We start from the raw sequence: 144,179 nt of genomic DNA, 5'->3' as shown, positions 1-144,179 counted from the left end.
AAGGCTGCCACCCTCTGGTTCATCACTGCCACCCTCTGGTTTGCCACTGCCACCCTCTGGATCATCACTGTCCCCCTCTGGTTTATCACAGCACCCTCTGGTTCATCCCTGCCACCCTCTGGTTCATCACTGCCACCCTCTCGTTTGCCACTGCCACCCTCTGGATCATCACTGTCCCCCTCTGGTTCAAGGCTGCCACCCTCTGGTTCATCACTGCCACCCTCTGGTTCATCACTGCCACCCTCTGGTTTGCCACTGCCATCCTCTGGTTGATCCCTGCCACCCTCTGGTTTGCCACTGCTGGTTAATGTGTCACTGAATGTGTGCTGCAAGTCTGGCACCTGCTTCCTTAGCTGTAAGACCTTCCTGTTGCAGTTATTTTTTTTACAGGAGCAATGTGCCATACTTGTAACTATTCTCTGACCCTGCTTTGAGGGTCAGAGCAGGGTCAGAGAATAGTTGAAAGTAGGCAACTGAACTCTGGAGGGGCCCCTCAGGAAGCACTACAGGGAATGGTTACAAAGTAGTTTGAACTTTTGCGCCTGCTAAGTGCTTTCAGTTTTCCCCCAAAAAAATGTCTTCCATTTCGCGAGATTTGCGGGACACGAAATCGAACTTACAATCTGCAAATTCGTGCGAATTTGCTGATTTCTCTTTTTTTTTGCATGTTCGGGCGGTTTTTCTTTTTTTGTGCGTGTTCGGGCGGTTTTTTGCTTCTTCGCGGGCTGCTTGCAGCGCACCGACTCCGAGGTTGCCCATGAGGTCATGTACAGGCGCGGCCATCTTGTTTGCGTGACGTGTTTCCGTTTCCGGCCGCTCGTTGCGAGATTACGTGAGCGTTTTTGCGTGCTCGCGGGGGAAATATCGCGCGAACTTACCCACGCGGTCCTCTATGGGCGCGGCCATCTTGTTTTTCTTTCACTGCTATGGTTTTGGGCATGCTACCTCTCTATCCACCTTACATCTTTGCAATCCTATGTTTTTCTGAACTTTTTTTTTTTTTTTTTTGCTTATTATCTCTCTCTTTAATTTCCTACATCTATATTTTGTGTTTTTTTTTACTTTTTGTTACTTTATTACCTACTTTATTTCTTTTGCTCTCTCTCTCTTATTTTTGTTCACACCTATTCATCTTTCCTTCTTCTTGTGCCCAGGACCATGGCTAAGGGAGGCAACAAGGGCAAGGGGAAGGGCCCAGCCCCACGTACCCGGCTCCCTTGCGGGCGTTGGAGGGGGGAGGAAGTGCAGCCCAGGGAGATCTTTTCTGCGGTGGAGGTGGCCGCCTTGCTGGTTTTTGTCCAGGTCCACCTCCCTAAGACCGTGGCAGCAGGTGGGCGGATTGCTTCCGGTTACGGCCTCCGGGAGCATCGCCAGCTGTGGGACACGGTGTGCCGGCGCATGCATAAGGAGTCTGGGTTCCGGCGCACCTACCACCAAGTGACACACCGGTGGAGTGACATCTTGGACCGGGAGCATGACCTGGTCGACCTGCTTGGTGTGGAGATCCCTGGGCTTGGTAAGTAGCTATTTAATAACTACTTTTTTTCCTTCTGCTCTGTTATATTGCTAATCTATTTTTTTCCTGAAGAGTACGAATGCTGCCGGTTAGGATACATTGCAGGTAAATTAATGTTTAAATAGCTTCTGTTATTGCAGGTGCTCGCCTGGTTATTGGCGTTGCTACTATGCTTACTTGTTTGCAACTTTTTAGTCATTTGAGAGCATTACTACGTAATGCTAGAGACAGTAGACTCAAGTCTAGTCCTTCTTTGTACTCCTGCTGCTGCCACTTTGAAGAGATAGTGGTGGATTGATACGTTGAGTTTACTATTTATTACTTATTCTAGGACATTTGTTAGTGGTCTGCAATCATGATGACGGACTGTGTCTGTCACGCGACGTCTCGTGCTGCTGAGTTATGGCAGTCGTAGTAGAACCTTTTTGTTGTTGATGTAGTTAGTGAATTACATAACTTTCCTATTAGACGGTCTGCGAATCCTGCAATACTGTACTACTATCCTCTTAGTTGACCAGATCAGATGCAATTGATGTTAATTTGTTTCCCCGACATAATTTTAGATTGAGTACAAAGAAATCAAATATTTCCCAAAAAACAATCATCCATGTTGTGTTTCTTTATTTCATGATCACCAGCAGAAACTCCCAGGGGCAAGGCGGCGGCGACAGAGACTCCGGTGGCAGAAGTTGGACAGGAGCAGTCCTTCCAGGCTCTTCTGCTGGCCCCAGTAAGTTGTCTTATTGTTATCTTAATACTTATACTTCCCTAACTTTTACAGCCCCTATTTATTATAAACTGGTTCCTAATAATTCTATGTTTTACAAAATAGTCTTGGATCTTCTTCTAATGTAGACTACTTTCTACATTCTTATCCTGCCTCTACCATCACTCTCTGTGCTACTACTATTTACAATTATGAGTCGGTCTGTGTAGGTAGCTAAGCTTACCCATTCGGCAAACGGTGTGAAACAAAACTCTGATACAGCAATAGCTCTAGGCACTGAGTGTAGTCCTCTGGGTTGCCCTTGCTGTTTATTCCAGTCTTCTTAATGTAAGTGCTTTGACAATTTGCAACAACAAAATGTAATTGTTTACACCAACTAAAAGGTAGCAGTGTCCTTTTTGATTTGAGAGGAGCACATCCCATACCGCTAGTGTTTCAGGGACTATTCTGCACACAAAGGAGTATGGACAAGATGATAGGTGCAGTTCGTCGTTCGACATACCTCAGTCTGAACAGAAGTTGAACCCCCAATCCCCTGACAGACTATCTAGAATGTCTGACCAATGATTTTTACGACCCAGAAGAACAGAAGAAGAGAGACTACCTCCGAGTCCCGGCCTATCTGTGTCACTGAAACATGACTGCCAAGTGCAGTAGTTCAAACCTTTCCGCTCACTCACTCGTAAACAAAAACCACACAGTGTTTGTTAGTTTTAAAGTTTTATTTTCAATTAAGAAATGAAAACACAGTACTGCTGGTGATGACTTACTAGTAGTTGGAGAATTGTCTGGCAGAAGGGCAATGTAATCTTCTTTCTGTAATGAGAAAAATGGTGCCCGTTAAGCAAGCATTCATCAGTTGTCATAAGAACAAGTGTAGCATTTAATGGAATAAGCATATAAAAGGTTAACACCCTCCCCAAAACCGTTACTTTTTTTCAATCCCAGTTATAAAAAAAAATGTGTTATGTAACATGTTCTTCCGTTATGAGACAAAATAGGGGGTTGTGTATGGCATCTGAAAATATGACATGTTTTTCCTAGACGTCACAACATCTGACGCGGCACAGATGACAACCAGTGCCGGGCCAGCAGTGCGGAGGGGTCCACTCAGGATGGGGCGGCGCCAACAGGAGGAGCTGGGGGGGAAGACTCAGCGGCGGCGGACGGTGGTAAGTTATTATACTCCTTACTTATTGAAATATTTTTGAGTAGCCTCGCAAAGGAGTGTATGATGTACTGTACAGTAGTACACAGTACACTAGTATAAGTACACTGTACTGTCAAGAACATTTACTAATTTAGAACTACTTTTTGGACTATCACGTAGAAGACAGTCAACCTTGACTGTTAATAACATTAGCTGCGGTACTTCTCTGGTAACCAATGGCCCCCTCTATTTCACTTCAACTCAGCTGGCCAATTTTTATTGTGATTTGTGAAGCCAAGTCATATCAGATGAAGTTTAGGGATGTGAAGAACGAAAAGTTAAAGAAGGGTGAAACGAAGGACGAGCGAGTCTTAATATTTATGACTGTAAAGAATGGTTTTGTTGAATGCAATTCAACATAAGAAGACAGCGCTTTCCAAAATATAATGAAATGGGTGTTAGTTGGTTTTTGAAAAAAATTAATTTTGGTACATTTGAGACATCAAGAAGAATCATAGACGTACTTTCGAAGCCTGGATGTTATCTTCTTTATCCTCCTCGTCGATAGCAGAGGTGTATGATGTAGTAGAGCAGAAGCTGAGTGGAAGAAGTATGGCCAGTGGCAGCGCCACCCCTATAGAAAAGTAAGATATTCAGATCCCCACTTGCATGTACTGCTTAAAGTACTGCGAGTCTGCATCATCATGGCCTGTGTCTGTATTTCTTGGGTGAAAGCAGAGTGAGCTGCCATTATGGCGGCGAGCACAAGTTCAAGTACCAGTGATTTATTTTGCAACCCAAGAGAAAAAAAGTTAAAAAAGGCCTTTTTTGAGTACTCTCTGACTATGTATGTAGTAGTGAGTCCACCCATAGTGCTGCTAGTGGAATTCCTGAAACTCCCAGTAATGTCACAGGCTTACAAAGACGGCGGAAAGATACATGCCAAAATGTTATACTGTTACAACAGGTATCTGTGCACACGTCGCCTTTTACAGAGTAAATGCTGTAGGTAATCAAACAACACAACCAATAGACAAACAATGTGGAAGTAGTCTTGATAGAAGTGTTTCTTCAATTCAGATTTTATCCACCACGCCCAGCCAACACGTGTTTCGTCAGGGCTAGTAGCCCGCGACTTCATCAGGGCTCCCGCGGGCAGCGGTTCCAAAGCTATTGCCACAATGGCTAGGTGCTCTCAACCGCTTCCAATTCCGACCCGGCTACCGGGTAGTGTCGAGGTTCTCGCTGATTCGTCTCAGCCGTCTCAGCTTTACAGCGTCTCCGCATGTAAACTGTAAATGACTTCCGCATTTACACGCGGAGACGCTGGAAAGCAGTACGTCTTAACCTGCCGCTCACACGGATACTCCTTTGGTGTGTCGCATCTTTGGTATTAACCATCACACGGACGGCTGAGACGAGTCAGCTAGAACCTCGACAGTACCCGGTAGACGGGTCGGAATTAGAACCGGCTGAGAGCACCTAGCCATTGTGGCAATAGCTTTGGAACCGCTGCCCGCGGGAGCCCTGATGAAGTCGCGGGCTACTAGCCCTGACGAAACACGTGTTGGCTGGGCGTGGTAGATAAAATCTGAATTGAAGAAAAACTTCTATCAAGACTACTTCCACATTGTTTGTCTGGTTGTGTTGTTTGATTACCAACAGCATTTACTCTGTAAAAGGCGACGTGTGCACAGATACCTGCTGTATCAATTATGTTTGGATCTTGGTCCTATTTGGAGGTTTAGGTTCTTCCTCCTATCTGGGGCCCCCTCAAAATAGTGGTTAGAAATTATAACTAACGTCACATACGGGAGGCACCAGTTGTGGATCGACAATCAAAAAAAACCTGGTCCGTTATCTTAAAAATGTTATACTGTGTTTGCTACTTGCTGGTGTTACTTATGCTGGTGTTACTGAGTGTCAACTTTCTGTTGAATTATTTTGACTTTATGTTAAAGACTATTGGCTACAGTATTTTTCTTTCTTTTTTCATAGATGCTACTCCCAAAAAGCTCACCCGTAATGAGATGGCTGTCCGGGCCAGGGCCCGTAAGCTGGAGGCTATTTGTGTCAAGTATCGACGGTTGTTGGCTCGGGAGCATGAGGAGGAAACTACAACAACCTCCACATCCTGCTCCACTGCCCCCGGGTCCACCAGCCACAAGCCTCCAGCCAAATGGAGCCGTGGCCCAACAGCCTCCCGCCGCCGCCACACAGCAGCAAAAACAACAGCTGCTCCCACGAGAGCCTGGATGGTACGCCAGCGCCGCCTCCGAAAGCGAGTGGACTACCTGGAGCGCCAGGTCCGGGACCTCCGCAAAGAGCTGCGGGACGTGCAGCACCAGCTCTCTAAAGTTAAACGCCACCGGAGGAAGTGACTGTCCCTTGTCCCTTTTTTAAAGACTGTTGGGGGGGTGGGAATTGGGTTTTTGGGAAAGGGTACTTTTTGATTTTTGGACATTGGTTTGGTTAGGGAGGGGGGTGAGTTGGGGTACTTCTATTTTTGTGACGACAACAACATCCATAATTTATATTTCTCAATAATTATATTTTTCATTCAAAAACACAGTATACGCGCTCATATTATTTTGTGTGGGGGTTGGCGGTGGTTACTGGACGTTTGGTTTTTCAAACTTACCAGCATGAATAAAACATCTTGTCCTAAATGTAACAAAATGCAAGTAACCGAGTTAGTCAATTCAGTAGCCCTACTACTGTACTTTACTAGTAGTACTGTTAGTCTCTGCTCTCCTCCAAACTTAGTCCTAGCCCATTATTCTACTACCTCCCCAATATGCTTATCTTACCTGTGATTTGCGAATCACGGTAGGTGAATAAGGTTGGTTGTTGACTTGAATCCTCGACGGATGCAATATCATTGTTGTGCTGGTAGCAGTAGTGGTACACACTGGCAGTCACCATATGAAAAAAAGAGGAAATTAAACATTGAGTGGCCTGAGCGTAGCATTAGAAACAGTACAATAGATAGCACGGTACAGAACAGTGCCCTAAATTGTAGCCTAAGCAGTGCCAACGTAAGGTAAGCATTAAGCATTAGATTGTTCACGTCGTGTAGGAGGAGGATGTTCTTATTATCAATCCAGGATGGCGCACATGAACTTCTGGTTGCTTTGACCTTATCCTCCCCAGCAAGTGTGTGGAATTTATTGTTGTTGTCAGTCACACATCAATGAAATACCACACAGCCGGGGGGAAGAGGGTTAGGGTTTGAAAATTGGATGGGAATGGGGTTTTTATTTTGGGAAAGTTTGGTAGAGAGGAAGAAAAACACAACATGGTCAGTAAAACAACAAATGAAGAGAAACAAATCTTTGGATTTGAAGATATTGATAAACCTTTAAAGGGACATAAAGAAAGTGCACTACTGCATGCGAGAAGTTGTTTTTGGTAAATGGATGGTTAGCTTACTGAAAAGTAGTACTACTACTTACTGCAACTTACTAGTAACTACGAAGGAACAAGTTAGCAAAGTTGGCAGTACAGGGCTGCAGTCATTACGCAATTTCACTTGCCTCTCTGCCCTCAGACAATAAACACTTAGAACATTAAATTAGTGTTAAACATAGCAAAGACGTATCAAATAGCTGGAGGGATGAATTTGAAGCAGAGATCAAACAAACGCACAGAGTCACACTCGTAGAAGTAAGTTCAAGTTCACAAGAATATCATTAAAAAGATAAGGAGAATTTTTGGATACTGTTACTGTTTTTTGTAGTGGTCCCGTTGAATTTGTGAAGTCGATGCATAGTAAAGTCCACATTTGTAAAGCGCACAATCACCCGTAAGGGTCTCTAGGCGCTGGGGGCCGTCGGGAAGATTAAGCGAGCTATTGCCCAGAGTCACATGGTACTGGGCTAACCTGCCGCCGGAGCCGGGGATCGAACCGTGGTCCCCAGATTCCAACATCAGTCGCCCTGGCCGCGGCGCCACACCTCTTCCACCCATCCAGCCATTCCTCTTACTCGCGGTACTCCTTCATTCCATCGGATGCTCCGTCGATCAATCTTGGTGACCAGACACACTGTCCACTGCCTGCCTGATGCGGATTTGCGGATCGCTAATTGTACGCCTGAGTAGTACATCGATGGCACAGGGTAAAAGCCTGCCTGTAATTGATGATGGAAAAATACAACAGTAAGTGTTAAAGACACCTCGGAGAAAAAAATATGTAAGGCACTCTGTGTAGTGCAAAAATTATACTGTCCCTTTCAGAGATGACAATCCCCAAAATCTAGAACACCCCACATTACCCTCCCAAAAACGTGCAGAATACTGCTGCTACCTCACAGAGGCCTAATTTCAAATCGTGTCAAAACGCACTCAGAAAGTATGGCCAAAACCCCCTTTCCCAACATGGATTATGTTCAAACGATTAGACATTACAACAAGTTTTCCAAGACCCCACCAAGTCGTAAAATAACCCCCGCCCAAACACATGCAATACAATACTGCTAACCCTAACGAGCCGTAAAATAACCCCCGCCCAAACACATGCAATACAATACTGCTAACTAAAACGAGCCTAAGTTAAGAATAGTGGCAAACGCTTTCTTTCACTAGGCAAAATCCACCCTTTCCCACCATGGATTTTCTTCAAACCACTAGTTGCAACCAAGATTACAAATTCCCACGAGTGCTGTAAGACCCCAGAACCCAGTTGCAAAAATCTAGAACACCCCCAAACACATGGAATACTGCTGCTAGTGCTAACCCTAACGAACCCTAAGTTACAAAAAATGCCACCATGGATTTTCTTCAAACAACTTGCAACCAAGATTACACATTCCCACGAGTGCTGTAAGACCCCAGAACCCAGTTGCAAAAATCTAAAACACCCCAAAACACATGGAATACTGCTGCTAGTGCTAACCCTAACGAACCCTAAGTTACAAAAAATGCAAAAGGCTTTTCAGCATGGATTTTGTCCAAACCACTTTTATCCGGTATTAGACCTTCCCAGCAATGCCCCAAGACCCGCCAACCCACCCGCAAAAAAGCACAACACCCCCAAACAGGCAAAAAGCAAAAATGGAAAATCTCATACTTAGAATATTTTTCGGACCTCTTTCAATTCTGTCCAAACGCGCTGTGCAGCTAGGCCATAACTCCCGCTTTCCACCATGGATTTCCTGAAAAACAAATGCAATCAAAATTAGACTGTGCCAGCAGTGCTCCCAGACCACAAAACCCACCCACAAACACCCGGAACGCCCCCAAAGAGCACCTCAAAGACAAGCAAGTCAGCAAAAACGCAAAAAAGTTTTCGCCTCCGATTTTGTCCAAACCAGTTTTATCCGTTATTAGAGCTTCCCAGCAATGGCCCCAGAGCCGTCAACCCTGGCGAAAACAAGTAGAAGACTCCCAAACAGCCAAAAAGAAAAAGTACAAAAAGGGGGACTTAGTCATTTTTGGGGCAATTTCCGAAATCACTCTGCGCGCACTCTGCAGCTAGGCCCTAACTCCCCTCTGCCTCTATGGATTTTCTTCAAACCTCTTGCTATCAAAACTATCCATACCCAGCAGTGCTCCCAGACCCCGAAACCCACCCACAAACACCAGGAAGCCCCCCAAACTGGCCCCCGAAAACGCTACATTGAGCGAAATGTCAGAAAAAGCTAAAACTTTTTCCTCATGGATTTTCTCCAAACCAGTTTTATCCGGTATTAGAGCTTCCCAGCAATGGCCCCAGAGCCATCAACTCAGGCGAAAATAAGTAGAAGACCCCCCCCAAACAGCCAAAAAGCAAAAGTACAAAAATGGGGACTTAGTCATTTTTGGGACAATTTCCAAAATCACTCCGCGCGCGCTCTGCAGCTAGGCCCTAACTCCCCTCTGCCTCCATGGATTTTCTTCAAACCTCTTGCTATCAAAACTATCCATACCCAGCAGTGCTCCCAGACCCCGAAACCCACCCACAAACACCAGGAAGCCCCCCAAACCGGCCCCCGAAAACGCTACATTGAGCGAAATGTCAGAAAAAGCAAAAACTTTTTCCTCATGGATTTTGTCCAAACCAGTTTTATCCATTATTAGAGCTTCCCAGCAATGGCCCCAGAGCAGTCAACCCAGGCGAAAACAAGTAGAAGACCCCCAAACAGCCAAAAAGCAAAAGTACAAAAATGGGGACTTAGTCATTTTTAGGACAATTTCCAAAATCACTCCGCGCGCGCTCTGCAGCTAGGCCCTAACTCCCCTCTGCCTCCATGGATTTTCTTCAAACCTCTTGCTATCAAAACTATCCATACCCAGCAGTGCTCCCAGACCCCGAAACCCACCCACAAACACCAGGAAGCCCCCCAAACTGGCCCCCGAAAACGCTACATTGAGCGAAATGTCAGAAAAAGCAAAAACTTTTTCCTCATGGATTTTGTCCAATCCAGTTTTATCCGGTATTAGAGCTTCCCAGCAATGGCCCCAGAGCCGTCAACCCAGGCGAAAACAAGTAGAAGACCCCCAAACAGCCAAAAAGCAAAAGTACAAAAATGGGGACTTAGTCATTTTTGGGGCAATTTCCAAAATCACTCTGCGCGCGCTTTGCAGCTAGGCCCTAACTCCCCTCTGCCTCCATGGATTTTCTTCAAACCTCTTGCTATCAAAACTATCCATACCCAGCAGTGCTCCCAGACCCCAAAACCCACCCACAAACACCAGGAAGCCCCCAAACCGGCCCCCGAAAACGCTACATTGAGCAAAATGTCAGAAAAAGCAAAAACTTTTTCCTCATGGATTTTGTCCAAACCAGTTTTATACGGTATTAGAGCTTCCCAGCAATGGCCCCAGAGCCGTCAACCCAGGCGAAAATAAGTAGAAGACCCCCCCCAAACAGCCAAAAAGCAAAAGTACAAAAATGGGGACTTAGTAATTTTTGGGACAATTTCCAAAATCACTCCGCGCGCGCTGTGCAGCTAGGCCCTAACTCCCCTCTGCCTCCATGGATTTTCTTCAAATCTCTTGCTATCAAAACTATCCATACCCAGCAGTGCTCCCAGACCCCGAAACCCACCCACAAACACCAGGAAGCCCCCCAAACCGGCCCCCGAAAACGCTACATTGAGCGAAATGTCAGAAAAAGCAAAAACTTTTTCCTCATGGATTTTGTCCAATCCAGTTTCATCCGGTATTAGAGCTTCCCAGCAATGGCCCCAGAGCCGTCAACCCAGGCGAAAACAAGTAGAAGACCACCAAACAGCCAAAAAGCAAAAGTACAAAAATGGGGACAGTCATTTTTGGGGCAATTTCCAAAATCACTGCGCACGCGCTCTGCAGCTAGGCCCTAACTCCCCTCTGCCTCCATGGATTTTCTTCAAACCTCTTGCTATCAAAACTATCCATACCCAGCAGTGCTCCCAGACCCCGAAACCCACCTACAAACACCAGGAAGCCCCCCAAACTGGCCCCCGAAAACGCTACATTGAGCGAAATGTCAGAAAAAGCAAAAACTTTTTCCTCATGGATTTTCTCCAAACCAGTTTTATCCGGTATTAGAGCTTCCCAGCAATGGCCCCAGAGCCATCAACTCAGGCGAAAATAAGTAGAAGACCCCCCCCAAACAGCCAAAAAGCAAAAGTACAAAAATGGGGACTTAGTCATTTTTGGGACAATTTCCAAAATCACTCCGCGCGCGCTCTGCAGCTAGGCCCTAACTCCCCTCTGCCTCCATGGATTTTCTTCAAACCTCTTGCTATCAAAACTATCCATACCCAGCAGTGCTCCCAGACCCCGAAACCCACCCACAAACACCAGGAAGCCCCCCAAACCGGCCCCCGAAAACGCTACATTGAGCGAAATGTCAGAAAAAGCAAAAACTTTTTCCTCATGGATTTTGTCCAAACCAGTTTTATCCATTATTAGAGCTTCCCAGCAATGGCCCCAGAGCAGTCAACCCAGGCGAAAACAAGTAGAAGACCCCCAAACAGCCAAAAAGCAAAAGTACAAAAATGGGGACTTAGTCATTTTTAGGACAATTTCCAAAATCACTCCGCGCGCGCTCTGCAGCTAGGCCCTAACTCCCCTCTGCCTCCATGGATTTTCTTCAAACCTCTTGCTATCAAAACTATCCATACCCAGCAGTGCTCCCAGACCCCGAAACCCACCCACAAACACCAGGAAGCCCCCCAAACTGGCCCCCGAAAACGCTACATTGAGCGAAATGTCAGAAAAAGCAAAAACTTTTTCCTCATGGATTTTGTCCAATCCAGTTTTATCCGGTATTAGAGCTTCCCAGCAATGGCCCCAGAGCCGTCAACCCAGGCGAAAACAAGTAGAAGACCCCCAAACAGCCAAAAAGCAAAAGTACAAAAATGGGGACGTAGTCATTTTTGGGGCAATTTCCAAAATCACTCTGCGCGCGCTTTGCAGCTAGGCCCTAACTCCCCTCTGCCTCCATGGATTTTCTTCAAACCTCTTGCTATCAAAACTATCCATACCCAGCAGTGCTCCCAGATTCCAAAACCCACCCACAAACACCAGGAAGCCCCCCAAACCGGCCCCCGAAAACGCTACATTGAGCAAAATGTCAGAAAAAGCAAAAACTTTTTCCTCATGGATTTTGTCCAAACCAGTTTTATCCGGTATTAGAGCTTCCCAGCAATGGCCCCAGAGCCGTCAACCCAGGCAAAAATAAGTAGAAGACCCCCCCCAAACAGCCAAAAAGCAAAAGTACAAAAATGGGGACTTAGTAATTTTTGGGACAATTTCCAAAATCACTCCGCGCGCGCTCTGCAGCTAGGCCCTAACTCCCCTCTGCCTCCATGGATTTTCTTCAAATCTCTTGCTATCAAAACTATCCATACCCAGCAGTGCTCCCAGACCCCGAAACCCACCCACAAACACCAGGAAGCCCCCCAAACCAGCCCCCGAAAACGCTACATTGAGCGAAATGTCAGAAAAAGCAAAAACTTTTTCCTCATGGATTTTGTCCAATCCAGTTTTATCCGGTATTCGAGCTTCCCAGCAATGGCCCCAGAGCCGTCAACCCAGGCGAAAACAAGTAGAAGACCACCAAACAGCCAAAAAGCAAAAGTACAAAAATGGGGACAGTCATTTTTGGGGCAATTTCCAAAATCACTGCGCACGCGCTCTGCAGCTAGGCCCTAACTCCCCTCTGCCTCCATGGATTTTCTTCAAACCTCTTGCTATCAAAACTATCCATACCCAGCAGTGCTCCCAGACCCCGAAACCCACCCACAAACACCAGGAAGCCCCCCAAACCGGCCCCCGAAAACGCTACATTGAGCGAAATGTCAGAAAAAGTAAAAACTTTTTCCTCATGGATTTTGTCCAAACCAGTTTTATCCGGTATTAGAGCTTCCCAGCAATGGCCCCAGAGCCGTCAACCCAGGATAAAACAAGTAGAAGACCCCCAAACAGCCAAAAAGCATAAGTACAAAAATGGGGACAGTCATTTTTGGGGCAATTTCCAAAATCACTGCGCGCGCGCTCTGCAGCTAGGCCCTAACTCCCCTCTGCCTCCATGGATTTTCTTCAAACCTCTTGCTATCAAAACTATCCATACCCAGCAGTGCTCCCAGACCCCGAAACCCACCCACAAACACCAGGAAGCCCCCCAAACCGGCCCCCGAAAACGCTACATTGAGCGAAATGTCAGAAAAAGCAAAAACTTTTTCCTCATGGATTTTGTCCAAACCAGTTTTATCCGGTATTAGAGCTTCCCAGCAATGGCCCCAGAGCCGTCAACCCAGGCGAATACAAGTAGAAGACCCCGAAACAGCCAAAAAGCAATAGTACAAAAATGGGGACTTAGTCATTTTTGGGGCAATTTCCAAAATCACTCTGCGCGCACTCTGCAGCTAGGCCCTAACTCCCCTCTGCCTCCATGGATTTTCTTCAAACCTCTTGCTATCAAAACTATCCATACCCAGCAGTGCTCCCAGACCCTGAAACCCACCCACAAACACCAGGAAGCCCCCCAAACCGGCCCCAGAAAACGCTACTTTGAGCGAAATGTCAGAAAAAGCAAAAACTTTTTCGTCATGGATTTTGTCCAAACCAGTTTTATCCGGTATTAGAGCTTCCCAGCAATGGCCCCAGAGCCGTCAACCCAGGCGAAAACAAGTAGAAGACCCCCAAACAGCCAAAAAGCAAAAGTACAAAAATGGGGACTTAGTCATTTTTGGGGCAATTTCCAAAATCACTCTGCGCGCGCTCTGCAGCTAGGCCCTAACTCCCCTCTGCCTCCATGGATTTTCTTCAAAGCTCTTGCTATCAAAACTATCCATACCCAGCAGTGCTCCCAGACCCCGAAACCCACCCACAAACACCAGGAAGCCCCCAAACCGGCCCCCGATAACGCTACATTGAGCGAAATGTCAGAAAAAGCAAAAACTTTTTCCTCATGGATTTTGTCCAATCCAGTTTTATCCAGTATTAGAGCTTCCCAGCAATGGGCCCAGAGCCGTCAACTCAGGCGAAAACAAGTAGAAGACCACCAAACAGCCAAAAAGCAAAAGTACAAAAATGGGGACATTCATTTTTTGGGCAATTTCCAAAATCACTCCGCGTGTGCTCTGCAGCTAGGCCCTAACTCCCCTCTGCTTCCATGGATTTTCTTCAGACCTCTTGCTATCAAAACTATCTATACCCAGCAGTGCTCCAAGACCCCGAAACCCACCCACAAACACCAGGAAGCCCCCCAAACCAGCCCCCGAAAATGCTACATTGAGCGAAATGTCAGAAAAAGCAAAATAATTTTCCTCATGGATTTTGGCCAAACCAGTTTTATCCGGTATTAGAGGTTTCCAGCAATGGCCCCAGAGCCATCAACCCAGGCGAAAACAAGTAGAAGACCCCCAAACAGCCAAAAAGCAAAAGTACAAAAATGGGGATTAGTCATTTTTGGGACAATTTCCAAAATCACTCCGCGTGCGCTCTGCAGCTAGGCCCTAACTCCCCTCTGCCTCCATGGATTTTCTTCAAACCTCTTGCTATCAAGACTATCCAGACCCAGCAGTGCTCCCAGACCCCGAAACCCACCCACAAACACCAGGAATCCCCCCAAACCGGCCCCCGAAAACACTACATTGAGCGAAATGTCAGAAAAAGCAAAAACTTTTTCCTCATGGATTTTGTCCAAAACAGTTTTATCCGGTATTAGAGCTTCCCAGCAATGGCCCCAGAGCCGTCAACCCAGGCGAAAATAAGTAGAAGGCCCCCCCAAACAGCCAAAAAGCAAAAGTACAAAAATGGGGACAGTCATTTTTGGGGCAATTTCCAAAATCACTGCGCGCACGCTCTGCAGCTAGGCCCTAACTCCCCTCTGCCTCCATGGATTTTCTTCAAACCTCTTGCTATCAAAACTATCCATACCCAGCAGTGCTCCCAGACCCTGAAACCCACCCACAAACACCAGGAAGCCCCCCAAACCGGCCCCAGAAAACGCTACATTGAGCGAAATGTCAGAAAAAGCAAAAACTTTTTCGTCATGGATTTTGTCCAAACCAGTTTTATCCGGTATTAGAGCTTCCCAGCAATGGCCCCAGAGCCGTCAACCTAGGCGAAAACAAGTAGAAGACCCCCAAACAGCCAAAAAGCAAAAGTACAAAAATGGGGACATTCATTTTTGGGGCAATTTCCAAAATCACTCCACGCGCGCTCTGCAGCTAGGCCCTAACTCCCCTCTGCCTCTATGGATTTTCTTAAAACCTCTTGCTATCAAAACTATCCATACCCAACAGTGCTCCCAGACCCCGAAACTCACCCACAAACACCAGGAAGCCCCCAAACCGGCCCCCGAAAACGCTACATTGAGCGAAATGTCAGAAAAAGCAAAAACTTTTTCCTCATGGATTTTGTCCAAACCAGTTTTATCCGGTATTAGAGGTTTACAGCAATGGCCCCAGAGCCGTCAACCCAGGCTAAAACAAGTAGAAGACCCCCAAACAGCCAAAAAGCAAAAGTACAAAAATGGGGACAGTCATTTTTGGGGCAATTTCCAAAATCACTGCGCGCGCGCTCTGCAGCTAGGCCCTAACTCCCCTCTGCCTCCATGGATTTTCTTCAAACCTCTTGCTATCAAAACTATCCATACCCAGCAGTGCTCCCAGACCCCGAAACCCACCCACAAACACCAGGAAGCCCCCCAAACCGGCCCCCGAAAACGCTACATTGAGCGAAATGTCAGAAAAAGCAAAAACTTTTTCCTCATGGATTTTGTCCAAACCAGTTTTATCCGGTATTAGAGCTTCCCAGCAATGGCCCCAGAGCCGTCAACCCAGGCGAATACAAGTAGAAGACCCCGAAACAGCCAAAAAGCAATAGTACAAAAATGGGGACAGTCATTTTTGGGGCAATTTCCAAAATCACTCTGCGCGCACTCTACAGCTAGGCCCTAACTCCCCTCTGCCTCCATGGATTTTCTTCAAACCTCTTGCTATCAAAACTATCCATACCCAGCAGTGCTCCCAGACCCTGAAACCCACCCACAAACACCAGGAAGCCCCCCAAACCGGCCCCAGAAAACGCTACTTTGAGCGAAATGTCAAAAAAAGCAAAAAATATTTTTCGTCATGGATTTTGTCCAAACCAGTTTTATCCGGTATTAGAGCTTCCCAGCAATGGCCCCAGAGCCGTCAACCCAGGCGAAAACAAGTAGAAGACCCCCAAACAGCCAAAAAGCAAAAGTACAAAAATGGGGACTTAGTCATTTTTGGGGCAATTTCCAAAATCACTCTGCGCGCGCTCTGCAGCTAGGCCCTAACTCCCCTCTGCCTCCATGGATTTTCTTCAAACCTCTTGCTATCAAAACTATCCATACCCAGCAGTGCTCCCAGACCCCGAAACCCACCCACAAACACCAGGAAGCCCCCAAACCGGCCCCCGAAAACGCTACATTGAGCGAAATGTCAGAAAAAGCAAAAACTTTTTCCTCATGGATTTTGTCCAATCCAGTTTTATCCGGTATTAGAGCTTCCCAGCAATGGGCCCAGAGCCGTCAACCCAGGCGAAAACAAGTAGAAGACCACCAAACAGCCAAAAAGCAAAAGTACAAAAATGGGGACATTCATTTTTTGGGCAATTTCCAAAATCACTCCACGCGTGCTCTGCAGCTAGGCCCTAACTCCCCTCTGCCTCCATGGATTTTCTTAAAACCTCTTGCTATCAAAACTATCCATACCCAACAGTGCTCCCAGACCCCGAAACTCACCCACAAACACCAGGAAGCCCCCCAAACCGGCCCCCGAAAACGCTACATTGAGCGAAATGTCAGAAAAAGCAAAAACTTTTTACTCATGGACTTTGTCCAAACCAGTTTTATCCGGTATTAGAGGTTTCCAGCAATGGCCCCAGAGCCATCAACCCAGGCGAAAACAAGTAGAAGACCCTCAAACAGCCAAAAAGCAAAAGTACAAAAATGGGGACTTAGTCATTTTTGGGGCAATTTCCAAAATCACTCTGCGCGCGCTCTGCAGCTAGGCCCTAACTCCCCTCTGCCTCCATGGATTTTCTTCAAACCTCTTGCTATCAAAACTATCCATACCCAGCAGTGCTCCCAGACCCCGAAACCCACCCACAAACACCAGGAAGCCCCCAAACCGGCCCCCGAAAACGCTACATTGAGCGAAATGTCAGAAAAAGCAAAAACTTTTTCCTCATGGATTTTGTCCAATCCAGTTTTATCCGGTATTAGAGCTTCCCAGCAATGGGCCCAGAGCCGTCAACCCAGGCGAAAACAAGTAGAAGACCACCAAACAGCCAAAAAGCAAAAGTACAAAAATGGGGACATTCATTTTTGGGGCAATTTCCAAAATCACTCCACGCGCGCTCTGCAGCTAGGCCCTAACTCCCCTCTGCCTCCATGGATTTTCTTAAAACCTCTTGCTATCAAAACTATCCATACCCAACAGTGCTCCCAGACCCCGAAACTCACCCACAAACACCAGGAAGCCCCCCAAACCGGCCCCCGAAAACGCTACATTGAGCGAAATGTCAGAAAAAGCAAAAACTTTTTCCTCATGGATTTTGTCCAAACCAGTTTTATCCGGTATTAGAGGTTTCCAGCAATGGCCCCAGAGCCGTCAACCCAGGCTAAAACAAGTATAATACCCCCAAACAGCCAAAAAGCAAAAGTACAAAAATGGGGACAGTCATTTTTGGGGCAATTTCCAAAATCACTGCGCGCGCGCTATGCAGCTAGGCCCTAACTCCCCTCTGCCTCCATGGATTTTCTTCAAACCTCTTGCTATCAAAACTATCCATACCCAGCAGTGGTCCCAGACCCCGAAACCCACCCACAAACACCAGGAAGCCCCCCAAACCGGCCCCCGAAAACGCTACATTGAGCGAAATGTCAGAAAAAGCAAAAACTTTTTCCTCATGGATTTTGTCCAAACCAGTTTTATCCGGTATTAGAGCTTCCCAGCAATGGCCCCAGAGCCGTCAACCCAGGCGAATACAAGTAGAAGACCCCGAAACAGCCAAAAAGCAATAGTACAAAAATGGGGACTTAGTCATTTTTGGGGCAATTTCCAAAATCACTCTGCGCGCACTCTGCAGCTAGGCCCTAACTCCCCTCTGCCTCCATGGATTTTCTTCAAACCTCTTGCTATCAAAACTATCCATACCCAGCAGTGCTCCCAGACCCTGAAACCCACCCACAAACACCAGGAAGCCCCCCAAACCGGCCCCAGAAAACGCTACTTTGAGCGAAATGTCAGAAAAAGCAAAAACTTTTTCGTCATGGATTTTGTCCAAACCAGTTTTATCCGGTATTAGAGCTTCCCAGCAATGGCCCCAGAGCCGTCAACCCAGGCGAAAACAAGTAGAAGACCCCCAAACAGCCAAAAAGCAAAAGTACAAAAATGGGGACATTCATTTTTTGGGCAATTTCCAAAATCACTCCGCGTGTGCTCTGCAGCTAGGCCCTAACTCCCCTCTGCCTCCATGGATTTTCTTCAAACCTCTTGCTATCAAAACTATCCATACCCAGCAGTGCTCCCAGACCCCGAAACCCACCCACAAACACCAGGAAGCCCCCCAAACCGGCCCCCGAAAACGCTACATTGAGCAAAATATCAGAAAAAGCAAAAACTTTTTCCTCATGGATTTTGTCCAAACCAGTTTTATCCGGTATTAGAGCTTCCCAGCAATGGCCCCAGAGCCGTCAACCCAGGCGAAAACAAGTAGAAGACCCCCAAACAGCCAAAAAGCAAAAGTACAAAAATGGGGACATTCATTTTTTGGGCAATTTCCAAAATCACTCTGCGCGCGCTCTGCAGCTAGGCCCTAACTCCCCTCTGCCTCCATGGATTTTCTTCAAACCTCTTGCTATCAAAACTATCCATACCCAGCAGTGCTCCCAGATTCCAAAACCCACCCACAAACACCAGGAAGCCCCCCAAACCGGCCCCCGAAAACGCTACATTGAGCAAAATGTCAGAAAAAGCAAAAACTTTTTCCTCATGGATTTTGTCCAAACCAGTTTTATCCGGTATTAGAGCTTCCCAGCAATGGCCCCAGAGCCGTCAACCCAGGCAAAAATAAGTAGAAGACCCCCCCCAAACAGCCAAAAAGCAAAAGTACAAAAATGGGGACTTAGTAATTTTTGGGACAATTTCCAAAATCACTCCGCGCGCGCTCTGCAGCTAGGCCCTAACTCCCCTCTGCCTCCATGGATTTTCTTCAAATCTCTTGCTATCAAAACTATCCATACCCAGCAGTGCTCCCAGACCCCGAAACCCACCCACAAACACCAGGAAGCCCCCCAAACCAGCCCCCGAAAACGCTACATTGAGCGAAATGTCAGAAAAAGCAAAAACTTTTTCCTCATGGATTTTGTCCAATCCAGTTTTATCCGGTATTCGAGCTTCCCAGCAATGGCCCCAGAGCCGTCAACCCAGGCGAAAACAAGTAGAAGACCACCAAACAGCCAAAAAGCAAAAGTACAAAAATGGGGACAGTCATTTTTGGGGCAATTTCCAAAATCACTGCGCACGCGCTCTGCAGCTAGGCCCTAACTCCCCTCTGCCTCCATGGATTTTCTTCAAACCTCTTGCTATCAAAACTATCCATACCCAGCAGTGCTCCCAGACCCCGAAACCCACCCACAAACACCAGGAAGCCCCCCAAACCGGCCCCCGAAAACGCTACATTGAGCGAAATGTCAGAAAAAGTAAAAACTTTTTCCTCATGGATTTTGTCCAAACCAGTTTTATCCGGTATTAGAGCTTCCCAGCAATGGCCCCAGAGCCGTCAACCCAGGATAAAACAAGTAGAAGACCCCCAAACAGCCAAAAAGCATAAGTACAAAAATGGGGACAGTCATTTTTGGGGCAATTTCCAAAATCACTGCGCGCGCGCTCTGCAGCTAGGCCCTAACTCCCCTCTGCCTCCATGGATTTTCTTCAAACCTCTTGCTATCAAAACTATCCATACCCAGCAGTGCTCCCAGACCCCGAAACCCACCCACAAACACCAGGAAGCCCCCCAAACCGGCCCCCGAAAACGCTACATTGAGCGAAATGTCAGAAAAAGCAAAAACTTTTTCCTCATGGATTTTGTCCAAACCAGTTTTATCCGGTATTAGAGCTTCCCAGCAATGGCCCCAGAGCCGTCAACCCAGGCGAATACAAGTAGAAGACCCCGAAACAGCCAAAAAGCAATAGTACAAAAATGGGGACTTAGTCATTTTTGGGGCAATTTCCAAAATCACTCTGCGCGCACTCTGCAGCTAGGCCCTAACTCCCCTCTGCCTCCATGGATTTTCTTCAAACCTCTTGCTATCAAAACTATCCATACCCAGCAGTGCTCCCAGACCCTGAAACCCACCCACAAACACCAGGAAGCCCCCCAAACCGGCCCCAGAAAACGCTACTTTGAGCGAAATGTCAGAAAAAGCAAAAACTTTTTCGTCATGGATTTTGTCCAAACCAGTTTTATCCGGTATTAGAGCTTCCCAGCAATGGCCCCAGAGCCGTCAACCCAGGCGAAAACAAGTAGAAGACCCCCAAACAGCCAAAAAGCAAAAGTACAAAAATGGGGACTTAGTCATTTTTGGGGCAATTTCCAAAATCACTCTGCGCGCGCTCTGCAGCTAGGCCCTAACTCCCCTCTGCCTCCATGGATTTTCTTCAAAGCTCTTGCTATCAAAACTATCCATACCCAGCAGTGCTCCCAGACCCCGAAACCCACCCACAAACACCAGGAAGCCCCCAAACCGGCCCCCGATAACGCTACATTGAGCGAAATGTCAGAAAAAGCAAAAACTTTTTCCTCATGGATTTTGTCCAATCCAGTTTTATCCAGTATTAGAGCTTCCCAGCAATGGGCCCAGAGCCGTCAACTCAGGCGAAAACAAGTAGAAGACCACCAAACAGCCAAAAAGCAAAAGTACAAAAATGGGGACATTCATTTTTTGGGCAATTTCCAAAATCACTCCGCGTGTGCTCTGCAGCTAGGCCCTAACTCCCCTCTGCTTCCATGGATTTTCTTCAGACCTCTTGCTATCAAAACTATCTATACCCAGCAGTGCTCCAAGACCCCGAAACCCACCCACAAACACCAGGAAGCCCCCCAAACCAGCCCCCGAAAATGCTACATTGAGCGAAATGTCAGAAAAAGCAAAATAATTTTCCTCATGGATTTTGGCCAAACCAGTTTTATCCGGTATTAGAGGTTTCCAGCAATGGCCCCAGAGCCATCAACCCAGGCGAAAACAAGTAGAAGACCCCCAAACAGCCAAAAAGCAAAAGTACAAAAATGGGGATTAGTCATTTTTGGGACAATTTCCAAAATCACTCCGCGTGCGCTCTGCAGCTAGGCCCTAACTCCCCTCTGCCTCCATGGATTTTCTTCAAACCTCTTGCTATCAAGACTATCCAGACCCAGCAGTGCTCCCAGACCCCGAAACCCACCCACAAACACCAGGAATCCCCCCAAACCGGCCCCCGAAAACACTACATTGAGCGAAATGTCAGAAAAAGCAAAAACTTTTTCCTCATGGATTTTGTCCAAAACAGTTTTATCCGGTATTAGAGCTTCCCAGCAATGGCCCCAGAGCCGTCAACCCAGGCGAAAATAAGTAGAAGGCCCCCCCAAACAGCCAAAAAGCAAAAGTACAAAAATGGGGACAGTCATTTTTGGGGCAATTTCCAAAATCACTGCGCGCACGCTCTGCAGCTAGGCCCTAACTCCCCTCTGCCTCCATGGATTTTCTTCAAACCTCTTGCTATCAAAACTATCCATACCCAGCAGTGCTCCCAGACCCTGAAACCCACCCACAAACACCAGGAAGCCCCCCAAACCGGCCCCAGAAAACGCTACATTGAGCGAAATGTCAGAAAAAGCAAAAACTTTTTCGTCATGGATTTTGTCCAAACCAGTTTTATCCGGTATTAGAGCTTCCCAGCAATGGCCCCAGAGCCGTCAACCTAGGCGAAAACAAGTAGAAGACCCCCAAACAGCCAAAAAGCAAAAGTACAAAAATGGGGACATTCATTTTTGGGGCAATTTCCAAAATCACTCCACGCGCGCTCTGCAGCTAGGCCCTAACTCCCCTCTGCCTCTATGGATTTTCTTAAAACCTCTTGCTATCAAAACTATCCATACCCAACAGTGCTCCCAGACCCCGAAACTCACCCACAAACACCAGGAAGCCCCCAAACCGGCCCCCGAAAACGCTACATTGAGCGAAATGTCAGAAAAAGCAAAAACTTTTTCCTCATGGATTTTGTCCAAACCAGTTTTATCCGGTATTAGAGGTTTACAGCAATGGCCCCAGAGCCGTCAACCCAGGCTAAAACAAGTAGAAGACCCCCAAACAGCCAAAAAGCAAAAGTACAAAAATGGGGACAGTCATTTTTGGGGCAATTTCCAAAATCACTGCGCGCGCGCTCTGCAGCTAGGCCCTAACTCCCCTCTGCCTCCATGGATTTTCTTCAAACCTCTTGCTATCAAAACTATCCATACCCAGCAGTGCTCCCAGACCCCGAAACCCACCCACAAACACCAGGAAGCCCCCCAAACCGGCCCCCGAAAACGCTACATTGAGCGAAATGTCAGAAAAAGCAAAAACTTTTTCCTCATGGATTTTGTCCAAACCAGTTTTATCCGGTATTAGAGCTTCCCAGCAATGGCCCCAGAGCCGTCAACCCAGGCGAATACAAGTAGAAGACCCCGAAACAGCCAAAAAGCAATAGTACAAAAATGGGGACAGTCATTTTTGGGGCAATTTCCAAAATCACTCTGCGCGCACTCTACAGCTAGGCCCTAACTCCCCTCTGCCTCCATGGATTTTCTTCAAACCTCTTGCTATCAAAACTATCCATACCCAGCAGTGCTCCCAGACCCTGAAACCCACCCACAAACACCAGGAAGCCCCCCAAACCGGCCCCAGAAAACGCTACTTTGAGCGAAATGTCAAAAAAAGCAAAAAATATTTTTCGTCATGGATTTTGTCCAAACCAGTTTTATCCGGTATTAGAGCTTCCCAGCAATGGCCCCAGAGCCGTCAACCCAGGCGAAAACAAGTAGAAGACCCCCAAACAGCCAAAAAGCAAAAGTACAAAAATGGGGACTTAGTCATTTTTGGGGCAATTTCCAAAATCACTCTGCGCGCGCTCTGCAGCTAGGCCCTAACTCCCCTCTGCCTCCATGGATTTTCTTCAAACCTCTTGCTATCAAAACTATCCATACCCAGCAGTGCTCCCAGACCCCGAAACCCACCCACAAACACCAGGAAGCCCCCAAACCGGCCCCCGAAAACGCTACATTGAGCGAAATGTCAGAAAAAGCAAAAACTTTTTCCTCATGGATTTTGTCCAATCCAGTTTTATCCGGTATTAGAGCTTCCCAGCAATGGGCCCAGAGCCGTCAACCCAGGCGAAAACAAGTAGAAGACCACCAAACAGCCAAAAAGCAAAAGTACAAAAATGGGGACATTCATTTTTTGGGCAATTTCCAAAATCACTCCACGCGTGCTCTGCAGCTAGGCCCTAACTCCCCTCTGCCTCCATGGATTTTCTTAAAACCTCTTGCTATCAAAACTATCCATACCCAACAGTGCTCCCAGACCCCGAAACTCACCCACAAACACCAGGAAGCCCCCCAAACCGGCCCCCGAAAACGCTACATTGAGCGAAATGTCAGAAAAAGCAAAAACTTTTTACTCATGGACTTTGTCCAAACCAGTTTTATCCGGTATTAGAGGTTTCCAGCAATGGCCCCAGAGCCATCAACCCAGGCGAAAACAAGTAGAAGACCCTCAAACAGCCAAAAAGCAAAAGTACAAAAATGGGGACTTAGTCATTTTTGGGGCAATTTCCAAAATCACTCTGCGCGCGCTCTGCAGCTAGGCCCTAACTCCCCTCTGCCTCCATGGATTTTCTTCAAACCTCTTGCTATCAAAACTATCCATACCCAGCAGTGCTCCCAGACCCCGAAACCCACCCACAAACACCAGGAAGCCCCCAAACCGGCCCCCGAAAACGCTACATTGAGCGAAATGTCAGAAAAAGCAAAAACTTTTTCCTCATGGATTTTGTCCAATCCAGTTTTATCCGGTATTAGAGCTTCCCAGCAATGGGCCCAGAGCCGTCAACCCAGGCGAAAACAAGTAGAAGACCACCAAACAGCCAAAAAGCAAAAGTACAAAAATGGGGACATTCATTTTTGGGGCAATTTCCAAAATCACTCCACGCGCGCTCTGCAGCTAGGCCCTAACTCCCCTCTGCCTCCATGGATTTTCTTAAAACCTCTTGCTATCAAAACTATCCATACCCAACAGTGCTCCCAGACCCCGAAACTCACCCACAAACACCAGGAAGCCCCCCAAACCGGCCCCCGAAAACGCTACATTGAGCGAAATGTCAGAAAAAGCAAAAACTTTTTCCTCATGGATTTTGTCCAAACCAGTTTTATCCGGTATTAGAGGTTTCCAGCAATGGCCCCAGAGCCGTCAACCCAGGCTAAAACAAGTATAATACCCCCAAACAGCCAAAAAGCAAAAGTACAAAAATGGGGACAGTCATTTTTGGGGCAATTTCCAAAATCACTGCGCGCGCGCTATGCAGCTAGGCCCTAACTCCCCTCTGCCTCCATGGATTTTCTTCAAACCTCTTGCTATCAAAACTATCCATACCCAGCAGTGGTCCCAGACCCCGAAACCCACCCACAAACACCAGGAAGCCCCCCAAACCGGCCCCCGAAAACGCTACATTGAGCGAAATGTCAGAAAAAGCAAAAACTTTTTCCTCATGGATTTTGTCCAAACCAGTTTTATCCGGTATTAGAGCTTCCCAGCAATGGCCCCAGAGCCGTCAACCCAGGCGAATACAAGTAGAAGACCCCGAAACAGCCAAAAAGCAATAGTACAAAAATGGGGACTTAGTCATTTTTGGGGCAATTTCCAAAATCACTCTGCGCGCACTCTGCAGCTAGGCCCTAACTCCCCTCTGCCTCCATGGATTTTCTTCAAACCTCTTGCTATCAAAACTATCCATACCCAGCAGTGCTCCCAGACCCTGAAACCCACCCACAAACACCAGGAAGCCCCCCAAACCGGCCCCAGAAAACGCTACTTTGAGCGAAATGTCAGAAAAAGCAAAAACTTTTTCGTCATGGATTTTGTCCAAACCAGTTTTATCCGGTATTAGAGCTTCCCAGCAATGGCCCCAGAGCCGTCAACCCAGGCGAAAACAAGTAGAAGACCCCCAAACAGCCAAAAAGCAAAAGTACAAAAATGGGGACATTCATTTTTTGGGCAATTTCCAAAATCACTCCGCGTGTGCTCTGCAGCTAGGCCCTAACTCCCCTCTGCCTCCATGGATTTTCTTCAAACCTCTTGCTATCAAAACTATCCATACCCAGCAGTGCTCCCAGACCCCGAAACCCACCCACAAACACCAGGAAGCCCCCCAAACCGGCCCCCGAAAACGCTACATTGAGCAAAATATCAGAAAAAGCAAAAACTTTTTCCTCATGGATTTTGTCCAAACCAGTTTTATCCGGTATTAGAGCTTCCCAGCAATGGCCCCAGAGCCGTCAACCCAGGCGAAAACAAGTAGAAGACCCCCAAACAGCCAAAAAGCAAAAGTACAAAAATGGGGACTTAGTCATTTTTGGGGCAATTTCCAAAATCACTCTGCGCGCGCTCTGCAGCTAGGCCCTAACTCCCCTCTGCCTCCATGGATTTTCTTCAAACCTCTTGCTATCAAAACTATCCATACCCAGCAGTGCTCCCAGACCCCGAAACCCACCCACAAACACCAGGAAGCCCCCAAACCGGCCCCCGAAAACGCTACATTGAGCGAAATGTCAGAAAAAGCAAAAACTTTTTCCTCATGGATTTTGTCCAATCCAGTTTTATCCGGTATTAGAGCTTCCCAGCAATGGGCCCAGAGCCGTCAACCCAGGCGAAAACAAGTAGAAGACCACCAAAAAGCCAAAAAGCAAAAGTACAAAAATGGGGACATTCATTTTTTGGGCAATTTCCAAAATCACTCCACGCGTGCTCTGCAGCTAGGCCCTAACTCCCCTCTGCCTCCATGGATTTTCTTAAAACCTCTTGCTATCAAAACTATCCATACCCAACAGTGCTCCCAGACCCCGAAACTCACCCACAAACACCAGGAAGCCCCCCAAACCGGCCCCCGAAAACGCTACATTGAGCGAAATGTCAGAAAAAGCAAAAACTTTTTACTCATGGACTTTGTCCAAACCAGTTTTATCCGGTATTAGAGGTTTCCAGCAATGGCCCCAGAGCCATCAACCCAGGCGAAAACAAGTAGAAGACCCCCAAACAGCCAAAAAGCAAAAGTACAAAAATGGGGACTTAGTCATTTTTGGGGCAATTTCCAAAATCACTCTGCGCGCGCTCTGCAGCTAGGCCCTAACTCCCCTCTGCCTCCATGGATTTTCTTCAAACCTCTTGCTATCAAAACTATCCATACCCAGCAGTGCTCCCAGACCCCGAAACCCACCCACAAACACCAGGAAGCCCCCAAACCGGCCCCCGAAAACGCTACATTGAGCAAAATGTCAGAAAAAGCAAAAACTTTTTCCTCATGGATTTTGTCCAATCCAGTTTTATCCGGTATTAGAGCTTCCCAGCAATGGGCCCAGAGCCGTCAACCCAGGCGAAAACAAGTATAATACCCCCAAACAGCCAAAAAGCAAAAGTACAAAAATGGGGACAGTCATTTTTGGGGCAATTTCCAAAATCACTGCGCGCGCGCTCTGCAGCTAGGCCCTAACTCCCCTCTGCCTCCATGGATTTTCTTCAAACCTCTTGCTATCAAAACTATCCATACCCAGCAGTGGTCCCAGACCCCGAAACCCACCCACAAACACCAGGAAGCCCCCCAAACCGGCCCCCGAAAACGCTACATTGAGCGAAATGTCAGAAAAAGCAAAAACTTTTTCCTCATGGATTTTGTCCAAACCAGTTTTATCCGGTATTAGAGCTTCCCAGCAATGGCCCCAGAGCCGTCAACCCAGGCGAATACAAGTAGAAGACCCCGAAACAGCCAAAAAGCAATAGTACAAAAATGGGGACTTAGTCATTTTTGGGGCAATTTCCAAAATCACTCTGCGCGCACTCTGCAGCTAGGCCCTAACTCCCCTCTGCCTCCATGGATTTTCTTCAAACCTCTTGCTATCAAAACTATCCATACCCAGCAGTGCTCCCAGACCCTGAAACCCACCCACAAACACCAGGAAGCCCCCCAAACCGGCCCCAGAAAACGCTACTTTGAGCGAAATGTCAGAAAAAGCAAAAACTTTTTCGTCATGGATTTTGTCCAAACCAGTTTTATCCGGTATTAGAGCTTCCCAGCAATGGCCCCAGAGCCGTCAACCCAGGCGAAAACAAGTAGAAGACCCCCAAACAGCCAAAAAGCAAAAGTACAAAAATGGGGACATTCATTTTTTGGGCAATTTCCAAAATCACTCCGCGTGTGCTCTGCAGCTAGGCCCTAACTCCCCTCTGCCTCCATGGATTTTCTTCAAACCTCTTGCTATCAAAACTATCCATACCCAGCAGTGCTCCCAGACCCCGAAACCCACCCACAAACACCAGGAAGCCCCCCAAACCGGCCCCCGAAAACGCTACATTGAGCAAAATATCAGAAAAAGCAAAAACTTTTTCCTCATGGATTTTGTCCAAACCAGTTTTATCCGGTATTAGAGCTTCCCAGCAAGGGCCCCAGAGCCGTCAACCCAGGCGAAAACAAGTAGAAGACCCCCAAACAGCCAAAAAGCAAAAGTACAAAAATGGGGACATTCATTTTTGGAGCAATTTCCAAAATCACTCCACGCGCGCTCTGCAGCTAGGCCCTAACTCCCCTCTGCCTCCATGGATTTTCTTAAAACCTCTTGCTATCAAAACTATCCATACCCAACAGTGCTCCCAGACCCCGAAACTCACCCACAAACACCAGGAAGCCCCCCAAACCGGCCCCCGAAAACGCTACATTGAGCGAAATGTCAGAAAAAGCAAAAACTTTTTCCTCATGGATTTTGTCCAAACCAGTTTTATCCGGTATTAGAGGTTTCCAGCAATGGCCCCAGAGCCGTCAACCCAGGCTAAAACAAGTATAATACCCCCAAACAGCCAAAAAGCAAAAGTACAAAAATGGGGACAGTCATTTTTGGGGCAATTTCCAAAATCACTGCGCGCGCGCTATGCAGCTAGGCCCTAACTCCCCTCTGCCTCCATGGATTTTCTTCAAACCTCTTGCTATCAAAACTATCCATACCCAGCAGTGGTCCCAGACCCCGAAACCCACCCACAAACACCAGGAAGCCCCCCAAACCGGCCCCCGAAAACGCTACATTGAGCGAAATGTCAGAAAAAGCAAAAACTTTTTCCTCATGGATTTTGTCCAAACCAGTTTTATCCGGTATTAGAGCTTCCCAGCAATGGCCCCAGAGCCGTCAACCCAGGCGAATACAAGTAGAAGACCCCGAAACAGCCAAAAAGCAATAGTACAAAAATGGGGACTTAGTCATTTTTGGGGCAATTTCCAAAATCACTCTGCGCGCACTCTGCAGCTAGGCCCTAACTCCCCTCTGCCTCCATGGATTTTCTTCAAACCTCTTGCTATCAAAACTATCCATACCCAGCAGTGCTCCCAGACCCTGAAACCCACCCACAAACACCAGGAAGCCCCCCAAACCGGCCCCAGAAAACGCTACTTTGAGCGAAATGTCAGAAAAAGCAAAAACTTTTTCGTCATGGATTTTGTCCAAACCAGTTTTATCCGGTATTAGAGCTTCCCAGCAATGGCCCCAGAGCCGTCAACCCAGGCGAAAACAAGTAGAAGACCCCCAAACAGCCAAAAAGCAAAAGTACAAAAATGGGGACATTCATTTTTTGGGCAATTTCCAAAATCACTCCGCGTGTGCTCTGCAGCTAGGCCCTAACTCCCCTCTGCCTCCATGGATTTTCTTCAAACCTCTTGCTATCAAAACTATCCATACCCAGCAGTGCTCCCAGACCCCGAAACCCACCCACAAACACCAGGAAGCCCCCCAAACCGGCCCCCGAAAACGCTACATTGAGCAAAATATCAGAAAAAGCAAAAACTTTTTCCTCATGGATTTTGTCCAAACCAGTTTTATCCGGTATTAGAGCTTCCCAGCAATGGCCCCAGAGCCGTCAACCCAGGCGAAAACAAGTAGAAGACCCCCAAACAGCCAAAAAGCAAAAGTACAAAAATGGGGACTTAGTCATTTTTGGGGCAATTTCCAAAATCACTCTGCGCGCGCTCTGCAGCTAGGCCCTAACTCCCCTCTGCCTCCATGGATTTTCTTCAAACCTCTTGCTATCAAAACTATCCATACCCAGCAGTGCTCCCAGACCCCGAAACCCACCCACAAACACCAGGAAGCCCCCAAACCGGCCCCCGAAAACGCTACATTGAGCGAAATGTCAGAAAAAGCAAAAACTTTTTCCTCATGGATTTTGTCCAATCCAGTTTTATCCGGTATTAGAGCTTCCCAGCAATGGGCCCAGAGCCGTCAACCCAGGCGAAAACAAGTAGAAGACCACCAAAAAGCCAAAAAGCAAAAGTACAAAAATGGGGACATTCATTTTTTGGGCAATTTCCAAAATCACTCCACGCGTGCTCTGCAGCTAGGCCCTAACTCCCCTCTGCCTCCATGGATTTTCTTAAAACCTCTTGCTATCAAAACTATCCATACCCAACAGTGCTCCCAGACCCCGAAACTCACCCACAAACACCAGGAAGCCCCCCAAACCGGCCCCCGAAAACGCTACATTGAGCGAAATGTCAGAAAAAGCAAAAACTTTTTACTCATGGACTTTGTCCAAACCAGTTTTATCCGGTATTAGAGGTTTCCAGCAATGGCCCCAGAGCCATCAACCCAGGCGAAAACAAGTAGAAGACCCCCAAACAGCCAAAAAGCAAAAGTACAAAAATGGGGACTTAGTCATTTTTGGGGCAGTTTCCAAAATCACTCTGCGCGCGCTCTGCAGCTAGGCCCTAACTCCCCTCTGCCTCCATGGATTTTCTTCAAACCTCTTGCTATCAAAACTATCCATACCCAGCAGTGCTCCCAGACCCCGAAACCCACCCACAAACACCAGGAAGCCCCCAAACCGGCCCCCGAAAACGCTACATTGAGCAAAATGTCAGAAAAAGCAAAAACTTTTTCCTCATGGATTTTGTCCAATCCAGTTTTATCCGGTATTAGAGCTTCCCAGCAATGGGCCCAGAGCCGTCAACCCAGGCGAAAACAAGTATAATACCCCCAAACAGCCAAAAAGCAAAAGTACAAAAATGGGGACAGTCATTTTTGGGGCAATTTCCAAAATCACTGCGCGCGCGCTCTGCAGCTAGGCCCTAACTCCCCTCTGCCTCCATGGATTTTCTTCAAACCTCTTGCTATCAAAACTATCCATACCCAGCAGTGGTCCCAGACCCCGAAACCCACCCACAAACACCAGGAAGCCCCCCAAACCGGCCCCCGAAAACGCTACATTGAGCGAAATGTCAGAAAAAGCAAAAACTTTTTCCTCATGGATTTTGTCCAAACCAGTTTTATCCGGTATTAGAGCTTCCCAGCAATGGCCCCAGAGCCGTCAACCCAGGCGAATACAAGTAGAAGACCCCGAAACAGCCAAAAAGCAATAGTACAAAAATGGGGACTTAGTCATTTTTGGGGCAATTTCCAAAATCACTCTGCGCGCACTCTGCAGCTAGGCCCTAACTCCCCTCTGCCTCCATGGATTTTCTTCAAACCTCTTGCTATCAAAACTATCCATACCCAGCAGTGCTCCCAGACCCTGAAACCCACCCACAAACACCAGGAAGCCCCCCAAACCGGCCCCAGAAAACGCTACTTTGAGCGAAATGTCAGAAAAAGCAAAAACTTTTTCGTCATGGATTTTGTCCAAACCAGTTTTATCCGGTATTAGAGCTTCCCAGCAATGGCCCCAGAGCCGTCAACCCAGGCGAAAACAAGTAGAAGACCCCCAAACAGCCAAAAAGCAAAAGTACAAAAATGGGGACATTCATTTTTTGGGCAATTTCCAAAATCACTCCGCGTGTGCTCTGCAGCTAGGCCCTAACTCCCCTCTGCCTCCATGGATTTTCTTCAAACCTCTTGCTATCAAAACTATCCATACCCAGCAGTGCTCCCAGACCCCGAAACCCACCCACAAACACCAGGAAGCCCCCCAAACCGGCCCCCGAAAACGCTACATTGAGCAAAATATCAGAAAAAGCAAAAACTTTTTCCTCATGGATTTTGTCCAAACCAGTTTTATCCGGTATTAGAGCTTCCCAGCAAGGGCCCCAGAGCCGTCAACCCAGGCGAAAACAAGTAGAAGACCCCCAAACAGCCAAAAAGCAAAAGTACAAAAATGGGGACTTAGTCATTTTTGGGGCAATTTCCAAAATCACTCCGCGCGCGCTCTGCAGCTAGGCCCTAACTCCCCTCTGCCTCCATGGATTTTCTTCAAACCTCTTGCTATCAAAACTATCCATACCCAGCAGTGCTCCCAGACCCCGAAACCCACCCACAAACACCAGGAAGCCCCCCAAACCGGCCCCCGAAAACGCTACATTGAGCGAAATGTCAGAAAAAGCTAAAACTTTTTCCTCATGGATTTTGTCCAAACCAGTTTTATCCGGTATTAGAGCTTCCCAGCAATGGCCCCAGAGCCGTCAACCCAGGCGAAAATAAGTAGAAGACCCCCCAAACAGCCAAAAAGCAAAAGTACAAAAATGGGGACAGTCATTTTTGGGGCAATTTCCAAAATCACTTCGCGCGCGCTCTGCAGCTAGGCCCTAACTCCCCTCTGCCTCCATGGATTTTCTTCAAACCTCTTGCTATCAAAACTATCCATACCCAGCAGTGCTCCCAGACCCCGAAACCCACCCACAAACACCAGGAAGCCCCCAAACCGGCCCCCAAAAACGCTACATTGAGCGAAATGTCAGAAAAAGCAAAAACTTTTTCCTCATGGATTTTGTCCAATCCAGTTTTATCCGGTATTAGAGCTTCCCAGCAATGGGCCCAGAGCCGTCAACCCAGGCGAAAACAAGTAGAAGACCACCAAACAGCCAAAAAGCAAAAGTACAAAAATGGGGACATTCATTTTTTGGGCAATTTCCAAAATCACTCCACGCGCGCTCTGCAGCTAGGCCCTAACTCCCCTCTGCCTCCATGGATTTTCTTAAAACCTCTTGCTATCAAAACTATCCATACCCAACAGTGCTCCCAGACCCCGAAACTCACCCACAAACACCAGGAAGCCCCCCAAACCGGCCCCCGAAAACGCTACATTGAGCAAAATGTCAGAAAAAGCAAAAACTTTTTACTCATGGACTTTGTCCAAACCAGTTTTATCCGGTATTAGAGGTTTCCAGCAATGACCCCAGAGCCGTCAACCCAGGCGAAAACAAGTAGAAGACCCCCAAACAGCCAAAAAGCAAAAGTACAAAAATGGGGACTTAGTCATTTTTGGGGCAATTTCCAAAATCACTCCGCGTGCGCTCTGCAGCTAGGCCCTAACTCCCCTCTGCCTCCATGGATTTTCTTCAAACCTCTTGCTATCAAAACTATCCATATCCAGCAGTGCTCCCAGACCCCAAAACCCACCCACAAACACCAGGAAGCCCCCCAAACCGGCCCCGAAAATGCTACATTGAGCAAAATGTCAGAAAAAGCAAAAACTTCTTCCTCATGGATTTTATCCAAACCAGTTTTATCTGGTATTAGAGCTTCCCAGCAATGGCCTCAGAGCCGTCAACCCAGGCGAAAACAAGTAGAAGACCCCCAAACAGCCAAAAAGCAAAAGTACAAAAATGGGGATTAGTCATTTTTGGGACAATTTCCAAATTCACTCCGCGCGCGCTCTGCAGCTAGGCCCTAACTCCCCTCTGCCTCCATGGATTTTCTTCAAACCTCTTGCTATCAAGACTATCCAGACCCAGCAGTGCTCCCAGACCCCGAAACCCACCCACAAACACCAGGAATCCCCCCAAACCGGCCCCCGAAAACACTACATTGAGCGAAATGTCAGAAAAAGCAAAAACTTTTTCCTCATGGATTTTGTCCAAAAGTTTTATCCGGTATTAGAGCTTCCCAGCAATGGCCCCAGAGCCGTCAACCCAGGCGAAAATAAGTAGAAGACCCCCCCAAACAGCCAAAAAGCAAAAGTACAAAAATGGCGACAGTAATTTTTGGGGCAATTTCCAAAATCACTGCGCGCACGCTCTGCAGCTAGGCCCTAACTCCCCTCTGCCTCCATGGATTTTCTTCAAACCTCTTGCTATCAAAACTATCCATACCCAGCAGTGCTCCCAGACCCCGAAACCCACCCACAAACACCAGGAAGCCCCCCAAACCGGCCCCCGAAAACGCTACATTGAGCAAAGTATCAGAAAAAGCAAAAACTTTTTCCTCATGGATTTTGTCCAAACCAGTTTTATCCGGTATTAGAGCTTCCCAGCAATGGCCCCAGAGCCGTCAACCCAGGCGAAAACAAGTAGAAGACCCCTAAACAGCCAAAAAGCAAAAGTACAAAAATGGAGATTAGTCTTTTTTGGGACAATTTCCAAAATCACTCCGCGCGCGCTCTGCAGCTAGGCCCTAACTCCCCTCTGCCTCCATGGATTTTCTTCAAACCTCTTGCTATCAAAACTATCCATACCCAGCAGTGCTCCCAGACCCCGAAACCCACCCACAAACACCAGGAATCCCCCAAACCGGCCCCCGAAAACACTACATTGAGCAAAATGTCAGAAAAAGCAAAAACTTTTTCCTCATGGATTTTGTCCAAAACAGTTTTATCCGGTATTAGAGCTTCCCAGCAATGGCCCCAGAGCCGTCAACCCAGGCGAAAACAAGTAGAAGACCCCCAAACAGCCAAAAAGCAAAAGTACAAAAATGGGGACTTAGTCAGTTTTGGGGCAAATTCCAAAATCACTCCGCGCGCGCTCTGCAGCTAGGCCCTAACTCCCCTCTGCCTCCATGGATTTTCTTCAAACCTCTTGCTATCAAAACTATCCATACCCAGAAGTGCTCCCAGACCCCGAAACCCACCCACAAACACCAGGAAGCCCCCCAAACCGGCCCCCGAAAACGCTACATTGAGCGAAATGTCAGAAAAAGCTAAAACTTTTTCCTCATGGATTTTGTCCAGACCAGTTTTATCCGGTATTAGAGCTTCCCAGCAATGGCCCCAGAGCCGTCAACCCAGGCGAAAATAAGTAGAAGACCCCCCCAAACAGCCAAAAAGCAAAAGTACAAAAATGGGGACAGTCATTTTTGGGGCAATTTCCAAAATCACTTCGCGCGCGCTCTGCAGCTAGGCCCTAACTCCCCTCTGCCTCCATGGATTTTCTTCAAACCTCTTGCTATCAAAACTATCCATACCCAGCAGTGCTCCCAGACCCCGAAACCCACCCACAAACACCAGGTAGCCCCCCAAACCGGCCCCCGAAAACGCTACATTGAGCGAAATATCAGAAAAAGCAAAAACTTTTTCCTCATGGATTTTGTCCAATCCAGTTTTATCCGGCATTAGAGCTTCCCAGCAATGGCCCCAGGGCCGTCAACCCAGGCAAAAACAAGTAGAAGACCCCCAAACAGCCAAAAAGCAAAAGTACAAAAATGGGGGCTTAGTCATTTTTGCGGCAATTTCCAAAATCACTCCACGCGTGCTCTGCAGCTAGGCCCTAACTCCCCTCTGCCTCCATGGATTTTCTTCAAACCTCTTGCTATCAAAACTATCCATACCCAGCAGTGCTCCCAGACCCCGAAACCCACCCACAAACACCAGGAAGCCCCCACCACCGGCCCCCGAAAACACTACATTGAGCAAAATGTCAGAAAAAGCAAAAACTTTTTCCTCATGGATTTTGTCCAAAACAGTTTTATCCGGTATTAGAGCTTCCCAGCAATGGCCCCAGGGCCGTCAACCCAGGCAAAAACAAGTAGAAGACCCCCAAACAGCCAAAAAGCAAAAGTACAAAAATGGGGACTTAGTCATTTTTGGGGCAATTTCCCAAATCACTCCGCGCGCGCTCTGCAGCTAGGCCCTAACTCCCCTCTGCCTCCATGGATTTTCTTCAAACCTCTAGCTATCAAAACTATCCATACCCAGCAGTTCTCCCAGACCCCGAAACCCACCCACAAACACCAGGAATCCCCCCAAACCGGCCCCCAAAAACGCTACATTGAGCGAAATGTCAGAAAAAGCAAAACATTTTTCCTCATGGATTTTGTCCACACCAGTTTTATCCATTATTAGAGCTTCCGAGCAATGGCCCCAGAGCTGTCAACCCAGGCGAAAACAAGTAGAAGACCCCCCCAAACAGCCAAAAAGCAAAAGTACAAAAATGGGGACAGTAATTTTTGGGGCAATTTCCAAAATCACTGCGCGCGCGCTCTGCAGCTAGGCCCTAACTCCCCTCTGCCTCCATGGATTTTCTTCAAACCTCTTGCTATCAAAACTATCCATACCCAGCAGTGCTCCCAGACCCCGAAACCCACCCACAAACACCAGGAAGCCCCCCAAACCGGCCCCCGAAAACGCTACATTAAGCAAAATATCAGAAAAAGCAAAAACTTTTTCCTCATGGATTTTGTCCAAACCAGCTTTATCCGGTATTAGAGCTTCCCAGCAATGGCCCCAGAGCCGTCAACCCAGGCGAAAACAAGTAGAAGACCCCCAAACAGCCAAAAAGCAAAAGTACAAAAATGGGGACTTAGTCATTTTTGGGGCAATTTCCAAAATCACTCCGCGCGAGCTCTGCAGCTAGGCCCTAACTCCCCTCTGCCTCCATGGATTTTCTTCAAACCTCTTGCTATCAAAACTATCCATACCCAGCAGTGCTCCCAGACCCCGAAACCCACTAACAAACACCAGGAAGCCCCCCAAACTGGCCCCCGAAAACGCTACATTGAGCAAAATGTCAGAAAAAGCTAAAACTTTTTCCTCATGGATTTTGTCCAAACCAGTTTTATCCGGTATTAGAGCTTCCCAGCAATGGCCCCAGAGCCGTCAACCCAGGCGAAAATAAGTAGAAGACCCCCCAAACAGCCAAAAAGCAAAAGTACAAAAATGGGGACAGTCATTTTTGGGGCAATTTCCAAAATCACTTCGCGCGCGCTCTGCAGCTAGGCCCTAACTCCCCTCTGCCTCCATGGATTTTCTTCAAACCTCTTGCTATCAAAACTATCCATACCCAGCAGTGCTCCCAGACCCCGAAACCCACCCACAAACACCAGGAAGCCCCCAAACCGGCCCCCAAAAACGCTACATTGAGCGAAATGTCAGAAAAAGCAAAAACTTTTTCCTCATGGATTTTGTCCAATCCAGTTTTATCCGGTATTAGAGCTTCCCAGCAATGGGCCCAGAGCCGTCAACCCAGGCGAAAACAAGTAGAAGACCACCAAACAGCCAAAAAGCAAAAGTACAAAAATGGGGACATTCATTTTTTGGGCAATTTCCAAAATCACTCCACGCGCGCTCTGCAGCTAGGCCCTAACTCCCCTCTGCCTCCATGGATTTTCTTAAAACCTCTTGCTATCAAAACTATCCATACCCAACAGTGCTCCCAGACCCCGAAACTCACCCACAAACACCAGGAAGCCCCCCAAACCGGCCCCCGAAAACGCTACATTGAGCGAAATGTCAGAAAAAGCAAAAACTTTTTACTCATGGACTTTGTCCAAACCAGTTTTATCCGGTATTAGAGGTTTCCAGCAATGGCCCCAGAGCCGTCAACCCAGGCTAAAACAAGTAGAAGACCCCCAAAAAGCAAAAGTACAAAAATGGGGACTTAGTCATTTTTGGGGCAATTTCCAAAATCACTCCGCGTGTGCTCTGCAGCTAGGCCCTAACTCCCCTCTGCCTCCATGGATTTTCTTCAAACCTCGTGCTATCAAAACTATCTATACCCAGCAGTGCTCCAAGGCCCCGAAACCCACCCACAAACACCAGGAAGCCCCCCAAACCAGCCCCCGAAAATGCTACATTGAGCGAAATGTCAGAAAAAGCAAAAGAATTTTCCTCATGGATTTTGGCCAAACCAGTTTTATCCGGTATTAGAGGTTTCCAGCAATGGCCCCAGAGCCGTCAACCCAGGCGAAAACAAGTAGAAGACCCCCAAACAGCCAAAAAGCAAAAGTACAAAAATGGGGACTTAGTCATTTTTGGGGCAATTTCCAAAATCACTCCGCGTGCGCTCTGCAGCTAGGCCCTAACTCCCCTCTGCCTCCATGGATTTTCTTCAAACCTCTTGCTATCAAAACTATCCATATCCAGCAGTGCTCCCAGACCCCAAAACCCACCCACAAACACCAGGAAGCCCCCCAAACCGGCCCCCGAAAACGCTACATTGAGCGAAATGTCAGAAAAAGCAAAAACTTCTTCCTCATGGATTTTGTCCAAACCAGTTTTATCCGGTATTAGAGCTTCCCAGCAATGGCCTCAGAGCCGTCAACCCAGGCGAAAACAAGTAGAAGACCCCCAAACAGCCAAAAAGCAAAAGTACAAAAATGGGGATTAGTCATTTTTGGGACAATTTCCAAATTCATTCCGCGCGCGCTCTGCAGCTAGGCCCTAACTCCCTCTGCCTCCATGGATTTTCTTCAAACCTCTTGCTATCCAGACTATCCAGACCCAGCAGTGCTCCCAGACCCCGAAACCCACCCACAAACACCAGGAATCCCCCCAAACCGGCCCCCGAAAACACTACATTGAGCGAAATGTCAGAAAAAGCAAAAACTTTTTCCTCATGGATTTTGTCCAAAACAGTTTTGTCCGGTATTAGAGCTTCCCAGCAATGGCCCCAGAGCCGTCAACCCAGGCGAAAATAAGTAGAAGACCCCACCAAACAGCCAAAAAGCAAAAGTACAAAAATGGGGACATTCATTTTTGGGGCAATTTCCAAAATCACTCCACGCGCGCTCTGCAGCTAGGCCCTAACTCCCCTCTGCCTCCATGGATTTTCTTAAAACCTCTTGCTATCAAAACTATCCATACCCAACAGTGCTCCCAGACCCCGAAACTCACCCACAAACACCAGGAAGCCCCCCAAACCGGCCCCCGAAAACGCTACATTGAGCGAAATGTCAGAAAAAGCAAAAACTTTTTCCTCATGGATTTTGTCCAAACCAGTTTTATCCGGTATTAGAGGTTTCCAGCAATGGCCCCAGAGCCGTCAACCCAGGCTAAAACAAGTATAATACCCCCAAACAGCCAAAAAGCAAAAGTACAAAAATGGGGACAGTCATTTTTGGGGCAATTTCCAAAATCACTGCGCGCGCGCTATGCAGCTAGGCCCTAACTCCCCTCTGCCTCCATGGATTTTCTTCAAACCTCTTGCTATCAAAACTATCCATACCCAGCAGTGGTCCCAGACCCCGAAACCCACCCACAAACACCAGGAAGCCCCCCAAACCGGCCCCCGAAAACGCTACATTGAGCGAAATGTCAGAAAAAGCAAAAACTTTTTCCTCATGGATTTTGTCCAAACCAGTTTTATCCGGTATTAGAGCTTCCCAGCAATGGCCCCAGAGCCGTCAACCCAGGCGAATACAAGTAGAAGACCCCGAAACAGCCAAAAAGCAATAGTACAAAAATGGGGACTTAGTCATTTTTGGGGCAATTTCCAAAATCACTCTGCGCGCACTCTGCAGCTAGGCCCTAACTCCCCTCTGCCTCCATGGATTTTCTTCAAACCTCTTGCTATCAAAACTATCCATACCCAGCAGTGCTCCCAGACCCTGAAACCCACCCACAAACACCAGGAAGCCCCCCAAACCGGCCCCAGAAAACGCTACTTTGAGCGAAATGTCAGAAAAAGCAAAAACTTTTTCGTCATGGATTTTGTCCAAACCAGTTTTATCCGGTATTAGAGCTTCCCAGCAATGGCCCCAGAGCCGTCAACCCAGGCGAAAACAAGTAGAAGACCCCCAAACAGCCAAAAAGCAAAAGTACAAAAATGGGGACATTCATTTTTTGGGCAATTTCCAAAATCACTCCGCGTGTGCTCTGCAGCTAGGCCCTAACTCCCCTCTGCCTCCATGGATTTTCTTCAAACCTCTTGCTATCAAAACTATCCATACCCAGCAGTGCTCCCAGACCCCGAAACCCACCCACAAACACCAGGAAGCCCCCAAACCGGCCCCCGAAAACGCTACATTGAGCGAAATGTCAGAAAAAGCAAAAACTTTTTCCTCATGGATTTTGTCCAATCCAGTTTTATCCGGTGTTAGAGCTTCCCAGCAATGGGCCCAGAGCCGTCAACCCAGGCGAAAACAAGTAGAAGACCACCAAAAAGCCAAAAAGCAAAAGTACAAAAATGGGGACATTCATTTTTTGGGCAATTTCCAAAATCACTCCACGCGTGCTCTGCAGCTAGGCCCTAACTCCCCTCTGCCTCCATGGATTTTCTTAAAACCTCTTGCTATCAAAACTATCCATACCCAGCAGTGCTCCCAGACCCCGAAACCCACCCACAAACACCAGGAAGCCCCCAAACCGGCCCCCGAAAACGCTACATTGAGCAAAATGTCAGAAAAAGCAAAAACTTTTTCCTCATGGATTTTGTCCAATCCAGTTTTATCCGGTATTAGAGCTTCCCAGCAATGGGCCCAGAGCCGTCAACCCAGGCGAAAACAAGTATAATACCCCCAAACAGCCAAAAAGCAAAAGTACAAAAATGGGGACAGTCATTTTTGGGGCAATTTCCAAAATCACTGCGCGCGCGCTCTGCAGCTAGGCCCTAACTCCCCTCTGCCTCCATGGATTTTCTTCAAACCTCTTGCTATCAAAACTATCCATACCCAGCAGTGGTCCCAGACCCCGAAACCCACCCACAAACACCAGGAAGCCCCCCAAACCGGCCCCCGAAAACGCTACATTGAGCGAAATGTCAGAAAAAGCAAAAACTTTTTCCTCATGGATTTTGTCCAAACCAGTTTTATCCGGTATTAGAGCTTCCCAGCAATGGCCCCAGAGCCGTCAACCCAGGCGAATACAAGTAGAAGACCCCGAAACAGCCAAAAAGCAATAGTACAAAAATGGGGACTTAGTCATTTTTGGGGCAATTTCCAAAATCACTCTGCGCGCACTCTGCAGCTAGGCCCTAACTCCCCTCTGCCTCCATGGATTTTCTTCAAACCTCTTGCTATCAAAACTATCCATACCCAGCAGTGCTCCCAGACCCTGAAACCCACCCACAAACACCAGGAAGCCCCCCAAACCGGCCCCAGAAAACGCTACTTTGAGCGAAATGTCAGAAAAAGCAAAAACTTTTTCGTCATGGATTTTGTCCAAACCAGTTTTATCCGGTATTAGAGCTTCCCAGCAATGGCCCCAGAGCCGTCAACCCAGGCGAAAACAAGTAGAAGACCCCCAAACAGCCAAAAAGCAAAAGTACAAAAATGGGGACATTCATTTTTTGGGCAATTTCCAAAATCACTCCGCGTGTGCTCTGCAGCTAGGCCCTAACTCCCCTCTGCCTCCATGGATTTTCTTCAAACCTCTTGCTATCAAAACTATCCATACCCAGCAGTGCTCCCAGACCCCGAAACCCACCCACAAACACCAGGAAGCCCCCCAAACCGGCCCCCGAAAACGCTACATTGAGCAAAATATCAGAAAAAGCAAAAACTTTTTCCTCATGGATTTTGTCCAAACCAGTTTTATCCGGTATTAGAGCTTCCCAGCAAGGGCCCCAGAGCCGTCAACCCAGGCGAAAACAAGTAGAAGACCCCCAAACAGCCAAAAAGCAAAAGTACAAAAATGGGGACTTAGTCATTTTTGGGGCAATTTCCAAAATCACTCCGCGCGCGCTCTGCAGCTAGGCCCTAACTCCCCTCTGCCTCCATGGATTTTCTTCAAACCTCTTGCTATCAAAACTATCCATACCCAGCAGTGCTCCCAGACCCCGAAACCCACCCACAAACACCAGGAAGCCCCCCAAACCGGCCCCCGAAAACGCTACATTGAGCGAAATGTCAGAAAAAGCTAAAACTTTTTCCTCATGGATTTTGTCCAAACCAGTTTTATCCGGTATTAGAGCTTCCCAGCAATGGCCCCAGAGCCGTCAACCCAGGCGAAAATAAGTAGAAGACCCCCCAAACAGCCAAAAAGCAAAAGTACAAAAATGGGGACAGTCATTTTTGGGGCAATTTCCAAAATCACTTCGCGCGCGCTCTGCAGCTAGGCCCTAACTCCCCTCTGCCTCCATGGATTTTCTTCAAACCTCTTGCTATCAAAACTATCCATACCCAGCAGTGCTCCCAGACCCCGAAACCCACCCACAAACACCAGGAAGCCCCCAAACCGGCCCCCAAAAACGCTACATTGAGCGAAATGTCAGAAAAAGCAAAAACTTTTTCCTCATGGATTTTGTCCAATCCAGTTTTATCCGGTATTAGAGCTTCCCAGCAATGGGCCCAGAGCCGTCAACCCAGGCGAAAACAAGTAGAAGACCACCAAACAGCCAAAAAGCAAAAGTACAAAAATGGGGACATTCATTTTTTGGGCAATTTCCAAAATCACTCCACGCGCGCTCTGCAGCTAGGCCCTAACTCCCCTCTGCCTCCATGGATTTTCTTAAAACCTCTTGCTATCAAAACTATCCATACCCAACAGTGCTCCCAGACCCCGAAACTCACCCACAAACACCAGGAAGCCCCCCAAACCGGCCCCCGAAAACGCTACATTGAGCGAAATGTCAGAAAAAGCAAAAACTTTTTACTCATGGACTTTGTCCAAACCAGTTTTATCCGGTATTAGAGGTTTCCAGCAATGACCCCAGAGCCGTCAACCCAGGCGAAAACAAGTAGAAGACCCCCAAACAGCCAAAAAGCAAAAGTACAAAAATGGGGACTTAGTCATTTTTGGGGCAATTTCCAAAATCACTCCGCGTGCGCTCTGCAGCTAGGCCCTAACTCCCCTCTGCCTCCATGGATTTTCTTCAAACCTCTTGCTATCAAAACTATCCATATCCAGCAGTGCTCCCAGACCCCAAAACCCACCCACAAACACCAGGAAGCCCCCCAAACCGGCCCCGAAAATGCTACATTGAGCAAAATGTCAGAAAAAGCAAAAACTTCTTCCTCATGGATTTTATCCAAACCAGTTTTATCTGGTATTAGAGCTTCCCAGCAATGGCCTCAGAGCCGTCAACCCAGGCGAAAACAAGTAGAAGACCCCCAAACAGCCAAAAAGCAAAAGTACAAAAATGGGGATTAGTCATTTTTGGGACAATTTCCAAATTCACTCCGCGCGCGCTCTGCAGCTAGGCCCTAACTCCCCTCTGCCTCCATGGATTTTCTTCAAACCTCTTGCTATCAAGACTATCCAGACCCAGCAGTGCTCCCAGACCCCGAAACCCACCCACAAACACCAGGAATCCCCCCAAACCGGCCCCCGAAAACACTACATTGAGCGAAATGTCAGAAAAAGCAAAAACTTTTTCCTCATGGATTTTGTCCAAAAGTTTTATCCGGTATTAGAGCTTCCCAGCAATGGCCCCAGAGCCGTCAACCCAGGCGAAAATAAGTAGAAGACCCCCCCAAACAGCCAAAAAGCAAAAGTACAAAAATGGCGACAGTAATTTTTGGGGCAATTTCCAAAATCACTGCGCGCACGCTCTGCAGCTAGGCCCTAACTCCCCTCTGCCTCCATGGATTTTCTTCAAACCTCTTGCTATCAAAACTATCCATACCCAGCAGTGCTCCCAGACCCCGAAACCCACCCACAAACACCAGGAAGCCCCCCAAACCGGCCCTCGAAAACGCTACATTGAGCAAAATATCAGAAAAAGCAAAAACTTTTTCCTCATGGATTTTGTCCAAACCAGTTTTATCCGGTATTAGAGCTTCCCAGCAATGGCCCCAGAGCCGTCAACCCAGGCGAAAACAAGTAGAAGACCCCTAAACAGCCAAAAAGCAAAAGTACAAAAATGGAGATTAGTCTTTTTTGGGACAATTTCCAAAATCACTCCGCGCGCGCTCTGCAGCTAGGCCCTAACTCCCCTCTGCCTCCATGGATTTTCTTCAAACCTCTTGCTATCAAAACTATCCAGACCCAGCAGTGCTCCCAGACCCCGAAACCCACCCACAAACACCAGGAATCCCCCAAACCGGCCCCCGAAAACACTACATTGAGCAAAATGTCAGAAAAAGCAAAAACTTTTTCCTCATGGATTTTGTCCAAAACAGTTTTATCCGGTATTAGAGCTTCCCAGCAATGGCCCCAGAGCCGTCAACCCAGGCGAAAACAAGTAGAAGACCCCCAAACAGCCAAAAAGCAAAAGTACAAAAATGGGGACTTAGTCAGTTTTGGGGCAAATTCCAAAATCACTCCGCGCGCGCTCTGCAGCTAGGCCCTAACTCCCCTCTGCCTCCATGGATTTTCTTCAAACCTCTTGCTATCAAAACTATCCATACCCAGAAGTGCTCCCAGACCCCGAAACCCACCCACAAACACCAGGAAGCCCCCCAAACCGGCCCCCGAAAACGCTACATTGAGCGAAATGTCAGAAAAAGCTAAAACTTTTTCCTCATGGATTTTGTCCAGACCAGTTTTATCCGGTATTAGAGCTTCCCAGCAATGGCCCCAGAGCCGTCAACCCAGGCAAAAATAAGTAGAAGACCCCCCCAAACAGCCAAAAAGCAAAAGTACAAAAATGGGGACAGTCATTTTTGGGGCAATTTCCAAAATCACTTCGCGCGCGCTCTGCAGCTAGGCCCTAACTCCCCTCTGCCTCCATGGATTTTCTTCAAACCTCTTGCTATCAAAACTATCCATACCCAGCAGTGCTCCCAGACCCCGAAACCCACCCACAAACACCAGGTAGCCCCCCAAACCGGCCCCCGAAAACGCTACATTGAGCGAAATATCAGAAAAAGCAAAAACTTTTTCCTCATGGATTTTGTCCAATCCAGTTTTATCCGGTATTAGAGCTTCCCAGCAATGGCCCCAGGGCCGTCAACCCAGGCAAAAACAAGTAGAAGACCCCCAAACAGCCAAAAAGCAAAAGTACAAAAATGGGGGCTTAGTCATTTTTGCGGCAATTTCCAAAATCACTCCACGCGTGCTCTGCAGCTAGGCCCTAACTCCCCTCTGCCTCCATGGATTTTCTTCAAACCTCTTGCTATCAAAACTATCCATACCCAGCAGTGCTCCCAGACCCCGAAACCCACCCACAAACACCAGGAAGCCCCCACCACCGGTCCCCGAAAACACTACATTGAGCAAAATGTCAGAAAAAGCAAAAACTTTTTCCTCATGGATTTTGTCCAAAACAGTTTTATCCGGTATTAGAGCTTCCCAGCAATGGCCCCAGGGCCGTCAACCCAGGCAAAAACAAGTAGAAGACCCCCAAACAGCCAAAAAGCAAAAGTACAAAAATGGGGACTTAGTCATTTTTGGGGCAATTTCCCAAATCACTCCGCGCGCGCTCTGCAGCTAGGCCCTAACTCCCCTCTGCCTCCATGGATTTTCTTCAAACCTCTAGCTATCAAAACTATCCATACCCAGCAGTTCTCCCAGACCCCGAAACCCACCCACAAACACCAGGAATCCCCCCAAACCGGCCCCCAAAAACGCTACATTGAGCGAAATGTCAGAAAAAGCAAAACATTTTTCCTCATGGATTTTGTCCACACCAGTTTTATCCATTATTAGAGCTTCCGAGCAATGGCCCCAGAGCTGTCAACCCAGGCGAAAACAAGTAGAAGACCCCCCCAAACAGCCAAAAAGCAAAAGTACAAAAATGGGGACAGTAATTTTTGGGGCAATTTCCAAAATCACTGCGCGCGCGCTCTGCAGCTAGGCCCTAACTCCCCTCTGCCTCCATGGATTTTCTTCAAACCTCTTGCTATCAAAACTATCCATACCCAGCAGTGCTCCCAGACCCCGAAACCCACCCACAAACACCAGGAAGCCCCCCAAACCGGCCCCCGAAAACGCTACATTGAGCAAAATATCAGAAAAAGCAAAAACTTTTTCCTCATGGATTTTGTCCAAACCAGTTTTATCCGGTATTAGAGCTTCCCAGCAATGGCCCCAGAGCCGTCAACCCAGGCGAAAACAAGTAGAAGACCCCCAAACAGCCAAAAAGCAAAAGTACAAAAATGGGGACTTAGTCATTTTTGGGGCAATTTCCAAAATCACTCCGCGCGAGCTCTGCAGCTAGGCCCTAACTCCCCTCTGCCTCCATGGATTTTCTTCAAACCTCTTGCTATCAAAACTATCCATACCCAGCAGTGCTCCCAGACCCCGAAACCCACCCACAAACACCAGGAAGCCCCCCAAACTGGCCCCCGAAAACGCTACATTGAGCGAAATGTCAGAAAAAGCTAAAACTTTTTCCTCATGGATTTTGTCCAAACCAGTTTTATCCGGTATTAGAGCTTCCCAGCAATGGCCCCAGAGCCGTCAACCCAGGCGAAAATAAGTAGAAGACCCCCCAAACAGCCAAAAAGCAAAAGTACAAAAATGGGGACAGTCATTTTTGGGGCAATTTCCAAAATCACTTCGCGCGCGCTCTGCAGCTAGGCCCTAACTCCCCTCTGCCTCCATGGATTTTCTTCAAACCTCTTGCTATCAAAACTATCCATACCCAGCAGTGCTCCCAGACCCCGCAACCCACCCACAAACACCAGGAAGCCCCCAAACCGGCCCCCAAAAACGCTACATTGAGCGAAATGTCAGAAAAAGCAAAAACTTTTTCCTCATGGATTTTGTCCAATCCAGTTTTATCCGGTATTAGAGCTTCCCAGCAATGGGCCCAGAGCCGTCAACCCAGGCGAAAACAAGTAGAAGACCACCAAACAGCCAAAAAGCAAAAGTACAAAAATGGGGACATTCATTTTTTGGGCAATTTCCAAAATCACTCCACGCGCGCTCTGCAGCTAGGCCCTAACTCCCCTCTGCCTCCATGGATTTTCTTAAAACCTCTTGCTATCAAAACTATCCATACCCAACAGTGCTCCCAGACCCCGAAACTCACCCACAAACACCAGGAAGCCCCCCAAACCGGCCCCCGAAAACGCTACATTGAGCGAAATGTCAGAAAAAGCAAAAACTTTTTAGTCATGGACTTTGTCCAAACCAGTTTTATCCGGTATTAGAGGTTTCCAGCAATGGCCCCAGAGCCGTCAACCCAGGCTAAAACAAGTAGAAGACCCCCAAAAAGCAAAAGTACAAAAATGGGGACTTAGTCATTTTTGGGGCAATTTCCAAAATCACTCCGCGTGTGCTCTGCAGCTAGGCCCTAACTCCCCTCTGCCTCCATGGATTTTCTTCAAACCTCTTGCTATCAAAACTATCTATACCCAGCAGTGCTCCAAGGCCCCGAAACCCACCCACAAACACCAGGAAGCCCCCCAAACCAGCCCCCGAAAATGCTACATTGAGCGAAATGTCAGAAAAAGCAAAAGAATTTTCCTCATGGATTTTGGCCAAACCAGTTTTATCCGGTATTAGAGGTTTCCAGCAATGGCCCCAGAGCCGTCAACCCAGGCGAAAACAAGTAGAAGACCCCCAAACAGCCAAAAAGCAAAAGTACAAAAATGGGGACTTAGTCATTTTTGGGGCAATTTCCAAAATCACTCCGCGTGCGCTCTGCAGCTAGGCCCTAACTCCCCTCTGCCTCCATGGATTTTCTTCAAACCTCTTGCTATCAAAACTATCCATATCCAGCAGTGCTCCCAGACCCCAAAACCCACCCACAAACACCAGGAAGCCCCCCAAACCGGCCCCCGAAAACGCTACATTGAGCGAAATGTCAGAAAAAGCAAAAACTTCTTCCTCATGGATTTTGTCCAAACCAGTTTTATCCGGTATTAGAGCTTCCCAGCAATGGCCTCAGAGCCGTCAACCCAGGCGAAAACAAGTAGAAGACCCCCAAACAGCCAAAAAGCAAAAGTACAAAAATGGGGATTAGTCATTTTTGGGACAATTTCCAAATTCATTCCGCGCGCGCTCTGCAACTAGGCCCTAACTCCCTCTGCCTCCATGGATTTTCTTCAAACCTCTTGCTATCCAGACTATCCAGACCCAGCAGTGCTCCCAGACCCCGAAACCCACCCACAAACACCAGGAATCCCCCCAAACCGGCCCCCGAAAACACTACATTGAGCGAAATGTCAGAAAAAGCAAAAACTTTTTCCTCATGGATTTTGTCCAAAACAGTTTTGTCCGGTATTAGAGCTTCCCAGCAATGGCCCCAGAGCCGTCAACCCAGGCGAAAATAAGTAGAAGACCCCCCCAAACAGCCAAAAAGCAAAAGTACAAAAATGGGGACAGTAATTTTTGGGGCAATTTCCAAAATCACTGCGCGCACGCTCTGCAGCTAGGCCCTAACTCCCCTCTGCCTCCATTGATTTTCTTCAAACCTCTTGCTATTAAAACTATCCATACCCAGCAGTGCTCCCAGACCCCGAAACCCACCCACAAACACGAGGAAGCCTCCCAAACCGGCCCCCGAAAATGCTACATTGAGCGAAATGTCAGAAAAAGCAAAAACTTTTTCCTCATGGATTTTGTCCAAACCAGTTTTATCCGGTATTAGAGCTTCCCAGCAATGGCCCCAGGGCCGTCAACCCAGGCGAAAACAAGTAGAAGACCCCCAAACAGCCAAAAAGCAAAAGTACAAAAATGGGGGCTTAGTCATTTTTGCGGCAATTTCCAAAATCACTCCATGCGTGCTCTGCAGCTAGGCCCTAACTCCCCTCTGCCTCCATGGATTTTCTTCAAACCTCTTGCTATCAAAACTATCCATACCCAGCAGTGCTCCCAGACCCCGAAACCCACCCACAAACACCAGGAAGCCCCCCAAACCGGCCCCCGAAAACACTACTTTGAGCAAAATGTCAGAAAAAGCAAAAACTTTTTCCTCATGGATTTTGTCCAAAACAGTTTTATCCGGTATTAGAGCTTCACAGCAATGGCCCCAGAGCCGTTAACCCAGGCGAAAACAAGTAGAAGACCCAAAACATCCAAAAAGCAAAAGTACAAAAATGGGGACTTAGTCATTTTTGGGGCAATTTCCAAAATCACTCCGCACGCGCTCTACAGCTAGGCCCTAACTCCCCTCTGCCTCCATGGATTTTCTTCAAACCTCTTGCTATCAAAACTATCCATACCCAGCAGTGCTCCCAGACCCCGAAACCCACCCACAAACACCAGGAAGCCCCCCAAACCGGCCCCCAAAAAACGCTACATTGAGCGAAATGTCAGAAAAAGCAAAAACTTTTTCCTCATTGATTTTGTCCAAACCAGTTTTATCCGGTATTAGAGCTTCCCAGCAATGGCCCCAGAGCCGTCAACCCAGGCGAAAACAAGTAGAAGACCCCCAAACAGCCAAAAAGCAAAAGTACAAAAATGGGGACAGTCATTTTTGGGGCAATTTCCAAAATCACTCCGCGCTCGCTCTGCAGCTAGGCCCAAACTCCCCTCTGCCTCCATGGATTTTCTTCAAACCTCTTGCTATCAAAACTATCCATACCCAGCAGTGCTCCCAGACCCCGAAACCCACCCACAAACACGAGGAAGCCCCCCAAACCGGCCCCCGAAAATGCTACATTGAGCGAAATGTCAGAAAAAGCAAAAAATGTTTCCTCATGGATTTTGTCCAAACCAGTTTTATCCGGTATTAGAGCTTCCCAGCAATGGCCCCAGAGCCGTCAACCCAGGCGAAAACAAGTAGAAGACCCCCAAACAGCCAAAAAGCAAAAGTACAAAAATGGGGACATTCATTTTTTGGGCAATTTCCAAAATCACTCCACGCGCGCTCTGCAGCTAGGCCCTAACTCCCCTCTGCCTCCATGGATTTTCTTAAAACCTCTTGCTATCAAAACTATCCATACCCAACAGTGCTCCCAGACCCCGAAACTCACCCACAAACACCAGGAAGCCCCCCAAACCGGCCCCCGAAAACGCTACATTGAGCGAAATGTCAGAAAAAGCAAAAACTTTTTCCTCATGGATTTTGTCCAAACCAGTTTTATCCGGTATTAGAGCTTCCCAGCAATGGCCCCAGAGCCGTCAACCCAGGCGAAAACAAGTAGAAGACCCCTAAACAGCCAAAAAGCAAAAGTACAAAAATGGAGATTAGTCTTTTTTGGGACAATTTCCAAAATCACTCCGCGCGCGCTCTGCAGCTAGGCCCTAACTCCCCTCTGCCTCCATGGATTTTCTTCAAACCTCTTGCTATCAAAACTATCCAGACCCAGCAGTGCTCCCAGACCCCGAAACCCACCCACAAACACCAGGAATCCCCCAAACCGGCCCCCGAAAACACTACATTGAGCAAAATGTCAGAAAAAGCAAAAACTTTTTCCTCATGGATTTTGTCCAAAACAGTTTTATCCGGTATTAGAGCTTCCCAGCAATGGCCCCAGAGCCGTCAACCCAGGCGAAAACAAGTAGAAGACCCCCAAACAGCCAAAAAGCAAAAGTACAAAAATGGGGACTTAGTCATTTTTGGGGCAATTTCCAAAATCACTCCGCGCGCGCTCTGCAGCTAGGCCCTAACTCCCCTCTGCCTCCATGGATTTTCTTCAAACCTCTTGCTATCAAAACTATCTATACCCAGCAGTGCTCCAAGACCCCGAAACCCACCCACAAACACCAGGAAGCCCCCCAAACCAGCCCCCGAAAATGCTACATTGAGCGAAATGTCAGAAAAAGCAAAAGAATTGTCCTCATGGATTTTGGCCAAACCAGTTTTATCCGGTATTAGAGGTTTCCAGCAATGGCCCCAGAGCCGTCAACCCAGGCGAAAACAAGTAGAAGACCCCCAAACAGCCAAAAAGCAAAAGTACAAAAATGGGGACTTAGTCATTTTGGGGGCAATTTCCAAAATCACTCCGCGTGCGCTCTGCAGCTAGGCCCTAACTTCCCTCTGCCTCCATGGATTTTCTTCAAACCTCTTGCTATCAAAACTATCCATATCCAGCAGTGCTCCCAGACCCCAAAACCCACCCACAAACACCAGGAAGCCCCCCAAACCGGCCCCCGAAAACGCTACATTGAGCGAAATGTCAGAAAAAGCAAAAACTTCTTCCTCATGGATTTTGTCCAAACCAGTTTTATCCGGTATTAGAGCTTCCCAGCAATGGCCTCAGAGCCGTCAACCCAGGCGAAAACAAGTAGAAGACCCCCAAACAGCCAAAAAGCAAAAGTACAAAAATGGGGATTAGTCATTTTTGGGACAATTTCCAAATTCACTCCGCGCGCGCTCTGCAGCTAGGCCCTAACTCCCTCTGCCTCCATGGATTTTCTTCAAACCTCTTGCTATCCAGACTATCCAGACCCAGCAGTGCTCCCAGACCCCAAAACCCACCCACAAACACCAGGAATCCCCCCAAACCGGCCCCCGAAAACACTACATTGAGCGAAATGTCAGAAAAAGCAAAAACTTTTTCCTCATGGATTTTGTCCAAAACAGTTTTGTCCGGTATTAGAGCTTCCCAGCAATGGCCCCAGAGCCGTCAACCCAGGCGAAAATAAGTAGAAGACCCCCCCAAACAGCCAAAAAGCAAAAGTACAAAAATGGGGACAGTAATTTTTGGGGCAATTTCCAAAATCACTGCGCGCACGCTCTGCAGCTAGGCCCTAACTCCCCTCTGCCTCCATTGATTTTCTTCAAACCTCTTGCTATTAAAACTATCCATACCCAGCAGTGCTCCCAGACCCCGAAACCCACCCACAAACACGAGGAAGCCTCCCAAACCGGCCCCCGAAAATGCTACATTGAGCGAAATGTCAGAAAAAGCAAAAACTTTTTCCTCATGGATTTTGTCCAAACCAGTTTTATCCGGTATTAGAGCTTCCCAGCAATGGCCCCAGGGCCGTCAACCCAGGCGAAAACAAGTAGAAGACCCCCAAACAGCCAAAAAGCAAAAGTACAAAAATGGGGGCTTAGTCATTTTTGCGGCAATTTCCAAAATCACTCCATGCGTGCTCTGCAGCTAGGCCCTAACTCCCCTCTGCCTCCATGGATTTTCTTCAAACCTCTTGCTATCAAAACTATCCATACCCAGCAGTGCTCCCAGACCCCGAAACCCACCCACAAACACCAGGAAGCCCCCCAAACCGGCCCCCGAAAACACTACTTTGAGCAAAATGTCAGAAAAAGCAAAAACTTTTTCCTCATGGATTTTGTCCAAAACAGTTTTATCCGGTATTAGAGCTTCACAGCAATGGCCCCAGAGCCGTTAACCCAGGCGAAAACAAGTAGAAGACCCAAAACATCCAAAAAGCAAAAGTACAAAAATGGGGACTTAGTCATTTTTGGGGCAATTTCCAAAATCACTCCGCACGCGCTCTACAGCTAGGCCCTAACTCCCCTCTGCCTCCATGGATTTTCTTCAAACCTCTTGCTATCAAAACTATCCATACCCAGCAGTGCTCCCAGACCCCGAAACCCACCCACAAACACCAGGAAGCCCCCCAAACCGGCCCCCAAAAAACGCTACATTGAGCGAAATGTCAGAAAAAGCAAAAACTTTTTCCTCATTGATTTTGTCCAAACCAGTTTTATCCGGTATTAGAGCTTCCCAGCAATGGCCCCAGAGCCGTCAACCCAGGCGAAAACAAGTAGAAGACCCCCAAACAGCCAAAAAGCAAAAGTACAAAAATGGGGACAGTCATTTTTGGGGCAATTTCCAAAATCACTCCGCGCTCGCTCTGCAGCTAGGCCCAAACTCCCCTCTGCCTCCATGGATTTTCTTCAAACCTCTTGCTATCAAAACTATCCATACCCAGCAGTGCTCCCAGACCCCGAAACCCACCCACAAACACGAGGAAGCCCCCCAAACCGGCCCCCGAAAATGCTACATTGAGCGAAATGTCAGAAAAAGCAAAAAATGTTTCCTCATGGATTTTGTCCAAACCAGTTTTATCCGGTATTAGAGCTTCCCAGCAATGGCCCCAGAGCCGTCAACCCAGGCGAAAACAAGTAGAAGACCCCCAAACAGCCAAAAAGCAAAAGTACAAAAATGGGGACATTCATTTTTTGGGCAATTTCCAAAATCACTCCACGCGCGCTCTGCAGCTAGGCCCTAACTCCCCTCTGCCTCCATGGATTTTCTTAAAACCTCTTGCTATCAAAACTATCCATACCCAACAGTGCTCCCAGACCCCGAAACTCACCCACAAACACCAGGAAGCCCCCCAAACCGGCCCCCGAAAACGCTACATTGAGCGAAATGTCAGAAAAAGCTAAAACTTTTTCCTCATGGATTTTGTCCAAACCAGTTTTATCCGGTATTAGAGCTTCCCAGCAATGGCCCCAGAGCCGTCAACCCAGGCGAAAACAAGTAGAAGACCCCTAAACAGCCAAAAAGCAAAAGTACAAAAATGGAGATTAGTCTTTTTTGGGACAATTTCCAAAATCACTCCGCGCGCGCTCTGCAGCTAGGCCCTAACTCCCCTCTGCCTCCATGGATTTTCTTCAAACCTCTTGCTATCAAAACTATCCAGACCCAGCAGTGCTCCCAGACCCCGAAACCCACCCACAAACACCAGGAATCCCCCAAACCGGCCCCCGAAAACACTACATTGAGCAAAATGTCAGAAAAAGCAAAAACTTTTTCCTCATGGATTTTGTCCAAAACAGTTTTATCCGGTATTAGAGCTTCCCAGCAATGGCCCCAGAGCCGTCAACCCAGGCGAAAACAAGTAGAAGACCCCCAAACAGCCAAAAAGCAAAAGTACAAAAATGGGGACTTAGTCATTTTTGGGGCAATTTCCAAAATCACTCCGCGCGCGCTCTGCAGCTAGGCCCTAACTCCCCTCTGCCTCCATGGATTTTCTTCAAACCTCTTGCTATCAAAACTATCTATACCCAGCAGTGCTCCAAGACCCTGAAACCCACCCACAAACACCAGGAAGCCCCCCAAACCAGCCCCCGAAAATGCTACATTGAGCGAAATGTCAGAAAAAGCAAAAGAATTGTCCTCATGGATTTTGGCCAAACCAGTTTTATCCGGTATTAGAGGTTTCCAGCAATGGCCCCAGAGCCGTCAACCCAGGCGAAAACAAGTAGAAGACCCCCAAACAGCCAAAAAGCAAAAGTACAAAAATGGGGACTTAGTCATTTTTGGGGCAATTTCCAAAATCACTCCGCGTGCGCTCTGCAGCTAGGCCCTAACTTCCCTCTGCCTCCATGGATTTTCTTCAAACCTCTTGCTATCAAGACTATCCAGACCCAGCAGTGCTCCCAGACCCCAAAACCCACCCACAAACACCAGGAAGCCCCCCAAACCGGCCCCCGAAAACGCTACATTGAGCGAAATGTCAGAAAAAGCAAAAACTTCTTCCTCATGGATTTTGTCCAAACCAGTTTTATCCGGTATTAGAGCTTCCCAGCAATCGCCTCAGATCCGTCAACCCAGGCGAAAATAAGTAGAAGACCCCCCCAAACAGCCAAAAAGCAAAAGTACAAAAATGGGGACAGTAATTTTTGGGGCAATTTCCAAAATCACTGCTCGCACGCTCTGCAGCTAGGCCCTAACTCCCCTCTGCCTCCATGGATTTTCTTCAAACCTCTTGCTATCAAAACTATCCATACCCAGCAGTGCTCCCAGACCCCGAAACCCACCCACAAACACCAGGAACCCCCCCAAACCGGCCCCCGAAAACGCTACATTGAGCAAAATATCAGAAAAAGCAAAAACTTTTTCCTCATGGATTTTGTCCAAACCAGTTTTATCCGGTATTAGAGCTTCCCAGCAATGGCCCCAGAGCCGTCAACCCAGGCGAAAACAAGTAGAAGACCCCCAAACAGCCAAAAAGCAAAAGTACAAAAATGGAGATTAGTCTTTTTTGGGACAATTTCCAAAATCACTCCGCGCGCGCTCTGCAGCTAGGCCCTAACTCCCCTCTGCCTCCATGGATTTTCTTCAAACCTCTTGCTATCAAAACTATCCAGACCCAGCAGTGCTCCCAGACCCCGAAACCCACCCACAAACACCAGGAATCCCCCAAACCGGCCCCCGAAAACACTACATTGAGCAAAATGTCAGAAAAAGCAAAAACTTTTTCCTCATGGATTTTGTCCAAAACAGTTTTATCCGGTATTAGAGCTTCCCAGCAATGGCCCCAGAGCCGTCAACCCAGGCGAAAACAAGTAGAAGACCCCCAAACAGCCAAAAAGCAAAAGTACAAAAATGGGGACTTAGTCATTTTTGGGGCAATTTCCAAAATCACTCCGCGCGCGCTCTGGAGCTAGGCCCTAACTCCCCTCTGCCTCCATGGATTTTCTTCAAACCTCTTGCTATCAAAACTATCCATACCCAGCAGTGCTCCCAGACCCCGAAACCCACCCACAAACACCAGGAAGCCCCCCAAACCGGCCCCCGAAAACGCTACATTGAGCGAAATGTCAGAAAAAGCTAAAACTTTTTCCTCATGGATTTTGTCCAAACCAGTTTTATCCGGTATTAGAGCTTCCCAGCAATGGCCCCAGAGCCGTCAACCCAGGCGAAAATAAGTAGAAGACCCCCCAAACAGCCAAAAAGCAAAAGTACAAAAATGGGGACAGTCATTTTTGGGGCAATTTCCAAAATCACTTCGCGCGCGCTCTGCAGCTAGGCCCTAACTCCCCTCTGCCTCCATGGACTTTCTTCAAACCTCTTGCTATCAAAACTATCCATACCCAGCAGTGCTCCCAGACCCCGAAACCCACCCACAAACACCAGGAAGCCCCCCAAACCGGCCCCCGAAAACGCTACATTGAGCAAAATATCAGAAAAAGCAAAAACTTTTTCCTCATGGATTTTGTCCAATCCAGTTTTATCCGGTATTAGAGCTTCCCAGCAATGGCCCCAGGGCCGTCAACCCAGGCGAAAACAAGTAGAAGACCCCCAAACAGCCAAAAAGCAAAAGTACAAAAATGGGGGCTTAGTCATTTTTGCGGCAATTTCCAAAATCACTCCATGCGTGCTCTGCAGCTAGGCCCTAACTCCCCTCTGCCTCCATGGATTTTCTTCAAACCTCTTGCTATCAAAACTATCCATACCCAGCAGTGCTCCCAGACCCCGAAACCCACCCACAAACACCAGGAAGCCCCCAAACCGGCCCCCAAAAAACGCTACATTGAGCGAAATGTCAGAAAAAGCAAAAACTTTTTCCTCATTGATTTTGTCCAAACCAGTTTTATCCGGTATTAGAGCTTCCCAGCAATGGCCCCAGAGCCATCAACCCAGGCGAAAACAAGTAGAAGACCCCCAAACAGCCAAAAAGCAAAAGTACAAAAATGGGGACAGGCATTTTTGGGGCAATTTCCAAAATCACTCCGCGCCCGCTCTGCAGCTAGGCCCAAACTCCCCTCTGCCTCCATGGATTTTCTTCAAACCTCTTGCTATCAAAACTATCCATACCCAGCAGTGCTCCCAGACCCCGAAACCCACCCACAAACACGAGGAAGCCCCCCAAACCGGCCCCCGAAAATGCTACATTGAGCGAAATGTCAGAAAAAACAAAAACTTTTTCCTCATGGATTTTGTCCAAACCAGTTTTATCCGGTATTAGAGCTTCCCAGCAATGGCCCCAGAGCCGTCAACCCAGGCGAAAACAAGTAGAAGACCCCCAAACAGCCAAAAAGCAAAAGTACAAAAATGGGGACTTAGTCATTTTTGGGGCAATTTCCCAAATCACTCCGCGCGCGCTCTGCAGCTAGGCACTAACTCCCCTCTGCCTCCATGGATTTTCTTCAAACCTCTAGCTATCAAAACTATCCATACCCAGCAGTTCTCCCAGACCCCGAAACCCACCCACAAACACCAGGAATCCCCCCAAACCGGCTCCCGAAAACGCTACATTGAGCGAAATGTCAGAAAAAGCAAAACATTTTTCCTCATGGATTTTGTCCACACCAGTTTTATCCATTATTAGAGCTTCCGAGCAATGGCCCCAGAGCCGTCAACCCAGGCGAAAACAAGTAGAAGACCCCCAAACAGCCAAAAAGCAAAAGTACAAAAATGGAGACAGTCATTTTTGGGGCAATTTCCAAAATCACTCCGCGCGCGCTCTGCAGCTAGGCCCTAACTCCCCTCTGCCTCCATGGATTTTCTTCAAACCTCTTGCTATCAAAACTATCCCTACCCAGCAGTGCTCCAGACCCCGAAACCCACCCACAAACACCAGGTAGCCCCCCAAACAGGCCCCCAAAAACGCTGTAGTGAGCGAAATGTCAGAAAATTCAAAAACGCTTTTCCTCATGGATTTTCTCCAAAACACTTTTATCCGGTATTACACCTTCCCAGCAATGCCCCAAGACCCGCCAACCCACCCGCAAAAAAGCACAACACCCCCAAACAGGCAAAAAGCAAAAATGGAAAATCTCATACTTAGAATATTTTTCGGCCTTCTTTCAATTCTGTCCAAACGCGCTGTGCAGCAAGGTCATAACTCGACTTTTTCACCATGGATGTTTTGGAAAACAAATGCAATCAAAATTAGACTGTGCCAGCGTTGCTCCCAGACCCCAAAACCCACCCACAAACACCATGAACCCCCCCAAATAGGCCCCCGAAAACATGATCGTGAGCAAAAAGGCAAAAACTTTTTTTGCTCCGATTTTCTCCAAACCACTTTTATCCGGTATTAGACCTTCCCAGCAATGGCCTCAGAGCCGTCAACTAACCCGCAAAGAAGTAGAACACCCCCACAAGTGCAGAGTCTTTCTTCATTGGGCGTAATCCAGCCATCTGCTTTGAGGGATATAGGAGTCTGGAGGAGGAGGATAGAGGATCATGTTCTTGTGAACTTGTGAACCTGAGGAATGCAGACTGCGGCACCTTCAAATCAATAAGCAAATAAGTGAAGACAGTTCTGCTGATGGGCTTCTTTTTGTGATTGATTAGGTGATTACATTTTTTATTCATATTGACTTTGCAAAACAAAGAAAGACATACACACAGTAATAAAAGTGAATAAGGATGAAAAAGAAAGTTATTGATTCATTGGCTCATTTTCAGGGCTCGGTGTCAGGGAAGCAGAGTTCGTCCTCATACTCTGCGAATTCAGGCGGGAGTAGGTCACCTAACAGAGAAGAAATTCCCTCATCTAAGTTGGTGTCCTCATCTTCTTCCGGCGTGTATTCTCGTACTTTGTAATCTGGTGTTATGAGGTGCTGATTCATCTTGATCATTGTTAACCTCTCCACATTTTTCAGCGAGAGGCGGGTCCTTTTGCAAGTTACAATGCCACCAGCAGCACTGAAAACACGTTCAAAAGACACGCTTGCGAGTGGGCGAGACAAGTAATTTATAGCCAGGTTGGTGATCTCTGGCCACAATTCTCTTTTCCCATGCCAATACGCCATTGGGTCATCATGAATATAGACCTCTGTTGGGTCATTCAGATAGTCCTGCACCATCGACTCAAGGTTCTGCAGGGTTCCTCCACTTTGCTTACTTTTTGCTGAGACCTTTTCAGAAGCAAACCCAAGCTGAGTTAGCCAATTGTCTTCTTCACACAATGTTACTGTTGTGTCTGGTGCAGATGATCCGGTTGCTGGTGTCTTTAACGGCTGAGAGGTCACTTCTGCCACAGCCACAGGTGCAGAAGTGGATTCTTTGGGCTCCGGATGGCCTTCTGATGCTGATGTACTGCCTTTTCCTTCAATTTGCTGCCGTTCTCGTTCAAACCTCATGGCTGACAGACCTAGCCAACGTTTGTACTTTGAAACTTCTTCGTCACCAAAAGCAAACAATGCTCTGGCTGCCAGTGCCTTTTTGTAGCGTGGATACAGAATAGTAGCACAAATGTAATGCTGTTCTGTGTTGATCTTTTGAAGACGTTCATCGCAAAGTAGGCGCTGTAATAATTTCTCCGCCAAATCAAAAGCTTCTTGCTTTTCTTCATCTTTTTGAAACGTAGAATACACCTCCTTCAGTTGGTGCTCTAGCATGCGCCACAATGGGATAGCTTTTCCCAAACTACAGTCCTCCCTGCTGACTGCACGCGTGAAGACCTCAAAAGGATGAAGCATGTCTGTCAGGCTTTTAACTAGCTCCCATTGCTCCGCATGTAACCTCAGGTCCTTCGCAGCTGTACCTAGTGTAAGGAAATACTGATTGAGTACCATAAACTGCTCATACAGACGCTCAAGCATGTAGAAGGTTGAGTTCCAACGTGTTGCCACCTCCTGGATGAGTGCTTTCACTGGCAGTCGACGATCATGTAGCAGGCCCCTCAGATGCTTCCGGGCCTTAAAAGAATGGCTGAAATGTGTGCACATTCTTCGGCAGGTGGTCAGTAACTCGCACGCTGGACTTTCTTCACTCAAGAATTTTTTAACAACCTGGTTTATACAGTGTGCAAAACACGGCACTCTGAAATAGTTACCGTTATCCATGGCCTTAACTACATTGGCGCCATTATCCGTGGAAACATAACCAATCATGCGTTTTTTGGGGGACAGCCATTTAAAGACCTTTGTGTTAAACTCCTGCAAAATGTTTTATGCTGTATGACTTGTCTCCAAGCCAAACATGGCTAGTGTTGCATGTTTCCGAGCAGCTTTAAAAACGTTGTCCGTGTCAACACCTGCCCTTAGCTTTGCTGTAACTCCTGAAAAAGAGACCCAGTGTCCAGTGATGCACATGTAATCAGTGCCTGCGCCACTGGTCCACATGTCTGTTGTCAGATGTATAGTGTGAACAGCACTCTTCTTCAAAGCTGCCCCAATCGCCTCCAGCACATCTGCATGTAGTGCTGGAACTGCAACTCTGGCAAAATAGTACCGGCTAGGAACCTTCCATTTAGGGCAGAGCATTGCCACTAATTCAAGAAAACCAACCCCTTCCACAAAAGAAAAAGGGAGAAGGTCCAGCGCTAGCATTTTAGCCAGCTTAGTGTTATACAGACGCACCATTGGGTGGTTGCGTTCAAATGGCGCATCTGAAAACAACATGCTTCTAATGGTGGGCTGGACCATTTTTTTTACGGGCAGATGATGACGCCTTCGACCCAGTTACGCTCGGTGATGAAGTTTTTCGCATTGGTGTCTCACTCTCTCCCACACTCTTAGTGTGGCGCACAGGGGGTGTGCTGCTGACAGGGGTACTGGGTGTAGGTGAAGAAATGTTTGACGCTTCTTCCTCCTCGTCATCATCAGATGAAACATCAACGGATACAGTTTGTTGACTTCCAATTCGGGCTTCCTTGATCTCCTTTAGGTGCGCAAGCCATTGGACAAGGTGCTGTCTCTTAAGATGACCTCTCTGGCCTCCGGTACCATAGTTGGTACCAAGCTTACCACGACTAATTGCAAACGTACAAATGCTACAAATGGCTATGTTTTCCCTTTTTGGGCAAACACTAAAGAAGTCCCAAACTGCGGACTTGACATTTCTGTGGGGGGCGGAGGAGGCGATACTGCTGGTCATGCTGCTAATGGCAGATGAAGTGGAGGATGTGTGTTGCCGAACTTTACTACGTTGTGCACTTGCACCACCACTAATTGAGGTGGGGGTGGATGGAGGTCCCTTCTGGCGAGATAAAAATATAGAAGCGGTAGGTGGTGGTGTACTAGTTAACTCCAATGATGGTGTTCCTCCCATTGCCTCCTCGTCGACAACATGACGCTCAGCAGCTTTTCGGGCTAGGGTCAAAATGTCTGTTTGCTGCATGCCCGCTGAGACTGGAGTGACGTGTATGATGACTGCGTCGTCGTCGTGAGAGTCTTCATCAGCAGGAGTATACGCCACTTCTTCTTCAGCGTCATCATCACACTCCATAACTCTGAGACTTTCGGGGACCTTCCTTTTACGCTTAGCTACCTTTGTCAGATCATGGTGTGCCTTACTCTCAGGCAGCACTGGTGGTTCCCAATTTTCATCCATATCATCAGAAAGAAGGGGGCTTGAAGAAGAAGTAGACACCATCCTTGATCTTTTCCTTGTTTGGTATCTGGAAGACAATGAATCATCAGGAGGAGTGGCTTCCTCGTGTGATACCTCGGCTTGAATGTCGATTTCCTGATGTGCCCCTACTTCAGGAGGAACAACTATTGTGGGCACTTGTGCCGCTCCATGCACCTCTGCTTGCGCCTCTCCTTCCTCATGTACTTGGGCTTGTACTTGCACATGTGGTTGTTGTTGCGGCTGTGGTTGTTGAACACTCGTCAGATGAGTTACAACAACCTGTGTTGATTGAGGGACATTGCTGCTACTTTCTTGCGATGAGCCAACATCACTGGTCGATGGTGATTAAACAACTATACTGGCGGCCTCTAAAGCACTCAAGGGCTTGGACCTAAGTTGGCGTGGTGGTGGCACTGAGCCCAATGGAGCGGGGGTGCTGCTCCCGGCAGCTTGGTCCCCAGCAGACCCCGCTGCTGCTACAGGCGTACTTATTTTTTTCCCCAAAAATGTGGCGGTCGGCACACCAGTCTCCTTGGTAAGTGGCGCCACTTGCTTCTTCTGCTCCTTACTGCCAACTTTCTTGCTAGAGGAGCTACGGGGAACTTTTTTTGGGGCCATCTTCTTCAGAGGTCAGAACAGCAGGCCGCAGTTGCACGAGTTGCAGAGTTGTCTTGTCTGTGGCCACACGTGACGTCGCGTGACGTTATGCTGCACACACACCGCTGCAGGACTTCTTCCTGGCACTGGTGGTTCTCTTGTGCACCTAAAAGCAATGGAAGACAGAGGAACATCAGTTATACACCCCAAAAAGTCGAAAAACACATAAAAATCAGCACAATCCCATGCCATCCATGCCCTCAATGATGTTTAAATTCAAGAAGACACCCCACAGAAAGACAAGGCCCATGCACCACTCACTAGCCCTGGGCATAATGGATGAAAGCTAGGCAAAATGGGTGCAGGCCTCAGAACACTGCCTGTCTTCAAAATGGCCCCTTGCACCCCAAGCACATGGCCAGGGCCTGCCTGTACCAGCACTCAAAATGGCCCCCACCCACATGGCCAGTCCCCATCAACAGTACACCCCAAAAAAACAAAAAACACACAAAAATCACCACAATCCAATGCCATCCATGATGTTTACATTAAAGAGACCCCACAGACAGACTCAGTCCATGCACCACTCACTAGCCCTGGGCAAAAGGCTCAACAGCAGCCCAAAAAATCGGAAAAAAACACAAAATTCAGCACAATCCCATGCCCTCAATGATGTTTAAATTCAAGGAGACACCCCACAGAAAGACTAGGCCCATGCACCACTCACTACCCCTGGGCATAATGGATGAAAGCTAGGCAAAATGGGTGCTGGCCTCAGAACACTGCCTGTCTTCAAAATGGCCCATTGCACCCCAAGCACATGGCCAGGGCCTGCCTGTACTCAAAATGGCCCCCACCCACATGGCCAGTCCCCATCAACAGTACACCCCAAAAAATCGAAAAACACACAAAAATCACCACAATCCAATGCCATCCATGCCCTCCATGATGTTTACATTAAAGAGACCCCACAGACAGACTCAGTCCATGCACCACTCACTACCCCTGGGCAAAAGGCTCAACAGCAGCCCAAAAAATCGAAAAAAACACAAAATTCAGCACAATCCCATGCCATCCATGCCCTCAATGATGTTTAAATTCAACAAAACGGTTGTATCATGCACCCATAACTAACCCTGGTCCTACTGGATACTGTGGCTACCCACAATATATTTTATTTAATGTTCTGAAAAAGTTCCAAAATTGTAGTTGCAGCAACTGTAATGCCCCAAACAAACTTACTTGTGAAAGTTGATTTCCAATCCAAAAGTGATCCAAAGAAAGTCAAAAAGGCCTCAAATCCAAATATCCAGGAGCATCCACAAAAAGTAATCCTTCCAGGTCAAGATCCAAATGAAAGTGACCAGCACATGAAGAAAGCACTGGGAGGAGCCTGCTGGACAGGAACAGGAAGTTGGAGACTGTGGGGCACTTCCTTCCTCCCACCCGCCCCCCCCCCCAGAATGGACTCCTTGCAAAAAAAATGCAGGCAAATGTCAACCTTAGGAGTTATTCTGCTAAAAATCATCATTTTCAGAAGGTTTATGCTGCTTGCTGGTGGATTTCTTGTGCAGAATTGCAAATTTTGCAATTTCGCGAGTGCGAGATTGTTGCTGCCCGCCGCATCTAAGTGTTCGCAATTGTTTACTCCCGCGATGCGTGATTGCGAGCCTTTATGACGTACTCGCGTTGACAAAATCTCGCTGTGCAAGGTGGCGGGCGCGATGACGTAATCACGGTCGACAAACTCCCGCGGGATCACGCAGCAAGATCCAAAATGGCGCAGCACAGGCTAACATGGAGAAAAACAACTCTTCAAACGCTGAATGACGGTAAGTGAACGCCGCACGCCGCAATATTGTATTTGTCAAGCGCGACCAAGCGAAAAAATCCACTGCGTACGAATTTACGAATTTTCGGCAAATTCGCGAGAGTTCGCGTTTCGCGAATTTACCGAAAATCCGCAAATTCCGCCAGCGGAACGGATTTTACGCCCATGCTTAATAAATAGATAAATAGATCAGGATTTCATGTCAGTAAGAAATGAGTGTTCGGAGAAGCCATAAAATAAAACAGTACACTCACTCGAAAAAGGTAATCCAGGTGCAAATCTGCAGATGTGTGTGCTTCATCAGGAAATCTTGTTGTTTTTAACTCAGATTAAGACGTAATTTCTGCATCTGCCCATTTATAAATATAAATACAAACAAACTTTTGGTGGTAGTGGTCTTTATATGTAAAAACAGTAAAAACGAAAAACTGGGAGCCTTACCTACAATTCACATACTATGAGTCACACAGTGTTCAGTCCAATTACTTTTCATACATCAATAGGCCCTATAAAAAACATAAAATAGAATAGAAAACAGAATGCTTTTGAGCAACTCCTTACTCAGTTCAGCCATTTCTTTTGATGTTGGGTTGGGGTATTGGTTTCGAAAAATAAAGTCCTTGATAGTGTGCCTTGTGAGGTTTAGACAGCTTTGGTCATTATTAATGGGTGACATTGCACACGAGACAAATCAATGTACACGGCCGGACTGGAAACGAATCATGCCTAGCAAATACACTCCCACCAGCTTCAGGCTGCAGCAGGCCATGACTAGATCGGGGCCATGGAAGCATGCTTGGGGCATGGAAGTCCATCCGTTCCTGCCCTGAAAGCAGTCCCTGGGCCTCAGCGCACCAGATCACAAAATGGCCCGCAGGCCTTAGCTTGGACCTCATGCTAAGCCTGCAGAGTTGGATTGGGATTCAAAATGGACCAGGGCACGCAAAAAAAAGTGGCCTACATTTGCATATTGCCTTTCCTCAAAACACTGCTTCAGCGAAATTGTATTTAAAAAAACAAGGGGCGGGGGGTGCACATATTCGTTTACACTGATGACTGAAAACAAGTGAGTCCACTTCTGCTCAGGCCCCCCTGCCCTGCTAGGTATGCCTACATTAATGAATGGGCTGACCCTGCCACAGAATGAAAGTGAGACCTCTGCCTATTGCTAAACGTGAGGTAATGAGCGCCCATCTGCCTCCAGAAAGGCTACTCAGACACCACCTGGGCCTCTGGCTGTATCCGAACAGCAGCATGTCTCAAATCTGCCCCCCAGACTGCCCCAAAAAGCAGTCCACAGTGACCTCGGCACCGGCCCCTCGGGCATTGCCCGAGTGTCCGCATTACCAATCTGATGCTGTAAGCCTATAAATAAATCTGTGTTTTACTCTATTGGGGACTCTACCTAACATTTACGAGATGACGAAAACTGAAGGCTTTATTCTCGCCTTAAATTAGCCCAACGTGTTTATCCTTTGTTTGCTACTATTAAAGAGTCATAGCAAGCACTGCTGCTTCTTGAGAACCTTTTGAACACTGTAAGGGTATATTGAGTCGGCACTGGCATGGCAAATGATAGATCTCGAGTCTTTCGTGGGCTCAGAACAGCCCCAGTGCAGGTCTGCCAGAGAGGAGGAGCATATTGGATCGTATCTCACTGGTGTAGGGGCACGCACTTACTGCAAACACTCCAGCTCTCAGGGCCTTTTGTTATGCTGCATCATCTCTTTGTGTATGTATATCCCGCCTCAATAGTTTGCTGCCAACCAACCCTCCTTTGGGATCTTTTTAACCATTAGAAGTTTACAGAAGACCAGAGCTGGAGACTCTAGGAGCTTGCAGGGAACTATTAAATACTTTTTGAATGTGCCAATGGCCTACTAAATATCCACCTGGCGGTCAGACGACTCTTTAAGGCTTGCCTGCGTCCATAGCAGCACATATGACTCAGATACAGCGCCTTGAAACCTCTCATAGTCGTTGGGGATATTTCAAAAGACATTTGCGCCACTGAATTGATTGGCAATGGAATTTGTGGACTGCAGCAATGAAGCAGATAACAGAATAGGTGATCCGTGCGTGCAGTTCTATGGATAACCATCCCAAGGGGATGAACTTTCTTGATTTTGCTGTCCTTTTGACTGACTGTTTTAGTGCGTGAACGATTATTACGTTTTAAAAATCAGTGGCATGGTCATGGAACGTCGCGTGTTTTTATGTTCAAGGAAATCCTTATCAATCTGTGTAACCTGCTCTCTTTTTGGGGTGATTTACCGGGGATGCTCTGAGGTCAAACAGCAGCACAGGGGGCCATGAAAGCCATTGGATGCAGAACACAGCTCCAGAACAACAATAACACAGGGCCAGGTGCCGTAGCAGTGAGTGAACTGTGCAGGAAAGAGGCTTGGTGAATGTAGAGACGTTTCTGCACGTGTCCGCCCCTCGGTCACAGGCACGTGCCAGAACTACATGAGATCTGAGTAAGGGACGTGCAGGCTCGGCCAAGACCACACGGAGTGTGTGCCTGTTACAGGAGGAGAAGGGATGGCTGATTTTGAATGGTTAATGTGGCATGGCCAGGGAAGACAACCCGCTGACTCGACCTCTGTTCAGAACTCTGCCCTCCTGTCTGCCAACGGATTCATCATAAACACTGTGGTGTGAGGTCTTAGTGTGCCAATGGAGGCACGCAGGCTGGGTGGCAGGCCCAGGCTAAGCTCCTAAACACTGGCGGATGGTCCACAGAAAAATGCAAGCAAAAACCCAAACAAAGCAAAACTCCTTGGCTGTGTCTAGCCCAGGGAATAAAAGGAGTTCGTTTAATTACATTCAACAAGATGTGCCATTTAATTATGCTACTTAAGCAGACATCCTTATTATTGGTTTTAATTACCAGACTATTAATTCTGCATGCCACTCCACAAAAGCACCCCCACCGCATCACCCCCATCTGCGCCGCTCATCCCCGCCCCAACCCTCCCACCAGATCCAGTGATTAACGCTTCACTTGCATTCCAAACCTACAAAGCAAGTGACATAAAAGAAGGCCTTGATGAAGGCTTAAAATAATGATTCTGCAAACCAGCTTCTTCCAAGCATTTATTACAAATATTATTTGCCACCGTAGTGAAAAAACTCCACTTACTCTAGTTGCCGGCCTTGTGCTATACAGTGCGCTTCCGAACAAGGATCAGTTGTGGCAGCCTTACAATGTCACAGACTGAGGAGGCGCATCACCCAGCTGCTCCATTTTGCCTGTCATTTCTCATTCTACTTTGCATGTGTTTTGGTCCAAATTCTTGTCCTTTCTCACAACAGCTGCAGACTAATTTGCCCTTGAGTATTTTCTTTGGTATTTTGCCAAAGCTTCCTCTTCCCTGATTTTCTAACACAAGAGTTAGTGGCACATTATGAAGTCTTCTGAAAAATGAATCCGGAGTATTCACTACGTTGCTCGAAGCATTTAAAGAGGTGTGAGCCCCATGTTTACTCAGCACCAACTGAGACGACTGTATTAGGAATACTCACTGAATGTACTCGATGTACCAATCTAGTGGCCATTCGGAAAGCCCATGATGAATATGCATGAAGTAAATTCACACAGAATTGATCTTGTAAAAAATTGGGTTACTGTTTGCAGGGCGTAAAACCCTACTCAAGCACCAACTACAATCCTTATCAGGGTGGAGTTACAAGAAAACCCCAGATTAACCCGTGCACAACCCTTTAGTAGCTTGGCATAGACCAGTCAGGTTTAACTTAGAGGCAATGTGCAACGTATTGGTGCAACAATTCAAACAGTGATAACATGAAAACACACCACAAAAAGGATCCCACACCAATTAAAAAAAAATAGAGAAAATTCTATTAAATAAAGCAAGATCAATATCAACCTCAGTCCCAGGCCACTTCAGCGTACTAGACTTCAGAGGCAACCTGATAGCAGGAGACAGGCATTATGATGTGTGGGGGTTGGGTGATGACTGAATCAATGCAAAATCCATGAAGACGGAAACAGCATTGGGGAGCGTGGAACGCAGGGGCAGAAAGTCTAAGCACCAAAGTTGGATGGGTAGGGGGAGGGTTAGTTGGGGAGGGTACAGGGAGGAGGGGGGCACCACGGGGAGAGCACGGAATTTATAACTGTTGGAAATGTCGAGGACCTCGGAAACAAACGATTAAAGCTCTGAACTTGTTGGTAGGTTGGGGATGAAAAATGAAAACCGTGATGTATGTCATGCTACTGTGGAGTCTATAACATGCTGAACATGTACATTCACGAATAAAGTTCATTAAAAAAAAAAATAAAGCAAGATCAAAATGACAGAAATCTAATCTATAGAGCCAGAGGTATGTTTTAAAGATTTCACTGAAAATAGCGATAAAAAGCACAGCACGCCAACTATGGATAGCTGGTCATGCCAGTCCGGACAAAGTCAAAAGTTCGGGCTGACCACGAAGGAGCGCGGTCCGGCTACAGGGGCCCAGTTGGGCCAGCTGAATCAGAGTACCTAAAATCCTAGTTGCAGAGCTTTGCAAGGTCCCGTGCCGATAATGTACTGCAAAGCAGAGCCGGTGCGTCAGTTTGAGGGGTTGCGAGACTGTGATGCGACGTCCTGCATCATCATCGAGGATCCTGTCGATGAGGGCTTGTGATGCGAAGGCAGGCATCGAGGATTTGTCCAGCAGTCGAGGCAATTCATCGGTTCTGGGAAGCTGTGAGGCTGCGATATAAGAACCTGCATTGTCGTCAAGGCTGCCAGTGACAAGAGATTCGTGATGGGTCTGCATCTGGAAAGCTTAGCACCGGTGGTGGTTTAGATGCGGACTGCAAAGTCAATGTGGAGTCCTTGCTTCGGGAAACCCTTGTATGAAAGGGATTGCGCTGTGCAGCAAAGGAGATGCATCGGTTCTGCTGGGTCCACAAATGGGCTGGCATAGCACATTCAGGAATGGGGTGGCACAGCTTGGCAGGGTAGTTCTCACAGATGGCAGAATCCAGGTTCTGGGTTCAAGGTTATTGGAGCCTTCTGTCCTTGAGTCTCTAGTTAAAAGGCAAGCTAACTAAACCTTGGGGTTCTAGGTTAAACAGGTGCAGGTTTAGTCCTTCTCAGTCCTTCTCACCTAGGCAAGAAGGCAGCAGTCCTTCAGAGCAGGAATCCAGCAGAGTGGCAATTACTTTTGGCAGCCACAGCTGTCCTTCTTCCTGGCAGAGTCTCCACAGGCCCAGAAGTGTACTGAAAAGTTGTTGTATAAGGTCCAATATTTATACCTTGGTCAGCCTTGGAAGTGGGAAAAGCGTCTAGAGGTTTCCCTTTGAAGTGCACAGGTGTCCTGTCTTCCTGGCGCTGGCTCCAGACTAGCTACAGGGGGTATGCAACCCTTTGCGAGGACACAGCCAATTCCAGTGTAATTAGGACTGTGCCCAGCTCCCCCCTCCTATTCCTGCCAGTGATGGCCCATTCATGCACACCTAATATCTCTATTGTGGTGGCTATCTAGGAGGAATATACAAAGCCCAACAGTCAACTACACCCAGTCACGTGACACAGAGACAGGTTGCAGGCACCAAATGGCAAAAGCAGGAAAATGCCAACTTTCTAAAAGTGTAGTTTTCAAAACAGTATTTTAAAATCCGACTTTACCATAAGAGAGGGCTTTTCATTATAATTCCGAAGGTACCAAACATGTGCTGGGCACCTGTTCACATTTAGAAGTTGTAGCTTATTACATTTTATAAGGTAACCCCAATGTTGTCCTATCGAAGAGGTAGTCTTGCAGTTGTAAAAAACGAATTTAAGAGTTTTTCAGTACCAGGACATGTAAAACTTAAAAGTACTTGTCCTACTTTTTAAACACACTGCATCCTGCCTTCTGGGCTTTTAAGGTCCCACACTAGGAGTGACCCACATGTACTAAAAAGGAAGGTGTGAGCCTGGCATAAGGGTTATTTTGCCAGTTTGAAATGGTAGTTTAAATCTGCACTCATAGGCTGAACTGGCAGACATGTTTAAAGGGATACTGAAGTGAGTGAAACAATAAGTGTTGCAGGCCCACTTGTAGCATTTAATTTACAGGCCCTGTGAATAGGTAGTACTACTTTACTAGGTTTTTATAAGTAAATTAAATATGGCAAGTGGAGATAAGCCAATGTTGCCATGTTTAGAGGAGAGGGCACATGCACATTAGCACTGGTAGCAGTAGTAAAGAGCACAGAGTCCTAAGGCCAGCAAAACCAAATTCATTAAAAAGTGGAGGGTAAAGGCAAAATGTTTGCAGAGAAGGTTATGTCCAACAGATCGGAACAGTATTAATTTGCATATGGATGTTAGTATGTATATTATAAACCTAGTCAAAAGGAATAAAACTAGCTTGATGCAGACGTCAAGAACAAACATTGACTACTTGTGAAGTAAAGAAAGGTTTTGGGGGAATATGGAAAGATTATAGATTGTTTGGTGTTTTGATCACACACAATGAACACCAATTCACAAAGGCCTTTAGAGTACCAAGAGTAGGTCTTTAGCAGTACTACGTTTCAGGCACTCATTCTATAAGAATATTCCCTAAGGATTTCCATTTTAAAGCATTTATAACATAACATATATATTTGTGAAACGCATGTTCACCCCCAGCAACAGGGCATCTTGGTGCTGAAATAACAGATGTATATTTTTACCCAACTCAATGGTACTCATTTTATCGACCTCAAATGGATGAAAGGCTGAGTGGACCCGCTGGGATTTGAACCTGTGACTATGAGGTCGAACTGTAGTGGATGCATTAGTCCACTGAGCCACCAGACCCGGCTCGGTACATAAAGTAGTACTACAGGAGTAATACTTATGTTGCATTCATACTATGCCGCTGGCCGCGCGACGCGAAGGGGAGCTAAGCGAGACAGCATCTTAGTCCCACATTCCGCGCGAGCAAAACGGTGCACGTCAGCCTGGCTGCCCCCCCCCCTTTTCAGGCGCGTCCAATGGGCGCAGGTCACCTGGTGGGAGGGGCGGCCCTAAGGGGTTAAAGTAAGCGCGGCAGCGAGGCTCGGCCTTTCCTGCCGTCGCTGGCTGCTCTGCGCTGTTGTTGTCTTCCTCGTCGTTTTGAGGTATGTGCCACGCTCTCCTCCCCCCCGGCCCCGGCCCTGGCCTGAGCCCAGGTTGAACAGGGGCCCTGTGGTAAGGATACCACGGGGGGGAGAGGTGGCCCGAGTGCGTGGTGTCGCGTGCGGGTCGCGGGGCGGTCGGGTAGAGGAGTGGGACGGCTGCTCGGGGCTCTCATGTGCTGCTCTGACTCCTTTTCCACTTCCCTTCCCCGGGTTCTCCGTAGATGCTGGAGATGTGAGCTGGCTGTGCAGACTGGTAACTTCCGATGCACTAAGCCCCTGGCGTGCTGCATCAGAGAAGCAGGTTTCGCGCTGCTCCGGTGAAAACAGTAGACGCGTCATATTGGCACAGGCCGGCGGGAGCTCCTGGCGGGGTTTGGAATATTTGGTTTTAGCTTTGTGTGGCGCATACATGCGAGTGCCCCTGCATGGATGTGACATGTCGTCCTGCAGGGGACGGCAACGCGAGCTCGGCGTCCGACATGAGGGCAGAGGCTAGGCTGGCTAACGTTTGGTCCTTGAACAGCTGCCATTGGGTGACGCGCACGCGGGCGCTATTGTTTGGATGAAGGTTTGAAGCTCGGCAGCGAATTTGGAGGTAGGAGGTGCAGGGAGATGACGGTGCCGTCACAGCTTCCTGTTCCGTGGAACGCTTGGTCCGGGAGGGCGCGTCTTTTGCGTTTTTTAGCCTAGGTCTGCAGCTGCCGGCCGCTTTATTGAGACTAGGGTAGCTAGCGCTCTGGCATGGTGCACTTTGGCTCATTCCGCCTGTGAGTTAGCTGGCAATCGGTGTGGAACTGGAGGAAGACAGCTGATACGAATCGTTCGGAGGGATTGCATTGTAGTCATTCATTTTGTGTTTTATATGGTGCTTTGTGGTGAGGGTCTCGGGGTGGCCAGAAGGCGAGCACGAGATGACTGATCGGGTTTGCAGCTTCGTAGTGAGATTCTAGGTATGGGTAGCGGTCCCTTTGCTATGGGGAAGTGGGCCACGCTGGGACCACATTCGAGGGGGTTGGAGCTGGTGCTGCACACGCAAAGCGAGGTTGTGCTGAGGTGCTGTTCGATGAGTTCGAGCTGTTGTCCACGTGGAGATGGCTGCTGAGGAGCGGCCATTTCGGGGGCACGTGTGACCAGCGCCGAGGGTCAATGCCGCCCAGCGCGGACATGTCGAATGGGGCGTTTTGCTATGCGCCATCATTTGCCCACCAGCTGAGCGCTGTGTCGGTGGATTGATCCTTCCCCCCAGCATTACAGGCCGAACACTGACACTGGACCCGGCCTGCGGCTGACCACGCGTTCCAGCTACATTTGATTGCTGCCTTGGGTTTGAGGCCAGCACGTGCGGCCAGTCCACATTCGTAGGAGAGGGTCCTGTGTAGAGCGCAGCTTGCTGGATTTAACCAAGGTGGACGGGGAACTGGCCGCGGAGAGTTTTGAGCCGAGGACAGAGATTGTTTCGGGTTGTAACCTCCGCCATTGTCAGCCGCACTGCTGCCGGCGTGCGGCACGCTCCGGTGCCACTTGTGGATGGTCATGAGGGGGGCACCAGGTTTTGAGGGGTGCTTCCAAACGTGCACTCTTGTGGTTCTGGTGCCAGCCCGTGGAAACAGATTTATAACAAGGGCGATGTCATGACCTTTACGTGGTGTTTGTTTTAAAGGACGCACCTTTTTGCATGTATTTCCGGCACAAAGAACCGTATTCTTTTCCGTTCCCTGGGTGGTTCTCTTTGTGGTTGTGCAGTGAGGATTACACGGGTATTCCTGGAGATTTGCGCGGGGGGCCCGGCGGGAAAGCAGTGTATATGTTGAGGTCCTGCCAGTACTTCCAGTGAGAGGCGCTGTACTTCGGTGGCCCGGCACCACGCATTCTGCTGTGCATCGAACGGACGTGGATTCTGTCCCCTGGCGGCCTTCTATGCCGTCCATCCCCCATTCATGGACAGTGTCTGCATTCTCAGCAGTTTGTCCACTCATCGTGACGTCAGTTTGTCCGTTCGCGGGACGCTGTCTCCACCGCCCAGACGGTGCTTGGAGGCCTGAGTCCCTGGGCGCTACACGGGCCCTGGGCTTCTCCGCCAGTCACTCACCGCACCTGCTTGGGTCACTGCCAGCGGATAGGGGTTGTGGGGCTTGGAGCAGAAGCGGCGGCGAGGAGGGCTGTGTGTTTGGCGAGCGGGGCACGTTTGAGTTCTATCGGCCGATCCGGTCTTTCGTTCTTCCGTCGTCCACAGACCTGGCCGTGGTGGGTTGCTTACAGGGGGACCTGTTGAGTGCCTTGAGAGGCAGGTATTGCTGAGTGTGCACTCGCGTGCCACAGAGTGATGTGTTTGGGGATGTTGCTGGTTTGCGAGTGTATCAATGTTCGTGCGTTTGCCGATGTCGGGAGGCACTCCGGCGGCTCTTGACAGCTTGCACAGGGTTTTTGCGATTTGGCTTGTGTTGGGCATCTAGGCGCCACGGGGTGTGGGAGTGCTCCCCCTCGGGCAGTCTCGGTGGAGGTGCTCCCCTTCGGGCAATCTCGCTGCCATTTGGTTGATTGCTTCCCAGGACTTTGACCCAAGCATGGATGGCGCATTGGTTGATTGACGGGTATTGCAGGAGTGCGGGGGATGTGGCGCAGCCGCCAGAGCCACCGGCTCGAGAGCTGGTGCTCCTGGTTTGAGTCTTGACGTCCTGTGGTTCTGGACGGGTCCTTTGATGTGGCTGCCATGTGTGGCGAGCTCGCGCTCACCTGTTGTGGCCCTGTGGGGTTGGTCCCCTGTTTGTTTCTTTGCTGCGATCCTGCCGCTTGCATTGAACAGTGGGAGGTGACATCGCATGAGAGCGCCGGGTCGTGTGACTAAACACATGTACACCGTCATGTTGACTATTCGGTATCCAGGGCTCTCGTTGTGCAGGGGTCAAGTTGCTCCGGGTCCCCGGCGGGAGGCGCGGCTTTTCGGCCTGTAACGCTTCTGGGAGTTTGGCGCCACACTTACAATACTGTAGTAGAAGGGAAGAAGAGGAAAAAGGGAAAAGGAAAAGGAAAGGAAATGCAGGCCCCATGATGCACCTCTTTGTTGGTTGAACATTCAGGACTGGCATCGGTGTCATGCAGGATGCTGGGGGACTTGATGGCTCTGCTGGGAGGGGAGCGTGTTTATTCCATGGGCGATGATTTCGGAAGTGGCACTTGCCGCGGTATCACAATGGTGGCTCCTGCAGCACATACAGCGCCACCTGGTGGGGCCTATTACATTTGCAAATTGACACCTTGTTCGCGGTGCTGCAGCATCTCTTGAGGTGGGAGATTGTTGGTGACTGGGTGTCCCACTTTTTGTGGGGGTTCCACTTCTTGGGCGATTTGGGCAGGGGCCTCATCTCTTGCGGGCAGGATGGAGCCGTCGCGTCTTCTGTGAATGTCAGGTCTCGGGCTCTTGTGGTGGCGGCCCTGCCTGCCAGTCCCTCCCGTTCGTCTGTTGAGCCTTGACACCTTGCAGACGAGGATAGGGAGCTCTCCCTGGAAGGGGCGAGGACGGGGCTTTGGGGGGGCCGGGTTTCTTGTGACTGTGAGCAATCAAGTGCTGTACCTCCATGCTTTCCGCGGGAAAGGGTGGGTCGCGTTGTGTTTCGGACGTTGGAGGCCCCTGGATTCAAAGTTTCTGTGCGTTCGTAAAAGCGCGCTTTCACTCCAATGGGGTGACAGAGGGGGATGTTTGAGCGACTGTGATACAATACGGGTTTGTATATTATTTATTTAATGCGATTTGATATAGCGCGAACATTACTCGAAGGTGTCAGAGCGCTTTACAAAAGAACCAGTTACAATACTATGCTCGCTTCCTTGGTTAAGAGTTCTCGAAGTAACCTACTGTATTCTGCAGCGCGTTCAATGGGGGTTAACTAAGGCTCCCTTCGCGCTTCTTTTGTTCGGAGATCTCAAATCTTGGCGTCTCTACCTGCACGAGGAACCGATAGAGATGCGAATGCGTCGCTCTTCGTGCGCCTGGCTAATTTAATATGCACGGGACCAAGCCAGGTGGATAATGCCGCATCAATTATTAGCGGTTTGGCTGCCCAGGCCAGCGCGCATATCTTTCACGCAGCATGGGACAGGTAGCCTGTGAACAGCTATAGTAAATGCAAAGACAAGGCATGATGTATTGTTATTCTTATATTGGTTTGTACCACAAACACGTAAGTTAACCTTTAAGGAAATCTAATTTTAGTTAACTTTTAAGGAAATAGAATTTAGGAATGAAACAGCATTTGTGCCACGATGACAGTTATTTAAATTGGATTGGGCCTAGACCAAAAAAGCATGTCACTGCCTAAACGCGCCATAATTTGACGTCCATTCTTCACCCGCTGAATCTGTGCTTCTTGTATCTCACCAATGCAGGGCAATAAAGAAGCGGTGCATTACGTGGCTTTCCTCAAATGGAGCAGGCAGGGCCCACACTGTTGCAGAGCACTCGACAGCGAAGTCCGCGAGGCGGCTCTGGGGTGGCGCCAGATCCGGCCGCCATTACCGGCCACGCGTTTTGCCATACTCCGCCGCCATTACCGGCCATTCGGCATGCAATCATCAAAGACAGCAGTTAGCACTTTTAATAATAAAGCAACCCCAAAGGGATGCAAATGCTTTCCGCATTTAGTACTAGGAATGAGCCCTCTTGGGATTCAAGCGCCTACTAACAGGTTCAAACTGATAAATGCACCCACTGAGTAGTCGTATCAGCTCAAGGGCGGACTTAATAAACAATATTCAACTGCTTAACGAATCACAATGTTGGACATTGAAGTAGTCGATATGAGGGATAAGAGAATTGCTGTTAGCTATCTCTCGTTGTCAAGGTACAGAAGGTGTTTCTTGCAGCTTAGCTTCGCCGGTCAGTTACCATCCCTGATGCAGTTACCATCCCTGATGCAGTTTGTAAACACGCCCTGGTTCAATCTTCTGCAGTGTCCTAAAAATAGTTCAGTCACTTGTTATACTGGAGAACAAGAGTATTGCGATCCCTTAGTGCGGGGTCCCAGTCACGGCAATCCCTAGACAGTCAACTCCACGACTGGAATCACATGCACATCATCCGCATGACAAACAGCTTTTAGATGGCCTTCTCTAAAGGGGCACACAGAATGTTTTGGTTAGCCTGAAGACCCCGAGCACCATACCAACCATTGTGAGGTGAGGGCTCTGGTGGTACATGCATGGACCCTGAGCACCAGACCAACGACTGTGAGGTGAGGGCTCGGGGGTACATGAGTGGCATTGTGTGCGGTGGATTGAAGGTAGTGCAAAGTGACTGCAGACGTTATATAACAGTATTAGGTGAAATGTATCTGTTTAAGAGAGGCATCCCTGTTACTTGTCCAGGATATATATGAGTCCAGGTACTGTAAGATTACCAGACGCCTTGTCGGTTCCTTACTTACCCAAATAACGATTATCAGCACTATTTGGGCCCTGTCACTCTATACACATGCAGAGGCACTATAAGATCCAGATGTCTTTGGCTGTCCAGCGGAACAAGGAAAAGTGAACAAATATACGTCAATTGTCAGCAACCTCCTTCAAGTACAGAATGAGGAAGAGTTAGTAATAAGACTTCAGGCGAGCAAAGACATAACGCGGAGAAGACCCAGAAAGCCCTATGATTTTGGGCAGGCGAAGGGAGTGCAGGTTAGGAGCTCCCGAATAAGCAATGGGGATGGGTCGATTGTTGCAATTTGCTAACCACGGCAGTTATGTATAGGTCACGGCAATTACTCCAGTAAGTCAAACAGAGGCATGATATCTTTGGAATACAGGGGTTAACTCGTTTCCAGTTTGAATAAAACATTATGTATGTGTGCGAATGGTGTGTGAATATGCAAGCCACAACCAATGCAGACGCTACGGCACAAGTCCAATGATCAGATACTACGATCCCTTGCTGAGCTGCTGCGGTTCCCTCGTCTCATTGCTTAACTTTAAGTACGAGGAAGCGTCACTCGTAGCATTGTACTGTCACTCATAATTACACTCAAATTATAAGATGTCACGCATAGCAACCTGCAACTGGCAGTATGCGGACTGGCGCAAACACCACTGCATCGGAGATAGGACCAATGCTGAACTAGTGAGTGTTCATGTTAAGTAAACCAATGCCATATTGAGCGGCCTTGGCGTGCCCCGGAGACAAAGTTAGCGCCAGCAAAGGTGAATTATTCCCAAATGTTTTGTTCACATACGAATCGACGAATTTCTTTCATCATCTAATCTACTAAATTGTAGGCAGACATTCTTCCTGGCATGAAACTGCTACCCAGGCTGTACTTAAGCACACAAGCACTGTGTTAAACCAGAGAATCCTGCATGGATCCACAATTTTGGGCGGGCGATAAGGGGTGCAGCAAAATCAGCATGCCAAGCTTGTCCGGCAAACACGTCACCCTGAGTGGGGCTCTACAGGTGGTACGCAATACATGCCAGACACCCAGGCACTAGAACAAACGTACAGAGGCAGCCATGACGCTTGTGCAAGCGCAAAGGTAAAACAACACGTGAAAAGAGCATACGGTGTGTTCAGAGAGAAGTGGTTGGCATGCACCTAAGGGTACCAAACACAGGTACAAGGATGGCAAACGCTTAAAATGAGAACTAGGAATGACATTGACGGTTACGGGCATCCGCTAGCCGGCCCTAACCAGTCGCAAATAATTATCTTGCAGTGATCTGCCAGGACAATCGCTGTCATGATTATTGATGCACCATGGCTCATGTAACCAAGGGCGCGTCTTAAGACCCGTTTAAGAAATTTCCAGAAGTGGTGTGGCCGATGTGACTGAGAGCATGAGAAATATAGCAGGAAACATTGATTGGCGGGTACGGATACGGTGAGAAATAGACTGTGATCAAGTGCACTAAACAGCAACCTAAGTAGCTAGTTGGTGGGGGGCTCTGTCATCGACGGGGGCCTCCTCCAGAGCTGTGGCGGAGTACAGGGCGATCTGGAAGCAGATGGACAGTAGGGGTACCTCTGCGGCAGAAGGATACAGTCAATACCTCTGCCTGGCACAGTAGGGGTGCCTGAGCCAAGAACCTGGAGCCGAGGGGGTTCCAGGAAACAGCGTCAGCGCCCCGTTAGTCCTTCGGGCGGTCGGGGGGCCTGAACCGACCGGGGGTGTGCCTCATCGCTCCGCCCTGACAGGGGGGGCGGGAGTGAACGAAAGAAAGTGATAATGGACTGCACCGTCAGAGCATCGACTCGCCGTGCAAGAATGGCTCATTAGGCATGCGGGTCAGCGAGGGGCTGTCGCATTGGATCGCCCGTAAGATGACCCACCTTATTGCTACTTGTTGTGCAAAATAAACCTGCACCACTGCTTTCCCACAAATCTGTCTCATGAGTTTCCTTGGTATGTAAGTGTTATGGTGCGCTAAGTGGAGTAAGCGCTGGGAGTGTGGGCACTATGCCGCTGGCCGCGCGACGCGAAGGGGAGCTAAGCGAGACAGCATCTTAGTCCCACATTCCGCGCGAGCAAAACGGTGCACGTCAGCCTGGCTGCCCCCCCCCTTTTCAGGCGCGTCCAATGGGCGCAGGTCACCTGGTGGGAGGGGCGGCCCTAAGGGGTTAAAGTAAGCGCGGCAGCGAGGCTCGGCCTTTCCTGCCGTCGCTGGCTGCTCTGCGCTGTTCCCTCCCTGGCCCAGACCCAGCGGCAGAGCGGCAGGCATGTTTTGAACTGTTAACGGTCTGTTTTTGTGTTGCAGGCGGAGTCACAGGGCGATCTGGAAGCAGATGGACAGTAGGGGTACCTCTGCGGCAGAAGGATACAGTCAATACCTCTGCCTGGCACAGTAGGGGTGCCTGAGCCAAGAACCTGGAGCCGAGGGGGTTCCAGGAAACAGCGTCGGCGCCCCGTTAGTCCTTCGGGCGGTCGGGGGGCCTGAACCGACCGGGGGTGTGCCTCATCGCTCCGCCCTGACAGGGGGGGCGGGAGTGAACGAAAGAAAGTGATAATGGACTGCACCGTCAGAGCATCGACTCGCCGTGCAAGAATGGCTCATTAGGCATGCGGGTCAGCGAGGGGCTGTCGCATTGGATCGCCCGTAAGATGACCCACCTTATTGCTACTTGTTGTGCAAAATAAACCTGCACCACTGCTTTCCCACAAATCTGTCTCATGAGTTTCCTTGGTATGTAAGTGTTATGGTGCGCTAAGTGGAGTAAGCGCTGGGAGTGTGGGCACTAAGAGCTACTTATGTTGTATCAATGCCAAGAGCTTATCAGAGTTGTTGAGTGTTCAGTGAAAACCGGTAACTCATTGCACTATCAGGAAGTGTGTTTAGCCTGTGGTGGTACTTCATCACCGTCAGTAATGTACTGGTTTTCCACGGTCGCCGTCTTATGGATGAAAGAGGTGCATCAAACGGGAAGGGTGGTGTCAGACAGGGCTGCAGAATTCTACAATAGACAAAATATGTCAAACGTGTGCTTCTTGCTTGCATGCTGAGCAGAAACCGTGAGTCAGAGGAAAGGAGAATGGTCAAGTCTTAAGAATCGCTTTTTTTAAGATGGTAGTTTTTCCAGAGATTTATGCCAGAGGTTCATAATCCAAGATGAAGATAAGCCTTTTTCAGAGCTGTCGGTTCTCATTTGAATCATATAATGAAAACATTAACCAGTGATGAATGACAAGTAAAGCAATCGTTCCCTTATTTTATATCGCAATCGTTACCCACTTGAACTATTTTTGTCCTTGCTTTATGCCCCTTTCAATTTGAATTCCATTTGGATCTTCTATTAGATGTCACTGCTTGTCTCTTTAAACTTCCTTCATGTCAGGGAGGGCGTGGTGCCTTGTTATCCGGTCCTAGGATGCTTCTACATTAATTTTCATCCTCAATCAAGAGATACGAGACTGTCAAGGAGGTCTTTTTCCCTTAGTGTCATTTTCTACCTATCTGCATTCCTAAAGGATACCTTTTACACCTTTTAGTGTGCTCTTATTAGGGAGTGGTAGTGTGGCTACTGGGAGGAGCGCCCTTTCTCCAGGCAACTAGGAAGAGAATTTGAAAGATTTTCACAGCGCCCTGTCTCTCACATTTTTATATACGCATAAATACCCTTGTGATTTGTCCCCATGGTGTTGGTGTTCTGTGTTTGCAGATCAGGGAAGGGTCAGTTCTATAAATAGGCAGCATTTACAGTTGTATATAGCGGCATCTGCTGTAGAAACCACAGGCGCCACCTACATGCTGCTCTTTAGTGTTTTGCAGCAGATCTAGAACTGGGTGCATGAAAACATATACAATAGCAGTGTACAATGTGCATAAACGCAAGGGCCCCAAAATATATACACACAGCTGTATATTTGGAAGCAAAAAAACGTTATAGTTATCCCCTCTTCTGCAGGAGGAAAATAAAAAATTGTATATGTACTAAATGTCACTGTAATCAATAGTATGCCTGAATAATGAAAAGGTTGATGTTTCCTTATTTTTTTTGGTAGAAGGGAGAAGATCTGACTTGACAAACAAAGTTAGTGTGAAACGCAGGAGCTTGCAATGATTAGCACTTAGTACAAGCAGAGTTGATGCCTCCATGTATGAGTCAATGAGTCCGATTCTCATTTTAACAGAAGAAAAAGTGAGATAGAGGTATTAAGGACCCGATTCACAAAGCCATTTGCATGTGCCAGTTCAAATTTCACAGGCAGAAATTGCTTGATTTGTTAAGTGTAAAAAATCACTTAAGGCCTGATTAGGATCTTGGCGGGACTAACGTCGTCCTACCGCGGTGGCAGTTCCAAGTACTCTGTCAAGCTGACAGCGGTCCACCCGCTGTATCTAGATATTCCAGCAATAGACCGGAGACCGCCGCAGCGGTTGTCTTGTACATTGCCCAACAGTACTTCATTGCCTTCATGGCGCCGAGATAGCACTGCATTTGTAATTCCCAGAGTTTGGGTTCTGATGAGGAGCCAACTTCATCATCACAACAAGTGCCTCATTTACGAGGCCCTACCTGCACTTTTGCGCTGCCAAAATGTCACTTTTTTGACGTTCTTGTGGAGCAATGTCCCACAGCATATTTATAAGGCCACGTGAAGTCTCCATATATGGCTTCTCATGGCCTTATAAATATGTGCACCCTTCACACAAAAAACTACATGGAAGGGGCGGTCCATGGGTGTTGCTGTGGGTGTTCCCACGCAACACCCAAGGAACCGGACACATTCCCAGATTTACGAAAAATCATAAACCTGTGAGTGCATCAGTACCTAACGCCACCACAGGGGTGGAGTTAGGAAGGTGCAACAAGGAGAAATGTTTTAATTTCTCCTCGTGCTTTACCTTTTCTAAGTGTGCTGCAATACATACAAAAAGGAAATTGCCTGAATTCATTGATTTTGTGCAGGAAGGTGTCCCTTCCTGTACAAAATGAATCAACCGACAATGTAGGCACCCTTGCACCATTGTGCATGGGTGCCTGCGTTGGCGCACAGCAGCCCATTGTGCACTGGTGTGGGGAAAAGAACAGTGTAGCAAGATTCCTTGTGGTGCTGCCTCAAGTGTCTAGGACCTGGGGAGAGGTTGGGGCTCACTCCATCAGAGGATAGCAGCAGGTATCAAGGCCTCATGAGCTTGCTATGTCCATATAGCTCACACAGAAAACCAGACAAATAGCCATTTAAGCCATTCTAGTGGTCCTGGGTTCAAGGAGCAGGTCTAGTCCTTCTTCTTCAGACTGCAGGAGTGCAAGGCAGTCTTTTCATCAGCTGGGCAGTGCTCTTGGCAGCAGGACAGTCCTGCTTGTGAATCTTCCACAGATCCAGGAGTGTACTGGAGAGGGGTTCTGGGGATCCAATATTTATCCTTGGTGAGAGCCTTTCTGTGTTGGTGTGCAACATGTACTATCCCTACATCTGGTTCTGGAATGTTCTTCCTTCCAATTGTCAAGGATGCAAACTGTTTGGGAGGCAAAATGTTGGTGTGAAGTTACTTTGTGTGTGCTTTAGGCAAGCCCTTTGAAGAGTAAGTGGGGCATGGCACAGCTCTGCCGCCAGCGTTCCTGGCAGGATGGTGCATCCTGCTCACACCTAGTCCCCTTTGTGTAACTGTCTGAGAAGAATACACAATCCCCAACAGCAGAGCCACTCACAATCATGTTACAAAGGATACTAGCAGAAGGCACCAATTTTCTGACAAACACGTTTTTTTTCAGCCTATACCTCTCTTTACCTTATTCTTTTTTAGCGTGCCTCCTTTCTACTACACCTCTCTTTACATTTGCTTCTCTCTATCTCCAGCTCTCCATACTTTACTCTAAAACCTCCCTCTCTTCCTCTACCTACATCTTCTCTACATTTCTCTTCCTCTTTCTTGCTCTCTATATCTTTCCTTCGGGATCCCTCACCTTTCTTGCTTTAATTCTTTTCTCCCCCTTCTTCACCTATCTCTCTACATCTATATTGCTACCAACCTCTTCCTTCATATTTTCCTCTCTGGCCTTAGCCTCTCTCTCTTCCCTTCCATAAGAAATAGTTTTTTGATTGAGGGGGTGAAAACCCTTCTCAAGCAACAACCGGAGTCCTTGTCAGGATGAACTACCAAAGTCACTAAATTAACCTCTGCATAATGCTATGGTTGCTTCTCACAAAAGCAGTCAGGCTTTACTTAGAGGAACTGTGTAAAGTATTTATGCAGCACACAAACAGTAATAAAGTGAAAACACAACACAAGATAAATACTAAACCAATTTAGAAAATAGAGCAAAACGACAAAAATCCAATCAGTGCAATAGGTAATTTGTGATTGCAAAGATGCAGGCAAAAATAGCTTTTGGCAAAAATAGCTTTTAGAAGCGGAAAGTGCCAACTACGGTTCTCTGGTCATGCTGGAAAGGAACAAAGTGACAAGTTCAGGCATACCATTATGGGGCATAGGACAGATAAAGGACCGAGTTTAGCCCGCTAAGCATCGTACCTTGTGTTTATGGGGGTCAAGATACAAGGTCTGTGTCAGCCTACCCATACTATGATGGTATAGGTGGAACCATCCAGCAGGAGCTGTGGTGTATGGTCTCGCATCAAGATGTATTGCGCTGTGTCAGTTCTGATGAACCATCAGTTGTGACAGGCTGCGTACATGCTGATACCAGCCAAGAGTCCAGGACCCAGGGAGGCACCTCTTAGGGATCAGGGACTAACTACAGCAGAAGCCAGACGGACTCAGGCAGGTCTACTTTGCAGGTTCAGTGCAGCAGGTTGGCTGGGCAGTTGCAGGGAAGCCATTTGAGATTGTTGTTTCCTTGTACCCAGAACAGGAGGTCAGCCAATTGACCTTTGGAGTTACTCTGATAATCCTAAGATAAAGGTAAGCAGGTCCTCTCTCCTTTAAGAACAAGTCAGTCCTTCTGACGTCTTCCACTGGTCCAGGAGTGTACTAAAGAGATGGTCTGAGGTCTGATAACTGGTGTCATTCTTTGAAGTTGGGAAAACTTCTGGGCTACCCCTACATCTTGATCTGAAAAGTTCCTTCCTTCCTTTGCGAAGGCTTCAAATAGTCTAGGGTTGACAAAAAAGACTGGTGTCAAGTTCCTTTGTTAGTGTGCTGGAGGCAGCTGTCTAATATATAAGTGGGACAGGGAACAGCTCTTCCCTACCTATCCTGGCAGGGTGGCCCATCCTGACAACTCCTAGTCCCTTTTTGTCTCACTGTCTGGGAGGAATACACAAAGACAAACTGCCAAGCTATTCACAGTTATGTAAACTAGGACACAGGCAGGAGGCACCAAATGGTTGGGGCAAGAAAATGCATTCTGTCCATCAATTGTTCTTTTTGCATTTGTCACCGTGAGTGGGACGGGTATGCCCAGACGTGGGTCCCGTGCTCTCCATGCCACTGGAGGCAAGCTATCCTGGCTGATGAGGGATGAAACCCTGAATCCGGTCCTAGGATGGGAGGACCTGGCCTGGCAGTTCGGGCTTGACTATTCCCATTGGGCGCAGGGTCAAGACTGATTTGCATATGGCTGGGTCCAAACTGGAATGGTATGGTGAGCAAAAAAACTATGGATTTAGGCCCAGATCTCTATACTGGGGTGAATGTATCATATTGTTCTGCATTCTGTCCATCTATTATTATGTTTGCAACTTTCTTAAAAGTGGCATTTTTCAGAAATGTGATTTAAAATCTGACTTTACCATCAAAGAGGGGTTTAAATTATAATTCATTTGAGTCATGCTTCACATCCCTATCTGTTCCCAATCAAAAGTGAGCACTTATTAGATGCTATGAGGTAACCCAGTGACATCCAGTTGGAGAAACAGGTCTTTCAGTAGTGAAAAACAAGTTTAGGAGCTTTTTACTACCAGGACATGTAACTCACATGACCTACTTTTTAAATACAATGCACCCAGCCCTATGACATTTTTAGGGTCTAAAGTGTGACATATGTTTTGAAAAGGAGTTTTTGGGCTGGAAAAAAGTTTATTTTGTCAGATCTAATTGGCAATTTGAAACTGCACTACAGGCTAGGCTGCAGTGGCAGGCCCGATACATGTTTTAAAGGAAGTTAAGTGGGTGGCCCAAAGAGTGCTCCAGGCCCACTAGTAGCATTTATTTTACAGGCCCTGGGTACATGTAGCACCATATACTAGGGACTTACAAGTAAATTAAATATACCTATCAAGTGTATGCTTGTAGCACCCTGTTTTAGGGAGAGAGCATAAGAACTCTAGTTAGAAGTGGTAATGTGCACAGTCCTAATGACAACAAAAACAAAATTCTGAAAACTGGAAGGGTGAAGGCAAAATGTTTGGGGGAAGAACACACCAAGAATGACAGGTCAAACACCTTCCCATTTCCCATACTCAAAAAAGTTGAAGGTAACTGTTAGAAATGGGATTTCTGGCTAGCTGAGACTTGCAACAAAAACAATGACAGGAATAGTCCCCAAGACATAGAATATTGATAATTCTAGAACAGATAAGAGATGAATAAGTGACAGAAAAAAGAAATCATTTCTTTTTTAAGAAACCCCTCACTCACCGCGTGGCCAATGCTTGTTGTTTTCGGTCTTAAAAACTAATTTTGCACAGCTTGTTTAACATTCTGTCATGATGCATACACTCGCATCAGTCTCTCATTTATTACTTGGCTTATTTAGTTTCCACCGGCCTGTTGTACCTCACAATCATGTTATCTTGCAATATCGTCCAATCAACATCAACCAGGCTTCTCAACACAATCAACATCACTGATATGAGTGTCCCTATCGTGCATTCCTTTCTTTCCTTTTTAGCAAGATCCAGTATTTACATTTTACTTATTGATTTTTGTGGTTTATTTCGCATAAACCTAGCTCATGGACATTAGAGTTCTTTATAAGAAAACAAGTTTAAAACAATCATTAAGTAAAACTGTAAAAATGTGTTTAAAGCATACATGGCCGAGAGAGGCTAGCAGGTGTGGAGGTAGAGGTAATTTTAAAACAAGCATCGGCATAGACAATAGTTCTCGCAGTTGGGCCTTATAAGTGTTTAGCCATGGTGATGTTGTTGCACCAAGGAGATACCCCTATGGGGGTCGATTCCTACGCTATATAAGAAAATAAATAAAATAAATAAAATTGTGCTGGATAACTAAACACTTATAAGGTCCCAAAGTCGAGACCTATTGGCTATGCCAATGCTTGTTTTTAGATGGGTGTACTCATGTGATTGGAAAATGCTCACATTCACAGCCCAAAAGAGACAAGAATTGATGTGGATTGAACCAGCCCTCGATGCATTTGTGATGTCATCAGTGATGTCACTGATCATGTCATGAGTGATGTAACATGTGAGGTCAGAAGCAGTGCATTGTTAGGACGTACGTTATAGTTAGCACAGATAATTATAACTGCTGAATTTCACTGGTTTTGTATGAGTGAAATCTGAACCTAATTATAATGTCCCTGTAACCTTTGGTTTCTTCAGTGAATTTTTATGGTTTGTAACTATAACACCCTTAACCTTTGTTTTTTTTCAATTTTTATAGGATTTTCATGTTATTTACTAACTATAATGTCCCTATAACCTTTTGGAACCATAGTGTCATTGTAACTTGTTTTGTTGTGAATTTCAAAGGTTTTTTAAATTATATTTCCTAACTGTCAATCAATCAATCAATCATATCATTTGTAAAGCCTACTACTCACCCGTGAGGGTCTCAAGGCGCTGGGGTGGGGAATGCTGCTACTGCTCAAAATGCCAGGTCTTGAGGAGTTTTCTGAAGGTCAGCAGGTCTTGGGTCTGCCGTAGGTGGATGGGAGGGTGTTCCAGGTCTTGGCAGCGAGGTGGAAGAACAATCTGCCCCCGAAGGTCGCTCTTCGGAAGTGGGGGACTGTGGCGAGGGCAGTGGAGCAGAGCTGGCGGGTGGGGAGTAGCAGCTGAGTCGTCTTTTGAGGTACGTTGGTCCGGTGTTGTTGAGTGCCTTGTGTGCGTGGGTGAGCAGCTTGAAGGTTATCCTCTTGTTGACCGGGAGCCAGTGCAGGTCTCTCAGGTGGAGTGTGTTGTGGCTGCGGCAAGGGATGCCGAGGATCAGACCTGCAGAGGCGTTCTGGTTGCGATGGAGTCGTCTCAGGAGTTTGGGCGAGGCTCCTGCATAGAGGGCGTTTCCGTAGTCCAACTTGCTGCTGATGAGGGCCCGGGTGACCGGTCTTCTAGTTTCAGTGGGGATCCACTTGTAGATCCTGCGGAGCATGCGGAGGGTGGTGAAGCAGAAGGAGGAGACGGCGTTGACCTGTTTAGTCATGGAGAGGGTGGAGTCGAGGATGACCCCTAGGTTGCGTGCGTGGTCGGTGGGTGTTGGAGCGGTTCCCAGTGCGGTCGGCCACCAAGGGTCGTCCCAGGCCAAATGGGTGGATCTGAGGATGAGGACCTCCGTCTTGTCCGAGTTCAGCTTCAGTCGGCTGTTCCTCATCCATTCAGCGACGGCTTTCATTCCTTCGTGAAGTTTGGTTTTGGCGGTGTAGGGGTCCTTGGTGAGGGAGAGGATCAGCTGGGTGTCGTCGGCATAGGAGATGATGTTGAGGTCGTGCCGACCGGCGACGTGTGTGAGCGGTGCCATGTAGATGTTAAACAGAGTTGGGCTGAGGGATGAGCCCTGGGGTATGCCGCAGATGATCTCTGTGGCTTCGGAGCGGAAGGGGGGAAGGCGGGCGCTCTGTGTTCTGCCGGAGAGGAAGGAGGTAGTCCAGTCCAGGGCCTTCTCTCGGATCCTGGCGTTGTGGAGGCGTGTTCGTAGTGTGTGGTGGCAGACCGTGTCGGAGGCGGCTGACTGGTCCAGGAGGATGAGAGCCGCCATTTCTCCGTTGTCCAGTAGGGACTTGATGTCATCAGTGGTGGCGATGAGGGCAGTCTCAGTGCTGTGGTTGCTGCGGAACCCAGACTGGGAAGGGTCCAGGATGTTGTTCTCCTCGAGGTAGCGGGTCAGTTGTTCGTTGACGGTTATTTTTACCTGTAACCTTTGTGAGAGGGTGTGTGATTGGCTGTATGAGCCTGTGAGTGGGTGTGAAGGTGGCTGTACCGATCTGTGAGTGGGTGAGTGAGTGGCTGTATGGGTGAAAAAGTGGGTATGTGAGTGGATGTATTGGTGAGTGAGTGGGTGTGTGAGTAGTTTTCTGGGTGTGTGAGTGGATGTATGGATCTGTCAGTAGTTATATGGGTATGTGAGTGGGTCCATGAGTGGCTGTGCCAGCGGCTGTGTGGATCTGTAAGTGGGTGTGTTAGTGGTTGCATGGGCGTGTGAGTACCTGTGTGGGTGTGTCAGTAGCTCCGCGACTGACTGGGAAAGAACAGAACTTCATCTGCCCCTTTATTGAACAAAAGCCCACAGTTTTGCACAGTTTTGCAGAAGAAGTCTACCCTGCCGTAGCACTTTCTAGAGGTTAATAAGAAGTGCTACCTCATTGGGTAGAAACTAATGCATATTCTACACAACAGATGCATAATGGACCATGAGGAAATGTCTTCAGTGGCCTTATACGTATAAAATTCCAGCAATGTGATTGTTCCTCTAGCGTCTTCATCCAAACATCTGTGATACCATGATTCCTCGTCTACAGATGGTAGTTTGGTAAGCTGTCCATCAACATGAGAAAAAGCAGGAACACAATTGCATACTACTAAGTAAAATGGGATGGGGCCAAACGGGTGGCTCCTGCAGATGTTTTTTAGCATTTGCAACATCAAGGTAATAAAAAAGGAGAACTATGGACTCTGTTCTCAAGACAAGAAAGAAACCACTTGTCACAGTCACTTCAGATTAGATTACGCTCCAATAGATCTACTATGCATTCACCTCTATTAAGGATTTCAGATTGTTTTTCAACGTGGAATATGAGAGGAAACAGACTTGCTACACCTTCACTAAACCCAACACGTTTGAATCATGTGTGCTTTACAGAAGTGGAGCTTCAACTGGGCCACCTGCTGTGTTTATATCTACAAGTGCTTCCCGTTAAGGTTTTATTTATGTGAAACTGCATCTGGGCCATAATGGAACCTCATTTTTTCTTTGAAGAGTCAATAGTTTGCTGAAAATGTCTACCCAACTGGAGTACTTTCTACTAGTAAATTAGTAAGAACCTTGTTGGATTAATGTCTAGTGCATATATTACACTACAGTTGTGTAAAGGACCACAAGGTAATGTTCCCAGTGACCTTGTGTGCATTGTAATTTCAGCATTTTCAGCATTGTGATTGTTCCTGCAGCACCTTCACCCACAAATCTGTATTAACATGAATTCTCATCAACAGAAGACAACAAGACTACAAAGAGGTGAATCTCCACCAAACAAGGATACTTCCTCATAGTTAAATAAAATAAGTGCTTCTTTGTGTGTTGGAGATGTCCTCGCCTTCTTTGGCATCAAGAAAGCATCACCAAGATCAGTGGGAAGCACGGGGTACCTTTTGATAAGCTGCTCATCCTAATATGATGCATATTTTCAAGGGGAGTGGGCCACGCAGCCCCTCTACCTGGGCTGATTTTGGCCCTGGGGAGCCCACCCCCGGATCCTGACAAAAACGTAATGGCCCCGGGGACCCCATTTCACGGAGCACAGACTCTTTATGCTGGGTGCCCTGGAGCCCACTCAGGGTGCCCAGTATGATACGCTGCAGAGCCTCAATGCCCCCACTGTTCCTGCCAGCTCCCCACCTCCAGCGTGAGCCAGTATTGCTCCTGCATGCAGGGAGCAGCCAAAAAAGACTGCTCTCTGCATGTGGGAGCAATCCTTTCATCTGTTTTCCTGCTCAAAACAGATGAAAACTCAGCTCCTACTGAGCGTGAGCAGTTTTCACCAGAAAACTCCGCTCCCAGAGAGCAGGAGCAATTTTCCTGCTTCTGCCTGCTGGAACCAGAGGTACTGGTTGCTCTCACTTGTTGAGTGTGTCATGTGAGAGCAAATAGCTATGTCCCAGGGATAGGCATACCTGGGGATAGCGGTCCTCAGGGCCATTAGTGGATTGGCCTGCCCCAGGGAGGTAGTGGTCCCTGGGACTGAGAACGGCCCCTTCTCTCTTATTGGAAGGTCACCCCAGGGAGGTGATGGTCAATAGGGCAGTAAAAGGCCTGGGAGAGTGGCCACATGGCCCCCCTTCCTCTATACATTATTTTTGTGGCTCGAAGGAGGTAGAGTCGCTGGAGTCCTTAAAGGGCAATGGAAGGAGGTCTGCACAGCCCCCTCTGATTTTTTAATGAAGCCCTGGGGAGGTGGTGGGCCCTCGTGAGAATAACAGCCTAAGGAGGAAGGCCATGTGGCTCTCTTCTGCCATTTTATGAATCAACCTGCCATGGGGAGGTGGCATTCGCGGGCTATGTCTGGCCATGGGGGTCCTCATGTGGCCCCTCTCATTATTTAAAATATAAAAAAAGACCATGGGACCTGGCCCACCTGGGTAGTCATGTTTGAACAAGCATGGGAGACTGTTCTTTTTTTTCCAATTGTAGGCAAAAAGTTGCAAATCCATTGCAATTTTTGCTGTGAATTGTTTTCAAAAATTGCTCTTTTAGCTAGCACCAAGCTTAGGAGTCAGGGTATCCCTACCCTGCCCCCTTCTCTTTTTTCCATTTTTATTTGGGACTCAGCTGAGTCCCAAGATGACTGCGAGCACTTCTTGGTTGAAGTGTTGGCAGTCAATCAGATCTTGCACAAGATCGGCAAAATTTGTGGGGAATCCACATCCCTAGATATACAGATTTGTTTTTCCTTTTATATCCCCAAAACTACTGAACTGATTTACACCAAATCACAAAAAGCATGCTTTCTGGACCAAAATCTATATTTCTGCCAAATTTGTTGTACTTCTGTTCAGCTGTTCAGTGCCCACTTAATGGATCACCCCAAACATTTCTATGCACAACGTGAATTAGGAAAATTTTTGGAAGATTCATCAAACTGCTTCAAAGTCATAAGCAATAAAAATTATTTTCTTATGGAAACTGGGTCCCAAGTGTAACTCCCTACTGGCAATCATCACTTACAAGCCCACTCAATCACCCATAGACCTACTCACACAGCCACTCAGTCACTGATACAGCCACTCACAGAACCGCTAACCCACCCATACAGTCACTCACAGTCAATCACTCACCAATACTGCCACTTACACACACTCACCCACCAATACAGCTACTCACACAGTCACTCAATCACCATATAGCTACTCATTCACCCATAGAGTCACTCACACACTCACACAGCCACTCACACAGCAACTCCTACACTGATACAGTCACACAGCCACTCATATGACATATGCTAGAAACAGTATCACCCATTAGTAGTACAAAAAGAATGTTAATTTAACCTACACAGTAACTTAGTATATATCTTTAAGCCGCAGAAACATTTTTGAAACACTTACATTCATTTGATGATGTCAGCAGTGATGTCATGAGGGATGTAATATGTGAGGTCATAAGCAGTGGATTGCGGGGGCATACATTATAGCTAGCGCAGGTAACTATAACTGCCGAATTTCAAAGGTTTTGTATGAGTGATATCTGAGCCTAACTATAACGTTCCTTTAACCTTTTTTTTAGTAAATTTATATATATATATTTATACTCGTGATGTCATCAATGATGTCATTTGAGATGTCATCAGTGATGTCACTGACCATGTCATGAATGATGTAATATGTGACATCATCAGCAGTGGATTGCGGGTGCACGAGTTATAGTTAGTACAACTAACTATAACAGGGAAATTTCAATGGTTTTATACAACTGAAATGTCCAGCTAACTATAACACCCCTGAAACCTATGATTTTTTCAATGAATTTCTAAGGTTTTTTAAATGATAATTCCTAACTAAAACCTGCCTGAAACCTATGTTTTTTTCAGTGAATTTCAAAGGTTTTGTAAATGAAAATGTTAAAATATATTTATTGTTGTTTTTTAAAATATTTTTTAACTACATTTTTTTAACTTTTTATTTTTAGATATGTTATTTTTTAAATTACATTTCACATATTTTTTATTCAATTGTTTTTCACATAAAAAGATATTATTTTTATTATGTTATATTGTTTATGATATAATTAAATAATTATTTTTATTTTTTTCCTTTTTCTTGAAGTCGCACACCTAAAGGGCACCCTACTCGTTTACTGCGCAAAACGTGTCCGCTATTTTAGGATCGCTGTCTAGGATCTGCGTAGTGTGTGCAATGGATACAACTTCTCCAACGCGGTTGCTATGCGACTTGGGCGCGACTTCCGGCGCATACGCAAGATGTGCGTACTACGCGACGTGACCGACGCGCGGTAGCGCGTGATGTCATATGCATATCGGTCGCGGTGGATGCCTGACTCCTGCGATTTTTTTAATGTTGAAAAATGTATTTATATATATTTAATATACATATTAATACAAGAGATTATCTGAGGTTATTATAAAAATAATATTCTTTATCTTTCTTAAAAAGTACAAGTCGCGCTGGGTGCGAGCATGGTGCGAGCTGAGTGCGCGCATCCTACGCGCACCCCATGTGATCTCAGAAAAAGAGGATTGATTGGTTCATTACACTTCCAATTGAAACTATTGAACGACCCCACCCATTTCAATCACTCCTCCTAGAACTTTTCTTAGGGAAAGACCTCCTGAGAAGATCTGCTGCTCTTTCTTTTTTGGCGAAGAGATTCATTTAAAGATACCATGGCTGCTAATCCACCATCATCCTATGATTCAGAGAACTCATAAGAGCAAAAATTTGTTCCTGAACCTCCACCAAAGGAAAAATATACCAGCATTGTCTGGAAATTTTTCCCCTTTCCACCAGGCTTAAAAAAGGTGAATGCAACAAAAGTTAAGTGCCGCATATGCAAGGAAGTGCTTTCGAGGGGAGACCCCAACAAAAAGTACTCCTGCGGAACTGGAAGTATGCGGAAGCATTTGCAATCCAAGTATCCGGTCAACTTTGCAAGGGAGGAGTTAAGGAGATTGAGAGAGGCTCCTCCTGCTTTATCAGAGGGCCCGAGTGCCAGTGGAGCAACAACAACAAGCTCTACCTCACAGCCTGATATTCGTCCCCAATTTGGGAAACTAAGAATGTCATGTGTAAAATGCGGACGCTTGATTGCATATGGGGAGCAGTCAGTGGATCTGGTGTGTCGAGCTGTTGACCACCACCATTGTTAGTTTTCTTTTCTCCTCTCCTCCCACTTTTTAGTTGTCTATACCCAGTTCACATTTTTTCCCTGTTTAAAAAAAAAAATTGAAAATTGTTCAAAAAAACAAAAAAAATACAAAACAACAAAAAGAAAAAAAAAAAGTTATTTTCAGAACTAACTACTCTGGTTAAAGAAAGAGCTAAACTAGTATGCTAGTGTGGGAAAGTTTAGATGAATGTATGTGTAGTACATAATTGACTGTAAAAATACATTTGCGATGTGTGTTGGATGCATGAGTGCAGAATTATGAGGAAATGCTGCAGCATGACACTGTAAACTGCTTAACTACAGCGTGCTGTGGTGCTTCCGAAGCACGGATGTAACATATATACATAAACATATTGCAACTCTGTGATTCCCTCTGCACAGATGCACAAACTGCAGCCATGTGGTGACACAGGCCCCCTTGCACCATAGGATGTCTGTGTTGTGCAGAGATTGTATTTGTGCAGGAAGGGACACCTTTCTGCACAAAAACAATCAGTAAATGCATTTTTCTCCTCCAATATATGCTGTGCATTACAGCATATATTGAAAGTGAAAAATTAGGTGAAGTGAAAACAATTTTCCTTGTTGTGCTTTGCTACACCAATAGGAAGATGGTGTAGTATTCACAAACATTGCCAGATTTATGATTTCTGTTACATCTGGAGATGTGTCTTATTATACGAGTGTTCTGTGCAAAGACGCACAGCAAAACCTATAGAAAACCTTTTCAATGCAAAGTACTGTATATGATGAGATTATATTTACATGGAAAAGAAAAGGTATACAGAATGCCTTTTCCTCACATTATAAATAGGAAATAGATTTAATGGCTAGGCGAATTGTTATTAAAGGAATACATTTCTGTACTGATAACAGAGAACAAGATACATTTACAACTACTTACGTTTTAGGGAACTGATAGGTCATGTTTATATATTACTGAAGGGAAGGGATGCAACCTAATATGACATTTGGAAAAACACTGAATGATGTGGTTTAAATGAAAGAGTTTCATTTCTTTTAATTCTGAAATTATCAAGACCTACAAAACAACCATATCAGTCTATTCTGTACTATACCATGTATCTTGCAGGCAGGTGTTCTGAGGCTCTCCCCTATTTTATATCTGTATGCATTACAATTTTCTGGCACAAATCTAGTCCATCCATGTTCCTTTTCTTCAACTGTGTGGAAACACAGTCCATTGTGCATTTTAAGACTTACTAAAACTTACCTTAACAGTAATACACGTAAAAAACGGTACACATTTTATTCACTTGTTTTTTATAATGTAAATGGTGCTAAATTTGATATCTAAATTTAAGATCTATAAAAAAAAGAAAAAATAGTTATAACATGTAATAATACATTTTTACCAGCACAGCATAATTTTAATATTTTACAAGATAATTTCTTTACATTTTTTGCTGTTCTCAGAATATATTGAATTTCACTAGAAGTAGTGATTTCAATTGTACTCATCACATAACAGCGGGCAAAAAACCCCAATAATTCATCTATAGTAAAATACTAGATAATACAAATCACACGTATATAAAATGATTACTGTTAAGAAAATGTTATAACTTAAATTTATAAACACTATAAATGATGCCAGTTAAAATTATACACCGAGACAATGTGCAACAAAAAGTCCATAATTCAAAGAAATACATTTCCTTGAGGCCAAATTGTATGTTTGCAGTCATTTTTACATAAATTGTCCAATGTTAATGCTGTTAAATCATAATAATAAATTCCTCAGAGACTGAATTATCTTCCTTAAGCTTTGGTTTTAAAAATATTAGGTAGAAATTTGGTAATTCAGAAGGCAAACGTTGTTTGAAAACCAACTCAGCATCATTACAAAGGCTCCAGCCTTTCTCACTTTTTAAGTAGGCAGTGTAATGTCCAGATCCTGTTGAAGGACCATCGTGGAAAATAATTGCTACTGCTACAAAAGTCCTTCCTGATATTGATAGTTGTGTAGCTACAAAATGTTTTATTAAAGTGTCCAATTTTCTTCCGTCAGTTGTACAACTTTGCATCATTAAAATTATATATTTTCCATATCTTTGTATAAATAATGTTGATAACATGTCTGATTTGCATTGGCTACACTCCATGTTTTGATTTGCAGCTTTAACTAATTTACTGAAAGACACCGATTTACAGTCCGGTAATGTCAAATATAGAAATCTTTCAGTATCTACATTAGTGCTACATGTATACATTCAATTTTCACATTGATGTTCCCATTTATAACAAAGGCCAAAAATATTCCCTATGTCTACACCTTCATTTTCCAATACAGTAAGCATATACATTAGAAATTCCCGAGCATCTTGTTGGATATTTTGTGTAAATTGTGTAGAACCAGAACATACATCCAAAAGATTACGAACATGAGAAACGCTTTGTATTTTACTTTTATCGGTTCTCAATTTTTCATGAACAGAATACAACAAGGAACAAAATCTGTTTTCCCGATTCTCCATAATTTGCTGTTAAAAACCTTCAAGAAAAAAAACAACATTGACCACTACATTAGCATAACAGTTGACACCAGAACTATTTTCAAACTGATAACCAACAATCTCTTCAACAGTCTCCTTTTTTTTTTGCTTGCAATTACAACATTATCTTTTTTCCCCCTTCTCTATACCTTCTCAGTACACATATTCTCATACCTTCTTTTTGGACCAAGCACACGCTTTTCAAATACAGCATATTGACCTAAATTAGGAGCATATATTCTTCTTAACCTATTATACTCTTTGACACAGTTGGCATCTGCAGTAACCTTTGTATCATCAAAATCAATCAAAAACAAACCAGATAATGCTCTGACTCGCGACACAGCAACAGATGCCATACCCTCTTTAAACACAGCATTTCCAATATTCACCAAAGCACTGTCAACACTTAAACCTTGAGAGGTATTAATAGTCACTGATTATGCTAGAGAAACTGGAAACTGTTTTCTACGGACATATAAATCTTTAACAAGCAAAAAGCGAACAGAACAACGACCAATTTGTTTAACTTCTTCAATCTGATCAAATTTAATCTTTAAGAATTCAATACCATCTTTATTTTGATAATTAACAAAATCCACAACTTTGCTCATTGCTCCAATAACTAAACCTTTTTCTACGTCCGAATTACGCCTTAAAATGACTCGACAGTTTCTACATGCATATAGATTCTTTTCTAAACCAGCAGTTTTAGATATTGATTTTTCTAAAGAATCCAATTTTGTCTTCAATTTTTCTGTCAAAATAATAGTGATTCCTTCATGCTCTATTTTATCAATGGCTTCCATTTTTATTATTTCTTCATTTTCCAGTTTCAAAAGTTGTTCATTGAATATAGAACACTCATTTGGCATTTAGCAGATTACAGATTTCTTTTCTGCAATTTCCATGTATATTTTCTCTGGAACTATATCTTTATTTGAAAGTAATCGACTCTGCAAAGTTTGTTTGCCATAATCAGTCAGTAGTCCAATTCTTATATCTTGGAGAATAGTTCCATAATCAACATCATTTGCCTGCCGCATATTTATAAAGAGTTCTTTGTATTCGAAATATGACCAAATGTTCACGTTTCCAACACTACCCAGAGACTTTCTGGTGTCTTCATGCACAAGTGTTTTAAATACTGGTTGTCCTTTTACAGGAGTCAGTTGCAGTAGATCTCCAAAAACTATGACGTGTTTTCCTCCAAATAACAGGTCGTATTCTGTTTTAAGAATTTGCTGCATTCTTAAATGCACAAAGGCAAGCATTAAGTTGATACCATGCTTACCTCATCAATAATGAGAAGTTTCATTTTCTTCAAGACTCTTGAAACTTCACAACAAGCTTCTCCAGATAGCTTGTGGTAATCCAATTTGTTTTCATGCTCTACTGGTAGCATTAGTAAACAATGTAAAGTAATTCCTTTAATGTTGTGTGCTGCCAACCCAGTTGGAGCAGTGAGAACATAAGACAAATGCGACTCAGTTGTTTTCTGTAGATAACTTGTGATTACTTTAAATAAAAAACGTTTTCCTGTTCCAGCTTGTCCACTCACGTACATTCGGATAGGTTGAAATGACATGCATGAGCACTCTTTCTTTTCATGAAGTAATCCATGGTCAATCTGTTGTCTCACTTGCTCATATATTTGTTTTTGCTCAATATTTAGTTGTTCTTCCAAGTTTGGTAAGTTTGTTACATCTTCTTGAGCTTGATGCATTACTGTTTCAACCTCATTTATGGCAACTGCTGCTTCATTTTCAACAATTGGTTGTCCTAGTGGATCTTGACTTAGCGCAGCAGAACTTTAACTGTCTTGAGAACTGTCTCAAGCAATCTCAGCTGCAATTGTAGCTTCTTGATCAATTTCATCGTTCAACATTTTCACATAATTTGCAAACGCACTGCATTGTATGCTATCTTTACAAGCATTAAAGGAATCTTCATAGCTCTGGAAATCTCCAAGTAATTCGAGTTCTGAACGCCATGGTTTGAATAGTTGTAAAAGGGCTAAATAATAAAATTCCCTTTTATCAGCAGTGTCGCAACTCAGCGTCCTGTGATTAATCAAATTTCCTTTAGTTTGTTTCACCAAACATCCTTCGGACCAATGACTCCATATTTTCCATCATTGATGTTCTCTGTAGTATCCCGTTTAAAAGTGTAGTTTTGCAGCACTTCATAGAGACACATGTTCTCAAGATGATGACTTTGGTTTGGGTAATATGTGTCCAACATATTAGTTTTCAAAATATCTGTACTTTTTGGATCTTTTTCTGCTAAATATTACATTTCTTGTACAGATTTCAGTACTCAATTTCGCATTACAGCAAGACCTAGACTCACCCAAAGGATTTTTCTAGATTTGGAGTATAGACTTGCAGATGATAACCGATCTGAGCATTCATATGCTCCAATTTCTCGATGCGATAACATCTTCAAACTGAAACTGTATAATTTCTTACTAAGAGTCGTCTCGTGAGAAATCTCTTCCCACATTTCTTTCAATTCCGTCTTGTCTGATTTTGTAATATAAGATGTTACATATCGGGCAACAGCAATGGAATTGTCCGCAACATATTGAATATCCATGTTAGCATTCCACATGGAAAAAATAACTGGGTTGTAGTCATTTATATATTTTGACTCTTCATTTCTTCTTAAGTTGTAGGTATTTTTTGGAGACTTTCTTGTGATAGTATGACGCAAAGATGACTCTTCCTTTCGTTATTACAGGATGTGGAAATGCAAAACGACATTTGGTGTAGAACTTGTCCTTAGATTTTTACTTTCGTCTACAGTATTTTCCACATCGGTGGCTTTGGAATCATAATACTTGTGCTCCTAAGTTGTTTTCTTTTCTGCTTTTGGGTACAGCATATGTCGCATATTGTTCAATAAAACTCAATACAGTATCATCCGCATCTGTTCCAAATTTGGGAGCGTCCTTAATCCATAACAGCATATGTATATGAGGAGCACCTCTTGCTTGATACTCCTTTCTCCAAAAGAAATCAACAACTTCTCCAAGAGGAGGATTTTTTTTACTGCAGATAAAAGACGACATAGCCTCAAATCTATGATCAAAATACCTGCATACATTAACAGGATCTAAAGAGCACAATTCTCCAGGTGTCTTGTATTCAATATTTTTTATATTAGAATTTGCCTCTCAAAGAAATTCTAGTAAATCATCCCAAGCGTACTCAGCACAGCTTAGGGTAAGGAACCATGTTGGAGTTCCTAAGTTCCGTAGCATATATTTCAGTTCTCCATGATGACGGTATCAATATTTATTAGTCCCACGCTGACATGCCATCAAATTAATGAGCTGAGATTCTAGATGGTCATCTCTCTGGTGCACTTCATCCATAAACTCTTTTGCAGATACATTTTGCAGATGTATTCCAGTTTTTAAATTTTGATTGACTGCATATGAAAGTCCAGACAATTCACTTTCAAACAAAAGATGAAATATATAAGGGATACATTGTTGAAATCTTGGATCTTCTGCATATAATCTTGTTGTCCGATATTCAGATGCAGCAATCTGCACAGGACGTTCATCATATCGTCCTCCTTTTCCAGTTGGGAACAACCGTGGAAAACAACAAGCTTCCAAGCTCTCTTCCCATACACTCATGGGAGTTCCTTTTACTTTTATCATTTGGAACAAATCAATAGTGTTCCCCATCACTTCTTTTGAATGCAGTGGATGCACACTGTAAGGTTCATAGATTTCTTCACATCTTAACATATCCACTTTTTCAATTTGCCCACTTGACGTTTCAGTATCTTCTGCTAAAACTATTTCTTCTTCTCCTATATAAACATTCTTATAGTATGTATTGTTTTTATCAAATACAATGTTGCCTTTTGCACTTTCCTAACATCCACTAACTCCTGCCAGATTTTCTAAACTCTCTACACCAATAGTTTCAATATTTTTCTTTGAATCTAATGGTAAATAGACAACTCTTCATTTTAATCCTCTTTGTAAATCTGAAGAAGGCAATTTACCTGTTTTAGGCTCCATACGAACAATAGCCTGAAACGGGTGCACACATTGAATGAGAATAGACTCATACGTCTTTAAATCTATCAGTTATGGAGGAATAGCAACCAACTCTAGATTATTATGAACAGCTCTAGCATGCATTTTATTCTCATCTAATTTGTTATAACAATATTTACAAATGTGCTGATCAGAACCCAAATCAAAACAATTCTCTATCAACAAATCAGTTGCAAATTCTTTCCACGTATCATTATTTTCTTTTTCACTTTTTAAATACAGATCAACACTCCTAGTCTGATTATAGTAGTGAGTTCGGCGACAACAAATACAAAAAAAATTGGCCTTTCACCTGGAATCACCTTAAACTTTGTAATTTCATTTTCAAAATTTTTTGTACAAATATGTTCAACATTCTCTACAACATTTCCTTCTATTAATGTATCAGTTTCTACACTCTCTTCTTCAGACCACAGTAACAAAACTCAATATCATCACAAACATTTTTCACATCTGATACTGACCCACTCAAAAGAGCACTGTTCAACTCATTTAACTTTAGTGCTGGATTTTCTGCATAATACAATCTTCTCACTAACTTCCGCATTTGAGTATGATGTACTGCCAACATCCTGAAATGGTGAAATACACTTTGACATACTTTCCTAGAAAGACACACCAAAGAATGACCATGCAAACCAGTATATTTTCTCACTCTGCAAGGGTCTAGTCCTTGCAACAGCTTCATCTTTTGTTTAACACTTTTTTTTACAGTATGCATTTAAGAAATTGCATAATTTATCAATAGATTCTTGTCGTACACTACAAATACTACCACAAGTATGTACAAGTGTACACTGGGGCTTTAGGACGTCTGCCTAGAACTTCATCAGCTATCACTTCTTCTGCATTTCTAGGAACCATTTGCTCTTTCTCAATTGGACAACCATTTTTAACCTCATAAGCTCGACCACTGGTGTCAACTGAATGTAACAAATCATTGCTCTGTAAATAACTCTCTTCATTAAAAGAAGGCTCAGAACTTTTTTTTTTTTTGCAGAGTTTTATATAGCGCGAACTAGAACCGAACCGAATCAGTTATCAGAGCGCTTTACATAGCACCAGTTACGTTACATGATGACACAAGAGTGTTTCCATTCCCCTAAAAAAAATCACAAAAAATCGCTTTGGTTAATTACTCTTTTCTTCTTACTTTTGGCCTTCATTAAACGGATTGGTTTATCTAGTGATCGAATTCTGTTTATTACTAAAATAAAGAGTTTCCTCTTTACTTCAAAAGCCTTTTCAACAATGGATTCGATATGCTTCTTCTTTTTATAAAATTGTGTTCTCTTTCTATATTTCTTTGTATGTTTCAGTAAATTATGGACTACTATGTTGTAAAATCTTTTTTTGCGCAATTCTTTATATTGATTTTTTCTTCTTTTACTATAAGCTGTATCCTTTGTTTTTTCATTGCCTTTTTTTCCTTTCCTATTGTTTGCACTTTTTTTATGCTTTGAACATTTTCACTGCTTTCCACATTTGCATTTTTTTTTCTAAATCTAGTAATATTTTTTATGAAGTCTTTTGTGGTCTTACGAGAAATGTTTTTCTTTTTAGCCACATTATGATGGTATTCCAATACTTGTGGTTGAGTTTTTTTCAAGTAAGTATCTTTTTTCTGACCTTCTCTTCTTCTTTGTTTCTACGGCATGATAACTTTATTTTAAGGATGATAAACAGTATATGTAAAAAGAAGCATAAATAAGTATTTATTAACAACTTTAAAAAATGACACATTTTTATTAGTATACTAGCTTACCTGTCGCACGTTGCTGCGATCTCAGAAGAAAGGAATGTTGCTGCTGCTCAGAAAGATAAGTATCTCTCCGACATCCGTGTTATTGATTTACTCTTCTTTGCTTATCTGATACTTGTATATATGTAAATAGGATGGTATGTAGTATTAACAGTTTCTATATATGTAAATAGGATTGTATTTACTATTAAGAGTTTCCTATATTTTCTGGGATTGGCCTATATCTTCTGAATACCTCAGAATGGCCTTTTAAGGTGAAGTTTTAACTATTTTCTCCGGTTTGTGTACGCTTTCTAATGATACTTGTGTCTCGCACTCGATATTGGCCCCTGTGTCTTTCACCCTAAACTACTTCCCCTCCGGTTCTATTTCGAAGCGGATTAGGCCTCATCGCATTTGGTATACTTTTGAATGCGAGCGCGAGAGCACATCGCTTACACGCTCATACCTTGCGCCCCCATCACGACTCGGGTTCATTCCCGATCCCGCACCGTCTCGCTAACACTCCGTCTCGGCACAACGAAGACTGATTCGACATGTTTGGGCAGCTTCTCCGGCCTCCTCAACGCGCGTAGCTGCGCTCGAGGAGGGCCGGGTTACATTAGAGGAATTCACCTTCGGAGCGATTCTCGATGCTCGTTCGTTTGAGAAGAACGGGCTTGATTAGTTTGTATTCGAACAGCTTCCAATCTTGCTTCGATATTTAAAACAATTTTATGCCAGAAACCTTCGCGGGAGTGTACTCAACAACTTCCCATAGTTTCATGGCGATCGGATGAATGGTGTAGTAATGCATGAAGGACAAACAGACAGACATACATCCGTTTTTATATATATGGATAAACACTTTTCATATACATTCTGACTAAAAAATTGTAGCCCTGAAGCTGAACTGTGAAGGTGATAAGAGCACTACATACATAGTGCATAGCAGTTTGAAGCAATCCATAACACTAAAACCTGAAGCACTGTATGAATACCTGTATATTTACTAAAAGATCATAATACTATAAGGAAAGACACTGAGTGAATACATATTTGGTTCACTTTTACTTTAGTAGATACATTACTACATGGTACACAAACAGTCACTATGCTTTTGCAACAGTACAGATTTATAATTTAGAGTAGTGCAGTGTTGTTTGTCTAGTGTAGGGGGTCCTGCTGAGGTACTGTTCTAGGGTAGTACAGTGGTATTTCAGTAGTGTAGGAGGTCCTGCTGGCATGCATATATTTAAGGTTTAGGGTAGTGTAATAGTGTTTCAATAGTGTAGGGGATCATACTAAGGTACTGTTTTAGAGTTTAGGATACTACACTGGTGTTTGGGTAGTGTAACAGGTTGTGCTGGGATAGATTTAAGGTTTAGGGTACTGCAATGGTGTTTGGATAGTATAGGGGGTCATGCTGGGATACTCTTCTAGGATAGTGCAGTGGTGTTTATGTAGTGTATGGGGTCATGATACGGGTAGTGTTTTAGGGTTTAAGGTAGTACAATGGTGTTTGGGTAGTGTAGGAGGTTCTGCTGGGGTAGATTTAAACTTTAGGGTAGTAAAGTCATGAATAGGTAGTGTAGGTGGTCATGCTGGAAGTAGATTAAGAGTTTACAGTAGTGCTGTGGTGTTTGGGTAGTGTATAAAATCATACTGGGGTAGTGTCACTACAAGACTACATGTACTTATTTGTCTGCAAAAACATCAAGCATGTGATGGAGCGAGATTCAGAAATGTATTCATTTCAGCTCGTGAAGTTACACTTCCATAATCAAGTAATAATATTAATAATGTGTGCTGTGAGAAAACTAATTCAACCTAGATTAAAAGTCACATTTTCATAAACACACGGGAAACTAACATGTGTGCTCATAAACGTGCATTATGTTGCATTTGCATGTATGTGAAAATAATGAATTAATTCTGTCTATTGTCATGTCAAAACTAAATGCGGCTGTTTATTAATGGCATGTGCTTATTTCTGTGTGCTCATGTTTTGTTCTCCTGTCTGAAATGTTGCACAAACTTGTTTGTTGCTTTGTTCTGCTTCTGCTAGGTAACATAGATTAATGGGTTAATTATTAGCAAAGGTGGGTGGGTAACAGAACGAACTTTATTTCTTGCATTAATTATTCTTTTGTGTTTGTTTATACACTAGTTTACGTGAAAGTGGTTTGGGGCCTAGTGCATTTGCAGTTGGCAAAAGTTCTGCTCGGAGAAAGCAAGAGTCCAGCATGGAAAGATTCTCTGCCAAGTTATTCATGTGGAATAAAATAAACGTGATGAGCTGACTGTTCTTTTAGTCAGCGAGGCCAAGGCCAGGAACCGGCAGAGGAGTGTGACAAGCTAAGGAAGTTGTGAACTCTTTATTAAACTGTTGCAAACTGGAGGAAGCTTCTTGACTCCAAAGCAAAGGACAATGGACTCTAAGAAAGAGACGGAACTGAGGTTCTGAAGAATGCGATGACATGATGGCCTGTCACTTGACAGCCAATTAGAGCTTAGTCTCCGCAAAAAGTATATTATTTTTCTTAGATTAGTTATTCAGAAAGGGTATAAAAACTCATCCCCTGGTAGGGAGACGGCCTGCCACTTGCTGTTCTCTGGATGGTCGTGATGTGCTGTTGGACTTCATTTGGAGCACGTAAGAGATCCTTTTAGGTCCTAGAGACTTTTACCCTTATTCTTTAATAGAGCAAGTATAGCTAGGGACTTAGGATTTAGATGATGCCAAACTGCTTTTCTATTTGAATATAACTTTTACTCATGCTTGAAACTGTCATTATCGTTTTGCTTTAACTTTAATAAAATGTTTGAATAAAAGATTCTAATGCACTTTCTAAAATAAATAGTTAATAAATATTTTCTTTGAAAAACAAGCTGGCCTTATTATTTCATGCATTCAGGTTACCATTAGCAGATCTTTCGCCACAGTGGCTTAATTATTTCGTAGGATTTGTTAAAGTGTGATGAAATCATTCTACTGCAGTTGTATATAAATGTATATATTTTGTGAAGAGGTTAATTAGGTCATAATGATTCAGTTGCTCAAAAATATGTCATGTTAGTTTATGGGCCTTGTGAGAGATTTATGATTAATGGTGAGTATTGTGGAGTTGGGTAGTGTTGTTTATCGCATATTTTCTATAGGGCTGCTGGATCAATTAACTGGTAGCAGAGATACGGTTGCTATGGTAACCAACATGCTACATGGTAGTTACATAGTATCGATGTCTAACATATGTTGAGTTTTGGTCACTTGTTACATGTAGTCGAAAGGTTTTTTCCTGCAGTGTGAAAAATCCTAGTTGTACCGGTACAGAGTGGTGTGACATGAGTGGAGTTACACAGTGCATTTGATCTGTTTCAGAATAGTGGTATTATTTTATATCACAAGTGTTGTGGCCGTACAACACGCGTTAGGGATATAGGTGTGCTAGATAGAAAGCATGTATAGTGAGGATTGTCTATGAAATTTTGGCTTTGAGTATAGGGACAGAGAGCCTGTTCTAAAACTCACTGTGAAAAGAGTAATAGAATATATTCGAGCTTGAGTGAAGGGTAAGATAACGTAGTTTATTTTGCTGGCGATTCTGGATTTCTGTGGCTGGTTAAAGTCCTGCCAGGATTTCACGTATGTGTAATTAGGGTAACTTTCCGTTTGAAAGTGCGTAAATGATTCTGTAATTCCGTTCGAGTCAAACTTTGAATTGCTACTTTATGTGCATTCAGAGGGAAACGAGTTCGTTATTACCTGTTTGAAGGGTAGAGTAAAATTTACTTTATCAACGAATGTATATTCTGTGAGAGTAGCGTCGTCTATTCCACGCAAGAGAATACTTGCATGCCTGTAAAAACTGTCACTTTATTTTAGAGAAACAGACAAATGGTTTGTTCTTTTTGTCATTATTAATTGAGATTCATTGAAAAAGCATTCTTAAAATGGCGCTGTGAAAAGTTTTTGTGAAGGAGGGGTGAGCGCTGAGAGTGAGACGCGAGAAGCCGCAGCGGCTGTGTACATCACACGGTCCCCGCTGTGATTGGATAGCATACGTCATAGTCTGTACATCGATTGGCTCTCGTGACTTGGACGAACTGTAACCTGATTGGCTCTTTGGGAAAACACAGTTTCTATTGGTTGAGCAAGGTGGTGACGTAGCTCGAACCTGATTGGTCTGTTGGTGTGTTTCGCGCACGGATTGGCTAGTTTTGCGGAACATCCAGGAAATATTTACGATCATTTCAATTAAGCGAATTTGATTTAAAAATGAGTTATTTTTACAAGAAAGTAGAGAAAAAGCTTACGTTGTTTCAAATATTTAAAATTTTTATTTCACCCGATAAGAAAATTGAGACGCAAGGTGGAAAATTACTTCATAAGTACAAAACACCTGCAGCGTATATGGAAGGGGAATATGGTTATCATACTTGCTTGTGGTTTGATATTTGGAAGCATTACACTAAAGTCGATGGTGTTTTAGCCTGCCCGGAAGATGGTTCATTTAACATGAGAATTTTGAAAAATTTAAGAGAAAGAATGACAGCTCTTGTTCCAAAGCCTAGACCGACACAATTCGAAGCATTAGTTGAATGGGAGGATGAGATGTTTCAACTTCAGAAGGAAGCAAATGGTTTAATAAGACCTCCTAAAACCCCGATTAATAAACGAGAAACGCATGAGGATAGAATGCGTCAGTGGAGACAGGCAGACATGTGTGATGGTCTTTATGTAATAAGAGAAATGGTTACTGAAATACCAGATCAAAAGAATACTCAAAAGAAAAATAATGCTGTTGTAGAAAGTGAAACAGAAGATCCAGTTTTAGAAGAAATTTATATGACAAATAAAAAACAGACTCCTTTTAAACCAGCTTGTGCATGGTCTACCCCGATGGTTTCTCCAAGAACCACACGGAGTGCACCTCCATTAAATGAAGAATCACCCAGATTGTATCCAAATAATTCTGAATCTTTTGGAACCCCTGAAAGGTTAGAAACAAGAACAAATTCTAGTGCTTATGATGAAAGCAGAAATTTTCCTGAAACCCCAATGGGAAGGGAAGTTCCTAGAAATTCAATGGGAGCTGGTAGAGATGAGGAAGTTGCAAATACTTCGGATTATTTACGATCAAAAGAGGAATTAATTCGGCAATTGACTAAAGGCATGGAAGCTGTGACAGTTCCAGTAACAATTGGTCCTGTTCAGCCTGTTTTTGATCAGGGGAAATTAAACAACCAGGTTTAACAATTTCATTAAATGCAGAAATTCAAAAAGTAGCTAAGAAATTTTATTCAGAATTAACTGAAATACATCGAGAAAAAACAAAAATGCCTGATTTAACTTTTAATCAAGGTTCTTTAATCAGAACACCAATGGGTGCAGAGTCAGATACTGAATCACCGGAGAAGGCAGAGTCCACTTCAAAACTTGATGTGGCAAAATTAAAAGCAGATCTAGAGGAGTTAATAATTGGCACAATTGGTCCTGACAGTTTGAAGTATTATCGAGATGATGAACTTTTATTCATCAGTAAAAGCATTCAATGGAAAACAAAGAATAAATATGATCAATTGGAGGAATTAGCTGCGGAGTTGGATTTTGATTTAAGTAAACAGAAAAATTTGGGAAAACATTACAGATTAGACTTTACTGAGAAAGACATTGGGAATTTCAATACAATGGGAAGAATCATGCATATAAAAGCACTGATTGTGTATATAAAAAAGTTAGGTGATTTGAGTAAATGGAGAGTGAAGTGGACCAAAAAGAAGGAAGACGAAAGGTTAGAAAAACTAGCTAAACAGTTTCCAATGAGAGAAATTGCAGGTGGTGGTTATGTTCATGTTCCCTGGTCAAGACAGGACATTCTGCTATTCACAAATGATTGTCCTCGGCTAAGAGAGAAGCCTGTGGAATGGTATCATCAGGTAGACCGATTTATTAAGGTTTCGAAGGTTCTGTGGATTGATCTTGATGGATTTTTTGACATTGTTGTCCCATCAGATCTTTGGACAGAATGTAAAATTGCTGTAAGTTTGCCTAAGACAGAACCAGATCGAAACAAGGAGACAGGTTCTCCAGCATCAGAGGTTATGGATCTGTATGACAAAGTGATTTATTGGTTAAAAGGAAAAATTCCACCGAAAGAAGTTGATTGGGTAAAAATAGATAGAACAAATCAGGAGCCAAAGGAATCAGTTCATTCATTCTATGAAAGATTACTACTGGTTTTCAAGCAGTACAGTGGCTATGAAAAAATAAATGAAAAAGACATGAGCCACTTTATTTACAGATTTGTTTATGGTCTTAGACCTGAAATTGGAGAAATGATCAGGAATAATATTGTTGGTTGGCAATCAAACTCAGTTGATGATATTTCGAGAAAGGCAAAATACTGCAGTGATGAATTGGAAGCAAAGCAAAATAAACTAGAAGGGAAAGCAATGTGGGCACAGGTGAAGGTAGCAGAGCACCAGATTGCAAACCTTGAAAACAAAAATTTGAATTTTGTTCAAAATCAGAATAAGAATCAGAATCAGGGACAGGGAAAGTTTAAGAACAACTTTAATAAGCCAAAATTTAATGTTAACATTGAGGAGTTGAAGCAGAAATTACCTTGTTTTAATTGCCGCAAAGTTGGACACTCGAAGCGTGAGTGTAAAAACCCGCCCATAAGTTTTAAAAATGCATCATTAAATCCACAGATGCAGAATGATGTAGATCTGCAGCAACAGCTACATCGACAATTGAATGAATTGAGTCTTCAGCAACAGCTACAGCGACAGCCGAGTAGAGAAGAACCTGAGTCAAGAATTGACGTTTCTGATAGTGATTCTGGTGAGAGTGATAAAGATTCTCAAATAAGTAGATTGAGAAAAAGGGCTTGGAGAACAGAATCTAATGTGACTGAGCCAAAGAAGAAATTGCCAAGAAAAGGTGATAACTGGCCAAATGGAAATGAAGGACTGGAATTCAAGTTGATAAAGAAATCAAAGGAACAAGTAAACGAAATAACTAGTCAGGAAGATCCTGAAAAGAAAGGTGAGGCAGGAAAGAAAATAGAAGTTATCTCTAGAAAGACAAAAAGAACGTTAAAACCTAACCAAAAGTATAAGTCGCCTGAATGGACGTATATAATAATTCCACCTGTAGTTGAGATCAACAGTAGCAGTCAGGAAGAAATTGAAGACAATAGTGACAATGATTGAGGTATTTACTTGTTAGAATTTAGGTTTCAAGTTTTTGGCATAAGGCTGAAGAAAATGTGTTAGGTGACATAAGGTCGAAGAAATTGTGTTTAGTTGGAGAATAACTTGTGACGCAAGGTCGAAGAAAAGCTGTTAGAGAGTTGAATTTAAAAAAAAAAAATTTGAAAAAGGGGGGTGTTAAAATTAATTTAAATTTTAGACATTTTTGAGTTATTTTTAAATTTTTGTTTTCTTTAACAAGGTTAGTGAAAATGCCTTTTGTTATGATGACTAATACCTCAAAATTCTCCATTCTTAAAAAATGCTGTAAGATGACTCTGGTGTGTGTGCTCATATTGGTTCTGCTCTGGTTAGTTTTAGCTGTCATCTTTCCTTTCGGGATCGATAAGGAGATGTACAAGGTCAATATGACAAGCAAAGCTTCAGTTAGTCAAGACAAACATAGTGCAACAAACAAAGGTTTATGGTACTCTGAGACTGACTTGCACCTGACGCCTTACTCACCGAGGAGGGCGGAGTCTGCAAAGTGCTTAAATTAACCTATTGCTGCAAATATATACCTGATGAAAGTAAGGAAATAGAAGACTATGCAAAGAACATTTCAGGTTTAGAACCTGAATTACTCTAATTGGAAAAACCAAGGGGCATATATACAATCCACTATCGCCTCAGGAACATCACTTTTTGTGACGTTTCCGTGGTGATAGGGGCGTTGCATTATTTACAACGCAGCATTAAGCCACATAACGTGGCTTAACGCTGCCTTATAAATAAGGCCCCCTTTCATGCTATGCTTAGCGTGAATGGGGTGGGCAGGGGGTGTTGTGGTGGGCGCAACCGATTGATTTTGATGCTGGCCCCAATTTAGAAGGGCAGCATAAATAGGATGCAGCGCCACAATTAAGACCAGGGAAAACCTGGTCTTAAGTTGGTGAAACGAGGAGAAATGCTATATTTCTCCTCATTTTTGCTTTTTCCATGTGTGCTGCTTGTACTTGTGCAGCACACATGGAAAAAGCAAAAAGCCTTTTATAGTTTATGTACGGGAAGGTCCCCCTTCCTGCACATGAACAGTGTTTTTAAAAAATTACATTTTGTTACTTCCATGTGTGCTGCATTAAGCAGGACAGATAGAAGTGACAAAATGGCACTTCAAGATTGTTTATGTCCAGGAAGTGGAACCTTCCTGTACAGAAACAATCTTTCCCCTGCACGCAGACACCCTTGCACTATGGTACAAGGGTGCCTGAGTTGGCGCTACACTGTTAAGTGTAGCACCAGCACAGGGGGAAACGCAAGGTTGCACCACATTGTTGTAAATATGGTGCAGCCTTGCGTTTCTGAAGTGGCAGAGTGATGTGTTAATCCATGACGGCTAACCCTTCACTCCGCTACTTCTGTTGTACATATCTCCCGAAGTGTTTTTGAGAATTTGGGAAAGGAGTACAAACGATTGGAAATTGGATTTCAAAAGCAGCAAAAGGAATTCTGAAGGCTATACTAATGCCAATAATAATATTAATAATGCAGAACTTAATATTTCTTTGCATTTTATTCATCAGTTGTGGATATATTTTACGCAAAAGACAAGACAAGATGCAAAGAACGTTACATGATAGGGATTTAGGTTTGACAGGGATAATGAATGATCATTAAATAAAGTCACTGAAATTTAGAGGTTCAAAACGACAAGATTCAACTGATGATGAGAGTGCCCTCTGAAATCAAACTCACATGGGAAATGAATTAGTGTGTTGGATTCAGAACCCATTAGATGGAGGAATTTGATGAAACAAGTAAAATTAGCAAAATATATGTAATAGGCCTGTAAAAATATTAACACAAGCAATACCCAAAGAAATGGGAAAAAGTGGCTTTCATTAAATGTGCAAATTAACGTGTATCAAGATTAGCATGATTTTTTTGCAGTAACTATCCATTTCTATCGTATTTACATTGTCATGGTAAGCAAGGCATCATTATTCCATATTTTCTTCATTGCATTTATTTGAACTTTTCTTAAATAAATACACATTTTAGTAAGCTGTTACACGGTGCAGTATTAAATAAATAATTCATGTTAACTTCATTAGACATGTCATCCTCATAAAATGTGCGGATTTCAATAAATGTTATCTTTCCTTCCTAAGCTACATGTTCTCATCACATTTGGTTAGACTTTAGCTGTCCCTAATTCACTATAATGAATACAATCAGCATATTGAAACAATAGAGCATGCAGGAAAGTTCAAAGCGTAATATATAATTCGGTAGAAGTTACAACTAAAATGTTCCTGCTATAGACTAGTTCATTGTCATGTCGTGGAGTTCTGAATAATTAATATAGTAAGTTACAGAGTTCTCATGGGAACCCGATATGAAACTAACGTACATGACATTTGCAGCTTAGTAGACTGCTTGCAGATGTTTTGCCATCTTATTAGGTTACCATGGGGATGAAGAAGAATGTAGCAGACCATCGAACAATCCTTTCACATTGGGCTAAGATGACCTAACACCGAAGAAGATGGATACATACATTTTTGTGTTTAATATATATGTTCCTAGTTAGGAGACTTCAGAGCTCTTCTACTACCCTTTTCATACAGCACATGCTGAGAGCTTTATTCTGTTCAGACTGGTCCAGACTAAGGTGCTCATTAGGATGGCGGACAGACCTGCGTCCGTCCGCCACCCCAGAGTAGGAGGGACCGTCCGCAGGGGCAGCGGCGGTCCCTCCGTGCAAATTAGGATGTGACCGCCACCCTGGCGGTCACATCCTGTATTTTTAACATTGCGGCGGGTGCTGCTTGAAGCAGCACCCGCCGCAATGTTAAAAATGAAAGCAGTGCATTTGCATGCACAAAGCGGCAGGCATCGCGCGGTGCCTGCCGCTTCGTGCACACAAATGCAGGGGGGTACCATAGGTACCCCCCATGTGCACCCCCAACCCCCCTTCACCCCTGGGGGCCCGCAACGGGCCCCCAAACAAAAGTCCGTATGCCTTTCCACGGCAGAAATGCCGCCGTGGAAAGGCATAGAAATGCAGACATCCTAATATGCCTGGCGGTGTCTGATAGACACCGCCAGACATGTTAGAGCTTTTCCGCCGCGGTCGGAAGGCGACCGCGGCGGAAAAGCTGCAGACGGTCTTCCTGACCCCCCAGCCATCCTAATCAGGCGGGGGGTCTTTGAAGACTCCGCAGCGGTTTTTCCGCATCCTCCGGGCCGGCGGACACTTCCGCCGACCCGGAGGATGCGGAAAAACCGCGATCCTAATGACCCCCTAATTGTTCTGAAAGTATCCTTTTACTGGCTTTTGACTTTTACACTGTGAGCACTACTGATGAGGTTTTCTAAATAATTTTAAGAATACTGCTATTGCTGTGACTAACTTCTAATTGAGAGAGGAGACTTGGACTAGTTTCCAGAATTGCTCTTTATGAGGAGTTGAACTAAAGTCTAAATTCTATTCTAAATGCACCTTAAAATTCTCGCTCTTTTCTGAAACGTACTCTTCACGGGTTCTGGTAGGTTAGGATGAATTAGAGTAAAATAGGGGCTTAGGTACTTTTCCTTCATGGCACACGCTAGAATATTTTCTGGTTGTTGCTAATTATTATCTTTCTTGATTTTTAAGTAAACAGATGTATCTAAATTTCTAATTTGAATAAAGAAATTCTCTAAACCAAATTGCTAAATTTAAAATGATAAATAAAGAACTGAAATTCATCTAAACTCTCATTATTGACTGAACATAATAAGTGCTATAAAGTTGATATTGACTCACAAGGCCTGTGCGACTCCCTGGCTGCCTTCTTTCACCGCAAGATCACCGACATCCACGACAGCTTCAACTCCCACACCCCCGCACCCACCACCGAGTCCACACCCCTGCGACCACCACCCGCACTGGCTGCCTGACCGCCTGGTCCAACGTCAGCAACGAAGACACCATCAAAATCATGAACTCCATCCACTCCAGATCCCCATCTGACCCCTGCCCTCACCACATCTTCAACGAAGCTAGCACAACCATCGCACCCCACCTCCGAAAAACAATCAACAGTTCCTTCGAGACAGCAACCTTTCCGGAAATCTGGAAGCACGCCGAGATCAACGCCCTCCTGAAGAAGCCCAAGGCGGACCCCAAGGACCTCAAGAACTTCCGGCCCATCTCCCTGCTCCCATTCCCGGCAAAAGTGACCAAGAAGATTGTCAACAAACGGCTAACCGGCTACCTCGAAGACAACAACATCCTGGACCCCTCCCACTCCGGTTTTCGCAGCAACCACAGCACCGAGAACGCCCTCATTGCCGCCACTGGCGACATCAGGATCCTGATGGACAAAGGAGAAACAGCCGCTCTCATCCTCCTGGACCTATCAGCAGCCTTTGACACAGTCTGCCACCGCACCCTATCAGCATGCCTACATGACGCCGGAATTCAAGAGAAGGCCCTGGCCTGGATCACATCCTTCCTCTCCGGCAGAACCCAGAGCGTCCGCCTCCCACCCTTCCGCTCGAAACCCACCAAGATCATCTGCGGCGTCCCACAGGGATCCTCCCTCAGCCCAACGCTGTTCAATATCTACATGGCACCGCTCGCCCACGTCGCACGACAACATAACCTCAACATCATCTCCTACGCTGACGACACCCAGCTGATCATATCCCTCACCGAAGACCCCCACACCACCAAAGCCAACCTCCACAGAGGAATGAAGGCCGTAGCCGACTGGATGAAAGACAGCAGACTGAAGCTGAACTCAGACAAGACGGAGGTCCTCATTCTCGGACCCTCCCCATCAGCCTGGGACGACTCCTGGTGGCCCACATTGCTAGGCACAGCCCCGGAACCCACAGACCACGCACGCAACCAAGAGGTCATCCTCGACTCCACCCTCTCCATGACCAGGCAAGTCAACGCCGTCTCCGCATCCTGCTTCAACACCCTTCGCATGCTCCGCAGGATCTTCAAATGGATCCCTTCCGACACACGGAAAACCGTCACCCAGGCCCTCATCACCAGCAGACTCGACTACGGGAACGCCCTCTACTCAGGAACAACAACCAAGCTCCTTAGACGACTCCAACGAATCCAGAACGCCTCGGCACGACTGATCCTCGACATCCCCTGACGCATCCACATCACACCCCACACCCCACCTGAGAGGCCTGCCCTTGCTCCCAGTCAACAAGAGGATCACCTTCAAACTCCTCATCCATGCACACAAAGCCCTACACAACTCCGGACCCACATACCTCAACAACCGTCTCAGCTTCCACACCCCCACCCGAAACCTCCGCTCAGCCAACCTCGCCCTCGCCACAGTTCCTCGCATCTGAAAGACCACCGCCGGCGGCAGATCCTTCTCCTACCTCGCCAACAAGACCTGGAACGCTCTCCCCACCAGCCTACGACAGACACAGGACCTGTGAGGTACTGGGTTTTTCAGAACCGGTACCGAACCGGTAACCCAGTGGTGTCAGGGAACACACCCAAAGACCTCGAGTACTTTCCTGATTCAGACCACAGAAACTCAGAGTCTTCTAGGTGAAGTCAAGGATCGATTTTATTGGCTCCAACCAAGTAACAGGCGTCCTAGAAGTACAACAACACGGGATGTATATTCTCAGGAGACTGCTCCATCTTACTAAGCCAGGCTTCTCTTTTTATACAAAATATTGTGCTTCAGGCAAACATTCTTGGATTTACAGTATACCATTCAAATATTTTCACTACAAAGGAAAAGCAGAGTCATGATGACAAGCTCACATTTCAGTTCGTTCAGCCCACAACAAATTACCCGGCAAGGCCCAACATTTCCATCAGATATCGGTGGACCCTCAATAAAAACGGGCACCTCCCCATCATAAAGCAAGTGAGAGAGAAAAGAGCAGGGACAGGTGTGAGCAAGATTCGGCAGGGTGTGTGTGCGATGCAAAGGGTTTATGGCCTGTTTTGCCTTGATGCTATCTCGTTCGGCCACTGGGAGAGGAACTGACCAAACAGGTTTGGCCTCGGGCAATGGTTCCAGCTTGCCCAGGTCAGAGAAAAGTCAATTAAGGTGTACGTGTCCTTTGGAATCGAATTTGGCTTAATTTGTCTGCCTATGTGAGGGCAACTCACAAAATGGCTGCCGTACACAAAATGGAAGCCAAGGGTTCAGAACGAAAATGACGATTTCGAGGTGAAATCGTCACTCGAATATGACGAAAATGCTTGTACATAGTGTACTAGCCATTCTCGGTCTTTTGATATAAAAATCGTCATGCTATGATGAAGTTTAATTTTAGAGTCAGAATTTTCAGAACTACAAACCCTCCTTTTGCCCTTACATAGGCAATTTAACCTAAGCTCATGCTAATCTGAGTCCAGGTCTATATTCCTAAAGTCATTGAGATGTTGCTGTAACATCATTCTAGTACTTAGTTCGTCTCTTGATACAGGTTTCCTTACACATGATGTAGCACAGAGGCCACATATTGCAGGAGCACACTGCACGCACAGACAGAACAGGAAAAGAATGGCTAAGACCATCCCAATGACCATCAGAATTTTCCATCCCCAGCCGGATATCAGTTCCCAGAACCATCCCATCAAAGACCAATCTCCTTTATCCACATGAATAGATTCGGAAATCTTATGCAGTTTGGAGATGGCCTGGTACACTGTTGGAGCGTTATCTGGAATGAAAACACAGCAACTCGATTGGATCAATTTACATACCCCACCTCGGTCTGCAAGTATGACATCTAAAGCGACCCTGTTCTGAAGGGTCATAAGACGATCCGACTGGAGCTCAGCAGTCAAGTTACTAAGGGCACCAGCAGTTTCAATTACGGTGGACTCAACCACCCTTGTCAATTGCCTTATGTTCCTGCTGTTAACCATGGGTCCCCAGAACGGCAGAAAACCCTTTACGAAGTCCCCAAATTCTTGTCCTGCAGTGTCTTCTTTACTCAAGACACCTCTAACTATTCTTGTCTTGTGGTAATCTGCCGCTGCTGTGTAGGTGGGAGGCAACAGGAACGAAACAAAACATGAGCCCGAAAAGTCAAGGGGCAACCATGTATAGGCTCTATCATGGCAGATGAAATAGGTAACCTTAGCTGCTAAAAACGCAGGGGAAGTCTGAGACCCAAAAACATACGTTTCAGTACAGATACTCTTCCCTAACTGAGCCCTGGGATTCTTGCCAGTACCTTGCAGACACAGGTGACCCTGATGGGGTACAATCCAAATCGGGGACGATCTCTTAGCTTGCTGTTTCTCACTCAGAGTAGCTCCATATCCGGTCACGTTCAATCCTATATATGCAAGTGTCTCATCTTCGGGGTAGTTTCATAAGAAATCTCTTCCTTAATCATGTTGACTATACCCTTAACCAGAGCACTATTCTTAGGATTGTCTTTTACAGAACGTAGGGGGTGGACTTCACGAGCATATATGAACATTGTTCTGTATGCCCACACAGAACAATTATGGCTGAAAGGCAGGACCAGATAAGGGATACCTTTATCCGTTGTGTGAGGCATAAGACCGCACACCCAACAGTTAGTCGTGTTCATTACTAGTTGGTGCTGGTGCAAAAGCTGAACAAAGGAGTTATTAATGAACTCTAATCTCCTAGCTGATTCGTGTTCAGGAAGAGGTTGAAAAGAGTGTGGGGAAACAGTTGAAGGAGGAGGTATGGGCGATGTAGTGGGTGCAAATGTCACTTGAAAAGAGAATAAAACATATCCTATTAAAAACATTATCATACTGAATAACATGAAAATGCACAATATCAAAAAGCTTTTCTTTGTCATCATTTTACAAATCCTGGTTTTAAAGTCCATTGTTTTGGCAGGTCTCTCCATCTCGAAAAACTCCATCCTCTCTAAAGTGCTGCCCGCGATGGGAGGTTGTTTCTGCTAAGGAATGCTTCTGTCAGTCTAGGGCAACTCCCTTGGACCAACCAGAACTGTCGACCTAACGTCGTCAGCTGTACCCCAAAGACTTTGGGCAATCGCGGCCCTAGCAGCGGAACCCGGATGGCGGTTCGAAAAATAAAAATAAGCAAGTTTCTCAGATGGGAGAGCTGCGCTTTCAAAAATAGTACTTGGAGGAAGAAAAAAAACACTTTTATTAGTTCGTATTTCTCGGCCTCAGATTGTACCGTTGTTTTCCAGGTATGGTGTGATCACGGAAAAGGAGTTCAGGTTCTGTAGTGTCCAATCGAAATGATGGTGATACAGCTGGTTGCAAAATGTTATCACTCTCTTGTTCAGTAAGTGTTCCTTTTACACGTGCATCACTGAAAGGCAGAAAACGTGGCACGGTTTCAGTCTCTGAGTCCGCGACACCCTTCTGGACCCACTGGTCGTACGGCAGAGGTAAAGGCACCCTTTTACAATGGACCCCGTGGATCCAGTGCTTCTTCCCTTCCACTCGAGCAGCTGAACTTGTGGAAAGAAGGACGAGGTGCGGTCCGGTCCACCTGGGCTGGTCGTTCTTGGTTCGCTGGAAATTTTTCACAAGAACCCAGGATCCAGGGTCGATGGGATGACCTGGAGTTTCAGAGACCGGAGGCAGGGTTTTTTTTTTTTTTTTTTTTTTTCCAAAGTAGAGAAACAGGCGGTGGTTGAACTTGGTAATGACACCAGCATAGTGATCAAACAAGCAGATAAAGGTGGTGCCACTGTGATCCAGAATCACGTTGATTACGACACAGAATGCAGACGTCAACTTGCTAACATCTCCCATTATAGACCACTCAACTCTGATCCCACCAAACGACTCATGACCACTATTACAAGCCTTGTACTTGAGGGCGAGACAAATGAGTGGATCTCAAAAAATGAAGCAGCATTTCTAGTCACTACAGACCCGGTCATCCCTTACTTTTACACCCTCCCCAAAATTCACACGGGTGTCACTCCAGTACCAGGGAGACCCATTGTCTCTGGCATAGGCTCCCTTCTCGAGCCCCTGTCTAAATTCTGCGACTTCTTTTTGCAACCAGTGGTGAAGAAAATCCCATCTTTCTTACAAGATACTCGGGATGTCCTCCGACTTATTGAATCCCTGGAGGGGAGGGAAGGTGTGGACCTCCTTCTAACGATGGATGTTGAGGCACTCTACACTAACATCCCTCAACAGGCCACTCTGGAGGCAGTGGAGTCCACCCTTCTGTTGGAAGATTGGTCCTCTCCCACCCCGGTTGCATTTATCATGGCATGTGCATCCTTAGCCTTGACTGAAAACTTTTTTCAATATGGTACTCAACTCTACCACCAAATCCAGGGGACCTCTATGGGTTCTACCTTTGCTCCAAGCCTGGCATGTATTTACATGGCAACCTTTGACGATAGGGTTATCCAGTCTGCACACAATCCTTATCGTGATAACATCACCTTGTGGCGCAGGTATATCGACGATATCCTGGTCTTTTGGAAGGGTGATCGCAGGACCTGTGAGGCATTTTGCAACTGGATCAACCAGCAAAACCAATACCTTAAGTTCACGGAAACAATATCAACCACCACGATCCCTTTCCTAGACTTATGCATCAACCTCAACCCTACCAGCTTGAGCACGACTCTTTTTCGTAAAAGCACTGACAGAAACAGCCTTCTACTATTCCAGAGCCATCACCCACGGGCCCTAAGGGATAACCTGCCCTTTGGCCAATTCCTTCGTATTAGAAGGAACTGCTCGGACACTGTAGATTTCCAAAGGGAGGCCACTCTGCTGCAACACAAACTACAAGACAGAGGGTATCCCACCAGACTAGTAAAACAGTCACGGAAAAGAGCCTTGAATAACCCTAGGTCAAACCTGTTGGAAGAACATCCCAAAGTCCAAGACGAGTTGATTACGTGTGTGACCTCTTTTACTCCCAACTCCACATTCCTCAAAAAAACTATCAATAAACATTGGCCAATAATCAACTCGGGAGGGCTGGAAATTCCCAAACCCAGATTCGCATTTAAGAGGACTGCTAACCTGAAGGACGCCTTAATACACACCCGTCCGAGACATAACAACAGTGATAACCAGAGGAGATTGTGGGACCTTCCCCCAGTAGTTGGTCACTTCCCTTGTGGAGGGTGCGCGGCTTGCCCTCAGACATCTCAATGTAAAGAAGTAAGATTGTCTGACACATTTCAGTGGCAACTACGTAAGCACACTAATTGTAATAGCACCAAATGTGTCTATATGACTGTCTGCCCTTGTGGCAAAAAGTACATAGGAATGACCATGAGGCACGTTAAAGTAAGGATTCTAGAACACAAGAGTAACATCAGGTGCCACAGAACACATACCAGACTGTACGAACATTTTGCCCAAAACAACCACACGGCAGACAGCCTCACTTGGTTGGTGTTAGAAGCCCACCCAGCCATTTCAAGAAAAGCCTTGTTCAGGATTGAACAAAGATGGGTCCACCGTCTCCGATTGGACCAGGTCGGACTAAATGACTCTGTCCCTAGGGTCTCGCTAGGAACATGACTCTGTGACCCTACCTCACGCAGTGTCTAGCATGGGTTATGGTACGCTTTACATACTGTTCCTCTGATTTGAGTCGAGAACAATTGACATTTTAACATCTAGTCATTTGGACTTTCACAACCTACAGTCCTACTGCCCAGCTCTTTAAACTGAGTCATTATCACCCTCCTCCCCTTCTTGTTGTCACCTTTCCAAGATGGCTGCCATAGCCGACAGTCGGCCCCCTAACAAGTCGCGCTTTACACTCTTGCGCAGTCTTGGGTGGGGGCGGCCCCTGTCTCCTGGCTACACAGAAATCTATTAACAATTGACTACCCTGGCTTCTGGACTATTGCAGTTAGTTGTTCGACTGCCCAAACAGTGTAAACGGTACAACCATTAGCCCAGTTCCCCTCCTGTTTGCCTCGTAATTTTATCTCTTTAAGATGGCCGCCATAGTCGTCAGCCCATCTACCAACAAGTCGCCCTGCATACCACACATGCGCTGTCATGGGTGGGGGCGGTCCCTTAGTTGAGAGCGACGCTACTACTGGCAACCTCTATGGCGCTTAAATACTGCCCGCGCATAGAGCCCGTCACCAGCTGCTCCGCGTCATTGCCTAGACGCTGTTTGTGGGGTAGGTGAATCCGTTCGGACTGCTGCCACTTAAGGTGAGAGATTTCCTTAGGTAATCGCCATGGAACATCATCGACGGACCAGGTAAGCTCTTCTTGTAACCCCCACTGCATCCCAGGAGTATCTGACTCTCTGGGTGGCCGTCTCCCGCTGCACTACGGTGCAGCGCGCCTTGCTATAGATGTGGGGCGGGCGCGGCCACCTTGCCCAGCTGCTTTGCCAGCTCGCAATTGCTCTCTAACACAGTGTTTGGGTCACAGCGCGGCGACGGCGGGCGCTGGCCCTGTTGTCTGCTCCCGCCCCCTTGTTGTTGGTGTAGTCCTGGCCGTTCATGGCAGCGGGAGACACACCGGACGACTCCAGTGCTCGGGGCGCAGGGGAAGGTACTTTACCTTACCTCGTCGCGTAGGCCACATGGTTAGACCACACCTGCTTGGCAACACCCCAAACAATATGGTCAGGAGCCTATACACCCCATAAAATACTATTGTCTCCTGATAACTAGGTACTATACCTCCCCAGCCAGTCCCACGGGAGCAGACTGAGAGGTCCATCAGGGATCCGGTTTAGGGTAAGGTTATCTAGTTTACACTCCTCAGACTGCACAGCATTGTTATTATTTGTTGTTTCTTCAGTTTTATTTTGACCGATGCATGCAATGACTGGTACCATTTGATCACATTGATGGTTTGCCACTATTAGCAACTGTTATGCTCGGTTTTTAACTTGCACGGTTACTGTGGGTGTGTGTGCGCTCACTATGTTTTTGAGGTATAAAATCCATCACTGCAGTTGCTCTGTATTATGTCTGTTTTCATACCTTATTTCATCCCTACAGGCATTCACATTGCAGCAGGACTGACTAGCCTGCACCTTGGTATTACTGACTGTATTACGGACGTATACCTGCCTGCAAGTGTTGACCCCCTACCTCTATTTTTTGTATATATTTGTCACTAGTATTTTCACTGTGTGGTACGATCCTACTTAGGTCCTGAAGAATTGCCATTAGGCAAGAAACATGTTGACCGATAATTGAGGGTAGTAGTCCAATTCACCCTAATAGTGTTAGGGTCATTGTCTCTCCCCTCCCACACCACCGTTCTTTGTTTTTAACCAAGGGAGTCTACTACGAGAATAAATTCGGTATGTAGACTGACTCACCTTTTTTAACCTAACCCCCACGTCACGACCACACTCCACAGGCCCTCTCACACGCATGCACCATATGGCGGGAACAGAAGATCTCCGTTAAAGAGCCCCGGTTTCGGGAGCCCGTCAGACATTGCAGCGCCAGTCTGACGAGGAGCAGAGCCCATATGATGAAGCATGACACCTAGCTTGCTGGGTGTGTGAGGGTTCTAGTTCCAACTAGGGGATTCCCCCCACTCACTAGCACACACACCCCTCTCCGTCACTCTTCCCGGGGAACTTTTGTACATCCCTTTGTGTCACCGGAGGCAGGGTGTCATGGACCTGTTGATGTAAAACACGCAATTTAGCCGTCAATTCGTACAAATAATCAAGCAAAACAGGGTGTTCGATTTCACTGAACTTTGTGGGCCTTGGCACTCCCCATATGTTGGCCGGGCGGCTGAAAACTATTTCATATGGACTAAGTCCCACTCGCGAATGCACAGTCATTCTGGTTGATAGGAGTGCTAAAGGGAGAGCGTCAGGCCATTTAAGACCTGTGCTCGCTTGAATTTTGGCCAATTTTAACTTAAGCGTGCCATTGTAACATTCTACTAATCCAGCTGATTGGGGGTGATTTTCAGCGTGGAACTTTTGCTGAATGCCTAGCCCTTCACATACTTTCTTCATCACACGACCCACAAATTCACTCCCATTGTCGCTCCAGACCATTCTAGGCATTCCAAATCTGGGGAAGAACTCTTTAACAAGGGCTTTCGCTGTGGACAAGGCAGTATTGTCCTTTAGGGGATATGCTTCTACCCATCTTGAGAAGGCACAAACAACAACGAGTACGTATTTTAAGTTGTTGCACCTCTCCATGTGGATGAAATCTAGCTGAAAAACCTCGAGCGGATACGTAGGAGGTGCAAAATGACCAGCTGGAGTTGGGGTTCCCCTACCAGGATTGTGTTTCAGACACACCATGCAATTCTTGACGACATTCTCTGCACACTTGGGAATTCCTGCATTTTGCCATACCGGAGCCAACAACTTGCAAATCCCTTTCACGCTGATGTGGGCCATTCCATGAGCCATTGTAACCACTGCAAGCACGTACGCATCGGGTAACAACCATCTCTGATGCTCTGACAATTGAACCCAACAACCATTTGCATCCATTCTACCCGTACTTTCTCTCCACATGTTCAACTCTTTCTCTGTAGCTTCAGCTTGAATAGACTTCACACTCTCTATCGTATCTTCACACATTCCAACATCACCAACCCATCTTGCAGGACCTGCAACATACATTCGGCTCATCACATTCCTTGCAGTTTCTTTCGCGATTTTGTCAGCAAATGCATTTCCACGACCAACATTATCAGTCATCTTCTTGTGAGCACTACATTTCACAATCGCCACTGCAGAGGCAAGGTCAGTGATTCAAGAAGCTCATTCACCAACTGACCATACTGAATCTTAGCTCCATGCGAAGTCAGGAACCCACGTTCTTTCCACAATCGTCCAAAACTGTGAGCCACTCCAAACGCATACTGGCTGTCGGTGTAGACATTCAATTTCATTCCTTTCGACAACACACATGCTCTCGTGAGTGCAATCAACTCTGCTGCTTGAGCTGAATCATGTGGAATACGTGCAGCTTCAACAATTGTATGCAAAGTCGTGACAGCATATGCTGCAGTCATGTCATCATTCGGGAGCTTGAAGCATGAACCATCCACCCATAATGTACCATCACATTCAGTAAGAGGAGTATCCTGGAGGTCTATTCTCCCTTTCGTTTCTTCTTCTGTTCTAAAAAAACAATCATGCTGTTCTGAAGCATCTAATTCCTCTACAATTGGCAACAACGTAGCTGGGTTGAGAGACTTGCATCTTTTTATGTGCACATGACTTGCTAACAAGGTTAATTCGTAACCTGACAATCGAGCACTAGTTAAGTGCTGTGTCTTGGTTCTGTTTAACAACGTGTCCACTGCATGTGGAACCATCACGACTAACGTGTTATTCATCACTAAACCAGCAGACTGTCGAATAGAAACAGCTGCTGCCACTGTTGCTCTTAAACAACTTGGCAACGCTTTAGCTACCGGATCCAAAGTCGACGAAAAATATGCACATGGACGCTGTTTGTCTCCAAACAACTGTGTCAACACGGACAATGCACAACCTTCTTTCTCATGGACATACAATGTAAAGGGCTTACTGTAGTTGGGGGTACCCAACACAGGAGCCGAACATAATGCTGTGCGCAATTCAGAAAAACTTTTCTGACACTCTTCAGACCAAGGAACGGGATTCGGTGTATCTTTACACGTTAATGCCACCAAAGGTTTGGCTAATAACTGAAAAATTTGGTATCCATTGCCTGCAATATGACGTAATGCCCAAGAAAGCACGCACTTCTCTCTGTGTTCTTGGCACACTCAATTTCGCTATTGCCTGAATTCTTTCTGGGGTCAGTTTCCTTCCCTCCTTCGATAAGAGATGACCTAAGTAGGTCACTTCTTGTCGACAATATTGCAATTTGGAAAGTGACACCTTGTGATGCAAATCACACAGATGACGCAACAAAGACAATGTGGCTTTTTTACATATTTCCTCAGTATCTGCAGCAACCAGCAAATCATCAACGTACTGTACAAGAGTAGCACCTTCAGGTAAAACAATCGTATCAATCTGTGTCTTTAAAGCTTGACTATATATTGATGGACTTTCACAGTAGCCCTGGGGAGCGCGTTTAAAGCGGAAGCTTCGTCCTCCTAAACTGAAGCCAAAAATATCCCTGCTTTCCTCAGCAATCGGGATGCTGAAGAAAGCATTCTTCAAGTCAATCACCGAAAACCAGGTGGCAGAAGCTGGAATCATAGTCAATAGGGCAGTAATGTCAGGAACAACTGGAACAACTGGAAATTGTGGCACAACTATTTCATTCACCTCTCTCAGATCAATCACAAATCTGTACACAGGTGGCTGGGAAGGGTCAGTTCGTTTCAAAACAGGCAGAACAGGACTATTGCAAACGCTGCCTCTTGTCTCTTCAATCACATCTTTTTCAATCAGATCGTAAATGATTGCTAACAACGCTTTTTCACCTTCACTAGAGATTTTGTATTGGTGAATTCGTGGCATCCTAACATTGGCTTTCAATGTCACAACATATGGTGGTATTTCCAAAAGACCCACATCATTAGGACCAGTAGCCCAAAGAATATCAGGCAGAAACGACAATTCTGTTGGAAGTTTATCCCTTGACAAGTACATTGGAGAAACCACTTTCTTACCTAAAGTAAGTTGTACTCCTGAAGGAGAACAGTGCAAAGTCGCATACAATCTTTTTAACAGATCCAATCCTAACAAGTTTTCACCACAACCTGTTGTCAGAATAAGGGGTGCTTCGAATTCACAAGGACCAACAGAAAGAGACAAAGGGTCAGAAATCGGATTTCTAACCGGGGCGCCAGAAAAACCTACAGAAACATTCATTTAGCCAGACAAAGGTGTGCCAGGGAGTTTGGAGTGCATAATAGAACTCTTTGTAGCACCAGTATCCAACAGAAAAGGTTCTGACACACCTGATGTAATCACCTCAACGTATGGTCCACTCTGATCTACTGGAACTGAAACAACTCCCTCTCTTTGTCTATGGCTGTCCTAGCAATCATTACCTTCCATATGCTCATCTTCTGCATAGTAATCATCAGCATAGTACTGAGCTGTCCTACCAGATGCGTTATTCTGTTGATCGAACCTATTCATAGAATTTTGAGGTGGAAGGGGACGTGCATTCTGAAGGACGTTTCCACGTCCTCTACCTCTAGGCGCTTGCTGAACACCCCTACCTCTTGAGCCAGAAACACCATTTGCGCGTTGTAACAAGACAGGGCAACTATATTTAAAATGACCCTCTTCCTTACAATATGAACACTGATTGGGACCTACGGGGACACGTGGTTGAGTATACTCGACTCTTTGCGAGTTCCTCTGATACTGTTGAGGCTGCTGATAATTATTCTGATAGTTACTCTGACCACCATTATTCTGGCCACCACCACCACGTGGCGGATACGCTTGCTGTAACAGAACCTTTGTTTTCAACTCTTTAGTTTTCTTTTCTGCTCTATCTTTCTCATCTTTGTCTCGATTTTTGTAGTACTGTGCAGTAGCCAATATCTGTGCTGAAGAGGAAACTGCCCATGAGCTCTCTGAATCCTTCAACTTTTTACACAACTCGGGAAGCAGATTGTGCACAAATTTATTGACGAACAATCGCTGACCACCTTCTGTGCTCATATCTTGACCACTGTGGTCGACAAACGTTTCTTCAAACCTGGTGAAGAAATCTGACACAGTTTCATCTTTCTTCTGCTTACATGCAGACAATTTATCCCAATTTACACGCATCGCAGGCATTATAGTTTTCATATAATCAATGATTTTACCAGGAAGTTCTGCTACTAAAGGCTCGGGTTTAGCACCACCAACTTGTCGGTCATCTGCAGCAGCAATATTAGCCCATGAGTCACCTAATTCCTGATCATGATCTGTATGGCGAATCTTTCCCCATAAAGGCTGTGGAACAACATTCCCAAATAACATATCGATATCGGTTAAATTCATAATGCATGAACCTGCAGTCTGCGATAACTCCTTGTAATACCCTGCAGGATTCTTACGGGGATCAGGCAATGTCTGTTTAAGGGCCAAATCTTCAGCTCGCTTCCAAGGAACATGTACCCACACACGCTGAAAGTGTGGCAGAATAACCGGATTAGCATTTGCGTCACCCTCTCTCCATTGTGGGGGAACTTCTCTCATGGGATATTGTCTTCCCTTCTTTTTGACAGAAGAATCAGACTCAAACAATGACTTGGAAACACCTTCAGTCCTAAGGGACAACAACGTCGCAACTGCTTTTCTAACATCTGAACCCACAATTGCGCCTTTTGAAAACTCAAACCGTACATGGCTTAACTCGGGCGGATTAGAGTCCAAATCATTTTCCTCTAAATCTTTACACAGAAAAACACACATCTTTTCAAATACGTATCTCTGCTTTGATGCTTCCCACTGATGGAAGACATCCATAACAGATTCTAGATCATATATTGTCGGGTCAGTCATCCATCTATGTGCCAAATGATTTAACGTTTCTTTCTCCCTAGAATCAGGCTGTTGGCTACGCAACTGTTTATGCTCAGAGACAGGAGCCGGACTTGCCGCTCCAAAGAAAGGATATAGAATACTAGTAACAGTACTAGCCACTCTCTGAACGAACAGAAGGAGAAGTCGATGAAAAGACAAGAGGGAAAGCAGAGTGAGACGAGGCAGATGCAGAGGCAGTGTCAGGAGAAGTACCAGGAGTGGTAGTCGATATAGTAGTCAAAGTTGTAGGAAGTAAAGGAAGAGCAGGTGTAAAAGTCGGTGGCCCTTGAGGAGGCTGCACCAGAGGAGCAGAAGCCAGCTGAAGAGTAGCTGGTGGGTGCTGTGGAGGAGCAGGAGGCAATGCAACCACGGGTTGCGCAGCTAAAGGTTGCGGAGGTGCCGTAGCATTTTGTGCATAGGGGGGTGGCGAACTTAACAAATGCGCCATTAACGGATCTTTTTCAAGCTCTTTTGCTGCATCTTGCTGAAGAGGCGGCAAAACTGGATAGCATTTATCAATGACCATTTTACGTTGCCTGTGCAACTGCTCACTCATCTGTTCTTCTTCATTGTCTTTAAACTGCATGGCAGCTTGCATTATCGAAATACCCCTTTCTCTCTTATTTTTCTTTGCTAATTTAATTTCCTTCTGTTTGGCTTCCTTATGCCATAGGCGGAAAGAGTCAAACATCGCCGCCCGGGCTTTCTTCTTAAAATGTTTAACTTCAAGATTATCTAAGATTTCCGTGTCAAAGCTACCGTATTGGGGCCATTTTAAAACACCATCTTTTCTGGTGTATTTGATCCACACTTCATTATATGTGATGGGGCCTACTCCATGTTTCACATACAGTTCATAAGTTGGAGTTCCAATCGGAGGAACCGGACACGAGTCCTCCAATCGGGAATCCCTATTATTACAACCAAGACAAAACAAATTTCCAAGTCTGCTAAGACCAGGCATCTTCGCTCTCAACTCTAGCTTCAAACTTCAAAGGATTATCGATTACGATATTCTCGTGAATGCACGAGTCCTTCGGTTTTGGCACTTGCAAGTTCCAAACAAAGTGATCCCGAGGGATACCCAAAACTAAGAACCAACTAAGGACTGGGAGACGCTCCACTTATACTTAACTGAGATATCGATGACGTCACCAGAAGACTCGTCTTTGCGTTTCACTCTACCAAACTTCAAGGGTCCAAATCAGGGCGATAGCCAGGGCAGCAGTCCTTCGTAGCCGTCGGGAAGCGGGGAACCTCGCAGCAAAGACTTTCGGACCACGTCGACATGCAGGGGTCGTTGAAGTGGTTGGCCTTCCTCCAGAATTTTCACACGAAGCTCCTCACGAACCTCTGGCTGGACCGGTACCGCTGGTATCGCCGCACGTTGGGCGCCAACTGAGGTAATGGGTTTTTCAGAACCGGTACCGAACCGGTAACCCAGTGGTGTCAGGGAACACACCCAAAGACCTCGAGTACTTTCCTGATTCAGACCACAGAAACTCAGAGTCTTCTAGGGGAAGTCAAGGATCGATTTTATTGGCTGCAACCAAGTAACAGGCATCCTAGAAGTACAACAACACGGGATGTATATTCTCAGGAGACTGCTCCATCTTACTAAGCCAGGCTTCTCTTTTTATACAAAATATTGTGCTTCAGGCAAACATTCTTGGATTTACAGTATACCATTCAAATATTTTCACTACAAAGGAAAAGCAAAGTCATGATGACAAGCTCACATTTCAGTTCGTTCAGCCCACAACAAATTACCCGGCAAGGCCAGACATTTCCATCAGATATCGGTGGACCCTCAATAAAAACGGGCACCTCCCCATCATAAAGCAAGTGAGAGAGAAAAGAGCAGGGACAGGTGTGAGCAAGATTCGGCAGGGTGTGTGTGCGATGCAAAGGGTTTATGGCCTGTTGTGCCTTGATGCTATCTCGTTCGGCCACTGGGAGAGGAACTGACCAAACAGGTTTTGCCTCGGGCAATGGTTCCAGCTTGCCCAGGTCAGAGAAAAGTCAATTAAGGTGTACGTGTCCTTTGGAATCGAATTTGGCTTAATTCGTCTGCCTATGTGAGGGCAACTCACATAATGGCTGCCGTACACAAAATGGAAGCCAAGGGTTCAGAACGAAAATGACGATTTCGAGGTGAAATCGTCACTCGAATATGACGAAAATGCTTGTACATAGTGTACTAGCCATTCTCGGTCTTTTGATATAAAAATCGTCATGCTATGATGAAGTTTAATTCTCGAGTCAGAATTTTCAGAACTACACCTGCTTGCCTTCAGAAGACTCCTCAAGACATGGCTCTTCGACCAGTAGCGGCGCCCCCTCCCCCCCAGCGCCTTGAGACCCTCACGGGTATGTAGCGCGCTTTACAAATTCAGTGATTGATTGATTGATTGATTTTGCTCCATTCTAAAACGGTGGCAAAGATCCAGTGACCTGAGGAAGAATTAGGTGAGGAGTTGGAGACCACTTTTGTAATTCAAGGGTTGAACTGATTTAAAGAAAAGATACTCACGAGCCATCAAACCTTTCCTATTGGGCTCCAGTTAAATTGCCTCTAGGCAGTGGCCTTCTGATCAAATTTGTTCAGAATATGCACTGCCTGTCTTTGGATCCTCCACAAGTGAAATACTGATTGATTGAGGAAGCCAAGAAAAATGGCTCTGCCATAATCAAGTAGGTATTAAACAAAAGCATTCACATCACTGATCCGAGGAAACGGGGGGCAGTAGCCACATCATGAGGACTGACAGAAAGATCCGACTCTATCATAATCTCCATATATCTGAAAGCAATGCTGGTGATGAGGAAGATCCCCATGAATGCAGGCTGAAGGTTAGCATTTAAGTGAGGAAGTCACAAGTTCAGTAAGATAAAAGTATTGAGCATCCACCCAAAATCTGCAGGAAGGTGGTTGTGCTAACTACAGAAGTTGATGGGTCAACAGATATCGGATAAGATTTGGCTCAGTGGCATGAATGGAGCATCTTTGGAGCAATCTTCCGCTCTTCCTATCATGGCTGCTGGGCATCCATGTAGTGAACACAGCCCGGAGGTGTGCTGTGGGAATGCTGATGTTGAGCCCAACGTAGCCTATTTACACCCATCTGATCTGAGATGACTCCAGACACCAGCAAGTATGTCTATGGTGAGTTGCTGGACAGGGGGGTCACTGGCAGTGATTTTAAACCCTTAATTTGCTTGTCAGAACGGGTGTTTAGGGCACTCCAGCAGAAAACCAGCAGGTTTTATGTAACTGGGGACTTATGTGTGCACAGTGAATGATCAGGAAACTACCTTAACAGCTACAATCATTTGGTTCAGAATGCACTTTTTCTAATAAAATGATAACCTGAAAATGACTCCAACCACCATTATTGCTCTCACTTACTCTCACCCCAGTCCTTTGCCATCTTTGATCTTTTTCTATAACTTTTTATTATTACAACTAACATTTTCCCAACTGATCACCCAGTGTTAGTTTTCACAGAGATAGTTTTGAGCAGTGCTTTAAGTGGGCCGGTACTGTCCGGTACGGAGTACCGGCACTTTTTTATTTTAAGAGGGAGAGTACCAGCACTTCTCAAGAGAAATCCAATACTTTTAATTGGAGAGTACCGGCACTTCTCAGAAACAAGCAGGTACTCTGTAACAGAGTACCTGCACTTCTATTTTTCCATTTCAAGCACTGGTTTTGAGACACTTGGTCCCCGCACTCCTGGGTGGCGCTGAACTGCATGGGTCCTGGCAGAATAATCTAGAAGCTGTAAAACCTCTGCATAGTGCTCATCACCAAACGAATTAGCGGACAAATGTCACCTTTCAGCGTCGTGGCTTTACTGAAGTGTTCCCTATACCCTGAGGCTGTGTTTTTGATTCCGGTTTTACAAGCTGTTCCTATTTGTAACTTAATCCTTTAATCCTATTTTGAGGTTTTAAATAACACAGGCAGTTTCACAGCCAGAAACTTTCTTCCCTCCTTAATCCCATAATTGTGGCTATAACGCTTGATAGATGCAGCAACTCTCAAGTAGGATCTGAAGCTTGTTAGAAAGTACAACTTCACTTCAGCAAAATCCCCCAAAAAAGGAAACAAGAAACCGTCCAGTGAACCCTGGGAAAAGGCGAATTACGCATATTGTTAAATACATTCACCAGGGAAGTACCTTTTTGCCTTTCAAGGATCAGTTTGATGATAATGAATCAATAGTGTAGAAGGGGAGGGTTCAGAAATTCTATTGAAAAGTGCAATTTATTCAAATGTTGGTTTAAGAAAGCAACAGACCGAGCAAAAACATACAAAAAGCAGAACAAATAACTGTGTGGTATGGTGCCATTTAAAGTGACTTGATTGAAGAGTATGTGGGAACAACAAAATACAACTGTAATGCCTTCTCTTAGTGATATCAGCTCTCTTTTTCTTGAGTGCATACTTCTACACCAAGGGGCAGATTTACAATCCCCTTGCGACATTTTGTACGACCCCTTGCGTGCCTTCTGTGACGTAGCGCCGTACTAAACCATGCGCCACTATGCGACAGATTTACAACGTGACGCATCTAGTGAGATGCGTCACGTTGTAAAGCCCTGAGCTACATTATACCTGCATCAGGTATAATGTATGCAGGGTGTGCGTTCCGTCGCAAGGAAGCCCCTTAAAAGAGACGCAGTGAAATCTACAAGATTTCACGGAGTCACTTTTACGTTCCTGCTGCGTCAAAACCTTACGCATGCTTGTAGCAGGCCTAAGGGGAGACGCAGCACAGCAAGTATAGGCTGGCCCTGAGCAGTGCTGGAGTTGCATCGCACTTGCGACACGACTCCAGCACTGCACCACCTATACGCTGACAGAGGCGTCACGCATCTGTCTCTCCTTGCACCACGGTGCGCCGCATTGTAAATGGGGCGCATCCATGGTGGCGCAAGGGGTTCCTAACATCACGCAACATAACAGGCGCATCCCTGCTGATCTGCAGGGGTGCGCCAGTTCTTGTAAAGCTGCCCCCAAGTTTCTCTTGGTCTATCCTTCTGACATCATCGATCTTGGTTTTGCATATCACTCATGTCGTGCTACGCAAAATTTCCTCCGATCTTCTACCACTGTGGGCCATGGTATGACCTACAAAGGACAGACATCGAAGAAAATGAGTGTGCTAGAAGGGCTGGACCTGGGAGAAATCAGGACTTCCCTGAATGTGGGACTTTGAATGTCAGAAGCATGCTGCATGTCCGTCGAATGGTGGTTATAAATTATTTTCTGAAGTTGTAAAAAGCTCGGCTTGTACTTGTGGCCAGATGTTTTGCCATACTTTGTAGTCACAAAAATGTAACCCTGCTTCAAAGGAACAGATGATTCTAGAAGATTTAAAAGCTAAGTCCATTCCAACTACCAAAATCTCTCAGATTATACCAACCACACAAACACCTAAGAATCCTTTCAACACTGACTAAAACCATTGACTGAATAATTAAAAAAGTGTTTAGAGTAAGGTGGGTGGGCAGCCATAACTCCAGACTGGCAGAAGCCACACCTCTACCTGACCCACCCACTGTGTTAAGACTTCCCCATTCTACTATGGTGTTTTTTTTTTTTTTTTTTGCAAAAGTGTTCCTGCCATCCTGACGGGGTGACTGTCATCTAAAGTATAGGCCCAGTAGGCAGTCATGTCATGGCGCCCCGCTTGGCACTGTCTATGAGTTGGTTTTATAACATGATTAAACAGCTCTGAACCTCTTTTCAAGTGTGTGTAGAGAAATTTAGAACCGGGATACAGACGGTGCTTTAAATGGACAGACATTTCTATTGGGGGGCTAGTGGTACTCCCCCATTAGAAATGTCTGCCCATTTAAAGCACTGGTTCCAGGGGTAATAGTAGATGCAATGATCACTGCAGTTACAGTTCCTTTCAATATTAATGCACATTTCAATATGTACATATATTGTACATGGACACATTCAAAGGTGACATGCAGTGTGGAAAAGGTAGAAACTCTGTACCTTTCTGAACTTCATGAAGTCTTGCCACATTCGTAGAAGAAGTGGGAGGGGTTTCAGTACATTGAGCCATGTGTGTGGAGATCTCTCCCCCGTAATCATTTCATCCCTTTGGGATAGAGATACTGTTTGGTTTGGAACCCTGACATCAGGCGGTTGGCAGGTAAGATGGGGAAAGTCTCCCTAGGTAATCTGCTGCATAACCATTCAAAGCACCTGTACTAGGCAGATGACCTTGTAGCTCAATTATTCAAGACTGTGTAAATAATGTTTGGTTAATCAAGCTGCGGCATCACTTTATCACAAATATTAAACCAGTTGCACAGTTTTGATCTCTGCAAATTCGGCATGGCCTTGCCCATTAATTAATTGCACAAGTAGTTGCAATAGTCCAGGACAGGTACATGACTGTTGCTGGGACCAGAGACATTAACTCTAGTCTGGTGTTGGCATCAGGGGCGGGATTCCGTGTGGGGGCACACGTGGGTGAAAGCATTATTTGTCACAAAGCTAAATTTGGGATTGAATTTAAACAGGAGGATGGAACAAAGAAGCCACGAATAGCCTGAGTAGAAGAGTGTCCGCCCCCTGTGGATAGGTCGTCAATATATATGACTGCAGGCTTAGAAAGCACAATGAGCAGGGCATCAGCCTCGACAGAAGGTAAGCAGAGGCAGACGTATGGAGCACTCATCTTTGAACTTTTGTTAGAAGTTCATCAATTTCCTGATAGTCCACATTCTTTGGGTTGAGGTGGACTTGGGTGTTGCTCTTTCTGTACAGAGTTATATATTCAAATGATGCGTGATAAAAATGTAAACATGCCAATTTATGCTTCTTTGGAGTAGGGCCATTCTACCTGAAACAGCCTCAAATGTTTGGCATCTCCTGTTTGTGCTTCTAGGGCTTTGCTACCTAGGTTTGTTCAATGAGACCCCCTATGACAACTGATAGCCACATTTATATCTGTGATAGTGTATAATGTGGGTATATTACATAGTGCTTAATACGTTAAGTTATATTACGCATATTTATAAGGAGCACTATTACCGGCGAGGGTATCCTGGCGCTGAGTAGGTGAGTGTGCCTTGTCCTGCCTATGATAGGTTAGTAAACTGGAAAGCCAACAACATGGCAGAGGTGAATCAACCTATTGGGGAGGTGGATAATTAACGCTGGCACACTCCAAAGTGTTTAAAGACACTAAGCAAAAAACAATAGTTTACAATAGAGACAGCTTGAAGAATGGCCTCGATGGTCATAACTTAAGCATTGCTGGAGTCGCAGAGAAAGATAAATCGCTGATGCTAGCAGGCTGTTATGTCTTTGAGCATTCTAGTAGCTGGGCGTGGGTGGAGTCATGGGGTCGAGGAAGAGGCGGGGCATGAGCAGGAAAGAGTTGGTTAGAGTAGGGACAGGGACGAGGAAGGAGTGTGTTAATAAAGCTCCTTGAACATCAAGTAGTGTCTGTCATTATTGCATGCACAACACTACAGCTGGCGACGAGGATGGGATGAAGTAACCTGCCATCCCCACATTGAGGAAACGAGTGCCCTGTCCCTGGGCAGCACCGAGAAGTAGTCGCCGTCGCGACACGTGTGCCCGCAGAGAAGATCGCCGCCTGACGACCCAGGCCAGCGACAGCTGTGACAGCTCCACGATCCGTTGATCGTGTGGAGCGCTGCCGAGTGAGTGCTAAAATAAGTCTGCTGCCGAGAAGTCACTTCGGCCAAAACGGGAGCTCACCCCAGATGGGTGCAACTTGGCAAGGCGTCGGAAGTGACAGCGAGCGAAGCGACAGAATCGCGAGCCTACCGTGACCCTTTCGCGAAGAAGTTCCAGAGAAAGCAAGTGGAGCGCGGCTACTACAGTGCTACTGACAAGATCGGCGATCCGGTGAGTCTCAGTGACTGGATCGGAGTGAGGAGAATGCATGAAGTTGAAATCTCGCGGGAGCCGAGATTTCACTAGCAGCGGCCATCTTGAAGTCAGGCAGCCCGCAGGACAATCCCTATGTGCAAATGGGAAGCGGCCATTTTGAAGTCATGATTCAGAAAAGGGGGTGGTGTTCCCATGATGCACTGGGCCAGGGACAGACTAATTTGCATATAGCCAGGTTCTGAGCTGGGATGGGGCAGTGAGCTAAATAACGGTGATGGATCAAGCCCTGATCTTTGGACTGGGTAAGAGTGGTCTGCTTAATTCAGACACACTGTTCATCACCACCCCCTTTTCTGAATCGTTTTTGGCCACTATAGGTGTGGCAGGGTATACTCAGACATGAGTCCCTTGCTCACTGCTCCATCAGGATTCAAGCAAGCCGGGCCGACGACGGCTGAAATGCCAGAAACCGGTCCCCGGAAGCTTGTCTCCTTTCTGGTGAAGAATTGGCTTGGTAGTTTGGTCTGCCCTGTTCCCATGATGCACTGGGCCAGGGACAGACTAATTTGCATATAGCCAGGTTCTGAGCTGGGATGGGGCAGTGAGCTAAATAACGGTGATGGATCAAGCCCTGATCTTGGACTGGGTAAGAGTGGTCTGCTTAATTCAGACACTCTGTTCATCACCACCCCCTTTTCTGAATCATTTTGAAGTCAGGCGGCTCACGGCAAATGCAAACAAGCATTGGTGAATGCGAAACAAGCACTGGTAAATGCAAAACAAGCACTGGCAAATGCAAACAAGCATTGGTGACTGTGAAACAAACACTGGTAAATGCAAAGACAAGCACTGGCAAATGCAAGATAAGCTTTGGTAACTGCGAAACAAGCACTGGTAAATGCAAAAGCAAGCATTGGCAAATGAAATAAAATAAGCAGTATTGAAAGAAAACAAGCACTGGCAAACGCAAACAAGCATTGGTAAATGCGAAACAAGCAGTGATACCTTAAAACGGGTTTCGACAAAACGACTGGCACCAGTAAGATAAAAAGGTGACGTAGCCAATCACGCTCAAGGATGTCGAATCCACCGCAAGAGAATGGCCACGCTGCCGTGGCTACCTCAACTGAACCTCGAATATCACACTTGCATCACCCTGAACCACTAATGTTGGTGGGTGGCGGAAGCATGGGCCCTCGATGGCAGGAGTGGCTAGAAGATTTCGAGGACTATCTTGAAGGTTCAAAGGTCACTGTAGATAGAGAGAAACTCATTGCACTGCGTAATTTAGTTGGCAAAGAAGTCAGCAAAGTGATTAAAGAGCTGCCAGAAGATGACAAAGGGACTTATGCCAAAGCAAAAGAAGCGCTGAATAAGAAATTCATACACAAGAGGAATGTGGACTATGGGAGATATGTTTTTCATCAAGCTCGTCAAGACAAGGAAGAAATGATGAGCACCTTCATCTCCAGGTTACGACGACTGTCTCAGTACTGCAATTTTGATGCGTTTTCAACGGAAGATGCTATCCGACTGCGAGTGATTGAAGGATGTCACTCTGAAACACTCCGGAGGAGGTTGCTAAGAAAAAGCCATAACCTTGATGATATAGAAGAAATGACAAGGGTACATGATCAGGCGGAGGAACATGCCAAGTGCATGGAGACAGGAAGAAGCGAGAGAAAAGAACAAGCCTTCTGGACGCACAGCACCAAGACTCGCAGGAGGTCAGGTGAACAGCAGGGAAGGTCCAGACCGGCCTCTCGTCATCAACACAAAGGACGCAGACGCTATGAGTCTAGCCAGAGAGCCAAGAAGGCTGAACCTGCAAAGAAACTGGACAGGTCTAGAAAGTGTTATCGATGTGGATACGATTATCCGCATTCAGACGTCTGTCCAGCGATGGGTCTACAGTGTCACAAGTGTGGACGCAAGAACCACTTTGAAGCAATGTGTGGAACATATAACAAAGAAAGGAGAGGTGAAACGAACAGGCGGCAGTCTGACCCCAGAAGACACCACGCCAAAGCGGTGCAAGAACGGGCGATGTCATCCTCTGGATCGTCCCGCTCCAGCCAAGACTCTCGTGAATCTCAGTGGACCAGAAGGTCACCGAAACGATCACCATCGAGAGAGTCCAGATCGACGTCGGCAGAGTCTAATTATACTGATGAATATGTCTGCATGGTCTCAAACCCTGATCAACTAAAAAGGTATCCTCCATTGGACATAAAAGTGGGGACTCATGCGACACAGTTCAGGCTTGACAGTGGGGCATCCCTGAACTACATGCCCGTGACAGAATATAACAAGATGAAATCACCACCTCACCTGAGCCCAGCACACGTAAGAGTTTTCACCTGGATGGCGAAGAAACCACTTCCATGCTTGGGCAAATTCGAAACAATTCTCACACACGAAGACAAATCGGTGACAGCATATATCCTTGTCATTGAAGGTCCCGAGGCGGAGTGCCTCCTCAGCCTGCCGACGGCGGAACGTCTCCGCCTGGTGGAGATCCTTTACAGAGTCAGTGATGATCCGGATTTAATCCGCAAGTTCCCCAAATTATTTACTGGGCTAGGCAAAATGAACAAATACCAGATCTGCCTCCACATCAATGATCAAGTGCGCCCTGTGGCTCAACACCCTCGACGAGTGCCTTTTCATCTTCAGCAAGCGGTGGAGGAGGAAATTCAGGAGCTGTTACAAACTGACATTATCGAAAAGACAGATGGTCCTATGCCATGGATGTCTCCTGTCGTCATAGTCCCAAAGAAAGGCACTCCAGACAAAGAGCGCCTATGTGTGGACATGAGACTTCCCAATACTGCCATAGAGAGAGAGCGTCACCCAGGACCCCACCTGAGTGACATGATAACCGCCTTGAATGGAGCCCGAGTATTTTCCAAACTTGATCTGAACAAGGGCTATCACCAGCTGGAAATCCATGAGAAATCAAGATATATAACGACTTTTGCAACACATTTAGGTTTGTTTAGATACAAGAGACTAAATTTCGGCATTTCATCAGCAGCTGAAATCTTTCAGGAAATGATTCGGCAGACCATCAGACACATACCCAACTCGCTGAATTACAGTGATGATATCCTGGTATATGGGTCAAACACGCAGGAGCATGATAAGGCGCTGGATCGAGTATGCCATGCTCTTTTGGAGGCCAACTTGACTCTCAACAAAGATAAGTGTGAGTTCCACCAATCCACTCTCAAGTTCTTTGGCCATGTGTTTTCGGGAGCCGGCATGAGGCCTGACCCGAAGAAAGTGACTGCACTCAACGCCACCAAGAGTCCCCAAGATGTCAGTGACATTCGTTCCTTTCTGGGCATGGCGAGCTATTGTGCCACATATATCAAAGACTATGCCACCATCAGTCATCCCCTGAGAGCTCTCACCAAGCAAGGACAACCTTTTGTGTGGAGTTCCCAATGTGAGAGGGCCTTCCTGGAAATCAAACAGGCTGTTGAGGCTGCAGACAATCTGGCATACTTTAGCCCCAAGAGAAAGACTGAAATAACAGTGGATGCCAGTCCAGTAGGTCTGGGTGCCTTCTTGGCCCAGTATGACAAAGACAATGATCAACGGCACATCGTGGCCTACGCCAGTCACAGTTTGACTGAAACAGAAAAGGCCTATTCTCAACCAGAGAAGGAGAGTCTCGCAGTTGTCTGGGCTTGTGAGCACTTTCACGTCTTCATCTATGGCAAGCATTTCACCATGATAACAGATCATCAGGCGTTGGTCACCATATTTGGCAACCCTCATGCCAAAATGCCACCTACGATAGAACGTTAGGGCCTGCGCCTACTGGAATACACATACACAATCATACACAAACCGGGGAAAGGGGAGAATCCGGCGGACTACATGTCCCGACACCCTCAGGAATCCCAGGCCTCGCCTCCGTCAATTGCTGAAGAATACATCCATTTTGTAGTAGGATCCGCCCGACCTCTGGGCATTCCCTTAGAGGCAACCCAGGAAGCCACTGCCCAAGATGGCATTCTTCAGAAAGTCATGCAAAGACTGCGCACCCATCGATGAAGACACGACAGTGAGGAGGAGCAGACCGATCCTCGGGTCCGCCAAGAAATGCAGGCGTTCAGACACATCTGTGAAGAGCTATCTGACACCTCGGAGGGGCTCCTCCTGAGAGACCATCGGATTGTCATCCCGAGGCACTTACGACAAGGAGTCATTAACCTGGCTCATGAAGGTCACCGGGGAGTGGTTGCAACCAAAAGAAATCTCCGTGAGCGAGTCTGGCTCCCGCTGCTTGATACCATGGTGGAGGCCACCCTCAAAGACTGCCCCCAGTGTCAACTAGTCAGCCATGGGACACCCCCAGCCCCGCTTCAAATGACTAAACTACCAAATGGAATCTGGCAAGAACTAGCCATGGACTTTTACGGACCCCTTCAATCGGGCAAGTATGTGGTGGCGTTCATGGATTAGTACTCAAGGTTTCCGATAGCCCAATTCGTGCCCTCCACTAATGCCTCCTGCGCCATCGCAGTTCTTGATGAGGTGTTTGCCGCCTGGGGTGTCCCAAAGGAACTCAAAACGGACAATGGTCCTCCTTTCAATGGCAAGGAGTTTAGTGAGTTTGCACGACACCTTAACTTTAGACATCGAAAGGTCACGCCTCTGTGGCCACAGGCTAATGGCACTATTGAGAGGTTCATGGCAACTCTGAAGAAAACATTCAAACAAGCCACGCTTGAAAAGAAGGACTTGCAAGTTGCCCTCAACGAAGTCTTGCGAGCCTACCGGACTATCCCACATGCCACCACAGGAAAGTGCCCGGCCACTCTCATGCTGGGGCGACCCATCAGAACCAGAATCCCGACATGGGAAGGTGCTCTGCGACCAGTGTATCCGACACATGTCCACCAAGAGGTGGCTCTTGCTAATCGCACCAATAAGAACAAGATGAAATCATATGTGGACCATCGACGGCGAGCCAAGTCTCCTTCCTTGCAGACGGGGGACTGTGTGGTGGTCAAACAAGAACAATCCCGCAAGACAGATTGCAGGTTCAAAGACCAACCGTTGGTTATCACCCAACAAAAGGGCACCGTTGTCACTGCGGCATCTGACAAAAGAAATATTACCAGAAATGTGTCTCACTTTCAAAAATGCATGCCGGGCCTGAAGGAGGCTCTTGAACAAGATGGAGACATACCGGACACACCAGGACCCGGTCAAGTGGGCACAATCCAAAGACTTGATCAGCAGACTGAGGCTGAATTGGATGCTGGTGGTATGAGTCTGCGACCGAGAAGGAACATTCACAGACCTAAAAGACTGATTGAAGAACTTGAATAAAGTTAGTTCGTTCTTTTGTTAACAACGGGGGAGATGTTATGTCTTTGATCATTCTAGTAGCTGGGCGTGGGTGGAGTCATGGGGTGGAGGAAGAGGCGGGGCACAAGCAGGAAAGAGTTAGTTAGAGTAGGGACAGGGACGAGGAAGGAGTGTGTTAATAAAGCTCCTTGAACATCAAGTAGTGTCTGTCATTATTGCATGCACGACACTACAGGCTTCTTACTGCAACTAGTTCAGGAGGTTTCCCTCTGACTAAGTCTGGCCTACCTACTTCATCATCAACCAGGCAGAGAGTGCAGAACAATGCATAATCCTCGTACATTCGGTGACTACATAAATAGGGATTGGGTGCTTCAGGCAGCTAGATGTAGATAGAGGTCCCATATAATTCTGCTATGCTCCAGAAAATGTGTGCACCAGGAAAACAAACTTGTAATAACATCAATATTGAATTCAACAAGTACAACATCGAATAGGTCATGATGCATGATACTCTCAGTGGTCCTAGTTGTGCTCCTAGATCCATTTGTTCACCACTGCCTCTGATCGTTATTTGAGGACACTGACCTCAGGAGGTCCCTGCTACCTGCACTCTCAAGGACACTGCCAAGAAGGAACAATAAAGATTACATTATTTTCTTTTGAGGCGGATCAACACTGTGCAACATTCGCTCCAATTTGGCTGTGTTCACTACTCTCTGGCCTGCTATAGGCCTTTTGCATGTTTTCATGCAGCACTGCATTTATTCGTTCCTTTTTGGTTCTGTTTGTTGTGTCTCATTCGTTGTTCTTGACCCAGGGCCTTATATAGTGCATGTTTAATTAGGAGAGGGCTCAATGTTGTTGGGAGGGGGTAGGATTATGTATTCTTGGGTCTTGCCTATTGGTATCCGCTCCCACTTGATCATCCTTAGAATCACTTCCCTATGTCTTCTACCATGGAACGTTAGTGAAAGCAGGTTTCCTATAAAAAGGCAGACTGTCCTGTCCTACCTTTTGCCATAATATGAGAAACGCATCACTTGTCGAGACTCGCCGTCAATGCACAGTAATCTCTTGAAATGCGGGGCAGGCCAAGCCTACCACCTCTTTACATTCAGCTTACGGGGGTGATTCTATCCTCATTCATAGGGGTGGCCTCTTCATTGGCAAAAGCACACTGTCCCCAAGCCATGATGGAAGTAAGGCGTCCATTACAAGGAAGATGGGCATTAATATTAGTGGTAGTTGTGGATAGGCAGGACAAATCTAATTTCTATAACTAAAAGAGTGGGCTACTGGAGTCTCTGTGTCATCCTCTTACCGTTCTTTGCTAACTATCTGCTGTTTACATTTAAGACGTGTAGTTCCTTAATTTATAGCAGACAAAGATGGAGTTGGTTGTACATTTTCCAAAATGTGTTAGTGATTTGAAAATCCATACATTCTTGGAAAGAAGTGTTTTAATTAGCCAGATAATGTATTGTGTGTGATGGTGTCAGTGTTAATGGATCACTTTAAGAGTGACAATGAACTAACACTTACCTGTGGCAGATGTAGTACCAAAGGGGAGCAGGGGCCATCCACAGGAGACTTCTTTACAGTAGACATCCATGCTTAATATCATCAAGAAACCAACGCTCAATGATTCTCTATAGTATGTGGCAGAAATACTGAAGAGTAACTTAAAGAAATCATCTTTCCTGGGTCACAATATGTACTAGAGGTCCACCTGCATACAGTGAAAAAAGATACGTATACTGGATGTGATCTCCGAGTGTCTAGCTATCCCAGATAGAAACATATAGGTATAATTATTGATTTCCAACTATCGATGATCAGGCCGACGTCCCAACAACTCTTATTATTTGTCTCTTGTTTAGATGTCCTGTTCCTCACCTCGGTACTCACTCCTCGGATCCTCACTGTGGTGGGAGTGATGCACGCAAGCAGGGGGCATGAGTCCATGGCTAGATTAAAAAAACAAATCTCGCTGACTGTTGCAGCCATTTTTCATCAGCAGAATCCCCGGGGAAAGAGCGGTGGTTACTCTGGGCAGGTGCCCGGTGCCTTTAATCCATTTCATGGTACCACCATTTCTGCAGATGACTAGCCCGCCCACTGACAGTGCAGGAGCCAGGGAACCCTGCAGGAAATCTAGCTCCCCCTCTCCCTTGTGATCTACCGAGGGAAGAAATTGGAGGAGGGGTCAAAAAGGAATGGAGTCCAGTTTTGCCCAGAAGGAGAGCCATTTGCATTGGCTTAAGAGCATGCCAGCAGCACAGAGTTGGATACCTCGGCCTCAAATGGACAAAACGTTATATTTGAATCCATCACTACACCTTGAGCCTAGCACTCTCCATAACATGCTAAAAAGGCTACATGGATTTGATCATAGTCAAATGCAAAAGTCCAGAAATTATTGAATACTTTCTCCTGAGGAACAGAATTGGCAATCTTTTTAACAGGGATCAAGATAAAGGAACACAAATACTCCAGTGCTGAGTGCAGTTATTGCCTACTTCGAAGAAGAGAAACAAATGAATTGTCAGTGCAGTGAGGAGCCAGCCGGTCACAGAGGCAGCAGTGCGCTGGCCTCCCCAGCGTACCTGTTAGCAGAAGGAACCAAGGAATGAGCGCTGATGGATCTGCAGGACTCTGTCAGGGTGTTCCTCACACACAGGTGTTTGTATATCCTAGATTAAACTCGTCCTCGGGGCTCAAGACTGATAAATGAGGACTAGAGAGGATCAATAATGACATTCCCTGGTGATGCACAGCTGGCAACAGAGAATGGGGGCTATCGCTCCAAGGCAGCCTTTCCTGACGGAGCCTCACTACCCATTGCCTGGGCGTGGTGCAGCACTATGAGATAACATGGATTAGTGGAGCCCGGGTAGGGTGGGGGATAACCAAGTGCCTCCAGGTCCAGGCCAAAACAAGGGGAAAGCGGAGATCAGTATACATCAACCATGCAGCAGGATCCCCCTAACTCAGACCCAGTGTGGTGATTGCATTAGTACAGATGTAAGGCTCCAGTTGCGAGGTCTAGTACAGGGCTACCTGGTGTCTTGGCATGTAGCCAAGCTTGTGCTGCAATGCCAGCTCCTTGTTTGAACCTAGCCTGGCTCAAGGAGAGCAACCCAGGTTCCCTGGACTGAGGCCAAACGGGTATTGGGCATGGAAAATGGCAGCACCATTTTAGTTACAGATGTAATTATGGATTTCCCAGCTCCTCTTGACTCAGTTCTAGCTGTCGGTGGAGGAGGGTTCTCAGCGCCACTTGAGGCCTCCAGGTGTACTTTCACTTCATGTTACAGCTGCTATGGAGAATATTATGCTAGGAGTAAAGTACAAGCTACAAAGTCCAAAGGCACCAGTCTGCTTTGGCATCTGCAGCCGTATTTGAGTTATGTCACTAGCCCCATTCTGGTGCCTCTGGGTGCAATCAAATGACTACATCAGGATATGTCTGAATGTGTCGTGGGAGAGGATATTGCTTTCCTAATCACTGGCAAATGGTGATGTACATCTGAAAGTTGCATGGGATATGATCTATACAGCCCATGGGCAGCACAACAGGCCCAGCCACAGCCATCACAGAGATTGGTGTGGGTTTATAGGGTCATCCCAATATAAACCCCTGATTCCCTGCTCACTCACAATATCCTCAAAAATATCGGTCAATTCGCGTCTGTAAAAAAAGACACATTGTGTACAAGTACCGATATAGTACATAAGGCTTATCCTTGGTGGTCATGGTCTCTGGTGAAATCCTGCATTGCTTAGGCCCAGTAGCAGCCCCTAGTGTGTGACGCTGAGCTGCACACAGCCACCCTGACAGCGTGGTGCCAGTCCAGACACTGACCAGAGCAGGGACTCCACCCCCAGACTCATTCCTTTTCAGGTTCCACGATAGTGGTCAAGTTGACCTAAGCAAGACACGGTTGGTTGAGAGCTGGTGCATCCCTTGCTCTGCGCATGGTTGAGTCTACTGAAGTGATTGCCTCATCTGCTGCTCGACGAATCCAATCTTATTGGCATCTGTGATGAGCACTAAAGCAGAGACATTTATTATCATTATCAATGGTGTTAATATTACAATAACTGCGAAATGGCCATATACCTCTCCAGTCATACTCAGTGAAACCAAAGTCCAAATAGGGGCAATGCCAGTTATGACAGATTAGGACATGCTAAAAAGTACACATGATCAACATGAAACGGTCTTTGGAGTCATATGTTTATTTAAGTAGCATTAAGTAGTTTATTTCTCATTAACATAACGTCTCATTTCAAAATGGCTTATGCTTTCAAATTACATTAAATTTGAATCCACCACAACGGCTAATATGAACAAACTAACAACAATATTCAGAAAAAAGTCTCTCACTGCCGGCTACTGAACAGTTGTATGGGTTTTCGAATCACCATACAATATACAGATAAGGAGATTAGATGACTGCAGGAAACACGTCAACAATATTTGCATTCCGTTAGCAGCCTCTTCCTTATCACTGATAGTCGAGGCTGTGCCGAGGGGGTCGGCTTCGGCTGCTGTCACCCAAGGGCTCCTGTGCCCAGAATAGGAGCGCCGTGTGCTGAGGGGGCATCTGCTCGTCCCTCGCCGAATGGCGCGTTAACGGTGAGCAGTTGGAACTCTAGCGGGTCTCGTCCCGCGGGGATGCGTTCTGTTGCGTAACACGCACTGCTAATTGCAATGGACTGAACGCTGCTGGTTATAATGACTGCACAGCAAACCGAGTCAAAATTCTAATAAAAAAAGCCCGTGTTTTTCAATTTGAGTGCTGAAAGCTGCACTCTCCATCAATATACATGGCATTATTCTTGGTGATAGTTACATTCCTCTTGAGCTCAAAACACGGGTCTTGCTTTAATCGTTGTCATTTTTATTGTGTATATATTTTTTCTTTTGTTAATTTATTTACTTATTTTGCCATCAAAAGGGACCCTGAAAACCAAGTGTTCAGCTTCCACGTGTATTTGTAAAGCGCACGTTCAACTAAGGGCATCATGACTCTGAATGATAGATGTTTATTGTTACCAAACTCAATGATGCTCATTTCTTCGACCTCAGAAGGATGAACGGCTGAGTGGACCCTCTAGGATTTGAAACCTGTGACCATGAGGTCGAACACAGGCTCTTACAGTGTGCGCATTAGTCCACTAAGCCACCAGTCCCAGCTTCTAGAGGACCTCACCACCCATAGCAGCCTGTCTTGCCCTTGTGGTGGATTTGGACTTCCTTAAAAAAGAAAGTAAAACCCCTGACCGTCCAGACTACCCAAACCACCACTCTATCGCTGCCAAATTAAAATTGCTGGTAGGTCCTCGTCATTTGCAACCTTACCATAGATACTGTGCAGTTTCTTGGCATGTTTTTACTTTAAAACTGTAAACATTCATATCTCTGGCTCCTTCATCTAAGTTTGACAATTCTTGTGCCATTTTTCTTATTAAAACTTTTTACAAAATTAGTTTTGGAGTATTTTTGCTTTGTTCTTGACTGTATTGTTGATTTAGTAATGCTCAAATACTAGACACCCAAGTTCTCTGAAAATCTCCTGGACTTCTTTGAGAAAATCAAAGCTATCTTTGGCTATTCACAACCGAAATCCCGCTTTAACCATATTAAATCAATATCCCAGCTGCACTTCATTCATTCACCATTGGAAACCAACATGTCATCTGACCCTTGGCAAAAATAAGGGCTTCTCATCTTCCAGAAACCCTTTGCGGTCCAGCATTCAACAAAGTTTGGATAAACACTTTAGCTTATGACATTGCTGCACCTGTTCCATCACGGCAAGAGGTAATGCCAAACCCAAACTGTCAAGATAACAGGCGTTCCTTGTGGGATGACGAGGTTACCTTTACATTCTTCTCATGGCCCCCTATGGCCTGAGGATGTCATATTTAGCGGCCCCATCTCCACCTGATGGAGTATTATTCACTTTTTGCATTAGGATCACCCAGTAACACTGCTTGCAACGTTCTACAGTGATTGTCTGTTGTCCTTGGCACTCCTGTTTATGCTGGGTGGATGGGTGGGTGACAAATTCCTCTACAACTGGCACACCAAAAGAGGAAGATCCAGGTAGTTGGCCCACCTGAATGCTCCTGCCATCACAACGGACCGGATGTGATATCATCCACCCGTGGTCAAGAGGGGCTGATGTCTTGCATTGGCCGTAACTACCTTACTAAGCCAGGTGGCAACTGACAACATACTATCCCTGGTCAATGAGAAAACACTATGGGGCTGTCCCCTTTAGGGTCCCCCTGCAGGTGGCGTGGCAACCCAACTAGCATTTCCACCCCTAGCCTTTCTATCATTTGACCAGCCGCGGTCGGTAGTTGGATGACCTGCAGGGCGGTGACGTGGGGAGGGGGAGGGGCAGGGTGGGGGTAGTAATGTATGAATTATGAAGATTTACAGGTAAGTAAACATATAAATAAATAAAATGAATTTTGTTGCGCGCACTTCATCACAGTTGGTGATGTAGTGCACGCAACAAAATTTGTGCGTTAGGGTTTAGCGTTAGGGTTTAAATTACAACTCCAGTGAATGTAACAGTGTGGAAAATTAGGACAGCATAGGATTTAAATATACATACTTATTAAATAACTAATTAAAACAAAAAAAACATATTATTAACAAAAATATGAATAATAAATACCAATAAAATTAAATACACAATTAGTGCATCAGCTGCGGTGCTCTTTATGCCTTACACATGGCGCATGCAGAAGTTGACTTTGCCGTACAGGCAAGCCTTGACCAGCTCTCTGATCAGACCCAGCAGGATTGGGCATTTCTCTGTCTGGGCATTAACCACATGCACTACCGCCATTTTGTCAGACCAAAACGCTCTCTCTATCCTTTAGTTCCCGGGGTCACAGCCGGAGTGCCAATGCTATTAGGAAGAGCTCCAGGATTGTCACTTTCTTTGTGATGCCCCAATTGTGTCAAGCGTTGGGCCACT

This window comes from Lissotriton helveticus, chromosome 5_1, assembly GCF_964261635.1.
Source record: "Lissotriton helveticus chromosome 5_1, aLisHel1.1, whole genome shotgun sequence".
NCBI classification, from domain to species: domain Eukaryota; kingdom Metazoa; phylum Chordata; class Amphibia; order Caudata; family Salamandridae; genus Lissotriton; species Lissotriton helveticus.
Note: the sequence above shows the minus strand (reverse complement) of the source record.